Here is a 144179-nt window from a genome sequence, read left to right on the forward strand (position 1 = left end):
TTACAGGAGAACCCTAGAAAAAAAATTATTTAGGGTCCCACTGTAAATTCCAGCACAGGCTAAACAGACAGCTGTGGGCTGATATTAATAACCTGGGAAGGGGCCATGGATATTGCCCCCCCCCCGAGGCTAATAAGATCAGCCCTCAGTGATCCCAGAAATAGTGCATAAATAAGATGCGCCAATTCTGGCTCTTATCCTTGCTCTTCCCACTTGCCCTGGTGTGGTGGCAAGTGGGGTAATAGGGTTGGGGTTGATGTCAGCTTTGTATTGCCAGCTGACATGATGCGCCATTTCTGGGGCCGTTGAGGGCTGATGTTGTTATCCTTGGAGGGGGCCAGGATCCATGGCCCCTTCCCTGGCTATTAATATCAGCCCACAGCTGTCTGTTTAGCCTTGCTGGTTAGAATTTACAGTAGTACCCTATGTCATTTTTTTTCTGGGATCCCCCTGTAAACATCTGTGTGCTGTTATTAATAGCCAGGGAACATTTTGGGCTAATAATCCCTGGCTAATAATATCAGTCCCCAGTGGGAGGCTTTCCCTCTGCTGGCTATGAAAAATCGGCGTGAGCCCATACTGTTTTTTTATTTAATTCTTGATTTAACACACAATGTACACTGCGGGTGCTGAATGCAACTCCCATCATTGTCGCCTGATCGCAGGGAGAGCAGTTGACAATGATGTGAGCAGCATTCAGCGCCGGGGAACAGCGCAAACTGTGCCACTGATTCCCAGGCACTGTTACGTGTCACACTGACACACGGATGTCATCAGTGTGTACGTGTGTGGGTCGTTTTGCGGCCCATGCTGCGTGCTAAAAACGTTAATGTCAGCATGTTTTGCCCACAAACACACGGTCCGTGAAAACACACTGACATGTGCACAGACCCATTCATTTGAATGGGTCTACATGTGTAAATGTCTCCGGTATGTGTGAAAACTGTCACCACACTTACCGGGGACACTGATATGTGAAGGAGGCCTTAAGGTTCGGCAAAGATTTAAAAATCACTAATGTGAGAACATGAGTTTTTGTCCCAATTGCATTCATTGAAGTAAAAAAAAAAAGGGCCCAAAGGTGGATAACCCCTTCAAGAGCTGCACATATGAGACACAATGCATTGGGACCAATGTGTTAAGTTTCTGTCTCCTGTGATGGCGTTTTTTGTTGTTTCTCTGTAGGAATGATTGCCAATAGTAGGATGGCTGTGCTGTACCCCCAGGTGATATTTGACCACCCCTTCTTCTTCTTGATTAGAAACCGCAGAACTGGTGAGTTATCTTCATGCATTTCTTATAGCTTCTGCCGTGGTGCATGCAGCGCTGTGAACCATGACGCTCTTGCTGCCATCCCTGCTCTTTCATCTGTGGTGGAGGTATCTGTGCTTCAGCTCTCCTCCGATCGCCTCCAGAGCAGTTTTGTCCTGTGTTTGCTTTGTCTGCTTCGCTCCTATCCGTTGAAGTGAACAGACAGGCTTGTTCCAGCGGTTATGTAACCTCCTTTCCGGGAGCTGTTCTGCATGTTTATCGCTGCTTCCCAGCACTCGCTTGATACATTTTGCAAAATGTAACACGGCATGTCCTACAAATCCATTGTAATCTGGTTTTGCTTCTATTTTAGGCTGTGTCTTGTTTCTGGGAAGAGTCATGCACCCAGAGGCACTGAATTCTGGTGGTCATGATTTTGAAGAACTCTAGTCCTGTATATACATACATACATACATACTTATGGAAAATAATATCTAAGCACATTGTTTGCAACATAAATATCATTGATGTTTGTTGTGTAAATGTTTCTCCTCCTTCCAGGGTAACATGTAATAAACGGTAAATTGGATGGACGTAGGGCTTTTATAGATTTTCTAAAAAGAAATGCTGGACACCATCGCAAAAGAAGAAGGCTCCATCCATAAGTGGATGAATCCTGGAAATCTCATTTCTGACTGCACTGTACAATAGGGGTCTGGCTGCTGATAAAGCAATGATTGTTGGAGGATAGAAACCAGTGGCTATCCTCCATGTAGACATATCACCTCCAGTGTTACATTTCTCTCCGTGTTTGTGTTCTTTGTGATCGCCTGCCAAATAAAGTTGTACATGTGAAAATATATTTTTATTTAGAGCATCTGTGTAAAGCTCCTGATTTATTCTGCGCACCCAGACCGGGTGCAAAGTGAGTGCACGGTGTGTTCTGTGTTCTGCTATAAAGTTGATGTTTTGGAAATACAGCCCCGTTTGCAGTTTCCTTATTTATTTTTATGTAAGTGATGTTGGGCCAAATACAGTTTATACTGTCATTTCTCAAATGCTTTATATAATGGAATGAGTTGGGAGATTTTTTTTTTCTTGAGTGACCATATAAAGAATATTTTTTCCCCTTTAATCAAAAATGAGGATGCCCCGCTTCAGAAAATCCCAGTCTCAGGAAAGAGGTTGTTTTACTCACCTTCCTCAGGTCCACCGCTGAGTCTCGGTCTCTGCTTCCGATATCTAAAATTGGCTGCAGCACTGACATTCCGTCGACAGCCTGGCGACCCTTGTACCGCTCTGCCCGTGTAGACTGAACCCCCTCCCTCTCAAAGCCACAGTCCATGGATTGGCTGCAGACGTGACGTCAGTGCTGCAGCCAATGTCAGACTTCGGGAGCAGTGGTGGAGACTCAACGTTGGACCCAGAGAGGGTGAGTAAAGTGTGTTTTTTGTTTTGTTTGCTTGTTTGTTTGTTTTTTATGACCAGCTGCACCTGGGGGGCAGGGGTTTTCTGAAAAGGGACAAACTCTTTAAAACACCACTCCAGCGTTTTGGGGTTTTTTTTCAACGCTGGAGTGGGTATTTAAATGTAACATTTTTTTCCGCCGGTCATATACTCACCCTCTGGTGTCTTCACCATTTTTCGGCACCTCTCCGTTCACGCTGCGCCATCTTGTGACCACAGCTTCTGACTCATAAGTTACGTAACAAGTTCTCAATGCAAATCTATGAGGGCCAGAACGAGGCTCTCATAGACTTGTATTGAAAAGTGACCTCTGGCACACTCCATGAAACACTGGAGCTTTGCGCAGGTCACTTTTCATCAGAGACTGATGGGAGCGATGCTGGAAAAACGATAAAGGCTGCGGCAGGTGAGTATGAGACAGGGGGCAGGAGAATTACATTTAAAGCACCATTCCATGCTGGAATGGTGCTTTAAGAATAAAACCTATTGTAAATGTAAGTTATTGTTCTTTGTATAGTTGACTGATAGTTAAAACACCTGATTTATAGTCGAACAGGCAATCTCTGCATGTGTTACAGCTGTCAAACAGCCGTGACACTTGCAGCTGCTGCGACAGTAAAAAAAAATGCTGAGCACGCCAAATTACTCGGCAAGCACCCGAGTAATGAAACATACTCGCTCAACACTATTTTCTACTCTGTACATCCGGGGTTTGGATGGAAGGGAGAGGACTTGCTCTATTTAAGGACTCTTACTGGCAATGCGCCAGGGGAAAAAAAACGCAAGTTAGCTGTTGCCTTGAGGGCTCTTTCACACGACCATATTTTCAGTCCAAGGGCTAGTCCTTGATAAAAACGGACACCGCTTGGACCAATGTTATTCAATGGACAGTGGGGATGAGGTTTTTTTTTTCTGACCAAATCTGCATGTTAAAAAGAAGGCAGCATGCGCTAGTTTTTCTGTAAATTGGATGAGATTCACCCATTCAAGTCTATGGGTGCGCAGAAAAATTGTATGTTGTACGGAGCTACAGTATAGCATCCGATTATTATGGATACATTGTAATTGTGTAACATAGAAAACTGTAAATGGTCCTGTAAATGATGAATAACCGCTGCTGTAAAAAAAACGATTGAATACAGACAGCACACGGATGACAAGTGAGAAAATACTGTCCTACTTTTCTGGATGAAACTCTGAATGATTTTTTTATATGATCATGTGAACTTACCCTGAAAGAATATTATCTCACTATTGCCTTCTATTGCAAGTGGAAGTCTATGTCCAACTCTTTAGGCTGCGTGCCCACTATGCGTTTTTCAAGCGTTTTTGATGCGGAATTTCCTCAGCGTAAATGCTTGCAAAATGCTTGGTAATCCGTGCCCCATGATCCCCAATGAAAATCTGCATGTTCTGTGCCCATGCTGCGGAATTTTCAGAAGTGGATTTTCCTTGCGGAAAAATCCACAGCATGTCCATTATTTCTGCGTTTCCACATGCGGATTTGAGGTCCCAATGCATTTGAAAAACGCAAGTCAAATCCGCATGTAAAAACGCTGCAAAAACGCGTGTAAAATCCGCAAGCGTTTTTACTGCCAAGAACATGCAGAAACGCTGCGGAAATTTTCTGCTGCAATTCTGCATCGTGGGCACATAGCCTTAGAGAGCAATACAACCTGACTAGTGATATTGGACAAGCCAGATGGCGATCTACAGACAACTTTCTCCTCAGTCATGAAGAGCTTTTCAGATAGAGACCAGCTGAGTACGGAGTCTTATATGGAAAAATAGTATGCATGCCTTGGTATACAACTTTGTGCTCTTTTAGATGAAAAGTCTCTCTAGTGATGCGGTTATGCCTCGGGATTCGATCCTGCGGTCCTGTGCTCTGTCTGCTTAGCCTCAGCAGGTTCTGTCGCTGTCCAGGTGCTGATTACCTTTTGCCTTTGTCCATTCTTTTCGGACAGCAAGTGTTTTTTTCATTTGTTATCTAGCCTGACCTATCACACTGCAGGAAGAGGGGTGAGCACTGGTCAGGCCCCACTACAAACTAAAGACAACAAGGTAGACAAACAAAGGGGGTTAAGTTAGCTTGAACAGACACCAGAGGAGTAACGCCAACTGTCCTCCAAGGGCACCAAAGAAGAAGTCAGCAAACAGCTAGTGCTCCAAGCATGCACAAGGGTACATAGAAGTATCACCCGCGATTGCCTGGAGCAAACAGAGTTTTTAACTCCCATGCAAGGGTGTGTCCATCAGCGGCAGGAGGGAGGTTGCCGCTGGGTCTTAAAAGAAGAAGAGACCTTCTACAGCTAGATCCAAAGCGACTGTCTACTATATCTGGCACACCCGTGACACTTAGAGGGCCCAATTCCTTATTGCATTTGTGCCTCTCTTTCGGCTGTTTTATTGTGTTTTCCGCTTGTTTTTTATTTGCATCTTATTCTTTGTTTGCTTCTTTTTTTTGCATGTCGATTGCAATGGGCTTTAGATGTTTCCATATGTTGTCAGCTGATTTGTCTATTGCGATTTTTTTATTTATTTTTTTTTAGAAAGTCACAAAACTACATTTTTTGGTCAAATTTAACAATCTTTGAGTGGTGCTTCAATCTTTTCCTCAAAAAGGATAAAGAAGCACTCCTCCCATCAACATTTTTATCCTCTTAATATATTGCAGTCATCATATTATATAGCAATGTGTACTTACAATTGCTCATTTTGCCTTTTTACCCAACTAATTCTTCTCTTTTCTCTGCTCTATGTATAAACAGTAAGCCTCATTTCCCTGCAGGAATCATTCCCCTCTTCAACTCCTGACCCAGCTGCTTCGCTCCACCCCCTGCCAGGGTCGTTTGCAGTGACTCGTGGCTCATGCAGGGAAAATTTACCTCCTGTTTTTGCACAGAGCTTAGAAGGATTCAGCTAGTAAGTTTTTAATCATGTGATGGCATATACCGAATTGAACAGATAAGATTTAACTGGGTAGAAAGGCAAAATGAGCAATTTTAAGTACACAGTGCTATATAATATGATGAGTGCAATATACTAAGAGGATAAACATTTTAATGGGAGGAGGAGGGCTTCTTTAAAGGTAAAAATAAAAAGCATTTTTGATTTTCCACAAAATTCATGAATCACATTTGCAATTTTGATGAACTTTCAGCAAAATACATCAACGAATACCACAAAAGAATAAACAGAAAACAAACCACAAATGATGAATTGCTCCAATAGTTTTGATTTTTTTTTTCTGGAGCCACAAGGGCGTATGCAACAAAATACTGACTTTGCTTTATTAATTTGTATAGGAGAATTTTTTAGCCATGCTCTGAACTGGGCACAGTTCATTGTGTAGGGAGGAAGAGAAGGTGAGATGTGACCATCATAGTAACATAGTAACATAGTTTGTAAAGCCGAATAAAGACTTGCGTCCATCAAGTTCGACCTGTTAGTTCTGTAATTGCTAAAGTTGATCCAGAGGAGGGCAAAAACCCCAAATGATTTGGCCAATCTTCACCTGAGGAAAAATTCCCTCCCGACTCTGAAACCAGCAGTCAGAATAAATCCCTGTATCAACCTACTATTTTATTTTATTTTTAAGTATATGCTGAAATCTGCCTGGTATCTAGAAATGCATCCAGTCCCCGCTTGAACTGGTGTAGTGAATCCGACATTACCGTCTCCTCACTCAGTGAATTCCATATTCTCACTGCTCTTACCGTAAAGAACCCCTTCCTATGCTGGTGCTGAAACCTTTTCTCTTCCAGTCTTAGTGAGTGCCCTCTTGTTACCGTAATATCCCTCCTTTTGAACAAATCTCGGGCAAGATCTCTATACTGTCCCCTAACATATTTGTACACATTTATTATGTCCCCCCTCAACCTTTTCTTTTCCAAGCTGAATAGTCCTAGTTTTGCCAACCTCTCTGGGTATTGCAGTCCCTCCATTCCCTTTATTAATTTTGTTGCCCTCCTTTGTACCTTTTCAAGCTCATTTATATCCTTTCTATATATTGGGGCCCATAACTGAGCACAGTATTCCAAGTGTGGTCTGACCAGTGCTTTGTACAGTGGAAGAACAATGTTCTCATCCTTTGCAGCTATACCTCTTCTGATACATCCCATTACCCTGTTTGCCCTTACAGCAGCAGCCTGACTTTGGGCACTCCAATTTAGTTTGCTATCAATCAAGATGCCCAAGTCCTTCTCCATCTCTGAATTCCCCAATGATTTCCCATTCAGTGAGTACTGGTGACTTCCATTTTTCCTTCCCATATGTATGACCTTACATTTCTCCTCGTTAAACCTCATTTGCCATTTAATGCTCCACCTACCCAGCTTATCCAAATCCCTCTGTAGGTCTGCACTGTCCTCTTTTGTATTAATTGTTTTACATAACTTTGTGTCATCTGCAAATATTGATATTTTACTATTTATCCCGTTGACTGTCGTTAATAAAGATATTAAATAACATTGGGCCTAGTACAGACCCCTGTGGTACCCCACTAGTGACGCTTACCCAATCTGAGTATATTCCATTTATAACCACCCTCTGCCTTCTATCCTTTAGCCAGTTAGCTACCCACTTGCAGACATTTTCCCCCAGCCCCATCATTCTCATTTTGTATACCAACCTATTATGTGGCACGCTATCGAACGCTTTTGAGAAGTCGAGATACACGACATCCACTGGTTCCACCTGATCTACTCGAGAGCTAACCTCCTCGTAGAAGTCAATCAGGTTTGTTTGGCAGGAGCGATTCCTCATGAATCCATGTTGGTTCGGGATTAAAAGATTATTAGCATCAAGATGCTCCGTAATTGCCTCTTTAATGAAGCTTTCAAAAATTTTGCCCACAACGGACGTCAGACTCACCGGCCGATAGTTTCCGGCGTCACTTTTCGCTCCCTTTTTGAATATTGGCACTACATTCGCCTGTCGCCAATCAAGTGGCACAGACCCAGTCTCAACAGAGTCCTTAAATATAAGATATAACGGTCTGTCTATCACATTACTTAGTTCCCTTAGTACCCGTGGGTGTATGCCATCAGGTCCTGGTGATTTGTTTATTTCAATGTGACTGAGGCGTTTCTGTACCCCAGCTTGGGTTAGATTTGTTATACTTAGTGGAGGATTAAGTTTGTCACTTCTCATTTCTCCTGTTAGTTCGATTTCCTTTGTGAAAGTTGTCTAAAAAAATTATTTAATAGATTAGCTTTATCCTCATCTTTCTCTATGATTTTGCCTTCCTCACTTTTTATCGGTCCAATATTATCCGATTTAATCCTTTTACTATTTATATACGTAAAGAACAGTTTGGGATTTGATCTACTTTCCCTAGCAATACGTTTCTCTGTTTCCTCCTTCACTATTTTTATTTGTTTTTTACAGGTTCTCGTTTTTTCCTTGTAACACATTAGTGCCTCCTTACTGTTTTCCTGTTTTAATCTCTTGAATGCCTCTTTTTTGCTATTTAACGCCCCTTTTACGTTCTTGTTCAACCATATTGGTTTCCTCTTATTTCTGGCCCTTTTATTCCCATACGGTATATACCTCTCGCACTGAGTATTCAGAATTCTTTTGAAGGTTTCCCATTTCTATTCGTATTCCTTTGATTAAGAACTTTGTCCCAGTCTATAAGTTGAAGGCTTTCTTTCAGCTGATCAAACTTCGCCCTCCTAAAGTTTAATGTTTTTGTTGTTCCCTTATTGATAACCCTACTGAAGGGCATTTTGAAGTCGATAATATTATGGTCGCTATTACCTAGGTGCCCCCCTATCTGTACCTCAGTTATTCTATGAGGCCTATTAGTCAATATTAAGTCCAACACAGCCTTCCCTCTCGTTGGTTCCTGCACTAGTTGGGAGAGATAATTATCCTTAATATTTGTCAAGAACCTTTTACCTTTCTGAGATCTACAGGTTTCTGTTTCCCAGTCAATATCCGGGTAGTTGAAATCCCCCATTACAATCACTTCATTATGTTTTGCTACTTTGTCTATTTGTCCTAATAGCAGATTCTCATTCTCCTCTGTTATATTGGGTGGCTTATAGCAGACCCCCAGTAATATTTTATTATTAGTTTTAGTTCCCTCTATCTCTACCCACATGGACTCGACCCCCTCTTCTCCCTCTCCTATATCTTCCCTTAGTCTGGGTTTTAGACATGACTTTACATATAAGCAGACTCCTCCGCCTTTCCCCTGTTTCCGGTCCCTTCTAAATAAACTATAATCTGTTAAATTTACCGCCCAGTCGTAGCTATCGTCTAGCCAAGTCTCTGTTATACCTACGATGTCATACCTCTCCTCCGATATAAGCGCCCGCAGCTCATCCGCCTTATTGGTCAGGCTTCTTGCGTTGGTCAGCATGCAAGATAAAACTTTGGGGTTATTTAGCATCCTATTCTTCTCTAACAATCTAACTGTACTATCCCCACCCCCCTCTCCACCCTCATTATATTCACTTCTCCCCTTCCCCCTTGCTTGCCTCACATCCCACCTTTTTCCTTGGTTTCCCCCCCCCCGTCTCTAGTTTAAAAACTCCTCCAACCTATTAGCCATCTTCATCGCATATTTTGAATAATGGATTAAGTGTTTTTTGCCATTCTAATCAATCCTGCTTGGGAAGATAAACGGACTGCTGAAATCTGTTAGGCCAGTGTAAAAATTGCAAGACTTATGATGTTTTTACATTTTTTTTTTAAGTAAAGATTGTGATCTGAAAATTTGAAAAAATGCATTTCCTTTAAAGAGTAAGATATTTGCTTCCAGGTATGAACAAATTTGCAAAAAAACAGGTATAATACGTAACTTTAGTTAATTAGACCCCAAAATTCCAGTTAGATAATTTTCTAGTATTCACACAGTAAAAACTTTCATTACCTGACTCATAGGTTTGGCCTCATTCCTGCCATTAGGCCTCTCCTTGCTTTCTAACTTGCTGTCTGTTGTAAAGTTAATTTCATGTCTATCAGTAAGGACACCAAGACAGATCATAGGCCGATCTTTGCCTATCTGATCCTGCTGTATTCTCATTGGACAGTGGTAGAAAGAAGAATCTCCCACGTGTAAAAATCCTGCCTGACAAGTGACTGAGCATGAGATCAGGACTATTCCTGGTGTGAGAAGGTCACTGGTATAATACTGGAGGGGAGATATGTGTCACTCAGGATGTTAGCCTCAGTAATATGAACCTGGAAAAATCCTCCAGCATACTAAGTGTTGAGAGAGGTTAGTCAGCCATGTTAAGTGCTGGGTTTCTGTGGACAGCTGAAGAGTTGGGTGGGAGGCTGTTCACCATATCTCCACCCCAGGGTGAGGTCCAGAAGGTAAATCTGGAGCCTTTGGACTCATTCAGTGTTTGTTGTCTCTGGAGACGAGAGCTTTAGAGCTGTGCTCCTGTTAAGAGAGCTGAACTGTGTGTTTTTCCTTGAGCGTGCAGATCTCCGCAGCCACATAGACTGTACTGTATGCTATTGTGTTTTTCCCGTTATGCCAGAAGGGCCGTGTTTATTTACTTAACTCTTCACTCATTTATGCAGTACGTTTTTAATAAACCAGTTGAAAACTTAAATGGAAAGTGTTCCTGTGACTACTTCTGTGAGCAGCTGAGTGAGTGGATCTACCACACTAAACAAAACAGACTAATTCAACTTGTTTGGGTGATGGGGCAGCAAGGCCAATCTTTTCTACAGGCTTTGCGTAAAGGACAGGTACAATTTAGGAAACTACTCCTATTTTATTAACCCCTTTTTGTTTTTTAAAGAGAAATGCTGCTGCAGCCGGTCTCGATAGTGCCATGTCTGAATCTACAAAACACCCGTAGATGCTTGAAGGTTTTATTCTAAAGTATTTTATTTACATGAATTTATTCCTGGTTTTACAATATTTACATTTAAATATATTCTTTTTGAACATTCCCAGAAGCTTTTCTGAACAGTATACACATTTTATCTTACTTGATTAATCTCCACTTATATAACCTGAGACAGAAATCCTCTTATTTAAATTATGACCGCGTTTTGGCTTCTGCTTGAACACGATTGTGTTTCCTCCTGTCTGATGAGAAGCTCTCATTCTTCTCCTCAATTCTAGGGGAAAAAAAGAATTGCATTTTTACTATATCCTCATGATGTAGAATCCCAGTGAATGGAAACGCTTTTCTGTTTCTTAACACCCTCCTGCTTGCAACCCAACAACATCATTGCTGCTGAGGCTTCAAGCTAAGCTTGATAAACAGATTATCGTCCCAATTTTTTTTTCAGAATTGACACTCTCCGACACACTGGCAGAGCGGTAGAGTAGGGAATTGATGGCTTCATGCTGCACCTCTCTATTCAACAACATCCAATGGATGTAGATACCGTTGAAATTGCGATGACAGGCTGGGAGAGTTGGGGGGATGCCCCATAGTGGCTGCATGGTCTGCCACTATGGATGGAACACCCCTGTCTTAAAGTAAAGAGTTGTGTAAAGATAATGCTAAGGTAGAGTCTAGCTTCTGGTTAAATCATGTAAAATCCTCTTTTATTAAAAAATAGGATTTGAGGAAGAATGCCGTCTTGTGTTCAAAACACGTCGCCATGTGCTTTCCTGCTCCCACCTTATCCGCATGGAATTTTTAAATATTTTTGAATAAAAGAGAGGATTTTACATGATTTAACAAGGAGCTGGACTCTCTACCTTTGTCCTATTGCCTCCACTCTTGTCAGAGCGTCGTCCCCTGCATGCTGGTCTACATGATACGGTGAGCTGTTTTTTTTCCCATTTTTTTTACAGATCATGCTACAGGTTCCTTTTCAGTTCAGAAATTGCTTCAGAGTTAAGAAATCAAAAATCTACACCCTGTACAGATTATCCTTTCTGGAGATCCAGAATCAAGTCCTGCCTGTTTTTTTTTTCTAACGGCAAAGCTGTAGCTGTGTAGTCTCCCTACAGAGTAATTCATAGGAAAAGTGGTCACCTATAGCATAGTAGGGGGATTTCTTTTTATTTTTTTTAGCTCCATATATATTGTTTCTTTGCATTCAAAGGTCTTTTTTACCTGAAATACCATTTCTCAGGCTCCAGTCCAAGTATTTCTCCAGGTAACCCACTTCTTTTCCATAGACAGCTAGGAATAATCCTTTCCAGCATGACTGTAGTGGCTGCAACCTAAGGATACATTCAATTCTACTCTGTTATATATTATATATCTGTTATATATTTTAAAACTGTCCTTTTTATTTAATGACTGTATATTTTTTTGGTGCCAGCTTGATTTTTTTTTTTTTTTTACATTTATCATGTTTTTGTTTTTTTTCCTTTCATGAACCAAGTCCTATGGCGAATCTGATGAAGAAAACACCAGAAAAAAAAGCCATACATAGAGCATTCTGTTTACAGGTGCAGTACGCCCACACCCACCAATGTTCAGTGTAGGTTATTGAAAGAACATGAGCAATTAAAGGGGTTTTCCAAACTCAAGAGACATTTCTGTGTAACTACAGTCTGCTGAATTGTGACTGGGTGCAATGTGCACACTTTCAGTATTCCCCAACAATCCAGTGTGAGTGGTCATGTGACAGCAAGTATGCGATTTACATCCATGCGGTCATGTGCCGAATAGATTCTCATACACTTCTCTCGATAGAACCTTTTGAGATGCGAATGAAAATCTAGTCAGTAGATGACCACAAGTATGTAATTTGGACACATGCGGTCGCATGTCCGCTCACTTGTGCTGGAAATAGAGCAGAATCCTGACAGTGGGGACATTGCACTTGGTCATGATTTGGCAATCTGCAGCTGCATAGAGTGCCTGAAGACATTTCTGTTGAACCCAGAAAACCCCTTTAACATAGAAGAGGACCGTGCTGGTTATTTGAAATATACAGTTAGGTCCATATATATTTGGACAGAGACAACATTTTTCTAATTTTGGTTCTAGACATTAGCACAATGAATTTTAAACAAAACAATTCAGATGCAGTTGACGTTCAGACTTTCAGCTTTCATTTGAGGGCATCCACATTAAAATTGGATGAAGGGTTTAGGAGTTTCAGCTCGTTAACATGTGCCTCCCTGTTTTTAAAGGGACCAAAAGTAATTGGACAATTGACTCCAAGGCTATTTCATGGACAGGTGTGGGCAATCCCTTCGTTATGTCATTCTCAATTAAGCAGATAAAAGGCCTGGAGTTGATTTGAAGTGGGGTGCTTGCATTTGGAAGGTTTTGCTGTGAAGTAAACATGCGGTCAAAGGAGCTCTCCATGCAGGTGAAACAAGTCATCCTTAAGTTGCAAAAACAGAAAAAACCCATCCGAGAAATTGCTACAATATTAGGAGTGGCAAAATCTACAGTTTGGTACATCCTGAGAAAGAAAGAAAGCACTGGTGAACTCATCAGTGCAAAAAGACCTGGGCGACCACGGAAGGCATCAGTGGTGGATGATCGCAGAATAATCTCTATGGTGAAGAGAAACCCCTTCACAACAGTCAACCAAGTGAACAACACTCTCCAGGAGGTAGGCGTATCAATATCCAAATCTACCATAAAGAGAAGACTGCATGAAAGTAAATACAGAGGGTTCACTGCACAGTGCAAGCCACTCATAAGCATCAAGAATAAAAAGGCTAGACTGGACTTTGCTAAAAAACATCTAAAAAAGCCAGCACAGTTCTGGAAGAACATTATTTGGTCAGATGAAACCAAGATCAACCTCTACCAGAATGGTGGAAAGAGAAAAGTATGGTGAAGGCGTGGTACAGCTCATGATCCAAAGCATACCACATCATCTGTAAAACACGGTGGAGGCAGTGTGATGGCATGGGCATGCATGGCTGCCAGTGGCACTGGGTCACTAGTGTTTATTGATGATGTGACACAGGACAGAAGCAGCCAAATTAATTCTGATGTATTCAGAGCCATACTGTGTGCTCAGATCCAGCCAAATGCAGCCAAACTGATTGGTCGTCATTTCATACTACAGATGAACAATGACCCAAAAAAAAGCCAAAGCAACCCAGGAGCTTATTAAAGCAAAGAAGTGGAATATTCTTGAATGGCCAAGTCAGGCACCTGATCTCAACCCAATTGAGCAGCATTTCACTTGTTAAAGACCAAACTTCAGACAGAAAGGCCCACAAACAAACAGCAACTGAAAACCACCGCAGTAAAGGCCTGGCAGAGCATCAAAAAGGAGGAAACACCGCGTCTGGTGATGTCCATGAGTTCAAGACTTCAGGCAGTCATTGCCAACAAAGGGTTTTCAACCAAGTACTAGAAATGAACATTTTATTTACAATTATTTAATCTGTCCAATTACTTTTGGTCTCTTTAAAAACAGGGTGGCACATGTTAAGGAGCAGAAACTCCTAAACCCTTCATCCAATTTTAATGTGGATACCCTCAAATGAAAGCTGAAAGTCTGAACTTCAGCTACATCTGAATTGTTTTGTTTAAAATTCTTTGTGGTAATGTCTAGAACCAAAATTAGAAAAATGTTGTCTCTGTCCAAATATATATGGACCTAACTGTAGAACAAAAAAATTGCATAGCAAACTTTGCAGGAAGTCTGTCACCACCAAAATACTAATTCAGCTACTTAAACATTTATATAGGGGCTTAGCCACTATAAAAATCATACCAGTAGTATACATATAGTTTTATAGTTGCAAATAAATGTATTTTTATTTTGAATGCAAATAAGGGCACTTCGGTACACGCTTGATACTGTCACCCTCCAAATTGGCTAATCTGCACTGTCCCTGATCTTGATTGGCAGTCTCACTTATCAAAAGAAAGTGCTGCCTAAACTCAAATCCCCGTTCCTGCAAGTGCGCACTGACACTGGAGGAGCCCAGCAGCGCACACAGTGTCAGGGGTGGACAAGTACTCAGCCTGGGTGCAGGTGCGCTCTGACCTCTGGCTCCTGCCAGTCTATGGCCACCGCTCACTACACCTGGAAATGTAGTGAATGAGTAGCTTCAGAGAGGAGCCCGTTATTAGGGCATAACCAATGAGTGCGCACCTGCCCTGACATGTGCGCACCTCCAGTGTCAGTGTGCAAGAACAGGGATCTAAGTTTAGGGAGCGCTCACTCTAGGTAAGCGAGCACTGTCAATCAGGGACAGTGCTGGCTATGCAAATTTTATGGCGTAATAGTGCCCGGAAGTATTCTCATTTGCATATGAAATAAAATAAATCTATATTAAATATTTAGCTGAACTTGCATTTTGAAGGTGACAAACGCCATTTAAGATCAATTGTCAATGTCTGCTATAACATGGATGATATCCATACAGTCTTTTGACGGAAAACAAAGAGCCACACTCCCCAATCCTAAGAATAGACAGTCCTTTATTTCTCAAATCTTCAGGTTATCTTTGCGGTGAGCAGAGGGATGCAGGAGAGCTAGTGGACTACCGCCGTTTCGCGCTTCACCAGGAACCGTAGAAGCGCCAGATGAGCGCGAAACGCCTGTAGTCCACCAGCTTTCATGCATCCTCCTGCTCACTGCAATGATAACCTGAAGATTTGATAAATAAAGGACTGTCTATTCTTAGGATTGGTGAGTGCGGCTCTTCTCCTTCAAAAGACTATTTTGCTGTACCTTTAGCATAAGCACCACAATCCTTTGATTGCCGCATAAGCTCGGTATACAAGGGAAAAGTTTAAAACGCATGTTGCTAAGGTTGGTTGGTGCCACTGCTCCTATTTTTTGCAATGATATCCATACAGTTGCATGATTTTCAAATTTAGCAAATGTTTTCTTTTTATTCCTAATTGCCTTTAACCACGTTACTTCTTACCTGAGCGTGCCACAATGTAGTGCGCTCACTACTGACACGGAAATGGGTGTCTGTCATCAATGCAATTAAAAGATTCAGAAGAAGAACAAAGGCGAAGAACATGTAGACCATGTAAAGAACGTGTATGACCTTTGGAATAGGTACGTCTTGTGGCACTGGTAAGTCATTTAGACCCATCATTAACTGGAATAAGGTAAAGAGAGTGATGGGAAAGTCTCTGAAGTGTGTGAATACGGTCCCATTCATGACTTGAAAGTGGACGTTAAGAGCTGGAAAAGAAAAATATTATTACACTTCTGTCGAGAAGACTGCTGCCAATCAAGTTTTATGCAATGCCACTTAGCAGTGGACAACCCAGGAATGATAGATCACGGCTGCATTTAGAGGAAAACAACCTCTCGTGTACATTCACTGTCCATAGAAAGAAATGCAGATGTTCCAGACCCAAATATATATTTGAATAAAGTAGATTAAATGAGGATGAGAAATACCTGCAGCAAATCCAGTAAGAACCGTGAACAGGATAACGCAGAATCGTAAAAGGTCATCTATTATCATCTACAAGGAAATTACTCTGTTACTACAAGACAACATACAAACATAATGAAAAAAACTTCCATGACCTATTTATTTAATCGCAGTGATAAGTTTATAACGCTGGTAGGATTTACTAGGGATATTATTGGGTTCATCATTTGGATGCATTTTCTATCAATTTTAATAGAATAATTGGTCACTAGTCAGATCACTGACCTGCTCAGAGCTGCATAACATAATTGTGCTGGTTTATTGGAAGGAAGTGACCTCTTCAGAATAAAGGAAGGACAGAATAAATGGCACCAGCCTTACAGTTTGTAGCACATTAATACAAAATAACCAAAGCAAACCTGTTCTAGCGTATTTTTACCTGATTTTTAACATTTTGTCCCTAAACAAATATAAAATGTTCACTTAAAAGGAATTATTGTTTTTGAGTTTTGATAAATTTGTCCCTGAGGTGAAACAAACTAAAATGAAAAACATATACTGAGAACCTGAAGGGTAACTGTACTTTCATGTAACTTCTCAGAATAAGCCGCCCTGTATGTACATGACAACTCCATTTCTGGCCATTATATGACTTATTTTCTGCTTTTTCACCAATTTTACCCTCTGCAAGTTCTACCTTCTAATTTTCGATCCACTGGGTAGGAAAGTCTATCTTCAGTGATTTCTTCCATACACTAGCACAGCACACAGAGGGATTCCTGCTCCTCTTCGTCCATTTTTTAGCATACAGAGACAAGCGATAACAACATGGAGGATATTATACAGCAGTACTGAGCTGTCTGGATGTGAATCGGCTCTGGAGTGAGGTAAATGACTTGTTAGAACATTCACCCCAATCTTTCTATTTCTCCCTCTGCTTGTTTCCTCTCCCTGCTCCTTACTCTTCCCTCCTCTCTCCCCATAGAGTATATTGGGCTGTGTCATGACACCACAGTGAGCTTGTAGACCTTTTTGTCTGAACAAGATGGATTCTAGCATTTGTTTTTTCAGAGTGTATGGAAAGGGGGGAGAGGAAGACCTGGCTAATAAGTGAGAAAGGAAGCCGCTTTTTCTGATGATATACAGTTAATAATATACACTCATGTACTATTCATTTATGCAACGTTTGTTGAAAGTACAATTCCACTCTATTTACATGGCTGCGGTCTTGATGTGCTGTCTACCTTGTGAGAACCACAGCCTTTCTGGCCTTCACGGTGATTCACTACAGAAACTAATGGTTAACTGTAGCGATAGTATATTATTGCTGCAGCCAAATGATTGAACCAGAGTAGTAGCGCTGCAAAGGCAGGTGAGTTTATCCTATGAGTACACGTTTCACTCTTTGGACATATCAGGAACTTGGGAAACCCCCTTTACGTTTCTGCCAAAAAGCTTAGTCCATTAAATTTAATACAGGCCCTGGGATATGAAGTTGGCCCTGTATTTTGCAATGATATTATGTGCATTGTTATTGTTAAGAAACTACTGTGAGATGAGCTGGTGTTTGGAAAAACCTGCTTGTGGTTTCCTCAAAGGACAGCATAAGAAAGCTATCACTAGCTATGACAAATTAATTTTAGCTTGATCAATTTTAGCTTGCTCATACACAATGACATGGGGTCAGTCGATGATGTCATCAAAGCTATTATAGAGGGCAGGTCTAGAATTCTGGTACCACCTCCTTCCTCAACACACTTTTTTCTCAGTTATGGGTTCTCTAAGAGGATAAAGAACTTTAATGCATTCCGTCATGAAGAAGAAAAAATATTGTAACTCACTGACTGAAAATAAACTGAATGCTCAGCTCAGTGAGTGCTCAGCCTTGACCAGTGAGGACAAGTGACCACTGAGGCCAGTGATTGTTTTTACCTTTTGAATCATTATACACAGAGGACCAAGCAGTTGGAATCCACGAGCAAAGTAGATCAAGTTGCACCAACCACTTATTAGAGATAATGACATCACAATTGTCTCCCCTTCAGTGTTTAGCAAACGCATCATTACCATGGCTATAATAAAGCAGGCATAAAGTAGCCTACAAAAAAAGAGAATGCTGTTATTCATCTAATACAACATCATACTTTTGGATGATTTTACCAGGCAAAAATGGCAAAATGAAGCGACTTTCCTTAAAGGGGTTGTCTCCTCTTATTAAATAGGTAAAAAATGCAAAGTGCTTGTAAAAACAATAAAATTAGCAATTTACGTCTTAGTGAAAATCCTCTATAGTTTATAGCTTATAATCACGTTTGCCAGCCACCTACGCAGTCTTTAAGGGTGAACCGTTTCCCAGACAAGGAGTGCGCTCTTGCATACTGTTTGCTATGCAATGCTCTGAAGCTGGCCAAATTGTATGACCTGACCAGCTTCATTGCCCCTGCAGTACTCAGGTGCTGCAGAGGCAAAGTTACCTCTGCAAGCAACACTGGACAGTGTACAGTTTAGGACCAGCATTCCAACTGACCAAAACTAAACAATGGCAACAATATATGTTGTTATAAATAGTTTTATTCCCATTTAAACTTTTTTTATTTCAATACAAACATGTCCTATACAGAGTCCATAGATTTCTCCAAACCTGATGGTGTGAACCGCAATTGAACTATATGGAATATATAGGCAGCATTGATTTAATTTTAACTATCTAACCACCAATATACATTGACAGGGGCATTATTACTTTTTAACGAGGCAATCATGAGGCATAAGTGGATATTATTACTGTCTGGTAGGCATTATTACTTTGTGGGACACTAAGAGGTGTACTATTAAAGAGATCACTATTATCCCATTATGGCACTGGCTCTACTACTATTAGAGGACTAGCTGACATTATTTTCAGAGGTGCTGTGTGCCACTATTTCTGTCGGATTATTATAGCAATGACAACATTTTTCATAAAATACAGTATTTGAAGCAGCTCAGCTGGTGCAGTTTATGGGCAACTAGATGGGGAGTGTCTGTAGGTTGGTGATAAGGGAGAATAGCGCAGGAAAATTGAGGAGTCAAATGTCTGTGTTACATATTCTACTTTTTCTGCAGACAAGTTGCTGCTAGAAGAAGTCATCATGCAGGTATGGGCCAGATTAAAGAGTCTGAAAGGGCATCACCAGTGGGTTTTTAGGTTTATCTGTGCTGTAACCCTACATAGTCTGCAGAACTAGAATCTCCCACCATATGGTCACTGTGTGGTGGTAATATTGATCTAGTCTTTTATATTTAGTAACACCATTTTCCTCTATTAAGGTCCCTACAATATTTGCTATAATTCTGGTACACCTATAACATATACATGTGTTTACCTGGGTAGGGGACCCATTCAGATGTTTCCCCTTGGGCTAAACCCTTAGGTTCTGTAAGAATTAAAAAAAATGCACTTACATTATGATGTGAAATGGTCCACCTCTCACTGTGTTTCCAAAAAAGCGTCTTGGCCCCTTTCTGACTAATTGAGCAACCTAAAATGTACGTATAATACGGAAACAAATGTAATATTTATTTCCTGATATTTTATATAAGTATTACACACAGATTTCGTAACAGGTTAGATCAAGTCTGCTGTGGTCAAGTAATCTAATTTCATTATTACCCCTATTATCACACCATTATCACAGTAGGACAGTATGTTTTTTCTAGTGTTTGAGAAAATTGAAGCACCAGGGAAAATCTACACAAGCCTGGGAAGAACATACATTCATACTATGCCGACATATTCTAAATTACTGTGCTGTCAGATGTGCTGAGCTATCTTATTTGCTTGAATTATTTTATTTCTTTTACAACAGAATTCATTTTATAAAGAAAATCACAATTTACAAACAGAAATTAGAAGTCTGTTCCACACGTTTTACATTGAGATGGGTCATCAACATCAAATCAAAAGCTGTCCTGTACCCCAACATCCCACCGATCAACTGTTCTTAGTGGTGGCAGTGGAGGATTTTAACAGTTGCTGATCTGAACATCACAACTCCGTGAACGGTACAGTGGCCGGATATACAGCACCTAGGAGAGCTGTTCTGCAACTAAAATCCGTCCCGCCACCAGCACTGAGAACATCTGCTCGGTGGGAGTGTTGGGGATTTGATATTGACAACCTATCCTGTGGATAGATAAATGTAAAAGTAGTAGAACAACCCTTTAAATTGCTTTACCTATTTAAAGTATGGGTTTTCCATTACCATCTCAGTTTGTGGGACCTATAATGTTACATAATTTTTTGAACCTCTAAGAAATCTTTTTTCAAAGGGTTGAGAGAGGGCCAGGAAGCAGAGACCAGAGAGGCTCTAACGGGAGCTGCAGGGGATCGGTCAGAGTAAGTATTGATAATTGTATTTTTTTATTTTATTCCAATTTGAATCCTTTTAATATATCTCGTTTTCCAGTGGACAACCTCTTTAATTTGCATTTAGCATGCTTCCAGGATCCATACCTCAATTATAAGAATTAGAATTCCGCCAAGAATGACAATTATTTCTCCACTTAATCGAAGGTAGTCTTCTTTTGTTTTATAAGAATCCTAAAAATGGAAACAGTAATTACTTTAGCTTTAAATAAACTGTAAACCCTCACTATCCATTAAATGAATTTTACCAATTGTGATAACATTTTTAAAGATGGTATATTTTCTGTGAGGCGTTTAATGGAAAGGGGCAAAGTTAAAGGGATGTCTCCTCTTATTCTAAAATGTAAAGTGCTGCGGAATATGTTGGCGCTATAGAAATAAAAATTATTATTATAAATTATTATTAAATAGATAAAATTGCAAAGTGCTTGTACAGGAAGCAACTTTTCGATTTACCTAGGCAAGGAGTGCACACTTTCAAGCAGGGCCCGGGAAGAGGGGTAGGCAGGGTAGGCACCCGCCTAGGCTGCTACCTCTTGCCTCTCCGGTTGGGGGCACACTTTGAAAAAAAAACATAAAAAACTGACATTGTGGAATGCCTGAGGCCGCTCGGCACCTTCCTCCGGCCGCAGGCATTCAGCACACTGTTTATAAGTAATCAACAGGAAGTCAGAGCTGCGGCTGACCTCTCAGTTCCTCTTGATTACTGATATGTTCAAAGGCAGGGACAGTGACTCCAGCGCTGATTTGGCGCAGGGTCCATGTGACATAACAACCTCCCATGAGCCACAGGAACACAAGTTTCAACACTGCTGAAACAGTGCTGGCATGAGAAGTGAGTATAGGTGATTTCATTTTAACGGGGGAAAACATTAGGATTGAGAAGGAGTTATAGTGAACAACCCCTTTAAGCTATATTAGTTTCCATGACTATCCTTGGGTCTGACATTTAAAATATAGGACATCAGGGTTGAATACTGATCTTTTGTCCCTTGTACTGTGTAAATGGTCAGGAAACAATAATTCTATATCTAACTCTGAAATTGCGTTCCCTGTAAAGTTGGACCCCTTAAGTACTCCACTTTTTGTTACTCTCATGGGTATTTCTTTGGTGAAAAAGGAAACAATTCTAGGGGAAGTGGTCAGAGCTTCTTACCTGACCCATCGGAGGGGGTGGTGCATTAGGAGTCCTGTTACCTTAGTCTCACCCATTCCTTTAGGGCAGGAAAGTGGTGGGGGTGGGGGGACGGCGCCATTGCCTTCATCTGCCTAGGGCACCAAATACCTTGCCCCAGCCCTGCTTACAAGCTGTCTGCTACACCGTTTGGAAGCACTCCTCTGAGACTGGTGGGACCACTGGATCAGAGCACCAACACACTCCTGAGATGCTGCAGAGACAAAGCTGCCTCTCACCTTCCCCAAAAAGTGTAATACAAAGCGATCAAAAAGTTGTATGTACCATAAAATGATACCAATAGAAACGACAGGTTGCTCCTGTAAAAAAAGAAGCTGTCACACACCCACATCAATGGAAAAAGTATAAAATGTTCTGGGTCTCAGAAAATGTGGCGACAAAATGACAGCTTATTAAACGGTCAGAATTTTGGCAAAACAGTAAAACAAGAAACTCTCTCTATAGGTTTGGTATCTGTGTAATTGTACTGAGCTGCCAGATCCATTTACCAGGTCCTTTTCACTGCACAGTGAACACCATCAAAATTAAATGTAAAAAACAAAACACAATTATGTGGGTGGGAAGGTCCCATCATTAATCCCCATGTGGGACTTTTTTTCTGTTTTTCAGTACTTAATATGATCAAGTAAATGATGTCATTCAAAAAATAAGTCCTCAGCTTTGTCGATGGATAAATCTTGAAAGAAGGGAAGAAAAAAAAAAAGGAAAGCGCAAGAACTAAAATGTGCTCATTATACCGTCTATTTCATCTTTATTGCAAAGATTAACCTTTAAATTCTAAATTATCCAATTAATCTACAAATCTCTGGGTTAAAACACTAAAGAGCTGCATTCATTCTTGATATCGATGGGAGTCCAAGTTCTCGGACATTTTGCCATTAAGAATCACTTTAGCCAAAATGTTCAGCTAACATGTAGGTAGATCAGGACTGATGGTTATAATGTTTTTTATAAGCAATGTTAATAATAAAAATAATAAATGAAAATCTACAATGTCATCACTTGGGGCTATTCTATCACTGGAGCAGCTCTGGATGAGAATCCCTTTTTAAACTGCCTAATAATAGTTTATCAGCAGCTAGTTATGATATTACACTCATCCAAAACATATACTTCATACTTGGCATTCGGGAAGCTTTTAATTAGTGCTTGAATAAGCAATAAACTATGGACTAATTTATGGATTTAGAGAATTCGTTCTAATCTGTGCAGCAATGCCTGGCAGCATTTTATTAGCAACGGGGTCATTCATTGAAAGACAGATGTATGAGTGCATTACTGTATTGTGCTGTCTCAAGACATTCTGCAATGAGGATGGATTGCAGTAATGAAATGAATAGCGCATATAACACTTACATAAAATGGCCTTGTGATGATCTTTCTCTTTCCTCCATCTGTGATCTCTTCCATTAGCGGCCGGTACAAGCAGCATAAAGTCAAGATGATAGTGTAGAGAATATACAGAAAAGTGCACAGCAAAAAATATTTATATCCATAAGTAGACCATTTGTACTGAAGCAGTTCCTTTAAAGGTGTAATTTCCAAAAGATTTCTTGCCTTGGGTTGGAGAAAAAAAATAATATAAAGGAACAAATAAGAAGTTAGAGTGAAATAATACTTTGTGATGAGTCTGTTAGTAGTTTTTTGTGTTTCTTTTTCATTAGGATGGAACATTATATATTTCCTCTTTATAGAACAGATTATCCTTTAAAACCTAAATTAACCTCAATGCAGCCAAAATGGACTTTGTAATATAACAGATTAGACATCACTTTGTTAGAGAATTGGTAGGAAATAAAGTAAATTTCATCTGGACAAATTGAACAATTTAAATTAAATTAAAGGTCAGCTCAGGTACAATACAATCTTTTCTTTTTCTGTTCTTTCTGGCTGCTACACAAGCTCCTGTGAGATACAGCATACTAAATGGGAGAGTTGAGGGTATTTGGTATGGATGAGACCCTCACTCCTTTAACACCGTGGTTTCATCGGTACTCTGGACCCTGTTTTCTATAGAAAATGTATATTACATTATTTCTGAGACGTACTTGATTTTCTATTGTTCATGATATTTTAGATTAAACTGTTTAAAGAGGACCAGTCACGGGGTCAAAAGTGGCCAGATTCTGCTCATATATTATTCCTATTGCTCCATTGATTATTCAGATTTTTTTTGTTATTTTTAAATCCGCCACACGGTCCCAGAGATTGGAGCCTTTTAATTTAGTCCTAATTTGTACGGTCCTTACTAAGGAAGCATGGCTTACAGGATTCTCTGGGGATGTGTCTCTGAATTATTAAACTGTAAGTCACACCCCCTTAATAAAGACTACAGATGAACGGACCTTTTGAAATTCAAATTCACCGACTTTGCTGAATTTTCTTCCGAAATCTGATTTGAAGTGAATAAATTAGTGTGAATCCCAATACTTTAAAGTTTGCAATTGCTCAGAAAATTCACTAGGAGAGGGAGGTAAAGAAAGAGGACCCTGCTGACCATAAGAGGTTACACTTTTTAGTCTACAGAAGAGAGAGAGGATCCTGCTGATAAGTGCTTAAAGGGGCTGTCCACTGCTAGGACAACCCCTTCTCAATCCAATGTTTCCCCCCGTTAAAATAAAACACTTATACTCGCCTGCCGTGCAGGCGCCGTTCCAGCGGTGTTAGCTCTTGTGTTCCCGGGGTTCACCTGAGGTGGATATGTCATGTGAGCCCTGCTCCAAATCAGCGATCGCATCACTGTCCCCACCTTCGGACGTATAAGTAATCAAGGGGAAGTTAGCAGCCAGCCGCAGCTTTGACTTCTTGCTGATTACTTATATGTCCTAAGGCGGGGACAGTGACGCCAGCGCTGATTCGGTGCAAGGTTTACGTGAAATATTAACCTCAAGTGAGCCCCGGGAACGCGAGTGCCAACACTCCTCGAATATAGGTGTTTTTATTTTAAGGTGGGCAAACATTCAGATTGAGAAGAGGTTGTCCTAGTAGTAGACAAACCCATTTAAACTCTACAGGAGAGAGGGAAAGGATTATGCTGATCATAAGAGCTTCCACTCTACAGGAGAGAAAGAGACTTACCTTGTGACTCTGGAGATGGAAAACGACTCTGTCGTGCAAACTGTGAACTGCCAATTTCTGATGGCCCATGTACTGGCCACCACTGTGCAAGATATATTCCGTAAGATGTCATAGCTGCAGGGCATTATGGGGTAACCATGCAAAATGACTATAGACCTCTCTGATACTTCACCATTTCAGCAGTATAGGAAATAATGGTAGGCAAGTTGTTTTTTTGTGAACCGCGAATCAAATCTCAAAATGTTCGAATTTGCATGAAACTGCAAATTTCAGGAAATTTGACTCAAACTTGATCCTCCTCGTACCAATCCACTCATCTCTAGTAAAGACCATAAACTTGGCACTAATTAAAAAAGTCCATATCTCTGCAAATGCCATGCATGTGGTCATGTTACGCCTTGCTCACATTAGGAATAGAAGGGAACTGTGACATTGTAAGAATAATTGGCAGAGTGTTAAAACCCGTTTAAGCTTGGTCATGGTACCGTATCTATGTAGTAAGTTTAGTCTATTACTACTTCTATGTAGTTAGCTTGGTTCTAGTACTGTATCTGTGTAGGGAGTGTCAGATTTTTGGTAAGCATGTTACTATATACAGTTGCATGTATTGAGCCAACTCCATGGTGAATTTCATAGTGGTCAGTTATTAAAGTACTATTTGGGATGCTGATGTTCCACATCGAGGACGAATTACAAGGTTATTATGGTCTTCTATCACTGACCACTGCACCACCTACAGGACTGCACTGTTAGTGACAGATCAATGTATCTGGAATTGCACAGGCGTGTATGATCCCATCATTATACCAGCTTTATCTTCTTAAAGCCTTGTATCCTCTATTCCCATTATGAAGCAACCAGGGGTAAGCATAAGAAGGATGGGCCGCTGCTCATGGGCCACTGTTCTGTGCTTGTCCCCAGGCCAAAATTTGCCAACCAACCCCTGGTGACTGGTCCTATTTAGATGATAAACTTAGACTCCTTAGTCCCTTACATAGTGTTGGATAAATCTATATAATTGAGTTGCTGTGTTGTTATTCAGGGAGAACCTGTTTCGATACAATTAACAGAATATTTTGACACCATGTGAACATTTTCTACATAAAAGGCTAAGAAGTCTGCATTTTACTTCTCTATTCCTCTGCAGAATGGGTTAATCGGTCCGCGTGGGAAGTTTATTAACCTGTTTTATTACCATTTTATGACAGGATCTGCTGTGATTATTGCTTAAAACAACATTTTATAATCTATAATTATTCCTGTTTTTTTCTAATCGTATGTAAAATTTTCTATACCGAAACGCAATCAGCGATGCCCTGTACATCGTATGTAATTAGACTGCAGTCACTTAATCAGTAGCTCTCCAGATGGCTTTAATTATTCTGTGGAGTTTTAGAGCTCATTATTTTTTTAATCTTTTAGCTATTACTCACAATGAATGCTGCTGCGTGCTGCTATTCCAAGGTGCTATACTCACCGCATTGTTGTCACTGGTGCATATAATATCCACCACCGAGGATTTGTCTCTCCAAGAGTCAATTCCAGTTAGATCATACAAAGTGGACATTACAGGTCCAAAGGACCAGAAAATGTGCTTTCTCTTTGTCATAAAGTAATTAAACATCTGAAAAATATGAAATAATTGAACATTATATATTTGTAAGCTCACTACTACTAGGGGCAAAGGCATTTTTATAACATGACAGTAACAGAATGTGCAAATTGCCTCTTCAGATAGGAAGAGGACTAAAACTCTACACTGTGTTCCAAATTATTATGCAAATAATATTTTCTCAGATTTTCCCAAATTACCTATATGAATTGCAGTCATTGTAATTTTCCAGTCAAATAACTATTAGAGTACAATTGAAAGGTTTTTGTACAAACTGCCTATGATAACAGTATATTTTTATAAAAATAAAAAACTCAAACTGCACTCAAAATGCATGTTCCAAATTATTATGCACAACAGAGTTTTCAACCTTTTCATTTTAATAAAGAAACTTTATTCTAGGTGATGTTACATTTGCACATAGGACCGCTTGTTCGAAAGGAGCTTCTGAACTCTCTCGTCCATTGAATTTGTCAGGTTTTGGATGGTTTCTGCTTCAATTGTTTTGCATGAGGACAGAATACCCTCCCAGAGCTGTTGCTTAGATGTGAACTGCCTCCCGCCATCATAGACACTCCTTTTAATGATGCTCCAGAGGTTCTCAATGGGGTTGAGGTCAGGGGAGCATGGGTGCCACACCATAAGTTTGTCCCCTTTTATGCCCATAGCAGCCTGAGATGCAGATGTGTTATGTGCACCATGAGACGGGGCATTATCATGCATGAAATGATCTCGATGGTCCAGATGGATGGAGTGGAGGATTGCTGGTTGATGGACACCCCATGCAAACACTGCTATGGCGCTAACAAGGAGGAGGTGGAGTAATGTTTTGGGCTGGAATCATGGGGAGAGAGATTGTCAGCCCTTTTAGGATCCCTGAAGGGGTAAAGATGAACTCCATAATGTATGTTGAGTTTCTCAAACAGCACTTCCTTCCATGGTTCAAGAAGAAGAACCGTGCATTCCGCAGCAAGATCATTTTCATGCATGATAATGCCCCGTCTCATGCTGCACATAACACATCTGCATCTCTGGCAGTTTGCTGTTCAAACTACTTACCTACAGGCCAGGTATTTAAAACTCTATTTTCTCCGTCACACGGATCACATATGAGTTCGCTCCAAACTCAGTCATTTGTAATGGGCGTGGAAGATACTGTCCTCCATTTAAAATGCGCAAGGCACGTGGCAAGGGATGGGGAACTGGATGTGATGGTGATGGTGGAGGCAGAGGCCGAGGACAAGACCGTGGGCAAGCTGAAATTGTGCCACAACAAACACCCACGTCTTCTCGCCTGACCTTCCTGTCCCAATTCCTAGGGGACCGCAGCACACCACTATTGAACCCAGAGCAGTGTTAAAAGGTTGTTGGTTGGATAGTGGATAATGCTTCCAGCCACTTAGCCGCCACCACCACCAAGACCCTGTATTCCACACAGTCAAGTCTCAGTAGCCATGAGTCTGGACCGCATATTCCTCACCCTGATCCTCCTTCCTCCCACCATGCCGAGTGCCCGGAGACAACTGATCCCACACTTGGACACTCTGAAGAGCTGTTCACTTTTCCATTTATAGATTCGGGCCTCTCGCCCGGTCCACTTGAAGCAGGCAAGAGGAGATCGCGTGTAGCGATGCCCAAATATTTGAGCAGCCACGGTCACACGAAGGCTATGGTGGGAAAGTGTCACAAGAGGTGGACGATGATGAGACACAATTGCCAGAAAGTCAGGAGGACCAGGGTGCGGAAGTGGAAGACGAGGTGGTGGATGATATAGTAACTGACCCAACCTTGCAGGAGGACATGCAGAGCGAGGACAGCAGCACACAGGGGGAGGGAGGAAGAGCACCCCAACAGGCAGGAAGAAGCAGTGTGGTGGCCGCAGACAGGCAACCGTTCCCCGTAACACTAACACGAAGGAAGTTTCCAGTACAACTGTTAGGTCTTCCCGAGTCTGGTTGTTTTTTAAAAACTCTGCCGATAACCCCAAAAAGGCCATTTGCACCACCTGCCAGGCCAGCAACAGCAGAGGTGGCAAAACGACCAGCCTGACCACCACCAGCATGATCAGGCACATGGCAGCAAAGCACCCGACTTTGTGGGCCGAACCCCAGGGTCCAGGAACAGTGTCTGCAGGTGGCACCATTGCTTCTTCCACTGTTGTGCATACAAGCCAATCCCCTGTCCATGGTGCATGCGAAGATGCCTCCTGCCCTGCACCTGTCGCTGCACACTCTCAAGTAGCAGCATCAGGAAGCACGTCCATGTCCTTGTCCCAGCGCAGCGTTCAGTTGTCCATACCCCAGTCCTTGGAATGCAAGCGCAAATATGCAGGCAACGCCCCACTGGCCACACTAATAAATTCTCACTTTTCACGACTGCTTGCGCTCAAAATGTTGCCTTTTAGGCTTGTGGAGACGGAAGCATTCCGCAACCTGATGGCGGCGGCCGTCCCTCAGTACTCGGTCCCCAGCCGCCACTATTTCGCCCGGTGTGCCGCCCCGCATTACACAAGCACGTGTCCCAAAACATTAGCAGTGCCCTCAACAACGCAGTTACCTTGAAAGTCCACCTAACCACGGACATGTGGACAAGTGCTTGTGGGCAGGGACGGTACATCTCGCTGACGGCACACTGGGTTAACATAGTGGAAGCCGGGACCCAGTAAGACCTTGGGACGGAACACGTCCTCCTGACACCAAGGATTGCGGGCCCTAGGTCAATCAGGGTTGCCCCCATGGTGTACAGCTCCTGCACCTCAGCCTCCTCCTCCTCTTCAGCCTCCATCTCCGAAATGACCACATCAGTCACAAGCTGGAAGCACTGCAGCACTGACTCGGCCAAGCGGCAACAGGCTTTGCTGAAGCTAATATGCTTAGGTGACAAGCCACACAATGCTGAAGAGTTGTGGACAGCTCTGAAAGAGCAGGCAGATCTGTGGCTCGCTGAACCTACAGCCAGGCATGGTCGTGTGTGACAATGGCCGGAACCTGGTGGCGGCTCTGAGGCGAGGCGAGCTCACACACTTACCATGCCTGGCCCATGTGCTTAACCTCGTGGTTAAGCGGTTTCTCAAATCCTACCCGGAGCTGCCGGATCTGCTTGTTAAAGTACGCTGCCTGTGCGCCCATTTTAGAAAGTCAGCTACAGCTTCCGCTGCGTTTGCAGCTTCCGGCTCACAGACTGGTGTGTGATGTCCCCACGCATTGGAACTCTACACTGCAGAAGTTGGGAAGGATTTGTGAGCAGAAGAGGGCAGTTGTTGAGTACCAGCATCAACTAGGCGGTCGGTATTCAGTGTAGACTCCACACATAAGACCTCAGGAATGGACATGGATGTCAGACATATGTACCTTCCTCCAAAACTTTGAGGACTCCACCAAGATGGTGAGCGATGATGACGCCATATTTAGCGTCACCATCTCGCTTCTCTGTCTTCTGAAACGCTCTCTGCTCACAATCAAAGAGGATGCATTGCAGGCGGAGCACGATGAGATGGAGCAAGGAACCGTACAGGGTGATTACACACAGCCAAGCCTCATCTCATCCCAACGTGGATTGGGTGACAATGAGGAAGAGGAGGAGGAGGAAGGACAGGAGCTAGTTTTTTGCACTATAGACGGTACTACCTGCACAGCTGTCATACCGTCTGTTCAGCGTTGATGGCCAGAGGACAGAGAGGGGAAGGAGGAGGAGAGCATGGTCAGTCATCCTCTTGGTCAGGACACGGAAGTCTTGCCTGTTAGTAGTCTGGCACGCATGGCTGAGTTTATGTTACGCTACCTCTCCCATGACCCTCGCGTTCTCAAAATTTTGGGTGACAGTCATTACTGGTTGGTGACACTTCTAGACCCACGCTACAAGGAGAACTTTATATCTCTTATTCCTGAGGCTGACAGATCTACAAAAATGGGGCTGTACCAGAAGGCCCTTGTTGCGGAACTATTAAAAAAATTCCCATCTGAAAACGCTGGCGGCAGAGGGCACACTTCGTCGGACAACCAAGGAGTACAGGCGAGAGAGACACAACTTCAATCCAGCAGAGGCAGGGGAACACTGTCAAAGTTCTGGGAGAGTTTTCTCAGACCCTCCCATCGCATAGGCCCTGAGGCGCGGGGTACTCTCTCACAAGGAGTGCAAAGTTTTGGAAGATGCTGAGGGAGTACCTTGCCGACCGCACCAATGTCCTCCGTGATTCCTCTGTGCTATCCAAGCTGGATACGTGGAATGAACTGGCTCTCTATGCCTTGGAGGTCCTGGCCTAGCCTGCCCTGCCGCCAGCGTTTTATCAGAGCGGGTTTTTACTGCCGCTGGTGGAATTATAACTGATAAGCGCATCCGCCTGTCAACTGAAAATGCTGACAGGCTGACTCTTATAAAAATGAACAAGGGCTGGATTGGGCCAGACTTCTCAACGCCACCGAATGATTGCAGCATAATATAAACTCAAATCCAGTGTCTTTTCTTGGGAGGTGTATTCCCATGCACCTTTTCACACCCACACATGGGTATATGCTTCCTGATTTTGGCTATTTGCTCTTGTCCTCCTCCTTCTCCTCATCTTCCACCACCATATCACCAGGGTGACAGTGGTCCGTGATGCAACACCCACATAATTTTTTTAAAGGGGGTTTATGATGCCCGTAAAAAAAAATTTTTATACAGTATGTTCATGTATAACCCCCAGGGGTAAAGGTTTGTCAGCCCATACACTTGTGCATGGGCATTACAAGTATAAGAGGCCCGCTCCTTTCTAATGGCAACATTTTTTTATGAGGCCCTCCTCCACGTCTCTTCCAAGGGGCATTGAAGTGCCTCCAAATTTTTGGCAGCCCTTGCATTCACTGCATAGGCCAACACTATGGGAGACTCTCTCCTTTCTAATGGGAATTTGTCGTTACTGTGGCCCTGCTCTATGTCTCTTTAAATTGTTAGTGGGGTTTTTCCTAAATTTGGTCAGCCGTTGGACTCACTGCATACCCTAAAACTGTATAGCAGACTCTCTCCTTTCTAATGGGAATTTGTTGTACCTTGTTACTGTGGCCCAGCTCTATGTGTCTTTAAATTCTTAGTGAGGTTTTTCCTAAAATTGTTCAGCCGCTGGACTCACTGCATACCCTATAACTGTATAGCAGACTCTCTCCTTTCTTATGGGAATTTGTCGTTACTGTGGCCCTGCTCTATGTGTCTTTAAATTCTTAGTGGGGTTTTTCCCAAATTTTGGCAGCCCTTGCAGTCACAGCATGGGCATTACCACTATAGGAGACCCGCTCCTTTAAAATGGGAACATTTTTTTTACTGAGACCCTCCTCTATGTGTCTTCAAAGGGGTATTGGGTTGCATCCAAGTTTTTGGAAGCCCTTGCAGTCACTGGATCGCAATAAAAGTATAGGAGACCCACTGATGGCTCTCTAACAATAGCGAGGGCCGACTGCTGGCCTTTTAAGAATAGTAAGGGCCGTCTGATGGCCCTATAATAATAGGCTTTATGACTTTCAGAGTCCCTCCATCATAAATAAAACAGGATGTGTCTGATGATGTGTCACACACCACATTGCCAGATAAGGTTGTAAAATGTTAAAATTACATTTCCCGGTGAATGAATTTGTCTTAAAAAATAACATAAAAAAACGAAACAATAGGATCTTTCTTTAGTATAAAAAACAGCGTCACCAATTTAACCTCAATGTAATCACATTGTTCAGCTCCTTCACCTCCTCCTCCATCTCCGAAATGACCACATCAGTCACAAGCTGACAGCACTGCAGTACTGCCTTGGCCAAGCGGCAACAGGCTGTGCTGAAGATAACATGCTTAATGCTTAATTGACAAACCGCCCAGCGCTGCAGAGTTGTTGAAAGCTGTAACACAGCAGCCTGATCTGTGGCTCTCACCGCTGAACATACAGCCAGGCATGGTCGTGTGTAACAATGGGCGGAACCTGGTGACGGAGAAATGACACCCATAGTAGATACCGGTAGCTTCCGCCTCCACGAGTAGCTTCCTTCCACGAGCCTAAAAGGCCATATTTCAAGTACAAGCAGCAGCCCAGAAATCTGGCAGTTTAGTGTTGCGGCCTGTGGGTGGGTGGCTGGCTGCATACTTGCGCTTGCATTCCAAGTAACAGAAAACTAAGCAGATGGTGGCCTCTATCATCATCATGGCCTCACCATGGCACTATGAACTCTCCTGAAGGAGAAGCCAGGGCCCACCGGAGGAGTCTCCGGTTCTCTGGTGGGCCCGTCCAACCCTGCCAAGAAGCTGCCCTAGCTAAGAAAAGTGTGGTGGAAGGTTCCCGGACACTCTATTGTTGGTTTTTTAAATGTGGATCGGCCATGCTTATGCATGTTATTTCTTAAACCGCATTGCAGATCAGGCCATTGTCCAACTCTGTATTCATGAAATTAAATGCGCAAAGAAAGATGTTTGTGTGTCAAAGCACCACCGACAAATGCGAGTTGATGTTGGACGGGCTGCCATTGCTTCTGCAACAAGCTGCATGAGAGGACTTCCTGGGAGAAATGCACCCAGGGTAGATACGGTTTCCCTCTATGCCAGTCTTTTCACCGAGTTAAATACAACTCTCAGCAAAAAAAAGCTGTGGACTGGCTCCGTACTGTCCCTGGCCACATTCACCTGTCCACGTGTTTGTGGTTAGATGGTCCTTCCCAGTAAGTGCACTGGAGAGGGCGCGGGTAATGTTGTGGGACCCGTGCTTGTGGAAGGCTGAGACGACATCGGGAGAAACAGTGTCGGCTGGGGACTGAGTATGGACACCCGGCCTCCGCCGGCATGAGGTTATGTAAAGCTTCTGCCTCCACGAGCCTAAAAGGCCACATTTCAAGTGCAAGTATCTGTCAAAAATTTGGCAGTATAGTATTGCAGCCTGTGGGTGGGTGGGTGGCTGGCTGCATACTGGTGCTTGCATTCCAAGTAATGGGGTAGGGACAACTGAACGCTGCACTGGGACAAGGACGTGGACGGTGATTGTTGCAAGTCTGCAACGACAGGTGCATGGTGGGAGGCATCTTCGCATGCGCCAAGGATCACTTATGATGGGCACACTTTTAGGCAGTGACCTGGGAGTCAGAAATGCTTCCAGAGGTCTTCCCCATGCTGTTCCCATGTCTTTTCAGCACTGTATGCAAGTGTCTGATGATGTGTCACACACCACATGGCCAGATAAGGTTGTAAAATGTTAAAATGACATTTCCCAGTGAATGCATTTGTCTTGGTTGAATGCAATGCAAAAGTGCAAAAACGCATCATAAACGCTACGTGTGAACATAGCCCATGGTGTGGAGGAGTATTTTTGGTTTTGGTTGTTTATTTTGCCTTATATACAAGTCATTACCCTGGAAAGGATGTTCCTTAATATATTTCCTAGGAAAATCCATTTTGTTTTTGTTTTTGTATGTTTTATTGTGAGTCCGTAAAAGTGGCGTAATACTCTGACAACGTTGTTGACAGCAGTGACCTGGGAGTCAGAAATGCTTCCAGGGGTCTTCCCCATGTCATTTGAGCACTGTTCCCATCGATTTGGGCAATTTTTAGGCCCTCTGCAGACCGCCAGGGGGAGCCGCCAGAAAAATGCTCGAGTTTCCCATAGACTTACATTGGGCTCGTTGGTCGGGTCGAGCACCCGAGTATTCCAATTTGCTTGACCCGAGCAACGAGTACCCGAGCATTTTAGTGCTCGCTCATCACTACAGGCCACAAATGTGCATGTGTCTGCACCAACGGGTAGAAACCGACTCCATGAGGGTGGTATGAGGGCCCGACGTCCATAGATGGGGGTTGTGCTCACAGCCCAACACCGTGCAGGATGCTTGGCATTTGCTACAGAACAGCATGATTGGCAAAGTTGCCACTGGCACCCTATGCTCTTCACAGATGAAAGCAGTTTCAGGCTATGTGCCCACGATGCAGAAATGAAGCAGAAAAATTCTGCAGCATTTCTGCATCTCCCTGGCAGAAAAAACGCATGCGGATTGTACATGCGTTTTTCCTGCGAAATACATGCAGATTGACAAGCGCTTTCAAAGCGATTTTAGCATCACTTGGAAAGTGCTTGTCAACTACGTCACACTATATAAATCCATGCAAACAGCATGGATTTATATAGTGTGACCCGAGAGAATGGTTAAAAATAAAAAAATAAACCAATACTTACCTTCCGATGACCCGGGGTGTGCTGCTGCACTCCTTCCTGGCTGCCAGCTGATCACGGGACACTGCACTGAAAGACCTGCTGTCACTTGACTGTGACGTCACCGCAGGTCCTTCAGTCCTGCCCGCAAGCACAGGGAAGGAGACCGGGGGCCGTCGGAAGGTGAATATAATCTTTATTTTTTATTTTATTCTTGTTTTTACAGTTTCTATGGTACCTGGGTGTGGAGGAGATTCTCCTGTCCTCCACACTCGGGTACCATCCGCACATTAGAACGCGCCAATTACGCAAGTACAGATGCAGTGATGCGGATTCCATGCGTTCTAATGCAAGTCAATGGCGGCGAAAACGCAGCACTTCCGCAAAATAATTGGTAGTGCTGAGTTTTTTTCCGCAATGATAATCCGCAGCGGAAATTTCCGCAGCATGTGCACAGCATATGCGGATTATCATTGGGGAACATCGCAGACCTTCTACCATGCGTTTTTAATGCGTTTCCGCAGCTGCAAAAACGCTGCGGAAACGCATTAAAAACGCATCGTGGGCACACAGCCTTACACTGAGCACATGTGACAGACGTGACAGAGTCTGGAGACGCCGTGGAGAGCGATCTGCTGCCTGCAACATCCTTCAGCATGACCGGTTTGCCAGTGGGTCAGTAATGGTGTGGGGTGGCATTTCTTTGGAGGGCCGCACAGCCCTCCATGTGCTCGCCAGAGGTAGCCTGACTGCCATTAGGTACCGAAATGAGATCCTCAGACCCCTTGTGAGACCATATGCTGGTGCTGTTGGCCCTGGGTTCCTCCTAATGCAGGAAAATGCCAGACCTCATGTGGCTGGAGTGTATCAGCAGTTCCTGCAAGATGAAGGCATTGACGCTATGGACTGGCCCGCCCGTTCCCCAGACCTGAATCCGATTGAGCACATCTGGGACATCATGTCTCGCTCCATCCACTAACGTCACGTTGCACACAGACTGTCCAGGAGTTGGCGGATGCTTTAGTCCAGGTCTGGGAGGAGATCCCACAGGAGACCATCCGCATCCTCATCAGGAGCATGCCCAGGCGTTGTAGGCAGGTCATACAGACACGTTGAGGCCACACACAATACTGAGCCTCATTTTGACTTGTTTTAAGGAAATTACATCAAAGTTGGATCAGCCTATATTGTGTTTTTCTACTTTAATTTTGGGGGTGACTCCAAATCCAGGCCTCCATTGGTTAATAAATTTGATTTCCATTGATGATTTTTGTGTGATTTTGTTGTCAGCACATTCAACTTTGTACAGAACAAGGTATCCAATGAGAATATTTCATTCATTCAGTGTAGAAGTTTGGTCTGATTAATCATAGCATCTGCCATCAAATTTAATATGAATGGTGGCCAGGATCTCTGCTGCCTAGCTTTTGTCTTAGTATTCTAAGGCTTGTGCAATTAAAGCCTTATTCCATTGGAAGAAATGGTTGTTCAGCCTGTACACTATTGAGTAGATTTATACACTGTTCAAAAAAATAAAGGGAACACTCAAATGACACATCCTAGATCTGAATGAATGAAATATTCTCATTGAATACTTTGTTCAACAAAATCACACAAAAATCATCAATGGAAATCAAATTTATTAACCAATGGAGGCCTGGATTTGGAGTCACCCCCAAAATTAAAGTGGAAAAACACACTACAGGCTGATCCAATTTTGATGTATTGTCCTTAAAACAAGTCCAAATGAGGCTCAGTATTGTGTGTGGCCTCCACGTGCCTGTATGACCTCCCTACAACGCCTGGGCATGCGGATGGTCTCCTGTGGGATCTCCTCCCAGACCTGGACTGAAGCATTCGCCAACTTCTGGACAGTCTGTGGTGCAACGTGATGTTCGTGGATGGAGCGAAACATGATGTCCCGGATATGCGCAATCGGATTCAGGTCTGGGGAATGGGCGGGCCAGCCCATAGCTTCAATCATAGGCGGATTATAATGAGGGCAATCCAGGCGACCGCCCAGGGCCTCGGGTCTCCAGGGGGCCCGGGGCTCCGGGGTGTCTATGGCCGGATTGCCCTCATTATATGTGCGGTCCCGCGGCACATACCGTCAGACAGTGGCGGGGGGGTGCCCCCGGACCGCTCCCCCAGCAGCGGTGCACAGCCGCTGCTTCTTCTTCGGCCGGGCCAGCACTGCAGCAGTTAACTTCCCTGTGCTGGTCCGGCCGCGTCACTGCTAGGAGCTCCTAGCTGTGATGTCACGCAGTGTGCGCCCGGCCTGCACTGCTACTTACCACCGGAGAGGAGCAGGAGCCAGGAGGACTGGAGCCGAGCCAGGGGATGGTGATTGTGTGTGTCTGTGTGTATGTGTATGTATGTATGTGTGTGCAGGCAGATATCATTGTGTGATGTCTGTTTATATGTATTTTTGTGTTTCAAATGTGTTTATGCGTGTATGTATATGTCTGTATATGTTTGTGTGTGTGTGCGTGACTGCGTGCGTGACTGCGTGCGGCCTCCTGCTGAGTATAAATGGCACCGTGCGGCCTCCTGCTGTCTCTGGGGGGGCACCGTGCTTCCTCCCGTTGTGTATAGATGGCACCGTGCGGCCTCCCGCTGTGTATAGATGGCTCTGTGCGGCCTCCCGCTGTGTATAGATGGCTCCGTGCAGCCTCCCGCTGTGTATAGATGGCTCCGTGCGGCCTCCCGCTGTGTATAGATGGCTCCGTGCGGCCTCCCGCTGTGTATAGATGGCTCCGTGCGGCCTCCCGCTGTGTATAGATGGCTCCGTGCGGCCTCCCGCTGTGTATAGACGGCTACGTGCGGCCTCCCGCTGTGTATAGATGGCACTATGCGGCTCCCTGCTGTGTATAGATGGCTACGTGCGGCCTCCCGCTGTCTCTGGGGGGAGGCGCCGTGCAGCCTCCCGCTGTGTATAGATGGCACCATGCGGCTCCCTGCTGTGTATAGATTGCACCGTGCGGCCTCCTGCTGTGTATAGATGGCTCCGTGCGGCCTCCCGCTGTGTATAGATGGCACCATGTGGCTCCCTGCTGTGTATAGATGGCACCGTGCGGCCTCCGGCTGTGTATAGATGGCTCCGTGCGGCCTCCGGCTGTGTATAGATGGCTCCGTGCGGCCTCCCGCTGTGTATAGATGGCTCCGTGCGGCCTCCCGCTGTGTATAGATGGCTCCGTGCGGCCTCCCGCTGTGTATAGATGGCTCCGTGCGGCCTCCCGCTGTGTATAGATGGCACAGTGCGGCCTCCCGCTGTGTATAGATGGCTCCGTGCGGCTCCCTGCTGTGTATAGATGGCTACGTGTCCCGCTGTCTCTGGGGGGGCGCCGTGTGGCCTCCCGCTGTGTATAGATGGCACCGTGCGGCTCCCTGCTGTGTATAGATGGCTCCATGCGGCCTCCCGCTGTGTATAGATGGCTCCGTGCGGCCTCCTGCTCTGTATAGAAGGCTCCGTGCGGCCTCCCGCTGTGTATAGATGGCTCTGTGCGGCCTCCCGCTGTGTATAGATGGCTCCGTGCGGCCTCCCGCTGTGTATAGATGGCTCCGTGCGGCCTCCCGCTGTGTATAGATGGCTCCGTGCGGCCTCCCGCTGTGTATAGATGGCTCCGTGCGGCCTCCCGCTGTGTATAGATGGCACCTCGCGGCTCCCTGCTGTGTATTGATGGCTCCGTGCGGCCTCCCGCTGTGTATAGATGGCTCCGTGCGGCCTCCCGCTGTGTATAGATGGCTCCGTGCGGCCTCCCGCTGTGTATAGATGGCTATGTGCGGCCTCCCGCTGTGTATAGGTGGCGCCGTGCGGCCTCCCACTGTGTATAGGTGGCTCCGTGCGGCCTCCCGCTGTGTATAGATGGCTACGTGTGCTCAATATTGAGTCATACAATTAATGTAAGGCTTTGTGCCTGTGATACAGAAAAGCTCCGGATTTTTTTTGAGCGTTTGTGCATCTCCCTGGCAGAAAAAACGCATGCGGATTGTACATGCGGATTGTACATGCCTTTTTCCTGCCAGGGACATGCGGATGTGAAGCGTTCTTCACATGCATTTCCGCATGCGGGTTGACAAGCGCTTTCCAAGCGATTTTAGCATCACTTGGAAAGTGCTTGACAACTTGGTCACACTATATAAATCCATGCAACCGGCATGGATTTATATAGTGTGACCATAAAAGAATGGTAAAAAATAAATATATACTTACCTTCTGATGGCCTGCCGACGTCAGCGGTCGCGTGACCCGTCACATGACTAAATGACTTCACAGCCGGTCCTTTTCAGACCATCGCGAGCTGCCGGCAAGCCAGGACGCATCGGATAAAGACACCGGGGGCCATCAGAAGGTAAGTATAATATTTATTTTTTATTTTATTCTTTTTTTACAGGTTCTATGGTACCCGGGTCCGGAGGAGAGTCTCCTCTTCTCCAAACCCGGGTACCATCCGCACATTGAAACGCATGGATTCTGGATGTACAGATGCAGTGATGCGGATTCCTTGTGTTCCAATGCAAGTCAATGGCGGCTAAAGCGCCGCGCTTCCACAAAATAATTGTTAGTGCTGCGGATTTCTCCGCAATGATAATCCGCAGCGGAAATTTCCGCAGCATATGCACAGCACATGCGGATTATCATTGGGGAACATGGCAGACCTTCTACCAAGCATTTTTAAGCGTTTCTGCAGCGGAATTGCCGCTGCGGAAACGCTTAAAAAACGCGTAGTGGGCACACAGCCTAAAAAAAATTATTATATTTAATATTGTGCCAAATTAATTTCACGTAAACTATCACATGATCTATCACAGGGGATCATATGACATGTCACGTGATACATCAGGTGTGTGTGTGTGGGGGGGGCCCCGCGCCTTCTAAACTGCCCGGGGCCCTTGCTACTCTTAATCCACCCCTGGCTTCAATGCCTTCATCTTGCAGGAACTGCTGACACACTCCAGCCACATGAGGTCTGGCATTGTCCTGCATTAGGAGGAACCCAGGGCCAACCGCACCAGCATATGGTCGCACAACGGGGTCTGAGGATCTCATCTCGGTACCTAATGGCAGTCAGGGTACCTCTGGCGGGCACATGGAGGGCTGTGCGTCCCTCCAAAGAAATGCCACCCCACACCATTACTGACCCACTGCCATACCTGTCATGCTGAAGGATGTTGCAGGCGGCAGATCGCTCTCCACGGCGTCTTCAGACTCTGTCACGTTACATGTGCTCAATGTGAACCTGCTTTCATCTGTGAAGAGCACAGGGCGCCAGTGGCGACTTTGCCAATCCTGGTGTTCTGTGGCAAATGCCAAGCGTCCTGCACGGTGTTGGGCTGTGTGCACAACCCCCATCTGTGGATGTCGGGCCCTCATACCACCCTCATGGAGTTGGTTTCTAATCGTTTGTGCAGACACATGCACATGTGTGGCCTGCTGGAGGTCATTTTGCAGGGCTCTGGCAGTGATCCTCCTGTTCCTCCTTGCACAAAGGCGGAGGTAGCGGTCCTGCTGCTGGGTTGTTGCCCTCCTACGGCCCCCTCCTCATCTCCTGATGTACTGGCCTGTCTCCTGGTAGCGCCTCCAGCCTCTGGACACTACACTGACAGACACAGCAAACCTTCTTGCCACAGCTCGCATTGATGTGCCATCCTGGATGAGCTGCACTACCTGAGCAACTTCTGTGGGTTGTAGAGTCCGTCTCATGCTACCACAAGTGTGAAAGCACAACCAACATTCAAAAGTGACCAAAACATCAGCCAGAAGACATTGGTACTGAGATGTGGTCTATGGTCCCCACCTGCAGAACCACTCCTCTATTGAGGGTGTCTTGATAATTGCCAATAATTTCCATCTATTGTCTATTCCATTTGCACAACAGCATGTGAAATTGTCAATCAGTGTTGCTTCCTAAGTGGACAGTTTGATTTCACAGAAGTTTGATTTACTTGGAGTTATATTCTGTTGTTTAAGTGCTCCCTTTATTTTTTTGAGCAGTGTAAAAGGGATTATCTGGGACAATTTAATTTATTTTACTATGGGTCTAAGAACTAAGAGGCAGAAAGTTGCTAACTACTTGACTGTTCTACCCAGATTGATCACGGATCCTTTCTGCCAGTGAGTCTGGTGCTCCACATCAACAGAGCAGCTCTTCTTCTTCCAGGCTGCTCTGTCGAAGGGGCGTGATTACCGCCGTCATGATGATTGACAGCTGGATTCCTGCAGTTTGTCATTGGGTAGCCGGCTGTCAATCAGCATGCCATCGGCAGTCACATCCCATCAACAGAGCAGAGTGGAAGAGAAGCATCTGTTCTGTTGCTATAAGGTCAGTGGAAGCCACAGAATCACCAGCAGGAGCAGTCATTGACCACTCCGAGCTGATAGAGATCTGCGCCAGGCAGAACAGGCAGGTAGTTAGCAACTACCTGCCTGTTAGTTCTTAGAGCCATATGTAAAAAATCAAATAGTCTCGGATAACTCCTTTAAAGGGGTTTTCCCACGACCAAAAGTTCATTTTTTTAAAAATAGTCTCTGTCTGACCATGTACGGAACATACCACAGCTCCTGGGCAGGGGAGGAAGCAAAAGAGAGTATACAGACATTACAGCAGGGGATCACAGAGGATTCATTTTGTGAGGTAAAATATTTCACTGCCTGTTTTTAAACTATTTTTTACCTCACAAAATGAATCCTCTGTGATCCCCTGCTGTAATGTCTGTATTGTCCTTTGTTTCCTCCCCTGCCCAGGAGCTGTGGTATGTTCCGTACACGGTCAGACACAGACAATTTTTAAAATGAACTTTTGTTCATGGGAAAACCCTTAAGACTGGCATTTTCTATACCAGAAAAAAAAAGATAAAATTTCCCCAAATTTATTAAAAAAGTAAATAAATTTGGCAGATTTTGGACTGTCCTAAACACAGAAAATGCAGTCTACAACTGTTGGTGCAAATCTTGTCACAAATCCATTTTCTAGCTTTTAGAGGAAAGAATTCTGGACCACATGGACAATTTTGTTTTCTTCAAGATTTATTTAAAAGTCCATAGGCTGAGTACACAGCCTAAGTAGCTGCATATGTATTCCTATATGTCCTGAAGAAAACTGGATTGTTTTATGGAATCTCCATGTGGTGTTTTTTTCTCCCTTTCTGGCTGCCACGTCCCTTGTGAACCCCCTGGAACACAATGCTGAGCTGATAGAACACAATGGTTTACTTTCTAGCTATGAGTTGTTGGCCACACCCTCCCTGTAAGCCACGCCCACTTTTCCAACTTGTGCCCAGTGTAGCACACAAAGTTAACATTTTGTACAATTTTACAACTTTATGCTCAAACTGGGATTCTTTGGGACACCAAAACCTGGCGTAATCTGAATAATAAGATTATATGTCATTTTTTTTATTACACAAATTTTCAGTACTCAAAAATGTAAGAGGGATTAGCAGAAAATTAACCCCTGTGTTCTCTTCAGACTGCAATCTGACACACAGTGTGGGCAAATGTTTCTCCTGTTTGTTTTTTTTTGGATTAACCCCTTAAGCACTTTGTAGGTTAATGACCAGGCCAATTTTTACAATTCTGACCACTGTCACTTTATGAGGTAATTACTCTTCGTGACATATTGTACTTCATGATAGTGGAAAAAATGTATTCAATATGACTTGCATTTCTTTGGAAAAAAAAAAAAAGCTGAAATTTGGCGAACATGTTGTAATTTTCAAACCTTATTAGAGAGATATGTCACACAAAATAGTTAATAAATAGTTTAATAAATAAAATTGTTAATAACATTAAATCAATTTTTTTATTTTCACAAGGGTAACAGGATAAAATTGACCTCTCAGTTTGTGGTTCAATTTCTCCTGAGTGCGCCAATACCCTACATGTAATTGGGAAACACTTTTGAGGCACAGTGCAAATGTCAGAAGGGAAGGCGTGCCATATTATAGTGCAGATTTTACGGTTATGGTTTGAGGATGCCATGACAAGAGAGCCCCTGAGTTGCCATAACAGCAGAACCCCCCCATAAGTGACCCCATTTTACAAGCTATACCTCTCAATTAACTCATCTTGGGGTGCAGTGATCAAATGGACATCATAGGTGTCACAGAATTTGATACCATTGGCAGTGAAGAAAAAATATTTACAAAAAATGTTGTTTTAACCCTAGATTTTTCATTTTCAAATTTGTCCCATGTGGCAATATCTCATATGTGGCGGTACAGTACTGCTTAGCCACACGACGACACTCAGGAGAGACGGAGCGCTATTTGCCTCGGAGCGCAGAGTTTCCTAGAATAGTTTGCGGACTCCATATAAAGAGACCCTAAATGCTAGAAGAGCAGAATATCCCTCAACTGATCCCATTTTGGAAATTATACCCCTGACAGACATGTGGATGCTAAATGTGGGGGAGCGGGGGAGCATTAGAATTTTGGAGCGCAGAATTTGCTGAATGTCTTTTGGGGGGCGAGGAGCCATTTCACTTTTCCAGAGCCTTTGTGCTATCAGTAACGTGGAAGCCCCCTATATTTCTATTAACAGATGATGGACCTGAGTGGGGTTTTTTTTTGTGGATTGAATTGAAGCTTTTATTGGGAACATTTTACATAACATTTGGGATCACATTTATCCGGCGTTCTGCGCTGAGCAATTGCTTTGAGGTTTCCATCTAAATCTCTGAGTGACGTGATTCAGGTGACACCCCCCAGGAATCCATTCATTATAATGAGGCATAAGAGTAAAGCCCCCGTCTCACATAGCGAGATCGCTGCTGAGTCACGGTTTTGGTGACTCAACAGCGACCTCACCAGCGATGTCGCTATGTGTGACACTTTGCAGCAATCAGGCCCCTGCTGTGAGGTTGCTGATCGCTGCAAAATGTCCTGGACCATTTTTTGGTCTTTGCCCTCCCACTGGTCAGCACACATCGCTGTGTGTGACCAGCAGGACCAGCGATCAGGCTGGTAACCATGATAAACAGTGGGTTACAAGGAGCACACGCACACTTAGTAACCCACTGTTTATCATGGTTACCACTCTGCTACGGTGAGCGGTAACCTCCCGCTCACCGTAGCAGAGTGGTAACCATGATAAACAGCGGGTTACTAAGTGCGTATCCCTAGTAACCCGCTGTTTATCATGGTTACCAGCCTGCTCCTGCTTCAGCAGGCTGGTAACCAGGAGCAGGACATCGTGGAAAGATTCTTTCCACGATGTCGCTGCTCCCCTGATCACTGGTGAGCCTGCCTGTTTGACAGCTCACCAGCGATCACATAGCGACGCAGCAACAATCCCTGACAGGTCGTATCGTTGTCGGGATCGCTGTAGCGTCGCTTAGTGTGATGGGGCCTTTACTCTGGACTCCGTCTGGTCTCTGTTCAGTGCTGTCCTTCTTTTCAGAGGTGCACAAAACTGTGACCGACCGCGCTTTTATATCACGCATAAAAAGACGGACACCCCGGATCACAGGTCAGACAGCGTCCACAGTGCCTCCATCTGCCTCATTACAGGGAATCTTCCTCCGGGACAGTCATGTTATGGCTTGTTTTTTTGCGGGACAATTTGATGTTTTTATTGGAACCATTTTCGGGCACATGACATTTTTTACTCGCTTTCTAATCCAATTTTTGGGGAGGGAGAATGAACAAAAACCGGCAATTCAGGAATTGTTTTTTTTTTTTTTTTTATGCTGTTCCGTGTGTGGTAAAATTCATAAGGTACCTTTATTCTTCAGTTCGGTGCGATTACAGCGGTACCACATTTATAGCGTTTTTTTTATGTTTTGGCGCTTTTACACAATAAAAACTTTTACAGAAAAAAGATTTTTTTGCATCGCTTTATTCTGAGAGCTATAACTTTTTTTATTTTTCTGCTGATGGGGCTGTATGGTAGCTTGTTTTTTGCGGAACAAGATGACGTTTTCAGCAGTACCAATTTTATTTATATTCGTTTTTGATCGCACTTTATTCCACTTTTTCCCAGCGGTATGATGATAAAGCATTGTTTGCCTCGTTTTTTTTTTGTTTTTTTTACGGCGTTCACTGAAGGGGTTAACTAGTGTAACACTTTTATAGGTCGGGTCGTTCCGGACACGACGATGCCAAATATGTGTACTTTTTTATTTTATTTTATTTTTTTTACATCGGCAGGGTCCTCTCTCCTCATGTACCAGTCGGATTCTTGCATTGTTCAAGATTATTGAACTTGTTTTATTATGTATACCCCTTTTCACATGGAAAGTGCCATGGAATAAATGGCGCTATAATAATAAATAATAATAATACATGCTGCCCAATCTGTGTCCATAATCTGTCAGAGATTAGCTGTATGAACTCAGCCATGTATGATTGACTCTGAAACTCTATGGCATTTCAGAGAAAAACCTACTTTAATAGCCACAGGGGACTGAGCCACACTGTAGACTAGTCGGACAGGTGGGTCCCCGGCGGTCTCTTCCCGCCCGCTGTCCTGGAGTGACAGGTCTTTGACTATCCGTGCTTGTGGGCAGAAACCTGTCACTACGGTGGTGATTAAAGGGATCCTGTCACGTCCCCCATACCCTCCAACCCAGCAGCATTTGTATATTTATTACTATATTCCCTGCCTAACCAGTCTTTTATAATGTTAGTAACTTAAATTCATGTTTAAAAAAAGTATCTATAAGCTGCGTTTTTCTGATGCTAATTAGGCCTTCGACTAGTCTATAGGGCATCAGTTTCCCCATACTAGTCGGTAGTCTTTGCATGAAATCACACCCCTGTGGGCATGGTAACTTGATCTTTCCACATAGCTGTGCGGATCTACGTCTCCTCGGCTACAGACCCCATACAACTGCAACTAGTTACAGAAAATTTCTAGAGATTTTACTAACTCTTTATGCCCCTTCAGTTTTATTTCTATTCTTGATGTTTCATACCATTATAAAAATATAAGCTGCCTTTTGTTGCGATCTTACCAGCACATCTCCTTCTTGTGCAGCCAGTTTTAATGGTGTCAGTCCTTTGTTGTTGGTAATGTTTTCTAGATACAACATCTTTTCTTTTGAAATCAGTGACCCTAAATAATCATAAGTCTTGCATGCCATTGATTTGTTCGGGTGCAGAACAAGAATGTGGAATACCGTGTTACCTTAGGACAAAAAATAATATTTGTCAGTAGTTATTCAAAGTTAACTCTTGACCTGTTTTGCATTAGATGTAACATATACTTTTTATTTTCATACTCCAAAATTGACTTTATGTTTAAAGGGAACCTGACGGCTGATACATGCTGCCCAATTCACGGATTAAAGAACAATCAGGAATCTCTTGAATTTGTATAACAGCACCGTTATAGCCATACCTTTTACTTTCTTTTACGGTAGTTGTCAAGGACCAAGCCACAATAGAGACTAGACGGACGGGCGGCTTCTGACCTCCCATTACACTGGAGTGACAAGTGTTTCCCTGCATGCGTGTATGGGATTCCCGCCTGTCCGACTAGTCTCCCGTGCAGCTCAGTTCCTAGTGGCAATTAAGCTATGTTTTTCTATGAAATGCGCAGTGTTTTAGATTTAAACATATATGGCTGAAATCATGCAGCCATGGTCTGATACATGATACATGCTGCCCGTGGATCTGAAGCATATATTAGCTCTCAAATTCCCTTTAACTATAACTTTAGCCAATATATATGTGTGTGTGTGTGTGTGTGTATATACTGCTCAAAAAAATAAAGGGAACACTTAAACAACAGAATATAACTCAGAGTAAGTCAAACTTCTGTGAAATCAAACTGTCCACTTATGAAGCAACACTGATTGACAATCAATTTCACATGCTGTTGTGCAAATGGAATAGACAATAGATGGAAATTATTGGCAATTATCAAGACACACTCAATAAAGGAGTGGTTCTGCAGGTGGGGACCACAGACCACATCTCAGTATCAATGCTTTCTGGCTGATGTTTTGGTCACTTTTGAATGTTGGTTGTGCTTTCATACTCGTGGTAGCATGAGACGGACTCTACAACCCACAGAAGTTGCTCAGGTAGTGCAGCTCATCCAGGATGGCACATCAATGCAAGCTGTGGCAAGAAGGTTTTCTGTGTCTGTCAGCGTAGTGTCCAGAGGCTGGAGGCGCTACCAGGAGACAGGCCAGTACACCAGGAGACGTGGAGGGACTGTAGGAGGGCAATAACCCAGCAGCAGGACCGCTGCCTCTGCCTTTGTGCAAGGAGGAACAGGAGGAGCACTGCCAGAGCCCTGCAAAATGACCTCCAGCAGACCACAAATGCAGACCACAAATGTGCATGTGTCGGTTAGAAACCGACTCCATGAGGGTGGTATGAGGGCCCGACGTCCACAGATGGATTCACAGCCCAACACCATGCAGGACCCTTGGCGTTTGCCACTGAGCACCAGGATTGGCAAAGTTGCCACTGGCGCCATGTGCTCTTCACAGATGAAAGCAGGTTCACACTGAGCACATGTGACAGACGTGACAGTGTCTGGAGACGCCGTGGAGAGCGATCTGCTGCCTGCAACATCCTTCAGCATGACCGGTTTTGGCAGTGGGTCAGTAATGGTGTGGGGTGGCATTTCTTTGGAGGGCCGCACAGTCCTCATGTGCTCGCCAGAGGTAGCATGACTGCCATTAGATAGCGAGATGAGATCCTCAGACCCCTTGTGAGACCATATGCTGGTGCGATTGGCCCTGGGATCCTTCTGATGCAGGACAATGCCAGACCTCATGTGGCTGGAGTGTGTCAGCAGTTCCTGCAAGATGAAGGCATTAAAGCTATGGACTGGCCCGCCCGTTCCCCAGACCTGAATCCGATTGAGCACATCTGGGACATCATGTCTCGCTCCATTCACCAATGTCACGTTGCACCACAGACTGTCCAGGAGTAGGCAGATGCTTTAGTCCAGGTCTGGGAGGAGATCCCACAGGAGACCATCCGCAACCTCATCAGGAGCATGCCCAGGCATTGTAGGGAGGTCATACAGACACGTGGAGGCCACGCACAATATTGAGCCTCATTTTGACTTGTTTTAAGGACATTATATCAAAGTTGGATAAGCCTGTATTGTGTTTTTCCATTTTAATTTTGGGGGTGACTCCAAATCCAGGCCTCCATTGGTTAATAAATTAGATTTCCATTGATGATTTTTGTGTGATTTTGTTGTCAGCACATTCAACTTTGTACAGAGCAAAGTATTCAATGAGAATATTTCATTCATTCAGATCTAGGATGTGTTATTTGAGTGTTCCCTTTATTTTTTTGAGCAGTGTATACTTCTTTCTGTTTCAGAAAATACACAATATGGCCAAACTCAATGGCAGATTAATTCAATTATTTAATTTCAAGTATTAGTGTTCTCTAACACTATGTATATATATATATACAGTTATATGAAAAAGTTTGGGCACCCCTATTAATCTTAAGCTTAATGTTTTATAAAAATTGGTGTTTTTGCAACAGCTATTTCAGTTTGATATATGTAATAACTGTTGGACACAGTAATGTTTCTGCCTTGAAATGAGGTTTATTGTACTAACAGAAAAAGTGCAATCTGCATTCAAACAAAATTTGACAGGTGCATAAGTATGGGCACCCTTATCATTTTCTTGTTTTAAATACTCCTACCTACTTTTTACTGACTTACTAAAGCACTTTTTTTGGTTTTGTAACCTCATTGAGCTTTGAACTTCATAGCCAGGTGTATGCAATCATGAGAAAAGCTACTTAAAGTGGCCACTTGCAAGTTGGTGTCACTGTGCATCGGTCAACTATACAACGCACTTTGCACAAGGAGAAGCTGTATGGGAGAGTGATGCGAAAGAGGCCGTTTCTGCAAGCACGCCACAAACAGAGTCGGCTGAGGTATGCAAAAGCACATTTGGAGAATCCAATTTCTTTTTGGAAGAAGGTCCTGTGGACTGATGAAACCAAGATTGAGTTGTTTGGTCATACAAAAAGGCGTTATGCATGGCGGCAAAAAACACCGCATTCCAAGAAAAACACTTGCTACCCACAGTAAAATTTGGTGGAGGTTCCATCATGCTTTGGGGCTGTGTGGCCAATGCCGGCACCGGGAATCTTGTTAAAGTTGAGGGACGCATGGATTCCACTCAGTATCAGCAGATTCTTGACAATAATGTTCAAGAATCAGTGACAAAGTTGAAGTTACGCAGGGGATGCATCTTTCAGCAAGACAATGATCCAAAACACCGCTCCAAATCTACTCAGACATTCATGCAGAGGAACAATTACAATGTTCTGGAATGGCCATCCCAATCCTTCATCCAGGATCCAGGAAATCATTAAAAGCTACAGGAAGCGACTAGAGGCTGTAATTTTTGCAAAAGGAGGATCTACTAAATATTAATGTCACTTTTCTGGTGAGGTGCCCATACTTATGCACCTGTCAAATTTTGTTTGAATGCAGATTGCACATTTTCTGTTAGTACAATAAACCTCATTTCAAGGCAGAAACATTACTGTGTCCAGAATCTGCTGATACTGAGTGGAATCCATGCGTCCCTCAACTTTAACTAGATTCCCGGTGCCGGCATTGGCCACACAGCCCCAAAGCATGATGGAACCTCCACCAAATTTTACTGTGGGTAGCAAGTGTTTTTCTTGGAATGCTGTGTTTTTTTGTCGCCATGCATAACGCCTTTTTGTATGACCAAACAACTCAATCTTGGTTTCATCAGTCCACAGGACCTTCTTCCAAAAAGAAATTGGCTTCTCCAAATGTGCTTTTGCATACCTCAGCCGACTCTGTTTGTGGCGTGCTTGCAGAAACGGCTTCTTTCGCATCACTCTCCCATACAGCTTCTCCTTGTGCAAAGTGCGTTGTATAGTTCACCGATGCACAGTGACACCATCTGCAGCAAGTTGATGCTGCAGCTCTCTGGAGGTGGTCTGAGGATTGTCCTTGACTGATCTCACCATTCTTCTTCTCTGCCTTTCTGATGTTTTTCTTGGCCTGCCAATTTCTGGCCTTAACAAGAACTGTCCCTGTGTTCTTCCATTTCCTTACGATGTTCCTCACGGTGGAAACTGACAGGTTAAATCTCTGAAGCAGCTTTTTGTATCCTTCCCCTGAACAACTATGTTGAATAATCTTTGTTTTCAGATCATTTGACAGTTGTTTTGAGGAGCCCATGATGCCACTCTTCAGAGGAGATTCAAACAGGAAAACAACTTGCAAGTGGCCACTTTAAGTAGCTTTTCTCATGATTGCATACACCTGGCTATGAAGTTCAAAGCTCAATGAGGTTACAAAACCCAAAAAAGTGCTTTAGTAAGTCAGTAAAAAGTAGGTAGGAGTATTTAAAACAAGAAAATGATAAGGGTGCCCATACTTATGCACCTGTCAAATTTTGTTTGAATGCAGATTGCACATTTTCTGTTAGTACAATAAACCTCATTTCAAGGCAGAAACATTACTGTGTCCAACAGTTATTACATATATCAAACTGAAATAGCTGTTGCAAAAACACCAATTTTTATAAAACATTAAGCTTAAGATTAATAGGGGTGCCCAAACTTTTTCATATAACTGTGTATATATATATATATATATATAATATATATATATATATATATATATATATATATATATATAATTAGAGATTATTTATGCTTCATATCCCAGAAATTTATATAATGTTAACTATTCTTAGATCCTTGAACCTAAAATCCCAGTTTCTCTTTTTCTTGCTTCTTTTCCTTGCCTTCTATTCAATTAGTTTATACGAAACAAAAATGGTGACTAGAAGGCCAGAGCGGATCTTAAAGCCCTCAGATGAATAGTGCTTAGGATCCACTACCCAACACCCAGATATATAAAGTACATTGAAAAAGGTACATTAAACTAAACTAGAGTAGAACTACTGTTATACAAGGGATACAAGTCCATTCCCCACCTTGGTTATCCTGAGAATCCAGAGGAGCTCCATTTTCTACTAGTAACCGTAGTATCTCCTGATTACCCACGCACACAGCAAATGAAGTGACATACTCTCCTGTAATGTCAACACAAAATCAGTTATTTGTCAAATGTATAATTGTTCCCTTTCCTAATTTGGTGTAATGTTCTATCTATACCCAACTTCAAATCAGAGAGCCTATAACGTACGCGGCAATATGCTAGTGAAAAAGCTTCTCAAATTTTCTAATGCAATATTATCTTCTTGTACTAATTACCATATTGTATAAGGATGTGGCAATATTATGGACATTTTCACAAATTGCTTATTGCAAGCTTTACTTAAAAGGAATCTGGCAGCAGGTTTTTGCTATGTAATCTGAGGACAGCATTCTTTAGGGGTTAAAACACTGAATAAAATGAGATGACATTTATTATGCTGTGTGCTGTTGTTTACTTACACTAAAGATTTTATCACTTGGAGATTATCATTGCCAGGTCTGATGTGCACACTGCGACTGCTACTCCGACTCCGCCCCCTCCTGTAACAAGCAGCTCACTGCCAATAAACTATATACATACAGAGCTTGGCGTGGGTGGGGTTAGCTTTCTCAGCTCTGCTTCATGCTAAATCTAAAAGCTTTGATTGTGTCACATCTACACCCAGTAAACTAAATGCCACATCGCTGGATTCAGAGTCTCTTTTCCTACATTATGCTGCTCTCAGATGAGGTAGCAAATACCTGGTGACAGAGTCCATTTAACATAAAATCCTAGTTGAAAGTAGTTATTATACATTGTCACTATATTTGTGCATTTAAAGGGAACCTTTCACTAGGTTTTGATAGCCCACTTGAGAGCAGCATAATGTAGAGGCAGAGACCCTAATTCTAACAATGTATCACTTACTTTACTAGGTGCTGCAGTTTTGATTAAAAATTGCTTTATCTGCAACATACAGACCTATCAGGCCTTTGAATGCTGAGCCCTGTATAACGCCACCCACATCACTAATTGGCATCTTTCTGCCTATGCACAGTGTACACAGAAAGCTGCCAATCAGTGGTGCTGGTGTAGATGGACTACCTGGCAGCAGACCAAGTAGTCTCTAATGATAATCTACTGCTGATTAAGCAATGATTTTATCAAAACGACACAAAGCAGCTCAGTAAGTGACACATCACTGAAATCAGGGTCTCTGACCCTACATTATGCTGCTCTCAGATTTGGTAGCAAAAACTTGTTGACAGATTCTCTTTAAAAGGTTCTTGTCATCATAAATCTTTAGGAGCAAACTGTTCCTCTGCCTCCTGGCTAGCTGCTTCCCAGACGGTGGCAAGGTTGTACTGCTGGTCTGAACTGTGCACTCTGAGGCTGCAAGGAGAGAACCTTTTGCTTCTCCAGGATTGCAGGAGTGCATGGGCACTGAAGCTGACCAGAATCAGCTATCCAGCTAGCTGCAATCATCGCTTACAAGGTCTATAGCAAGAGTTTGTAAGTATTGTGCGCCTTACCTAGGAGAATGGCCACTACTGATAGACTGCAGAGATGGCCAGTAACCTATGCAACGAGCAGTAAGCAATACAATTAAAAATACCATCATTCTTAAGAATGAAAATTAATTTTCAATAACAAGTAAATTACAAATGTGCTTGTTTTTACAAGTACTTTTAGATTTTAATCATTTATTATGTTGAGAAAACCACTTTAAAGGGAATCTGTGAGCAGATTTTTGCTACCTCACCTGAGAGCAACCTGATGTAGGCAAAGAGAAGCTGAATCCAATGATGTATCCCTCAGATTACTGGGTGCAGCAGTTCTGTCACAATCAGAGCTTTTAGATGTAGAATGAAGCTGAGCTGAGAAAGCTAATCCCGCCCACACCAGGCTCTGTGTACAAAGTCCACAGACAGTGAGGTGGCTACCACAGTATGGGGCGTTGCCGGAGTGTGTAGTCCAGGAATGTTAAGTCACTGTTGTATGGCAACATAATAGAGTTTTGCATCGTTTAATAAATCAAAACCAGGCATGGGTCCAAAACATGGGCAAATTATACAGCTGTGAATGAGTCCTTAAACATAAAATATAAGTGAGGGTTTCTCTCCAGCACCATGGCCCCAGATAGTAGTCCTTTAGATTGAGTTTTACACTACTCTTATTCACCCAGCTCCCTGAAGATTTGGATTTCTTTTCTCTTAATAATAAAGAACTTACGGTAATTTAAAAACTGCATTTTGAGTTTACTTGTGTTATCTTTGTCTAATATTTAAATTTGTTTTGTGATCTGAAACATTTATGTGTGACAAACATGCAAAAGAATAAGAAATCAGGAAGGGGGCAAACACTTTTTCACACCACTGTATATTCTATAATTGTGAGGAATTTTGGAGGATTTTGATGCTTGGGCCCTAGTTAACTTAAAGGCATTGTCTAGGACTTTCAAAAATTTGGCCAATAGCACGAACTGCTATAAAATAATAAAAGAGCCATTACTTACATGATCAATCTTTTTCCTCTCCACTGTCCGTGCTCCATATTATGGTAAATGTTGCCCAACAACATTGCTCTTAATTAATAATCCATCAAGCTAAAGCCAACAATTGGCCGCAGCACATAACCTCATCGCTTCAGGGCAAGGATCACCAGAATGATTGCGCTGGAGTGATTGCGCAGGTAAGGAATAATTTATTATTTTAGAACCTTGGTGTTGGGCAACTTTTTGAAAATCCTGGACAACCCCTTTAACATCACGCAGAGGGGGTGTTCAACACTAAAATGAAAGGTGGATAGGTTATTTTAATTTAAAATTGTTAATAATAGATTTATGAGAACGCTGCTGAAAGTCATTAATTAACCATTTATATATAACATTTATATCATCACTATACCACAGAATGTTTTTTATTGGTTTCATATCTTGGACTGTAAATGACCCTACTTGTTTTTAAATAATTGGAGGTGATTTTAATACTATAAGCTAATATACTGTCATGCCAAAAAAAACTGTTTTCTGGCAGATATAGGGTTAATCTGCAGGAAAGTAACATTAAAATCCTGCCTGTCTGCTTTACTGGATTAGAGGCTACAGGGAGAAATTATCTTGTATTCTCCATGTAGCCACTTGCTTCCAGTCATCGGGGCTGTGTTGGGGGCTGTTAGTCACCATCCACTACACCAGAGATGGGGAACCTCAGGCCCGCGGGCCATTTACAGCCCTTGATGACCTTTTATCCAGCCCCTGGGCAGATTCCTGGGAAACACAGGGCTTGGGCCGGAAGCTGTGTTTTGACGGCCGCTGGCCAATTAATTTCTTCTCGCACAATTTGTTGGGCCCCCGAAGGATGGTATAAATATCCAAATGACCCTTGGCAGAAAAAAGATTCTCCACGCCTGCACTACTCAATGAACGTGCTGTAATCACTCCCTGGCACTTTGATTGATAGCCTGCACTGCACACACATACTGCATTCACACACTGCAGAGCAAGCTGTCAATCAAAGTGTCGGGGAGTGATTACAGCACTCACATTAAAGTGAACGATGACTATAACGGCTCCCAATGACTGGACGCAAGCGGCTACAGAGAGGATATCCATTCATTTTGTCCCTGTAGCTATGCTTCCCGTAACGCAGGCAGATATGATTTTCATATTATCATTACATTAACCCTATATTTATGAAAAATAGTGTATCTGGCCATAGCAAGTTCTCTTTAATCAAGCCATTACACCGAAGGACATGATAGATCCCTGAAGACTATAAAGAGAATTCACAGACTGTTCTGACACTAATATGTTATCTCTTTTAGAAAAATTCTTACTATCCAATAACCTCTTAGCCAAAGCAGTCTAGCTCAGAATAGGAGATATATATAGTCTCAAGAAACATATTACTGTCACCAAGGAACGCCATATTAGTCTTTTTTGAGGGAAGATATATTTTTGAAAATGAGAGAAGCAAACGAAGGTAGTTTCCGGTACAACCAACTGGATAAAAAATATATACGTTTATTGAATCAAATTAATAGTCCATTAAAGGTTAGAAACATCAACATCACCTTTGTTTTTCCTCTGTCAGCTGCAATCACCAGCAGGAATGGCACCCACTGGTTTCTAATCACAGCAATGGATTCATCTATGTTACCAGTGTGAACAACAGCTCTAACCCTCCTCCTCTCCTCAATTCCTTCTATTTTTGAAAATGCCTTGAGTGTATGGAAGGGCTCAGTTTTACAGGATGGAAGACAACATTTAGAACAGTCAGAGTTGGAAAACAGCTAAGACAATATTAAGTTGGAAAATGATTCAATATGTGGCCAGAATGAAAAGACATAAGAGACAGAAATGTCAGCTGAGTAGCAGCAAGTGTAAGGAAAAGTGTCAAGAGGAAGATTTTGAAACATACCTGGATAAAATGCGAAAGATTTTACTGTTCTCATCTACATAAGTATGGAAATAATGGAGAAGCTTTTGGCAAATTTAATAAGAAGTTAACGAGGCTCTCTGATCCAATGGCAATATTAGAAACCTCTGCTGTTATTATAAAGAGACTTATACAATGCCCATTCTGGACGATTACCAAAACAGGATAAAAAGACGTTTAAAAATTGGCTGGAAAAAAGTCTCCTGCTGCGATATTCTTAGAAGATTCTTTATTGTCCCCTACGCGTTTCAATGCCGTACTGGCAACCTTATCGAGTATAAAAAAAAAACAAAACAACAGGATCTGGTGACAGATTCCCTTTAAGCGCAGTCCACCTGCCTAAACATTTAGTATTAAATTTGGTCGGTTGTTAAGGACAGGGATATGGACTGGACTTGGCAACAACAGGGAGCACAGAGTAATTTGAATTGTTTTGGATAAATTAATTGAAAGCTTTGGGACTTTGGGGTCAGAGGGAAGAAAGAAAAGGACTTAGAAATCACAAGAGTGATACAAATAGAAGGCTTCCATTTTATTTTAATATATTTTGCAAATTATAACCTGCTACAGGAGTATAATAAAAAAATACTAGTATTATTTTTTTAAACTTAAAATTAAATCAATGGTTTCATGGTACAGGCCAAATGTTTTTATGTCTAAGGCATAGAATTTTATTTAATCAGGTTCATTGCGCAGTTATAGAAGAAGTAGCAAGAAAATAGAAAAGATAGCTTCAACTAGAGCTGCCTGACGAGGAAATTGTAGCCAAAAAAAGAACTGAAGAACCAGAATAAAGTCAGAGAAGTAGAGAGGAGTATGATTAAACACCCAAGATTCTTTTAATTAACCTTGTTCAAACTACGTATATTAAGTGTTTAAACAAGAATGCCCTAAATGCAGCTACAAGGATGTTGGCTTAAATGATTGCCTGTGGCAATGCCCACAGTCAAAAGGTTTAGGAAAGAATTTAAAGCTCTACCCTGGTGGATTGTTGGCTACAAAACCTTTAATGAAATATGGTTATTGATACTTCATTATATCCAGACATAACTTCTCGTAGAGTCAGGAGTCACTTGAAAAAAATACTTTAGATATATATATATAGTGTAGATATTTACAACATGTGCCTAATGAAGGAGTTGTTAAAGAGTTTGTTCAGGACTTTAACATAGATTGCCTATCTTTAGGATAGGTCATCATTGTCTGATCGGTGGGGATGTGACACCAGGCACCCCTGCTGATCAGGTGTTGGCCGGAACTGCTTAGTTACACAGCTCCATCGACAGAATAGTGGCCGCGGATGGGTACTGCATATCCATCCCCTATTGATTTGAATAGGTGGCGGATGTGTAGTACCCGGCTGTTGCCACTACTCCAGCAATGAAGTCGTGCTGTACAGCTCCGTAACTGAACAGTTCTGACTGACACTGATACCGAGAACAGCTGATCATCGAGTGTTGCACCCCTGCCAATCAGACATTGATGACCTATCCTAAGTATAGGCCATCAATGTTAAAGTCCTTTAAAAAAAACTCTTGAAAGAGCAGTTAATGGTGGATTGTTCAGATTTCTCATCTTTTGTATCTATTTTGAAAAATAGATATAATTTTGGTGGCTGTCGGCAAGATGACTGAATAAGGTTTATAGCAAGATTAAATTTGAAATGATTATGAGATCTCAAAACTTAATGAATTTCTTCTGGTTCAGGTGAGAAGGAGGGAGGTAAATATATGAATAAGACATGTTATGTACATTTCATACATATTGCCTTCTGTGATGCTATGCCAGCCCCTGTGAATATTTCTGCATCGCATCATCCATTATAGACATGATGGCCAACTTAGAGGACTAACAGACAGGCCAATGAAACTCCTTGCCTGTGTTAGAATGACAGTTGAAGTTGAGCCTCCTGGACCACAAATGGGGGCTTGAAATGGGGAAATTGGTGTATAAAGTATATCAAAGGCTGAGCGAGAGGGAATCAGGTGAAGCATGTGCAGTGGTTTTCAGATGTGGAGAAGGAGAATAAAATAGTTGATTAACTCCTGCAGCACCCACCCGATAATATCTCTGTCAGCAGCAATCAGTTCTTTAATTTAGCTTACATTGGCACACTATGTTCCAGTTGACTGGTACGGCAATGATAGAGGGTATAAGGAGGAGTGGATAGCTGGAGCATGGAAGGAGTAGCTCCAGCTGTTAATTGTTTTATCTTCCTTCTCCCTCTGTTTAGTCTGTTCCTTGTTCAGTTTTTTAGATGTTTGAGGTTTTCTATCTGATGAGGCGTTGTGCCAATATTGTGCCAGCTCCCATCTGACAGTGATTTGTGCAGTGTTGTAAAGGGGTAGAATAGGATTGCAGCGAGCACTGTATTTGAAATGGACAGAAGTCTGAATAAGTATTCTGGAGGACTCAACGAGGAGAAAAAAAAAGGAAAGAATCCAATCTGTTCAACTCTTTCTTAGCACAGAAAATGTTTGCTACCAGAAGTTTAAAATGTCTATGCATTGTGTATATATATATATATATATATATATATATATATATATATATATATATATATATATATATATATATATATATACTTTTCAATTGATTGACAAGGTAATGATGTCCAATTAATCAGCTCTAAAGGGTCACTGGATGCTTGATTATGATTGTCTTTGGCTGGAGCAGTTCCTTATTCTTGTTTGCACAAGTTGTCTATTCATAGTATCTCTGTTGCCATCAGGGTAGCGAGACCATAAAAGATTTAGGCATAGCAGCATAACTACTGGCACTCTGGGCCAAGCACTAGAGGCCGGGCTCCATAAAACAACTGTACACTATAAAAGGTAAAATCTCTCATTGCAGGAGAATTAAAGATAGCAAAAGCAAGTCAATTGCAAGCTTGCTTAATTTCATGCTGTCTACCTCATTAAAGCAATTTAAGAACTTGAGAATACCCCTTTAAGGAACATTAACAGTGATGCATACATTTTTTTATAATATAAGTCAACAGCCAATGTGTGCTATTTGTATGTCTACACCATAGATTACTTCAGAAGTATACGTTGGGGAATACTTCAGATTTATATCTCAAATTGAAAAATGAAATGAGATGTGAACAGTGCCCTACTGATATAAAAAACAATATACATATATAAAAAAATTTATGTTTATAAATTGGATGAAGGGATGGGGCTGCAGAGCTTCAGATGAGAGGTGGTGATGTGTCTATTTTGGTTGCAGTTACATAAAAGCTTGTTATGCCATTATCCACATATTGATCCAGAACTCCAGCTTCATATGTTATACCATAATAATATTGTCCTTTGTTTCTTGGAGCAAAAAAAGTCCCCACGGCTCGAGCGTTGTGCATGTCTGCCTTCCTGTCAATTAGTTCCTTCACCATATCGGGATTCTGGTTCACAATCGCTATGTGTAAGGCCGTTTCCCCTGGGTACAAGGAATGATAAGAATCATAAGTCTTTCATTTAAAGCCCATAACATTTCTAAGTAACCTTCTACTTGCCAGGTACGTTCCATCTGATCTGCCTCTAGGAGGAATAATTGTCCATCTCTAAACTCTAGATTTATGAAGCTCTATTATAGAGTTTAATATCATGTTAATCTCTGGGACATTATATTCAGTAAAAACAGATAATGTGATATTAATAAAAGGTAATGTTGCATCAAAGGCAATGAATGGGACATTTCAGCGATTGATGGAAATGATTTGCTAATATGATAGAATCACAATTATCCTATTCATTAAGCTCCAGCGTGACGGTGCCAGCAAATTGGCTACTGGTATTTAAGTCATGTTTAAACTTGCACCCATGCAAATCTTGAAAATGTTAATGATTTAGTTTTGAATTAGCAAGTTCCTCCAAGCCATCTATTCAATAATAGCTCACATTTCATCAGCTGCTATGTACCACAGAATTAGATATGTATGAAACATTGCCAAGGCGGAAGCAACAGCGATAACGTTTTATTCAATTTAGCGCTATCTCACATCTGCAGTTATTATTATATAGTAAATATTAAGCATCAATTAAAGGGGGTTCCTTTTAGTTTTTTTGTAACGTAAGCTGTAAAAATGCAAAATAATGAATAAACTTTGTGTTTCAGTGCATGGTTATCTCTTTTGTTCTTGTAGTTTGCTATCAGTGTCAGTGCAGTGAGAATAAATCATCCTCCAGGTTGTTTTAGCACACACACACGTCTACATACACTGATATAGCAAACTCTGAGCTCCTGACCACAAACCGAGATCTTGAAAATGGTAACCGATTATATAAGAAAACTGATAAACTTGTAAGTTAAAGTGTCACCAGCAATATTTATATTAATGTCACATGGCTAGGGAATGCCATTAATACCTGGTCGGAGGAGATCCAACTGCTAGAACATCCACCTAAGATTAGAGGCTTTTATCAGACCCTACACCACTTCCAGTCAGATAAGGTGTCTTCAATTTGAATGGTGCTAGATTTTTGGGTCAAGAGGGAGAATGAGAGCAAAAACGGAGGCTTTACTTTGCCATGCGGCCCTTTGGTGGCATATCTCTTTTAGGGTCCCCAAAAGTTAGATATTTATGATGTACCCTAAAAATATACCATCAATGTCCCTGGTGGAAATCTACTTTACAAAACCAATGTCTTTTAGACTTGTCACAATAAGTCTGAAGAAGTATTCCCTAAATACATCTGTCTCAGTCTTTGGTAAACTGCTAGAAATCTCCAGCGGTTATTGCATGGATTATTCATTACTTTTCAAACTTTTTGTGCCAGGAGTTTGGTGGTGACCCAGTAGCCAGTGCAGAACAGCAGTGCCGCTACGAGAGATGAGTGCAGGGTTGTTGTTTTTTTTAATTCATTACCCTAGACCTATGCAAAATACATTTTAAAGTACAGGAAAACCTTTTATATTGTGGTAGATCACCAGTAGGGTTATCAGTGTTGCATCCCTTTTAATTCCGGCCTTCAAAAAAAGCATTTATATACACCAGACTGCCTTGTTAAGTACAGTATGTTAGAATCCAGAGCAGATGGACTGAGTCCCCCCTAGTTGTCTGACCACCCTCCTCCCCTTCCCTTTTTCCTTAATTCGTGGTTGAATTTGTTGGTTTCTGGATCTGCTCAAATGTGCACTGCCATAGTACAAATTTAATATACTTTGCGTATGATACATCCGTATACGCTGGTATATCTGCCTCTTTGTGTGCTGGTTAATCCCAGTGGTGTACTGTGTATCAGATTGTCTCCTTCTTTTAATCTACTGTAATATGTACTTTTGCATTCTCTTAACAAACTTTATCTGTGTAAAAAATGCTGATTCTGGAGACATTAAATACCTAATGTGATCAAAACCTTTCTGATTTTGTTGAAGGAAAAGTAAACCTAGAAATATGCTATATAACTAAACAGCGGGAAAAAAAATAATTTGTCCTTATCGCTTCCATTTTGGACTATTCGATGACTGATGAAGTTGGACTTAGAACAGCCCCCTATCAATCAGGGCAGATATACAGTTATGGCCGAAAGTGTTGGCACCCTTGAAATTATTCCAGAAAATGAAGTATTTCTCCCAGAAAACGACTGCAATGAGACATAATTTGTTATACACATGATTATTTCATTTGTGTGTATTGGAACAACACAAAAAAATCCAGAAAAAAAAAAGGCAAATTTTAAATAATTTCACACAAAATCCCAAAAATGGGGTAAAAAAATTGTTGGCACCCTCAACTTAATATTTGGTTGCACACTCTTTGGAATGCATAACTGCAGTCAATCGCTTCCTATAACCATTAACAAGCTTCTTACACCTCTCACCTGTAATTTTGGACCACTCTTCTTTTGCAAACTTCTCCAGGTCTCTCATATTTGAAGGGCGCCTTCTCTTCTCATTTTCTGGAACAATTTCAAGGGTGCCAACACTTTCGGCCATGACTGTAAACAATTCTGTATATAGTTCTTTTATAGTTTTATAGCTATTGTTCTAATATTTTTCTTCTAATCATTGCTTTAAACACTCACAACTATCTCCTAAAGAGAGCTTAAAATGTTCATATAGTTTTCATTGCCATTTCATGGAGAATATGAACAAGGTGTAATTATGGAGAAATCACTGTGAATTTTTTTCTTTATATTTCCTGCATTTAATATTGCTGTAAGTGCAATCAAACTGGATATTTATGTTTGTTTTGTCTTTTTTGGAGTTTGAAGTCTTGTGAGGTTGGTGGTGCATTACCTTCTCATAACCTATAAGTGGCACTGTTGTTACTGTCCTATTTCTAAAGACCAGCAGCTACTACCACCCATCAGTGCATGTTCATGCAGAGCACAGAACTAACAGAATGCCCTTCTGTTGTTTTATGTCTGGTAGCATTTCACATGGACTTTTAGATCCTCTCCACATATTCATTTTATCATTTTAGTAAATGCCATTCTACTCAGAGATCCTTATACTTGAGTTCCAAAATTATTATTCTAATCACCAAACTGTGATGCCAACAGGATTCTTTGTAGACCACAAACATTTAATTGGCCATAGAGTCTCACTGCAATCCATTGACATGTCTCTTATTATATTCAGTGGTCAGTAGCGTAGATACCGGATGAGCAGGGGGTGCAGCTACCTTGGGTCCAGATGGAGTAACCGCTATTCTTAACTATATACAATTAATATTGCGATACAGATAAGGTAAATCAGGGAAAGGCCACGGCCCCACTATCAGTATTCGGTCAGTATTTTTTCTCAGGAGTGGGAGCCAAAACCAGGTGAGGAACAATCAGAGAAAAGGTATAATAGAAACAAGTCACCAATTCTGCATTTATCACCCACTCCTGGTTTTGGTTCCCACTCCTGAGAAAAAATACTGACCAAATACTGATAGTGGGGCCGTGGCCAAACATACAGTAGTCTCTCTGCACTACCACTCTCTGTTCTGTAGACCTCGGGTTGCGTTAAATCTGCGGCCTACAGAATGATTGGACCATGCACTGGATGACGTGGGACGGCGTGATGACGTCACTGCGCCAGGACTCTGGCGTCCAGTGGAAGCGCCGTCACTGTGAAATCAATGCATTGGCCTGCCCACTCTGCAAAATCTAGGGTTAGGTGAGCATGTGATGTTTTTATTTTAATTAGTACTTGTGGTGTGACTGTGGTGGCATCATACAGTGTGAGGTATACTGTGGAGGGCTCTCATACAGCATGGGGTCTACTGTGGGTGCCATTGTACAGTGTGGGGGATACTGTTGGGGCAATCATACTGAGGGAGAACTACTATGGCTGTCATACTGTGATTTGGGAGAGCAGTGGAAACATCAGAGTAAGTATAGGGGCGCTATGGACCCATTTTACTGTGTATAGTGGAGCTGTGGGGGCATTATACTGTTTATAGGGGAGCTGTGGCCCATCATACTGTATATAGTGGAGCTGTACATGGGGGAACTCAAGGGACATTTAATGTTAAGTGGGCACTTTTAAAAAGCATTATTGCTACCGGGGCACTCAGGGTATTGTGACCGTGAAAGGTGCACACAGGGCATTACTTAGGGGGCAAATTGTGGACACGTTTTATTTTTATTTTTTGGGCACTTGCACAGAGCATTAATATTTTCTAGTGGGCAATTTTACCATCTAAAGGGCAAAAAGGAGGCATTTTACTTTGTAAGGGACACCACTGGCAGATACAGACAGAAGTGGGCCCCTGTGCACGAACAATACATGGGCCCTTTGCAGTCCAATAATTCATCATGATGTAAAATTTCCCCTGCTTTGGAGGTGCACATGAGCCCCCTTAGCTCCTGGGCTCCTGTGCGGCTTCTCAGGTTGCTCCAATGATAAGTCCGCTCTTGAGGGACACAGTGGTATTATTATGTGGAGCAGTAAGAGGAGCATTGTTTTTCTGCCACACAGCAGGTACAATAATAAAGACCATACGACAGCAGCAGCTCATTGGGGTGACAGTAGGATGAGGATTTTGTGCAGATTGGAAATAGATGGGGAGGACACCCACCCAGATGTATGCCCCCCCCTCCCCAAGCTCACCCCTCAACTACACCACTTGCAGTGGTATAGAAAAAACTTCAGTGCTTCTAAGTCACAAATTATGATGTAGTTAAAGGGGTTGCCCACTACTTGGACAAACCCTTCTCAATTACAATATTCTCCCTTATAAAATAACAACAGCCTGCACTCTCGCTTTCGGTGCCATTCCAGCGACGGCAACTCCTGGTCTCCCGGGGCTTTAGCACCGTTATGTCACATGAGTTCTGTAACCAATCGATGGCCGCTTCACTCTCAATTCCTTCCAATGTAACTGACATTCAGAGGAAGTCAGAGAGCAGCCGCAGGGCTCACATGTCATAACTACAGCACGCGAGACCCGAGAGACCTGGTGCTGACGTTGCTGGAAAGACGCCCGCACTGGAGGGGAGTTTAAATTTATACAGGTGAATATAGCAATTGAGGAGGGGTTGTCTGAGTACTGGATTGCCTCTGTAACCTACTATCTCTCTCTACCCATCATGGATTCTTAGTCTAAATATCCAGTAAGCAAAAGTTTTCATAGAGCAACTCAAAAATATTATTAATGTTCAATATTGGCTAATGAATGACAATAAGCATGCTCAGGGCAAGGCATAGGTGGAATACGTGACTGCTTGGAAAACTAGGGAAGGGTGTAAACTATGGATTAAAAAACAATGCAGTGCCTTTAACCCCTTAGTGAACAAGCCAAATGTTTCAAATCTAACCAGTGTCACTTTATGTAGTCAAAATCTAGAAAGTTTCAATATATCCCAGTGATTCTGAGATTGTTATTTTTTTGTGACACATTGACCTTAATTTATCACGAACATAAAGTACAATCTGTTTTGTGTTTATTTCTGAAGATATCAGAAATTTGCAATATTCAATCTATTAATGTTTATGCCCTTAAACCAGATAGTTCTACTACACAAAATAGTTAGTAATAACATTTCTATGTGTCTACTTTACATCAGCATAATTTTTCAAATGTTTAGCACAATTTTTTCACATTTTTAAAGAAGTTTACAAAACTTATATCTTTCCAAGATCTATGTAATGTTGAAGTAACTTTGAGGGGCTTATATATTGAACGACCCCCCAAATTATTAGTATTTTAAAAACTGCACGTTTCAAAGTATTCAAAACTGCTGTCAAGTGGTTTGTTAATTCCTGTAAAGCACCTGAAGGGTTAAGTGGAATGAATGAATGAATTAACCCCTTTCCACCTTGGGTTGTTCAGTTTTTGCGTTTTCGTTTTTTGCTTCCCTTCTTCTCAGACATATAAGTTTTTTATTTTTCCGTCAATATGGCTGTGTGAGAGCTTATTTTTTGCAGGGCGAGATGTACTTTTGAATGACACCATTGGTTTTACCATATTGTGTACTGGAAACTGGGAAAAAATCAAAGTGTGGTGAAATTGCAAAAAAAAGTGCAATTCCACATTTTTTTTTTCCAGTGTTCACTAGATGCTAAAACTGACCTGCCATTAAGATTCTCCAGGCCATTACAAGATTGTATATACGAAACATGTATAGGTTCTTTTTTGTTTAAGTGGTGAAAAAAAATCCAAAGTTTGTAAAAAAAATAAAAAATAGCACCATTTTCCAAGACCCCTAGTGTCTCCATTTTTTGTGATCTGGGATTGGGTGAGGACTTATTTTTTGCACGTCGAGCTGACGTTTTATTGATACGATTATGGGATAGATATGATGTTTTGATTACCTATTATTGCATTTTAATGCAATGTTGCGGAAAACAAGAAAACGTAATTCTGGGGTTTCGATTTTTTTTCTCGTTATGCTGTTTACCGATCGGATTAATTATTTTTTTTATATTGATAGATCGGGCGAATCTGAATGCGGCAGTACCAAATATGTGTATTTTTGATTGTTTTTTAATTGTTTTATTTTGCATGGGGTGAAAGGGGGGTGATTTGAACTTTTATATATTTCTTAAAAATCTTAATATTTTTTAAAACATTTTTTTTTTTATTTTACACTGACTTCAATAGTCTCCACGGGAGACTAGAGCTGCGATCATCTGATCGCCTGTGTTACACATAGCAAAGCTTCTGCCCTGCTATATGTAACAAAAGTGCTCATCTGCTATGAACGCCGACCGCATAGTAGATCGGCTATGACAACCGCATGGGTCTTCTGCTGACCCCGGTTTGTCATGACAACCCATCAGTGACCCACGATCATATGATGGGCGCACCGATGGGCAGGTCTTATGACGCTCTTCCGGCACGTGCATGTTAAATCCTGCTGTCAGAGATTGATTAGATTGATTGATTGATTAGATCAGCTGTCATGTCCCCCGGAAAGTGCGGGCTCAGTGCCGGAGCCTGTGCCAAAGAGGGGGATGCGATATTGGACGTATTCATATGTCCAAAGTTGTAAATGGATTAATGAATGAATGAAAAATTATATTTTTTTCACTTAAATCCTGACAGGTCACCATAACTGCCAGACCCCAAGGTCATTACTTGGCCTCAGATGGAAACCATTGGGATCACACAATCCCGATCTCAGGGTGCTGATGGGGTTAAAGAGGAAGCCCTCTCCCTTTATTAACCATCCAGATGCTGCAGTTACTATTGATGGCAGAATAAGGGGGTTAAGCAGCCTTCATCAGTAATAACACTGATCATGGCTGATGAAGAAGGGAAGCTATAGTTTACACCTGACACCCGCTGTATTTTCACCTGTCAGAAGACGTTATTTTCATATTTCTCAGGCCAGTAAAAAGAAGTCATTAAGGGGTTAAGTCTCATTGCACAAACTGTTGATAATCATAATTGTCTAGTTTTACATGGTCAGATGATCACTCCCTTTTAGTGCAATAAATGCATGATTGACCATTAGGGGGTAGACAGACGGCCGTATTACTTGGACTGGCCAACGGCTCTCCTGACCTGTGTGTGACAGCTCCATAGAAATACATGCTGTCACGCTCAGGTTAGGAGAGCCGACGGCCAGTCGGAGGATTGCGATGCGATCCTCGCATGAGTAACGCAGCCATATGTCTGCGCCCTTAGACTACTATCATCTAATCTTCACAGACTGAGGAAAGAGTGTATAAATTCCAAAACCCTTGCCCTGGGCACAAACAGCACTTGCCCCATGACTGGTATGGTACACATGTGACTGTCACACCCTCTTACCTTTATATATGTCACATTCTATAGGTGTGTCTACCAGGAGAGGGAAAGCATCCAACAATGTAGCCAGAGCTTCTTTATTATTGTACAGTGCTGCTATGTGGATTGCATTTTCTCCCATGGCACCTAAAGCATAAAAGAAATACATTCATAATGTGTTCACATGATGTTCCCAGCAATGTCATTTCTTGGAATAATAACTGTATTTAAAGGTTTATTTCAGAATCAGCTCCATTATGGTATCGTTGTATACCTACAATCTATATGGTAATTGTCATTACTTACAGTGTATTATCGCACGGTAGAAATGGTTCAGGGGATCAGCCAATATCGGAAGAGATAGCCCATAAAAGGAAAGATAACGGTGCTCTCAGGGTAAGTATGCTCTAATAGTGGTGTGATCGTTTCTTGGCTCACCTTGCTTAGTTGTGCTAGGATAGGCAGAACACTATTAACGCTTGATCTGCTGCCCAGTGTCCAGTATCCAGTGGTGTAGAGTGGCTGTGGCACTACCCAAAGAGAGGATCAGATGCAGTAATCCAATATGGATCCAGATAGACATACAAATTGGCGCATCTGATCAAGGGTAAAACATTAGAAATATGCAGACATCCATTGGCAGAAAAATCCTTTATTCTGAATGATTAGTCTAAAACATGATGTGTTTCGGAGCTATCTGCTCCTATTTCAAATGACAAGCTGGTATTAGATGGCTTTGAAACCTCTGATCAGATGCGCCAAATTCTACATCCATCTGGATCCATATTGGATCTCTGTATCTGTTGCACTTCTATTATCGCATGACACGGTCTAACAGGGGCATGTTGTTATACTGGGGATTTTCTGACAATATGCTAGGTATTTCATGGTATACATGTATATTTTATTTTGAATGTACATGGTCTATTAACTTCTTTCTGTCAGAGTCAAATTTTGTTCTTGCACTTTTGTCCCCCCCCTCTTTTTTTTTCCACAACCCATAGTTTTTTTTCCTCCATTGACATAGCTGTATTATTGCTTGTATTTTGCAGAACAAGTTGTAGACTTGATTGACACCATTCATTTTAACAGGTAATGTACTGAAAAATGGGAAAAACATTCTACCTTGTTTTGGGGGTTTCATTTTAGGACGTTCATTATTTGTCATAAAAATTATTGTTTGTGCAGGTCATTACGATTACTGCTTTACTGAACATATAGATTATTTCCTTATATATGGTTTACTGCTTTTAAAAATAAGAATGGGAAAAGGGAATAATTTGGACTTTTAGAATTTGCACCTGTGATCATTGTACAACCCATTGCATTACATCCGATGCAATACAGCATGTCCCATAACTAGTGAGGAGTATTACAGTAAGGGACACTTAGATTTGGGACACTTAGATTTTTTCTATTCATCGTTTAATTGTTTCACAGTAATTTGCCAAACTTTATTTTATCACACGTGTCGCACCGCTTCATGTCTCATGCTAATTCACCTTCGTTGCAGAATCTATTCTCAACAAACTTGTAAAATAATAGCACTAATAGGCAGTCTCGCTTCGGATTACTGCTCAGTTTGTATGTTGTGCCTTAACTGCGCAGAGCAAAAGCTGAAGGAGTGTTCGTCTTTTAGCAACTGATTAACATCGGCACAAAAATTGCACTTCCATTTACAGTGGTCCTATATTTTCCCTTATCGCAGCGTCTGTGCACTTTATGGTAAAGTTACACAAAACAGGAAAAGGTCAGGAGTCCTCCATACTAGAATTGATGCAAATCGATTTACGTGTCTCATTCCATCAGCCATAACAATGTTCTGTGCCTAGTGGATGGGTGACAGAGTACCGCCTCTTACCTGCTGACTTTCCCAGCTCTTCTTTTCATTAGCTGGCCTGGAGCGATGTCATCATTGTGGTTTAGTTCATATGTGATGTCACACCAGGCTATACTGCCTCTCCAGTCCTGTGGCCAATGGAATGGTACATACGAATAAATATGCACCAAGTCTACTCCATACACATTTGATGGTCATCTGATCCCGGTGAGCTTAAAAACACTTCTCCCTCGCCTTCATTCGCCCCAGCTGCTGCCTGTGCTCTGCTCCTTTCATGTCCCCCATCGTGGGGGTTGGGGAAAGGGGAATGATGAGACCATCTGTTCGAGGCCGAAAGACGCTGGTACTCATCACCACCACCGCCTGAGTGGCGGCTGCCTCTGCTCTCCGGCTCTGCTGCGGTTTATTCTTCTCTGGCAGGTGAGTCTTATTTCCGATTGCGCAACAACAAGCAGGGGATGGAGGCAAGGAGAGAGGGAGGCTGCACGGAGAGGCACAGGCCGCGGCCTCCGCTCTGGGTCCGGGCCTTGCAGCAGTAGGCGGATAGCGAGCGAGTGCAAATCCCACTGTGCCACCGACGGGAGCGGCGCTGTGATTTGGCCGGTACCGGCCCGGGACATGTCAAGCGGATCACCCCCTCCTCCACTGCCGCCACCTGCCTTCATCTCTGCGCCCCCTCCTGTCACATTCTCTCTGTACTAGGGAATTGCATAACTAGCAATCCCTGACATGACCGGCTCGATTGTGAAACCTGACTGTGTCAAAATTCCTAAGCAATCGGTGAAGAACTTGCCACAGCAATGCATGGCCAGGTACAGCTAGTCATAGAATAGAATCCTAGAATGTTAGAGTTGGAAGGGACCTCCAGGGTCATCTAGTCCAACCCCCTGCTCAATGCACAGAAGTTGTATAGTAGAAAGCACCCCATGTATTATTCTTATACATAGATTTTGGTTGCATACCTCAAAATTTACTTTTTACATAGATATACACTAGATCGGATCCCTCTGAACAACAAGTATATTATGATCTTCTCTAGTAACTACATGGATTGAAAATCAGTCACATTACAAGTAATAACTATGTGTTCTCGTAACCATCCCATACACCACTCCACTAGCTCCACACTTTCTTGGGACAACTCCCCACTAGAACGCCAATGTACCATGATTAAGGCTTTTCTAAGCCGAAACACATAGCGTTTTTTTTTACTCTGTTTGCCCATATGGTGTGAATTGGCTCTCTTTGTAAGTGCATTTTTTATGGAAATATCATCCTTTAAATAAATGGAAATTTTAATTCCACCACATCACTGGAGTCTCCTCACTCGCTGGATTTTGGTCTGAAGATAACTTCAAACTGGTTGTTTTATCATTTTGAGCTTATTTGGTGCTCTTGTAAATATTCATTATATAAACTGAGACTATACACTGTGTGCAGAATTATTAGGCAAGTTGTATTTTAGAGGATTATTTTTATTATTGATCAACAACTATGTTCTCAATCAAGAACCTATTAAGGCGCCTCAAAACAATGGGGCCCTGCCCGATTTTAAACCTTAAACCGAAAAAAGTCAGAGTCCAATGATTTTAGAATGTATTTTCAATATAGAAAAAGAACCAAAAAAGTAATAATGTGCAAATAATCTCTAGGGGTTCTTAGTAGTTATTGAAGTTGAATAAAACAACATCAAATGACTCCAATCCAAAAGGAATTGCGGGAACAGTTTCATTATATATGCAACAAATTTTATTAAAGATACATATAAACAGAATATCCATAAAAGGTGAGACAGAGTAAATTGCTAAAATTGTTCAGGAAAGGTTATACATATAGAGACCATGAGAACACATTGGATCTCCAACCCTAATCACTATGGTAGTTGCACGAACAGCAAAGAGCATATGCTCACTCAGGAATAGGTAAACATTAAGCAGAATTGTGCATGTAAATAATATGCAATCGTATACAGATGCCTGATAAATAGACTAAGCATTAAAGGCATTATGTGTGCAAAGCTATACCTGAAGACATGCTGGCGTGTTCTATGGCGGGTGGGACATCCAAGGAAGCGCCTCGACGCGCGTTTCTCCTTCCGGCTTCGTCAGGAGGCGTTCTCAATCAGCCCAAAAGACTCATAAATATCCAAGCTTAATATTTTTTGGAAGTTGGAGTGGGTTTTTTTTAGATTTGGCTATCTTAGGAGGATATCTGTTTGTGCAGGTAACTATTACTGTGCAGAATTATTAGGCAACTTAATAAAAACCAAATATAATCCCATCTCACTTGTTTATTTTCACCAAGTAAGCCAATATCAGTGCACAAAATTTAGAAATAAACATTTCTGACATGCAAAAACAAAAACCAAAAAAATGAGTGATCAATATAGCCACCTTTCTTTATGATGACACTCAACAGCCTTCCATCCATAGATTCTGTCAGTTGCTTGATCTGTTTTCGATCAACATTGCGTGCAGCAGCCACCACAGCCTCCCAGACATTGTTCCGAGAGGTGTACTGTTTTCCCTCCCTGTAGATCTCACATTTTATGATGGACCACAGGTTCTCTATGGGGTTCAGATCAGGTGAACAAGGGGGCCATGTCATTATTTTTTCTTCTTTTAGACCTTTACTGGCCAGCCACGCTGTAGAGTAGTTGAATACATGTGATGGAGCATTGTCCTGCATGAAAATCATGTTTTTCTTGAACGATACCAACTTCTTCCTGTACCACTGCTTGAAGAAGTTGTCTTCCAGAAACTGGCAGTAGGTCTGGGAGTTGAGCTTCAATCCATCCTCAACCCGAAAAGGTCCCACAAGTTCATCTTTGATGATACCAGCCCATACCAGTACCCCACCTCCACCTTGCTGGCGTCTGAGTCGGAGTGGAGCTCTCTGCCCTTTACTGATCCAGCCTCTGTCCCATAACTGCCCATTTCCTCAATTCATGGGCAGTTATTTTGCGCATTTTTTGGCCAACATGCTTCTTGCGACCCTGTTGGCTATTTGCCATGAAGCGCTTGATTGTTCGGTGATCACGCGTCAAAAGTTTGGAAATTTCAAGACTGCTGCATCCATCTGCAAGACATCTCACAATTTTGGACTTTTCAGAGCTCGTCAAATCTCTTTCCTGACGCATTTTGCCAAAGGAAAGGAAGTTGCCTAATAATTAAGTGTGGCACCCCAGAGGGTATGGTTGCCACAGTGGTAGTAATACCATGTCTGGGAGCAAAACAGGAGTTTCCTGGTCAGGAAAACATTACATGCAACACCTTCTGCCCCAGACCAGAAAGGGGAGGATCCTGCCCTTTATAACTGGATCTGGAGGCGGGGTTAGTTTAGTTTAGTCTAGTGACAGGAGTCAAGTAGGACACGGAGGAGTAAAGAGCCAGGGACTGGAGCTGGAGCTAGCTCGTCCTGGATAATATCTACAGAGAACCGGACACCAAAGTCCGAGGCTGTGGGGATTACGTACCCAGCAGCAGATACCGCAGGGCAGGGGATTGCAGGTCTCCTGGCCCATCAGAAACCCGGAGGCTCAGCCACACGAAAGGACCGGTACCGCCACAGAGGAGCGAGGAATACACAAGGTCCGAGTCACCAGCCATACGGGTGAGCAGCACGTTACACTCAGGGACGTAGGCTACAACACGACTATAAGCGGGATAGCCAAAGAGTATAGTCAGAACGGCAGGCTTACAACTCCACCTGGCCAGAAGGACTCTAGGATTGCTCCCAGACTGACCAGGCCCTTATCACTAGCCGGTACTCCCGTTGGGGCCCATATATTTGCCAACAGTAAAGACCCTGGGACTGCACTGCAAAGACTCCGTGTTGTCATTACTGATACCTTGCACTACTACCACCATCATCCATACACGTTGCCCTGAAGCTCCACTCTTCCTGTGGGGAGTTACATCACCTTGCTGCACATACCACCAGCTTCAGCGGACTGCTCCGCAGCGGCGGTTCCCAATAACCGCATTCCACAGGTAGCATAGTCGGACTATACATAACAGATATACATAAACTACCCTTAGATTGACCACCTGAGTCACGGACCGGGTCACCGCCATGGTGACTACAACCCCCAGCATCTACAAGACCCGGCTCCGGGTATTCCCACGGCCCAGGGGGCGCGTCATAAGCACACCTTATATAGGGGGTTGATGTCAACACCCCTCCTCATTACAGAGATGCACATCACCAGATTTACTTAATTGGTAGTTGGCTCTCAAGCCTATGCAGCTTGGAGTAGGACAATGTAGCACCCTGAGGATTCGGCTGCTACAGGGGTATTGCACCTCAAGCCAGAGGTGTGGTATTCCACTCCCGGGTAAGGATGGAGTGTGGAACTGAGCTCAGTAGGCTGCATACACTACATACATCCCATTTCCGGGGGACAGATCGACGGTACTCCCACCAGTTTATGTGCAGGTACGATAGTGTCTGTCCCTGGCTGGAGTGGGAGGGGGGTGGAACATCCCAGTAGTGTAGGGGCAGATAGGGGGAGCAGTCTGGGTAATGCTAGGAGCTCATTGGGTGCTGGTCACCTGAGCTCACACATAGAGGGAGTATATAAGGTGGGAACCATCTTAGATCAGGGTCAGACAGGCAGACAGCTACTAGTCAGTCTGTTGTAGAGGGTCAAGCAGTCCTGAAGGAAGAGAGAGAGGAGACAGAAGGACCCAGAGGGGAAGAAGAGGGAACCCCAAGAGCCCAAATACAAGCAACAGGGTGAAGGGTTGGCACAAGGGTACCGGATCCCAAGCTGGTGGAGGGCACTAATCCTCAGCCAGAGACCGGAGGTTGTGGGCAGGATCTGCCACGACCCCCCCACTAAATCCACCAGGAAGGCAGACCAAGTATAGGGTCAGGGAACCCAGAAGAGGTGTACCCACCAAGAGACCCGAGGGAGCCGGACATAGGTGGATCCCTGGTGGGGAAGGCCAGAGAAAAGGAACGTCAGAAAGGGAGCTCAGGATCACGCTCCAGAATTACCTGGGGGTTGGCCGAGTCCAGGACCTGGTGGACGCAGCACGGCTCGGGCGGTCACTCAAGGCCGGAGTGACCAGAACAACAGCAGTAAGTAAAAACCCTGAACTGCACAGCCCGACTCTGAGTCTTAATACCATCCTCACTGCACCACCACAACCACCACCCTCTACAACTGACCCCCTGAGGCTATACCCCTCCCGTTGGGGGTTATACTACCAGAAGCTGCACACACACCACCAGCCTCAGCGGACCCTGCTGCAGCGGCGGCCGTATTGACCGCAAATCAACGGGTGGCGTAGTCGACACTAAAGAACATCCAGCAACATCTGTAGGACTGCCACACACTGAGCTTGACACCCTGGGCACGGACCGAGTCACCGCCACTCGGAGACTACAACCCACAACCCCCATCTGATCCGGCTCCGGGTATCCCCCAAACAACACTGGCCCAGGGGGCGCGTCAACAACATGTATAAAAAGTATCATGTGATCAAAATACGCATTTGCCTAATAATTCTGCACGCAGTGTACATTTGTTCTCTATGTTGGAAGCATACGTTATGTATTATTGTTTCCAATAGTGGATCACACTGATATGGCACTGATTTGTGATTTCTTGTCACTTGCCATAAATATGTATTTTTTTACCTAGTGTAAACGCTGTTTTTCTGCTGAATATGGCATTTTTTCTGCTCCTCTTGATTAACCTTTTTCCAAGTCTGTCTTAACCACTGGAGTAAGGTTCACCTAATTCATTAAGAGTGGCACAGCACTTAATAACTTAGGCTCACCTTAGAACTTGCATGTGCCTCCGCCAGAAATGTTATTCTGCTCAATGTGCTGGAGTACACTTCTGGATTTTGATCAAGTAGATGGGGGTGGGGGTGCATCGCTATGCCCAGTCCCTCTCCACCTCTGCCCACTTTGGCGACCCTGGTTGGCACTGATGTAAATATGCCAAAAGTCACAACATTTTTGGACAAAATCGAGTTCCACTAAAAAATGTTGTTAGAAAATATTGAAAATATATTTTAAAATGACAAGGGAATCTTGCGAGCAATTATGAATCTAGTGGTTTTCACAGCACAGTTTATATAAATACTTGGGTCACCATATATGTGGTCAATTTCAGAAGACTAGGAATAAATAATTGAGGAAGAAGCTAGTTTGGTAACAAAGCTGAGCCAGTCTGCATGGTTGAGCAACCCATTGACTGACTTAGGACGCAGCAGGATCACCCATTCCAACATACCTTTCAGAAATGGATCAGCATTCTTTCCAATTAGACTTTTCAGAAGTCTGACATTATTTTCTTTTGCTGCTTTGAAGAAACGATTTTCCATTCTGTTAATATAAAATAAGAGGAAATGTTAATACTGATCGTGTATTCAACTCATTTGTTTTCCTATCTGCAATGTGATTGAGAATTTCAAGGGAAGTAGGATCATCCATGGTGAATTCACACAAATATCATATCAGGAATTTGTTAAATATCAACTTCCTATATAGTGTTATCACTCTGTCTCTAACAAGGCTCAGCACGCATTTATTCTGCGCTCTGCGCTGAGCACTTGCATCAGGCTTCCATCTAAATCTCCGAATGACATGATTCAGACGAAACCCCCGAGGAGTCCATTCACTATAATGAGGCAGCAAAGTTACTCTGGACTTAGTCTGGCCTCTGTTCAGCAGTGTCCTTCTTTTAAGAGGTGCACCGAACTGTGGCCGACAGAAATTTTATGCACGCTTAAAAAGACGGACCACCAGATCACAGGTCAGACGACGTCCACAGGTCCTCCATGTGCCTCATTACAGGGAATCTTCCGCCGGGGTTCTGTCTGAGTCACATATTTCAGAGATTTACATGGAAAATTCGGTATAAGGCTCAGTGTAGAACGCAGGATAAATATGAGCCGAGCCTTACTGCGGTCTTTGGGAGGCAGAATGAACAAATCAATACTAGGAAAATAATTATTTTTATATATTTTTTACTCTGTTTCTCATTCGGTCATGCAGTATAAGTGATTAGATTACTTTATTCTTCGGGTTGGTGCGATTACAGCGATACCAGACTTATATAGGTTTTTTATGTTTAGCGGCTATCACACACTAAAAGACGCTTTTTTTATATATTTCTGCAGACAGAGTCATGTGATGGCTTGTTTTTTGCAGGGTGAGACAGAGTTTTTATTGGTACCATTTTCAGGCACATAACATTTTTTGATCGCTTTCCATTCCAATTTCTGGGAGGCAGCTTGTTTTTTGCAGGACAATATGACGATTTCAGCAATACCATTATTTACATTTGACTTTTTGATTGTGTTTTATTCAATATTTTGTTCAGCGGTATGATGAAAAAGCATAGTTTTTGCCACTTTTTTTTACGGAATTCACTGAAGGGGTTAACTAGTGGGACAGTTTTGCATATCAGGTCGTTCTGTATGCAGCGATACCGAATATGTGTACTTTGTTTTTGTTTTACATTAATATATGTATTTATTTGTAGAATGTTTTTATCATGCTTTTGTTCTTTATTTTGTGTTTTCTTTTCCATATTTTTGCAGTTTTTTTAAACTTTATTTTTACCTTGTCCGAAGATGGGACAACAACTTCCTTTGCCCTGATCGCTGATCTAATACCCTTTCGTCACAGGGTAAAAATGGAGACCATCGGAACAATGCGATCGTGATCATATTGTGCCGTTCTAAGCAGAGAGGGAGCTCCACCTTAAGCCGATTGATGTCGTTGTTGCTATTTACAGCATCATCAGAGGGGTTAAATGCCCGCGATCGGTGCTAATATATAGCTGATGCCCGCCGATGATCGCATGAGAGTGAGCCTATGCGATCGTTGTGCTGTATATGTACTATAGTTTGCAGGAACGCAGCTCTCTAGGAGCCGTATATGAACGGCGCATGTCATGAAGGGGTTAAGCGCTGCTAAGCAATTTTAGGATATGTTCACACACAGGGTTTTTGCTGTGTACTTTTCTGCACCGTAAACCAGAGTGCTGGCAAGAAACACACTGCATAAAACATGTGCATTTTTTAAGCCTTTTTGTGCGTTTATGCAGCATTTTTAGTCGTGTTTTTTTTCCATTTATTTGAAAGGGGTAAAAACGCTGTAAAAACGCTGAAAGAGTTGACATGCTGTAAATATCAAAAAATGCACAGCAGCTGAAAAAAAACCCAAGGAATAAAACACCACGTGTGAATGAGATTTTAGAAATCGTTATTTACTTTGCTGGTACAGTAAAACGCAGAGTTTTATCCCACACAAAAAAAGCAGGGAAAAGCGCCACTTATGAACATGCTAAATCCATACAACGGACAAATTCTCCCCTGCATGAAGCAGCAAATCTCACACTGGATGGCTGCTCATCAGCTGCAACTATATGGATGCGCTGACTATCCTGGGCTCTTTTGTTTGTATGCCCATTATGTTTTAGAATACAATTTTTCCATTGTTTTTACACTTTGTTATGGGTACTCTGATTTACAAAGAATTACACTGTTTATTTTGGGAAGAACATCGTAGACATGGAGAACACCCAAGTGTAAAGCTTCAATCAAACATCCATCCTAAATAGATGATGCCTCATTTGTAGATCTTCCTGGATAAATCATTAATATGAAAGTAGTTTGTGAGCTTTTATGACCTCATTTCACACTGTGATAGTGTTGAGCAGCCCTAATTTTTTTGGTGTATTGTGAAGTTCTTTGTGACATTCTGCTCCTATACAGGACCAGCTCCACTGAAAATTTAAATTTAAACATTATATGTGCAACATTTTGGACAGTTATTTGGACATTATATTTAGTGATGTACTCGCCCGAGCATCTCAGTACTCGAGATGCTCGGAGCTCGCCGAGTACTTTCAAGATGCTCGGGCGGGAGCTCGGGTCCCCGTCCTGCATGTTTGGCGCTATTTAGAGCACCAATCATGCAGGGAATGTCTGCCACTCACTGTAATGTCACAGCCATGGTGGTTGTGGCATTACAGTGATTGCCCAAATCGATGGGAACAGTGCTCCCAGAGAAACATGAAAAGCCGGCAATTCAGCAGCGGCATACACCGGTACCCGACAATGTAGAACAGTAAGAATAGAGCATCACACATAGATTAGATAGATAGAAACATGTCAGTCACATATATAATAAGTACAGTGACAGTGTTGGTTACTGTACTTGTTATTTAGTGTTAAAATAAAAGATTTATTTAAAAAAAAATTGGCGTAGGGTTCCTCGTAATTTTAGTCTCTAGCGGAGGTTAAGCAGACAGCTGGGGCAGATGTTTGAAGCCTGGGAAGGGGATAATACCCACGGAGCTTCCCAGGCTACTAATATCAGCCCCCAGCTGAATACCTAGCCTTTACTAGCTATTAAAATGGGGGACCCAAAAAAAAATGACATGGGGTCCCCCCTATTTTAATAGCAAAGACTAGGCAGACAGCAGGGGGCTGATATTAATAGCCCAGGAAGGGTGCCATGAATATTGGCCCCCTCCCAGGCTAGAAACACCAGCCGTCAGCCGCCCCAGAAATGGCGCATCCAGCTGTCCTGGGAACCATGGAAAGGTAAGGATGAGGTTACTTTACACTGTGTTCCAAATTATTATGCAAATAATGTTTTCTCAGATTTTCCCAAATTACCTATATGAATTGCAGTCATTGTAATTTTCCAGTCAAATAACTATTAGAGTACAATTATGCTGCACATAACACATCTGCATCTCTGGCTGCTATGGGCATAAAAGGGGACAAACTTATGGTGTGGCACCCATGCTCCCCTGACCTCAACCCCATTGAGAACCTCTGGAGCATCATCAAAAGGAGTGTCTATGATAGCGGGAGGCAGTTCACATCTAAGCAACAGCTCTGGGAGGGTATTCTGTCCTCATGCAAAACAATTAAAGCAGAAGCCATCCAAAACCTAACAAATTCAATGGACGAGAGAGTTCAGACGCTCCTTTCGAACAAGGGGTCCTATGTGCAAATGTTACATCACCTAGAATAAAGTTTTGAGTTGAAAACTGTTTGATTTCATTTTGTAATAACCTGCTAATGCTTATAATTTCAAAAATGACCATTTTTTTGTTCTTTATTAAAATGAAAAGGTTGAAAACTCTGCTGTGCATAATAATTTGGAACATGCATTTTGAGTGCAGTTTGAGTTTTTTATTATTTTAAAAATATACTGTTATCATAGGCAGTTTGTACAAAAACCTTTCAATTGTACTCTAATAGTTATTTGACTGGAAAATTACAATGACTGCAGTTCATATAGGTAATTTGGGAAAATCTGAGAAAATATTATTTGCATAATAATTTGGAACACAGTGTATTATTTTACTTTTATTGCAGAACACATTGGCTTCAGCTGGAATGGGTGTGATGGTAAGTATGGTTTAATTTAGAACTTTAAAAAATTGTGTGTTTATTTCAATTAAAGGACTTTATTCGGGGTGTTGTGTTTTTTTTAAATACTTTACTAGAAATTCATGGCGGTCATGTCTAATATTGGCGTGACCCCATGAATTTCGGGCTTAGGGCCAGCTGATAATACCAAGCTGGCCCTAACCCCTTTATTACCCAGTGAGCCACCGCACCAGGGCCCTGGACGAGTTTGGTACAGCGCCAGAAGATGGCGCTTCTATGAACGCGCCATTTTCTGGGGTGGCTGCAGACTGCAATTTGCAGCGGGGGGGGGGCAGAAAGCTTGGACCTCCCTGAGCTGCAGATTCCAGCCCCCAGCTGCCTAGTTGTACCTGGCTGGACACAAAAATAGGGTGAAGCCCCACGTCAATTTTTTTAAAGTATTTCATCTGCATGCCGTCACAGCCCTTCTCAGTGTCTGCGGCATGGCAAGCTGGGTGGCAGCTTTCGGCTGCGATCCAGCCTGTCATGTGAATGTAGCAGAGCTGGAGCCGTCCTGGGAACCATGGAAAGGTAAGGATGAGGTTGCTTTATTATTTTATTTTTATTGCAGGAGATCATTGGCTTCAGCTGGAATGGGCGTGATGGTAAGTATGGTTTAATTTAGAACATTAAAGAATTGTGTGTTTATTTCAATTAAAGGACTTTATTCTGGGTGTTTGTGTTTTTTTTTAACTTTGACTATGGGGTTAGTAATGGGGGTATCTTATAGACGCCTCTCCATTACTAACCTGGCATTATAAGCTGACATCAACCCCAGCCCTATTACCCCACTGCCACCGCTACAGGGCAGTGGGAAGAGCAAGGCTAAGTGCCAAAATTGGTGCATCCTATGGATGCGCAATTTCTGGGGCGGTTGGCGGCTGGTGTTTCTAGCCTGGGAGGGGGCCAATATTCATGGCACCCTTCCTGGGCTATTAATATCAGCCCCCTGCTGTCTGCCTAGCCTTTGCTAGCTATTAAAATAGGGGGGACCAGACCTCATTTTTTTTGGGGTCCCCCATTTTAATAGCTAGTAAAGGCTAGGTATTCAGCTGGGGGCTGATATTAGTAGCCTGGGAAGCTCCGTGGGTATTACCCCCTTCCCAGGCTTCAAACATCTGCCCCAGCTGTCTGCTTAACCTCCGCTAGAGACTAAAATTATGGGGAACCCCACGCCAATTTTTTTTTAAATAAATCCTTTATTTTAACACTAAATGACAAGTACAGTAATCAACACTATCACTGTACTTATTATATATGTGACTGCCATGTTTCTATCTTTCTAATCTATGTGTGATGCTCTATTCTTTCTGTTCTAAATTGTCTGGTACCGGTGTATGCCGCTGATGAATTGCCGGCTTTTTTAAAGAGACGGGTGCATGAAAATCGGAGGGCACTAGTGTGTTCCAATTGCCCTGCTATGTTTTTCATGCACCCTCCTATATACCCTGCCTGCCTGTCTGCCTATATATTCTGCCTGCCTGATGTTTAATTGAGCACTGTTCCCATCGATTTGGGCAATTTTTGAACTTCTGCAGACCGCCGGGGGGGACCGCCAGAAAAATGCTCGAGTTTCCCATAGACTTACATTGGGCTCGTTGCTCAGGTCGAGCACCCGAGTATTCCAATGTGCTCGACCTGAGCTTCGAGCACCCGAGCATTTTAGTGCTCGCTCATCACTAATTATATTCTATTTTTTGGAACATTTTTTGCAGCTCTTGATCATCTTGATGAGGTGGATGGCGTAAGATGTTCCTGATTCATCAAGAGTCACATGCGTCAATGATTACTTGGCCTCCAAATGCCTCTAAATTGTCTGTGGAGTACACTGCAAAAAGTCCTATCCACAGGCCCCACTATGAGACTTTAGATAAAAGACAGCTGAACCTGTTGGGATCAGCCAATCATCTAAGGCGTATGAAGGCTTTCCATAGAAACATAAGACTTTTGGAAATTCAACGGCCAATTCTTATGTTTCACAGGGCGATAAGCTGTAGCCGGAGATGTTTGGCAATGACTCTCTGCAAGTACACAGCAGCACTTGGCTGAGCTGAGTGTTCCTTTGTATGAGCGAAAAAGAGGACTTGAAATCTATAGCGCCACCTATTGGAAGCAGAAATCCTACAAGTCACAATCAACCCTTTAACGAGTCGTGCAATATGACTTAGGATAAAAGCCAAATTAGAATCTCAATTTGCAGACACGGTGTTTCGGGCTGTTGGCCCTCGTCAGTGCAAAGTATGATAACTGATTTGGCTAGATGAGAGACTCTGGACTGAGGTCTACGGGGTAACGTTTCTCCTTGTGGAGAGTGACATACCAGCACATACTTTGCACTGACGAGGGCCAAGAGCCCGAAACACCGTGTCTGCAAATTGAGATTCTGATTGGGCTTTTATCCTAAATCATATTGCATGACTCGTTAAAAGGTTGATTGTGACTTGGAGGATTGCTGCTCCCAATAGGTGGTGCTATAGAGTTCAAGTCCTCTTTTTCTCTGAAGAGGCAATTTGCATATTAAATTTCCCAGAGGAGCATTGCACAGCAAATAAGCCTCCTTACCTTGACAAGCCAGTGCTGGTATGTCACTCTCCACAAGGAGAAACGTTACCCCTTAGAACTTTGTATGAGGAACTTTTAAGAGATAGCTGCTAGTTGAACAATCATTCAGCTAACAGTTATCTAATGTGTATGGCTAACTTTAGCAGATCCCATAAGTTCTGCAATCAATCTCATGGTGCCAGATATACAGCACACCTTCATAGGTCAGGCAACTTGAATTTATTTGATGAATAACATGTCTAAATATACAATCTACAAATCACTTACAACTCCAATTCTAAAAAACTTGTGATGCGGTGTAAAATGTAAAAAAAATAAGAATAAAATGATTTGGAAATCTCTTTTCATATTTTATTCACAACAGAACTTAGAACCAGGGCTGGCATTAGGGCAGGGCAGACTAGGCATCAGCCTAGGGCCCCCACTCCCTTGGGGGCCCCAGCATCTACAGCAGGAGCTTCACTGATAATAGCTGTGAAGCTTCCAATGTAGAGACTGGTTCAGGACCTTTGGTGACATCATGATTATGTGACCTGTCATTTGACCGTGATGTCACCACAGGTCTTGCACTTCAGGACCTTTGGTGAGGGCATGGCATTTAAAAATGAGGGTGCAGTGAAGGACAAGAACACTGGCCACTGAACTTCCCCATCAGAGTTATAGACGCACTCATTGGCCAGTGCTCTTGTCCTTCTGCACGGCGCCTCTGAGGGGGAGGGAGAGCCAGAGACCCAGCGCCTACCAACCTGAGCTGCCAGATAAGACTCGTCGTGTATTCTCCTGAGGTCTATGCTGAGCTCCTGCTAATAGTAGAAGTGGCTCCTGTCCTGGAAGCCTCCTCCTCCTGCTCTTGTCAGCAGTCCCAGCAGAGGAGAAGGCAGGGAGGTGTCTGCTGGGACAGCGCTGCTGTGAGCAGGAGAAGCTGTAGCTCATATTGAGGAACATCTTCATTCCCCCCAGCATAAAGCAGTGTGTGTATCTGACACATGTAGTTTGTGTATGTGGGGTATGTGTAGTGTGTGCTGTCTGTGAGATATTTGTATGTGTTTACATGAACGTTTGTTTTCCTGCATTCATGTTCTGTGTATGTGTGTATCTACTGAGCATGTGTGTGCCATGTACATGTGTGTGCCGTGTACATGTGTGTGTGTGTGTGTGTGTGTGTGGCGCCCCTGCAGGTTCAGTCGCCACAGAGGTACTGCATCTCACCCAGAGGTGTGGTATCTCACTGTCAGGTAAGGAAGGAGTACTGCCCGGGACCCTAACACCTGCATCCAGCACTATACTACTCAAGACCAGCAGGAAGGGCAAGATGCGGGGGAACCAAAGTAGGGGGAACCATGTAGTGGGTGTGGGTGGAGGAAGCAGATTAGGGGAGCACTTGAGAAGGAGAATATAAAAAGGGGAAGCCATCTTGTGAGGGGTGGTTAGTCTGATGAGTTCAGTGAGAGGAAGAGAGTGTGTGGAGCAGGAGCTCAGCAGGAGCTCTGCTCAGGAGGAGGGCCTAGTGAGGGAGGCCCAGGACAGAAAGAAGAGAGGAGAGGAGCCACCTGTATGCCCGAATCTACCAGGCGGTGGAGGGATTGAGCTGCAGAAGGGGACCGGCCCCTAAACTAGCAGAGTTCTTCAAGTCTCAGCTAGGTAACCAGAGGGTGCAGCATTTCAGGTGCTGCAGCCAAAAGCCACATCTAACTCACTAAAAAGGTGGCCATAGAGGACCCAGGGGACAGAGAAGACGTCGCCCGACAAGGTCCGCGGTCACTGGCTTGGGACACTGGGTGTGAGGTGCAGGGAGACTGCCAGAAGGAACACACAGAAGGGAGTCCCGTTATGTACTCCGGAGGTACCTGCGGGTTTGCTGAACCCCTCCCTGAGTAAGCACAGGATGACGTGGGAAGTTACCCTGGCCCTGGTAACTTGGAGTCTAAAAATCGTGAGTAAAACCCTGAAGATTGCACCCCACTGTCTCTGCGAATTATTACTCCGCCATCATCCCCTGCACTACATCTATAACATCACCATTTCCTGCCCTGGAGCTAAGCTCTGCCTGTGGAGAGCTGAACCAACTCTGCTGCACTAACATCAGCTCCAGAGGACCTGTTACGCAGCGGCGGCTCCCTTTTGCCGCATACCACAGGTGGCGTCACGAACTTTATATAAAAACTATAAATCCCCTGTAAATAACCCCTTTTATTGACCGCCCGGGTCACCGTCACTGTGACATCTCCCCTAGCAACGACCGGCCCGGCTACCGAGTACCCCACGGCCCAGGGGGCGCATCATGTGCCGTATACATATATGTACATGTGTGTGCTGTGTACATGTGTGTGCCATGTACGTGCCGTGTACATGTATATACATGTGTGTGCCATGTACATGCGTGTGCCATGTACATGTGCCGTGTACATGTGTGTGCCGTATACATGTATGCACATGTGTGTGCCGTGTACATGTGTGTGTCATGTACATGTATGTACATGTGTGTGCCGTGTACATGCGTGTGCCATGTACATGTATGCATGTGTGGCGCCCCTGAGGGTTCAGTCGCCACAGAGGTACTGCACCTCATTCCGAGGTGTGGTGTCTCCCTTCTCTCAGGTAAGATGGGAGTGCTGCACGGAACCCCAAGCACCTGCATCCAACACCACACTGCTCCAGGCCGGCTGGAAGGGCAACATGCAGAGCGCAGCTGCTGAGTCCTGACACTGGCTGGAGTAGGGGGGAACCCAAAGTTAGGGGGAACCAATAGTGGGTGTGGGTGGAGGAAGCAGATACAGGAAGCACTGATACAGTAGATATAAAAGGGAAGCCATTAGAGTGAGTTGAGTAGTGGAGTGAGTGGAGTGTTGTGAGGGCTGTTCAGAGGAACAGTCCGGGAGCAGAGGCTCAGTCAGAGCTCTGCTCCACAAGTTAGGGCCCAGGATAGAGGCCCCGGAGGGGAGCAGGGAGTAGGCTCCGTTCTAAGGAAAGGATCCCAGGGGGTACGGAGCATGCAGGACGGCACCCGTATGCCCCGCTCCTGCCAGGTGTCAGGAGGGATCTGTTGCGTCATTCTAATCTTCAGGGGGTCAGGTTGGTCCCGGATCCAATGTACAGGAAGGACTTCAGCATACCCGAGCGGGATTGAGAGTGGGCAGCGTAGGGCAGAGGAGAGAAGGACCAAGTGTAAAGACGGTCAAAGTAGGAACACGAGAAAGTGGGGTTCCGCCGGGCATTGCTAAGCTGCTTGAAGAAGGATTGAACCCCTGCCCAGTGAACGCAGCGCGACGAGGGAGGCCTTCATCTGTAAAGTGCACTTGTGAATTGCCTAAGAACTGTAAGTAAAGCCTTGGACGACTGCATCGAACAGACTCTGTCTGTTTCTTCACCAGCGCCATTATTCCTCTCCGCACTACAATGCCTAGCGCACCTTTCATCTATTTTTACACTTCCCTGAGGCCCGCTCCACCTGTGGGGAGCTGTACCATCTTTAGCTGCCCTGACATCTGCCTCAGAGGACTGTTGCAGCGCTGGTGATCCTCACCAGACACCACAGGTGGCGTCACGAACTCTCTGAACTTTTTACTAATAAGTGATACCCCTTTGTGCACTGACCGCCCTGGGTCAGCCACCGTGATAACCCCAGTGATCTGTCATCGGCCTCTAGGGGTGAGTCACATGTATTCCCATCATCCGTCATCCAAATTCCTGGACTCCCGTTGGAACTCAGTGGGTGAAGCTGCAAGCCTCAGGGAGTATTTTATTTCCTACTCGTGCAGAGTTTTGCCTGCGTGCACAACCTCCCAGGATGCGTAAAGTGTTCAATCCACCTTGTATGGTTTGCATTAGGGGCGCTTCCCCTTTTTTCTTTGTAACAAAGGTTGAATAAAGACCTAGGTCCATCAAGTTCAACCATCCTCCCCCAATTGTACTCTCTACACTAACACTACACTAACTTACTAACTAACTGGGACTAGGCCTCACAAATGTATTATTACCATTTTTATTGTTGCTGCACTTTAACAATTAAAAATGAACCTGTTTATAATTTTTCATTTAGTTTTAGATTTTCTATTACCCTTGTGATTCTAAAATCCCAATGCCTAAATCTGTTGATCCAGAAGAAGGCAAAAACCCCAGGACACATTCAGCCAATTTGCATCACGGGGAAAAAAAATCCTTTTTGACCCCGAGAAAAGGCGATCAGTACAAGAATCCTGGATCAAACCTAGTTATGTAATTACTATTACAGTACTAAATGTACTACTATAGTTGTAACATTTTGTCTAATTTAACTGAAACCCACAATGTTACCTCTATCGAGGAAATCGACCAGTCCTTTTTTGAAAGCTGTTATAGTATCTGCCATTACTGCCTGTTGTGGTAGGTCATTCCACAGCCTGCCTGCTCTGACTGTAAAGAACCCTTTCCTATTTAGGTGCTGGAATCGCCTTTCTTCCACCAGTAATCAGTGCCCCCTGGTCCTTAGTATGGTCTTTGGAAGGAATAAGTCATGTGCTAGTCCTTTGTACTGACCACACATATATTTATACATGTATATGAGATCTCCTCTGAGGTGTCGTTTTTCTAAGCTAAACAGACTCAACTTTTTCAACCTCCCATCATATGAGAGACCTTCCATCCCTTGTAATAATCTAGTTGCTGCCTTTGAACTGACTCTAACTTATGAATATCCTTTTTAAAATGTGGAGACCAAAACTGGATCCCATACTACAGATGTGGTCTCACCAGTGATTTATAAAGGGGCAACAGTACGTTGGGATCGCGGGATTTTATTTCTCATTTTATACATCCTAAAATCTTGTTTGCTTTTGCAGTTGCTGCCTGACATGGAGTACTGCTGCTCAGCTTACTTGTAATCAGAATACCCTTCTCCTGTTCTGTAGTCCCGAGTATACTCCCATTTAATGTATATGTAGTGTAGGGATTTGTACTCACTGAGCTGCGTTGGAGGTAGGAACGGGTTCACACAGTGATGCAGTCCACAAGTTCAAACAAACTGGTGGTTTATTTAGTGTCCATACACCAGTTAAGAACAAAATTAACAGCCTTTTCCTGGCACAAAAAGGAATAACAGAACAAAGCTCAAAATAACAAGTCCATGGAGCATGGCTTCAGCCGTTTAAACAAGGTGCTTTTCTCTGCCTCCTGCAGAGTCTAAGAAGCACCTGCAAGGTCTGCTCACCTTGCCCAACAAACACAGACAGACTGAGACAGGCGCAGCTGTCTTAAATTAGCCTTCCAAGACCTGGACTGGAGGTAAGTGAGCAGCTGTTCCCCCCCCAGCTCTTTCAGCTGCTCGTAAAACCCGGCCCTGTAATCCGGACCCATTAAATTCCTCTCAGCACTATGTGTGCTGGAGCCTGCTTCTCCGGGTCCTACATCACCGAAGCTTGGCACTTCGGGGACACATACCTCCAGTCCACGACCTGTCCGACAGCCACCTTACATAACCCCCCTCTGCCCAAAGCCGGGGGGCTTGGCACATTCTGTCACCATGCAATAAACCCTTGACAAGGCATCAGCATTCCCATGTTGTTTCCCGGGCCTATGCTCTACCCGGAAACTAAAATCTTGTAGAGCCAGGAACCACCTAGTCATTCTGGCATTGTTCCCCTTCTTTTCTCGCATCCACCTCAGTGGGCCATGGTCTGACACTAACCTGAACCTTCTTCCTAACAGGTGATACCTCAGAGTGTCTAACGCCCACTTAATGGCCAAACATTCTTTTTCTACAATGGAGTAGTTCTTCTCACAAGCGGAGAGCTTGCGACTGAGGTATATTACAGGGTGTTCTTCTCCGTTAATCTCCTGGGACAAGACTGCTCCCAGCCCGACATCCGATGCATCCGTCTGGACCACAAACTCCTTGGAGAAGTTGGGCGCCACCAAGACTGGTTGTTTACAGAGGACCAGTTTCGATTCCTGGAAGGCCGCTTCTGCTTCCGGGGACCACTTGGCCATAGCTGACTTTGTCCCTTTCAGAAGATCCGTCAGCTGGGCTGCTATCAGGGCAAAGTTAGGGACAAATCTTCGATAGTAGCCCACGATGCCTAGAAACGCCCTGACCTGCTTCTTCAAGAGGGGCTGTGGCCAGTTCAAGATCGCCTCGACCTTATTTATTTGTGGTTTTATTTCCCCTCTACCAACCACGTACCCTAGGTACTTGGCTTCCTCCATCCCCATGGCACATTTCTTCGGGTTGATAGTAAAGCCCACCTTCCTTAGGGCATCAAGTATGGCTTAAACTTTGTCCAGATGACTTTCCCAGTCCTGGCTAAATATGACGATGTCATCTAGGTAGGCCACTGCATACTTTTTGTGGGGTGCTAAGATCCGGTCCATGGCTCTCTGGAAGGTGGCCGGAGCTCCCTGCAACCCAAACGGCATCCTGACGTATTGATAACATCCGTCTGGCGTCGAGAAGGCTGTCTTCTCCTTGGCCTCTTTGGACAGGGGAATTTGCCAATATCCTTTGGTGAGGTCCAGAGTGGTGATGTACCGAGCAGGTCCTAGCCTTTCGATAAACTCATCTACCCTAGGCATTGGGTAGGCGTCGAACTTTGAGACCTCGTTCAGCTTCCTATAGTCATTGCAAAACCGCCATTCCCCATCAGTTTCGGCACTAAGACTATAGGACTGGACCATCCACTTTTGGACTCTTCAATGACTCCCAGGTTAAGCATCCGCCTTACTTCTTTTGAGATCACCTCTCTGCTGGCTTCGGGGATCCGGTATGGTTTTAGATTGACGCTAACATGAGGCTCTGTGAGAACCTCATGCTCTATGACCTGAGTGAGTCCTGGCAACTCCGAAAACAGTTCTTTATTTCGCTGTAACAACTCTTTGCACTGTTGATTTTTGGCACGTGACAGTGACTCTGCCACCTTGACCTCTTTCACATCGGCCTCAGCCTCAGCCACTAAACAGGGAGCTTCCGCGGACTCTCTATCTTGCCATAGCTTAATCAAGTTAACATGGTAAATTTGGTAGGGCTTCCTCTTCCCTGGTTGGTGGATTTTATAGTTGACTTCCCCCCACTTTCTCTACCACCTCATAGGGGCCCTGCCACTTGGCCATGAACTTGCTCTCCACTGTGGGCACTAGCTGTTATGATCTGCTACAAGAACTAAGGAAAGATAGGAAAACTGTCCCTACAATAGGACTAAGCTGAGTCCCTACGATGCAGCGGGCAACCTGTTCCTTGTGAACAGACCCGCCTTCGTCCTCAGCTAGTCTGAACGCAGACCTATAGATATAAGGGAAGGGTCCCTAAAAGTACTAAGGACTGGGACAAAATTGGACACCTCCTAGCAGAAGTTGTAGCGGAGCAAAAAGACAAACAGACAAAAACACTTAGAGGTCCAAGGACCAAGCAAACTATAGAGATAGGTACAAAGCACCTGGCTAGATTAAGAGTCAAAGTAACACTGAAGTCCAGCAAAGCCAGAAGGGCGGAGCTGGAATAAATAGGCAGCAGGTCACGTGACCACAAAATAGAAAAAAACTAACAGGAGGGTTCTAACACTAGCACAAGCACTCGATCTCCTAGGTTGAACGATCTCACCCTGGCCGACCTATTATACACCCTGGACTGTGCCTCTTGTGCCTTGAGGAGGTGCTCCCTCACAATGGGCATCACGTGCGCAATCCTCTCTTGCATCTGGGCAACGCACTCCACCACGCTCCTATAGGGAGTGGTCTCAGCTTCCCAGGACTCTTTTGCCACATCCAGGAGTCCTCGAGGGTGTCGTCCATAGAGTTGTTCAAACGGGGAGAAACCTGTGGAAGCTTGGGGAACTTCCCTGATGGTGAACAACAGATAGGGAAGCAGATAGTCCCAGTCTCGGCCATCCTTTTTGCACTGCTTTCCTCAACATTGCTTTCAAGGTTTTGTGAAACCTCTCAACCAGTCCGTCTGTCTGGGGATGGTACACGGAGGTTCTCAGTTGTGCAATCTGCAGTGTCTTGCACAATCCCCTCATGACCTTTGACATAAATGGAGTTCCTTGGTCTGTTAGGATCTCCTTAGGCAACCCCATTCTTGAAAACATGTGGACTAACTCCTGGGCTATACACCTGGTGGAGGAGTTTCGTAGTGGTACAGCCTCGGTATACCGTGTAGCATAATCTAATACCACCAGGATATACTGATGCCCTCGGGCGGACTTGACCTGAGGCCCCACTAGATCCTTTGCTATGCGTTCGAATGGAACCTTGATGACGGGTAGGGGCACTAGGGGACTGCGGAAGTTGGCCACTGGGGAGGTTATCTGGCATGTGGGGCAGGAACGACAATAACTCTTTATTTCTCTATAGCAACCTGGCCAGTAGAATCTTTGGAGGATCCGTTCTTGAGTCTTGTCTGCACCCAGGTGACCACCCAACACATGAGAATGAGCCATGTCTAACACCCTGCGTCTATAGGGCTCTGGCACCAGCAACTGTTCTATTACCTCACCCCTTGGCTTGGTTACTCTGCACAGCAAATCCCCATTCACAGCAAAATGAGGGAACCGAGTGTCAGCCCCCCGGTTCCTGAGGCACCCCATTTAACACAGTAACATTTTCAAAGGCCCCTTTCAGAGTTAAATCCCTGAGTTGGGCAGTTCCAAAGTTTCCCTCGGACACCTCCAGCTCAGGGATATTGGCCTCAGGGGATGTTGTCTCATTCTCATCGCCCACCAGCACACACATGGGAAACTCATCTACTATGTTCTGCGGGTAAGTTTCCTTAGGGGCGATCTGGCTGTCATCTGAGCAATCAGGTGTCCCCGCTTTCCCCCACATTTCCCAGAATAATGCAAAGTCACGTCCAATTATTATGGGATGCAATAGGTCCTTAACGACCGCCACTTCATGAGATGTGGTGCCACAGTCCGTGTATACATCCACCTGGGCCACAGGATAGTTCTTAGCGTCCCCATGGATACACCGGACACCCACCACCTTCCCAGGAACCAGCCGATGAGGGAGTGTGGCCCTTATCAAGGTCACCAAACTTCCTGAGTCCAATCGTCCAGAGACTTGTGCCCCGTTTACTGACCCTGAGCATGCCTGAGGGCCCTCGCCATGTTGACGAACCGAGCTGCAGGTGGGGTAGGCAAAATAAGAGCAACGCTGGCCCATGTTGCAGTCCATTGGCTCAGAGTTTGACATCTCCAACACACTATATTATAGGGTGGGACCTTGGGCAGCAACTCAGACCCCTCCCGAACTCTAGGACGCCCCCCAGGTGTGGCGCTAGCTCCCTTCTTTTGGGTGTCCGCCGCCTTTTGGGAACCCCAGTATTGAGAGGCTACAACCCCTTGTTTTCCCAACAGACTCTCAACCTCCTGGTATCTTTCCAACAACCCCACCAAGTCATCGGCATTATGGGGATCTCCCTGGGCAACGCAGGATTTCACCGACTTCGGGAGAGAGTGTATAAACCTGTCTATAATGACTTTCTCCACCATCTGTGCTGGGGAGGAAGATTCAGGTTGCAACCACTTTTGGACCAGGTGTAGGTGGCCGAACATCTGGGACCAGGGAGGTTTGTCACTGCAATAGGCCCAGTGGTGCACCCGTTGCTGCTGCAGCTGCTCCCGATGCTGCTGCTGCATGCTCTGCTGGCTCTGCTGCATGCTTTGCTGGCTCTGCAGGTACTGCTGCTGGAACTGCACCTGCTGAGCCTGCTGTTGCTGATGCTGATGCTGGTGCTGCGCTTGTTGCGCCTGCTGTGCCTGCAACATATGTTTAAACAGGTTCTCCATCTCCTGCAGAGTCTAAGAAGCACCTGCAAGGTCTGCTCACCTTGCCCAACAAACACAGAGACTGAGACAGGCGCAGCTGTCTTAAATTAGCCTTCCAAGACCTGGACTGGAGGTAAGTGAGCAGCTGTCCCCCCCCCCCCCCCCAGCTCTTTCAGCTGCTCGTAAAACCCGGCCCTGTAATCCGGGCCCATTAAATTCCTCTCAGCACTATGTGTGCAGGAGCCTGCTTCTCCGGGTCCTACATCACCGAAGCTTGGCACTTCGGGGACACATACCTCCCGTCCACGACCTGTCCGGCAGCCACCTTACAGTAGCAATAGGATTACTCCGTCCTAGGTGCATTACTCTTCATTTATCTACATTAAACCTCATCTGCCAAGTGTTTGCCCATTCAGTCATCTTATCCAGATCGTTCTGCAATATCATAATATCAAGATCGAATTTTAATATCCTACATAGTTTGGTGCAGTCATTGTGTTCATAGACAATTATTTCTGGAAGTATTCCTGAGCCTATGCAGTGATTTGCAAGACCGAATCATGCTTGTTTATAATGCATTGCCGTCTGAGGTTCCATAGATCACGAGCGTCCAATAGTAACCATCGGCCTAGTCCCTTCTGCATGTAAATTTCTCCAGATTATCTTAATCTTTTGATAATATTATGTTCTGTAGTATTCAAAGTTTTGGCAATTTTATGTTGATCAAGAGAATCCGAGTAGTTCCTGGACAAACTAGACTGATATGTGCACCAAAAGCAGTTTTAACTGGTTGTTGCTGATAAGGGCTATGCTTTGCCACAGGTTTTGTAAGAAATGACATGTGTACTTTAAATTGAGCACCTTTAAATGGCTTTTTGTGTGTATGTAAATAAAGCAAAGTTGTGTCTCTGCTTCTTGTTGGTAAATGGGACAATTCTTGTTTAAAAGCAAATGCTAAAAATACAAACAAACCTAATATATCCTCTATTATCTCATTACGCTATAAAGAGATGGAAAAGTGAGAAGACTCACACAGTTAATGCCTAACAGAGTGTCTGCGAGCGAACACCGCCATCTGCTGGTCAAAGACAATAGGAAAAGGGAAAGGAGGGAGAATTGTATTAGCAGGAACTGAAGAGTGAAGTGCATGTTCCCTGGGGGAAGGGATTGGAGGATACACCAGCTCAGGTGATAGCTGTGTCGCAGTTAGATATTATAAAGGGACCAGGAGGGCAGAGGAGGGGAGGAGTCGACGGTTGAAGTTCTATCAGGACAGATGTATGGAAATAGCTGAGCCAGCTTATAGCCGCAACTACCAGCACGGACTAGACCAGTGAAGTGAAGTGAAGTGAAGTGAAGCCTTGAGTGAGGGAAAGGGATCCGAGAGATAGCCAACTGTAGAAATCGAGACGACCCGAGACAGAGAGCTGACCTAAGAAATACATTTAAATTGCAAAATACTTCACTGTATTTCAATAATTTGACAAATCTTCTTAATTCTGTATCCTAAACATCTAGACTGTTGTGTTAAATTAATGAACAATCTTTGGTTAAGTTACCACTGTGTTGTCATCTTCTGCGCTGTTGCATCCGAACACCTATTTAAAACAGCAGCAGAAGTCTGCCCTTAGTCCTGATAATATGCTGTATCAGTGTAAAGGACAGGCTGTTTAGCCCTGAGGATTGCCTAGAATAGACTAAATACAAGTTCAACAAGCTCTCATCTGTGAGAAGTTTTAGAACTAGAGTTTATATTCAGCCTAGGAGTGTAAAAAAATTCTATTTATGGACAGCAAGTAGAGATATTGAAAACTGTAGTAAATATAAAACACATAGGGAAATGTTATCAAGAATGGAATGTCCTTTATTGATCCTCTAGACTGGTGGAGTAAGGAGCACCAAAAATAAGATCTGCTTCAGCCACAAGCTGAATTAGGTTTCAGCTGCAATGTCTCCCAATTTTCTGGTGCGCATTATAGTCCATTTGTCATGATGTGATAGATCATACCCCCTTTTCTAATCCATACTCGCTCTTTTAAAAGTGTTGGGTTTGAGCGAAAAGACAAAAAGTTGCAAAATTTTGCACAAATCCAATTTGTGGCAAATTTTAACACCAGAATACTAGTGTAGAGGGGATAATAAATTGCCCCCATTGTAAATGAAAAAATTGCACACTTACATTTTATAATCACGAGGAGAGGAGGATAATACCAGCAACCGCAAAAAGGAAAAAATTTTACATAATTATTAGTATTTATTATGCATTGCTTATACAGTTATATCATATTCTGCAGTGCTTACAGACTTCATCACTGTCCCCATTGGGGCTCACAATCTACATTTCCTATCAGTATGTCTTTGGAGTGTGGGAGGAAACTGGAGAGCCCGGAGGAAACCCACGCAAACACAGTAAGAACATACAAACTCCTTGTAGATGTTCTCCTTGGTGGGATTTGAACCAGGACCCCAGTGCTGCAAAGCTACATTGCTAACCACTGAGCCACCGTGCTGGCCTAAAGTTCTCAAACACACTTTCTAGCAAATATGACCAGTGGGGATAAAATGTTCCTGTTAGAGCATAATGCAAATAATATACTTAACTGAATAATCATAAAATGAATATACCTAAATGAGTAAAATAATGTTGCGTGTATATCACATCTTCTCACACATGATGTGTCCCCCTTCTGCCCTGTGTCACTAGCTGTTGGCCCTATAATATCAGTACTCAATATAAGATTTTTCTGGCACATCTGCGCCATCTTAGTTAAACCCATAAACAGAAAACTGATGGTGAAAGATCAAAAAGTTTCAAAGATAAGACCCACATGCATGCTCCATTTTTTTATATTTATCTACCTAAAATTGACGTCATCTGTTTTTACACATGACCCTGAATATTACTGTCCCATCTTCACGACCATTCACCTCATCCCACTTTCGCATACCATTAATTAACACTTCATGTCGGACATTGCTTATACCGGTTGGGTAATGCCGCAGACAATATTCATGATATATTTAGGACTTACCCTTTGTTTCTGTTTTCCTGGCAGTTCTGCATATTGATTATACTCTTTCCAGGAGTCATTTTGCCAAATGTATTTGCAGACCAGATGTTCCGACATTGATCTCTTTTCATAGCTCTGGTTTTCCCATAAAGAAATATGTTCTTCAACTTAAAAGACTCAACGTGTCCAAAAGGGATTCTTTGTGTCATCTAACGACATGTCCTGCGGCCTTCCTGCAAGATGTGTACAGTAAACAGATGTGCAGTGGTTGTCGTATTTCACCATCACTCTGGTGTTCTGATCCCATACAGATCAATGCTGGAACTTACTACATGACTTTAACACAATTATCAAAATAAAGTGATTCATTAGAGAACAGGTAGTGTGATGCCTCAAGACAAGAGTGCAGTCTGGCCCTCAGCGAGCTTCTGATGTCCCCTCCTGTGTTAAGTTCCTAGAAAACAACACTGAGCAACACATATTCTAGCTGTGACTGGATGTGATTGCCATGTGAATTCACATAACAAGCAATGTGTTAATCACAGCAGAAAGTCAAGTGTTCACGAGACGTGGAAATGGGGCAGAACAAAATGATTAACAAAATACTGGTAGTTCTCAACAGTAACATCCCTCTATGTTCTATCTATCTGCTGTATCCATCTATCTACTGTAACTATTATCTATCCACACATCTATCTATCTATCTCTATATCTATCTATCCACAGATCTATCTATCTATCTATCTACATATCTATCTATCCACATATCTATCTATCTATCTATTATCTATCTATCTATCTATCTATCTACATATCTATCTATCCACATATCTATCTATCTATCTATCTATCTATCCATCTATCTATCCATCCACATATCTATCTATCTATCTCTATATCTATCTATCCACAGATCTATCTATCTATCTATCTACATATCTATCTATCCACATATCTATCTATCTATTATCTATCTATCTATCTATCCACATATCTATCTATCTATTATCTATCTATCTATCTATCTACATATCTATCTATCCACATATCTATCTATCTATCCATCTATCTATCCATCTATATATCTATCCACATATCTATCTATCTATCTATTATCTATCTATCTACATATCTATCTATCCACATATCTATCTATCTACAGTATCTATCTATTATCTATCTATCTATCTACATATCTATCTATCCACATATCTATCTATCTATCCATCTATATATCTATCTATCCACAGATCTATCTATCTATCTATTTATCTATCTATCTATCCACATATCTATCTATCTATCTATCTATTATCTATCTATCTACATATCTATTTATCCATCTATATATCTATCCACATATCTATCTATCTATCTATTATCTATCTATCTATCCACATATCTATCTATCTATCCATCTATATATCTATCTATCCACAGATCTATCTATCTATCCACATATCTATCTATCTATCTATCTATCTATCTACATATCTATCTATCTATCTATCTATCTATCTATCTATCTATCTACATATCTATCTATCTACATATCTATCTATCTACATATCTATCTATCCACATCTATCTATCTACAGTATCTATCTATTATCTATCTATCTATCTACATATCTATCTATCCACATATCTATCTATCTATCTATTATCTATCTATCTACATATCTATTTATCCATCTATATATCTATCCACATATCTATCTATCTATCTATCTATTATCTATCTATCTATCCACATATCTATCTATCTACATATCTATCTATCTACATATCTATCTATCTACATATCTATCTATCTACATATCTATCTATCCACATATCTATCTATCTACATATCTATCTATCCACATATCTATCTATCTATCCACATATCTATCTATCTATCCACATATCTATCTATCTATCCACATATCTATCTATCCATCTAGCTAGAAATCTAACTAAAATAAAAAGATGTGTGCAGCACCAGCAATAGACAAATAGTAGGGTGCAAACCGGGATAACCGCAGCTTTGAAAGGATTGTTAAGAAAAGGCCATTCAAAAATTTGGGGGAGATTCGCAAGGAGTGGACTGCTGCTGGAGTCACTGCTTCAAGAGCCACCACACACAGACGTATCCAGGACATGGGCTACAAGTGTCGCGTTCCTTGTGTCAAGCCCCTCATGACCAATAGACAACGCCAGAAGCGTTTTACCTGGGCCAAGGAGAAAAAGACCTGGACTGTTGCTCAGTGGTCCAAGGTGTTGTTTTCAGATGAAATTAAATGTTGCATTTCATTTGGAAATCAAGGTCCCAGAGTCTGGAGGAAGAGTGGAGAGGCCACAATCCAAGCTGCTTGAGGTCTAGTGTGAAGTTTCCACAATCAGTGATAGTTTAGGGAGCCATGTCATCTGCTGGTGTAGGTCCACTGTGTTTTATCAAGACCAAAGTCAGCGCAGCTGTCTACCAGGATATGTTAGAGCACTTCATGCTTCCCTCTGCCGATAAGCTTTTTGGAGATGGAAATTTCATTCTCCAGCAGGACTTGGCCCCTGTCCACACTGCCAAAAGTACCAATACCTGGTTTAAAAACAACAGTATCACAGTGCTTGATTGGCCAGCAAACTCGCCTGACCTTAACCCCATAGAGAATCTATGGGGTTTTGTCAAGAGGAAGATTAGAGACACCAGACTCAACAATGCAGATGAGCTGAAGGCTGCTATCAAAGCAACCTGGGCTTCCATAACACCTCAGCAGTGCCACAGGCTGATCGCCTCCATGCCACGCCGCATTGATGCAGTAATTGATGCAAAAGGAGCCCCGACCAAGTATTGAGTGCATTTACTGAACATACATTTCAGTAGGCCAACATTTCGGATTTAAAAAAATATTTTCAAGCTGTTATAAAGTATTCTAATTTACTGAGATAATGACTTTTGTGTTTTCATTGGCTGTCGGCCATAATCATCAACATTAACTGAAATAAACACTTGAAATAGATCACTCTGTTTGTAATGACTCTATATAATATATGAGTTTCACTTTTTGCATTGAAGAACTGAAATGAATTAACTTTTTGATGATATTCTAATTTAGTGAGAAGCACTATCTATCTATCTATCTATCTATCTATCTATCTATCTATCTATCCATATTTATATAGCTATGAAAAAACATACACTATAAAGTATTATGATAAAAATGATACATATTTCCTGAAAGTATCCGTTCTAGTAATGCCTGTGTTATTATGTAATGCTTGCCTCATCTGAGCTGTAACATACTCTATAGGACAGGAGCTTTATATACACAACCACAATGACAGTAATGGAGGCAGTGATCATGTAATGAACCACGTGTCTGCTACATCCACAGCATCCCTTATCATTATAAGTTATTGAATTGGTCTAACATTTATTTTACCTCACTCTGATAATTATGGTTAGTATTTTTATATCCCATGTGCAATGAATACCTCTATTTTAAATATTAATACTAAATAGGCTCTGCAAATATGGCATGTTGTTTGTGTAGGTGGGGAGGGAACTGAGAGATCGATAAATCTGATTTCTACATTTTTTCTCTTTGGGATCCATGTCCAAAAATGACAAATAGGAAAAAAGATCTTCTAAATACCTATGTATTAACAAACTCACACAGTAGGATGCATTATTTACATGGGACTGTATTTACATGGTACTCTACAGTGCTTACCTAAGTCGTAAACCATGTGTGTTCATTTATTCCTAAATCCTGCAGCTACAATATATTGTAAGGTCATGAAAATAGATTCTGCACACATCAGCTGTGAGAATATTAATAATGGATGTATATATTTTCTTTTCCTGCTTCCTATTCCTACCATGCACAGGTGGCAATGCACAATGCCTGAATAGACAAAAGAGGAATTCATTGATAAGGAGACACATGGATCTCTGGACAGCGGAAATGACGACGTGTTACCAAGTAACAGATATTGTCCCTGGGGAAACTAGATCCATGGAGTGTTCCTAAACATCCCACAGTCACCGCACAATGCCGGCAGCCGTGGGTCCGCTATGGTGAGCACAAGGAACAAAGAAGTTCTGCAGATGAGAGATACACAGTGAAGGAAGGAGACATGTCAGAAAGGTAAGAAAGCAGGAGGAGATGTTCTGTCTTATTTCTCTACTATTAATTGGGAAAGCAAATGATAGACAATCTACTGTTACGGGATTAAGTGTCTTATTCAGAGACCTGAACAGCTGATAGTGGCTGAAATGAACAGAAAAAATGGTCTCTTTAATTGAATGTTCGATCTAATTAAATTAACCTTAAACTTTAGATGGCGGCTCATTTAGGAGAGTTTTTATATGAGCAGATTTAAGTGCCTTTGGAAATAGATTGAAATCATTTCTTCAATTCAAGCTCCATTTAGAAGTCCTTGGAATGAAGTTTTTATTTTACAGCTAAATCTATTTTGTACCGCCTGGCCCTGAGAGCAGCATTATCCCTAATAACGGCTAATTGCTCCCTGGAATGTAAAAATACAATGTTATCATTTTGAGCTATGCAATTCCATTACATCTCATTCAGAATAGCCTTGAAATAATGTAACATTAAATGCGTGTAATAAAATCTGCATTACGTCTAATTTTACACCAAATGCACAACCGAGCCATACGTTGCCTTGTAATTGTGTGATCCCCGAATGCAATCACTATCACTTGTTGTAAAGCCTGTATCACGCAGCATATAATAGCAATGAATGCAGATTATGGGGCAGACATCATTCATATTTCTTTACACCAGAAGCATTCGGCCATAAAATGTAGAATTGGAATGAGTGAATGTGAATTGTATCTGTCAGAGGTTTACATTGCACTATAATCTCATAGATCGCATTATTTGCATAGGTTAGTAGCCCTTCACTTTAAAAGAGGACGCTTATGAAAAATGCATGGTGCAGTACGGACAGAAACTATTGTATTGCTGTAGTGAAGACAGTCACGTATTTATCACTTTATACTACCAAAGAAGGTCACTAAAAAATTCCTCTAGATATAAAAAACAAATTGATCTAAAAATGTCAAGCATGGGTGGTATGTAGTTTGCGGAGTATGACCAGAACAAGGAGACATGAAAACTGCACAGTGTGTACTGGTGTTTATTCCAATTATGGTAGATTTTGGAATAGTGGTCTGGTTCCTGTCCTGGTTGTACATACATGTGACTGCTGCAGCCAATCCAAGCAGGGAAAACAGTCACATGGCTTTCCTCACAGAAGAGGAAGCAGTGAGGAATCGGAAGACCAATTGGAGAAGAATGGGTGTTTATTGCTAGTTGACTGTTCATCATCATTATTATTATTATTATTTTTTTTTTTAGTCTGCTGAGCTGCTTTAAAAAAATAAAGAATTGTGGACAACCCCTTTAAAATAAATTGCTGATCACAGGGCAGATATTTTTCTGGATTTCCTTTCAGCAATGACATTAAAGGGCAACGCTTTCAACTTTTTTTTAGCCAGATATGGCTGCTTAAATGTTGCAAAAATAAACAAAAAGTGACTGGCACCTTCTAACACAATAAAGCCAGTGTGAACAGGTGCAAGGACAGTATAATAAACAAATAAAAGAATACGGCAGCATTATGCTCCCTTCCCCCATACAAACTGCTTAATTTTGCATATAGGTCTTTAAAATGTGAACCCATTGACACCTTTATATCTTCTCTCTGTTGCTGCATTCCAGAGTAATCCACATTTTAATTCTTATGCACATGAATTATTAAGTGCTCTGGACATGACTGAGCACTTAACATTTCTCTGTCTTCCCAGGTTGTTTCCCCACCCAACATGAGCCTCTTCAGCTCTGATTCCCCTGCCTGGTGCTTGATGTCACACAAGATGGTGAGCTATCAATCAGTCTGGTGCTGGGCTGGGAAACATGCTCTGTAGGCAGTAGCTCATTAAGTTCTCTGTCAGTCCCAGGGAACATAAAGCCCACTTGTTCATATAAATTAAAATTTAACTACTCAGCAATGCAGCAACAGATAGAATATATAAAGGTGTCCAAGGATTTAGATTTCAAGACCTGCATGTCTATATATTCAGTTTAGGGGGTTGATCCCTTTTACATATACCTTCAATAGCATTAACATGAATTTTCATTCCGGGGACAGGCCTTCTGGCTCTCTCCCCCCATGCCCACTCAGCATAGTAGAATATGCATGTGTTCCTCTTGGTACTTGAGAGACCTAAAGTCTATCACACTTCTCACATGTAAAACTTCAGGTTGTAGAACTTGGATGTAGCTGTCAGACTATGCTGGAGCCAGAGAAGGCCCAAAAGCCCCATGTACATAAGAAGATGCCAGTAAACAAATTGCACAAGACTTGTGGAAGGGCAGGGGCGCTCGAATCGACATTGAAGCCCAGCAGCCTCTGTCATTGTCAGTGTTTGATCTGGTCATGCAGGAGTAATCTATGATACATCTGTATTGCAGGCCTCAGAAATAAATGATGTTGCATCGAAAAGACCGTTTTCAGCTTCCATTTTCTCCAGTTTCTTATTCCTAGATGAAACTTTTCTAATGATGTGCTTTGTGAAATGAAATATTGTGCATTAGCAAAAGGCCGACATCTGTTTGAGGGAAAAGCATGTTGACTAGGAATATAGTGCTGAAATGAAGCATAGCTTGTGATTGCCATGCTCGGCTTATAATATTATCTCTTCAGCTCCTCAGGTGTGAACACAAGCAGCAACAGCTTCTCTAAATCCTATTCATCGAATTGCTCTGATCTAAGCGAAACCAACACGTCTTTACCAGTCTTGTCAAGTAACAGACGAGCATTGCAGCAGAGCTGTGATTCCGGTATTTCCTCCCCGGTGAGAATTTTCTCATTTCCATATGTAGTATACTTATAATGACATGGGCGAGCGAAGACCTGAATATAACGAAATATTTGTGGCTTTACAGTCTTATTCTCTCCAGCGCTGCTCCATATTAACACAAAACATCTCTCCTAGGTCTGTTAAGTTAACTTAAGGAGCTTATACGGGATATTGTTCCAATGTCACAGTGTCCTAGGAATCTATACTATAAAATGATCACAGAATTTATAAGGGTTGTATCAAAGTCATCCGTAAAGTTTGTAGGTTGAAAAATCACCTTCAACAGGAACTTATGGCAGTACATACATTCAACTTCCGATCGTAAAATAGTTGTAAAAAAGTTTGAAAAAATATACCTGATTTATATTTCGAGCCATATATTCTGACACTTGACCTTTGCATTGAGCGGTTATGGTGTGGCCATTCTTGTCTACTCTTAGAAACGTTATCATTTGTTGAAAAGACCAAACTATATCAGATGGTTGCTCCAATCTGATAAACTCTAAGGATAATTTTGGGGCTATAAAGATGGAATTCAGAGGTGGCTGTAAAATGGCATGTTTCGAAAAAGAGAAAAATATATAGTTGACGTTTAAAATGTTAATATATTGTATTGCAGCTATCAAACATTGGGTTGTTAATATACCCTTTAATTAAATAGTATATAGTCATGAGAAAACTAAGTACACACTTTTTGAATCATATTACATGATAAAAAAAAACATCTGGTCCTCACAAGGTCTTAAAAGTAGGTAAATACAGTATTTGATGAACAACAACAGATGACAAATTGCCCCATGAAAATTATTTATTTACCAAAATTGAGTACAGCTTTACTGCTTCCATAGGAATTAGGAGGATAAGTGGCAGTCAGGTGATGCTAGTTAAATGTCCTTTATTAATTGTTAATCAGCAAGAGTGACCACCTATGTAAAAGCAGAAGATTTGGCAGTTTGCTGGTCTGGAGCATTTAGACATATGATAATACAGTGCTAAGGAGGAAACACATCAGCAATGATAAGCAATTGTTTCTGTCCATCAGTCGGTAGAGGGAATATAAGGCTATTTCCAAATAATTTGGAGTCCATCATTCTACAGTGATAAAGATTATTAACAAGTGGAAAGCATTTAAGACAGTTGACAATCTTCCGAGCAGTGGACAACCCTGCACATTAACCTCAAAGTCAGACCATGTCAGAAAAACTTCACATAACCAAAGAGCTACAGCTCAGACTCTAAAGGCCTCAGTTAGCAGGTTAAATATTTAATTTCATGACCGTAAAATGAGAAAAAGACCGAACAATTATGGCTTGTTTGGGAGAGTTGCCAGCAAAAGGTCTCTTCTTTCTAAAAACAACATGACAGCATGGCTAAAGTTTACAAAAGTTGCATCTGAAAAAATACACAAGACTTCTGGAACAAAGTGAAGATGTTTAGCTGTAATGCTCTGCGATACATTTGAAGAAAACCAAATACAGCATATCATTACAAACGCCTCATTCAATTTTCAAGCATGGTGATGGAGGGTGATAATTTGGGTTTGTTTTGTAGACCTGAGCACCTTGCAGTTATTGAGTCCACCGGGAGTTCTATGTGTACCAAAGTATTCTAGAATCAAATGTAAGGCCATCCATCCAAAAGGTAGAGCTTTTCCGAGACTGTGTCATGTAACAGGACACTAATCTGTAGCTCAGGTTGACTGAAAAAGAAAAGATTTTCATGCACTGCTTATTTTATTTTGAAAAATAAATAATAAATAACGCATTATCATTTTTCATGTCTGTTGTTCATTTAAGGTTATATTCACCTAATTGAAGACTTTCTAAGGACCAGATTTGTTTTGTTTAAAAATATGAAATTCAAAGAAGGTGTACTTAGCTTTCTGTCATAACTGTAAGTCCAATTTCACCTGCCCATTTGGATAGACCTTATTCAAGTTTGTCCCTACTTTAATTTGGTGCATGGTATATAATGCCTCCACCTCGCATCACATGCAGAAGATGGAACAATACCATAATGATGGAGCACCTGCAGGGGAAGCAGGTCATCCGGAATCAGGCCTTTTAACATGAGGATGGTCTCCAGAAGACACGTTATTGGCACTGTAAAGGTCTGTTTACATGGACCAATTGGCAACATGATACGACTGCTCTACACAGGTAGACCATAGTAAATGATGCACACTGATAAATCTACACTAGATCGTTCAGAGCATATAGGTGGCCATTGTTCTCGAAAGCTTGAGTCCTGTTTACACAGGTCGATATACTGCCGAGAACAATGGCCTTTTGTGTTGTACAAAAGATCATTTCAAGTGAGGAACGAGTATTTTGCTCATTCATTGGATGATTGTCAGCTTGCTTACACTGCAAGATAGTCATGAAATGAGAGTTTTTACCAATGCTAGTTCACTGTTATCTTGCGATGTAAATGCCCCTCAACAATGTTTGCTGGAGTAAACCTGCCCAGAAATCAAACTACAAAATCTCGTCTGGCATTGATCTTTTATGAGGATTATTAGGCAGCAGCAGATCCCATTGTGTTGAAAGGAATGTGCTGCTGAGGACAATGATGAAAGTGAAAGGGAACAGAAATCACCCAATCACTAATACAACCCCCTCCATAAAGATGACATGCAAATTAAATAAACAAGCACTTACTGACTTCCTACATTATCAATTGCTACTTTATTATGGGCAGTTTATCTGCTTGTACAAAAGAACCCTAAGGCTTTCAGTATCCAGACTAGAAACAATTTAAAGGGAACCTGTCACCATGAAAATGCAGTCCATTCTGCAGGCACCATGCTATAGAGCAGGGGGAGCTGAGAAGATTGATATATAGTTTTGAGATTTAAATGAATAAAACACAAGCTATACTGAACCTTTTCCGCCAAAACTATATATCAATCTGCTCAGCTTCCTCAGCTCTATAACATGGTGCCTTCAGAATGGACTGCGTTTTCATGCTGAAATTTCTCATTTAAGATCTGTTAAATAAATGTTGGCTTTGTGGCAGTCCATCTTACTGTCCTTCTGTCTGCTGTGGATGTGGCACACAGGGCAAATCCTACTCTAGTAGACTTCTTCCTTGAACATAGCTCAAGCAGGCAGCATTATCTTCTATCATTGATATAAAGGCAAGTGTTCTTACATGTACCTCATCGCGTTACGTATTTTCCCTTCATTCCTTACAAAATACCATAAATTAAGTAGTAAACAGACTATCCCCGGTTACTGTTGACTAAACATTAAAAAAGCATTTGACATTTAATTTGCAGAAAACAGACAATTGTTTACAGTAAAAATATAATAGAAAAGTACGGCGTCGGAATCTTAGGGCACGTGCCCGAGTTTATAGACTGAGACAATATTTGTGAGCTTTCACATTACATAAGTCTTCTGTTTTTCTTAATATAGTTAAATTTAACCTATTATAGCATCATATCATGTGATATACTAATCAGAATGTTGTGTGTGTTTATATACATATGTAATACATATATACAGTACAGACCAAAAGTTTGGACACACCTTCTCATTTAAAGATTTTTCTGTATTTTCATGACTATGAAAATTGTACATTCACACTGAAGGCACCAAAACTATGAATTAACACATGTGGAATTATATACTTAGCAAAAAAGTGTGAAACAACTGAAAATAGGTCTTATATTCTAGGTTCTTCAAAGTAGCCACCTTTTGCTTTGATGACTGCTTTGCACACTCTTGGCATTCTCTTGATGAGCTTCAAGAGGTAGTCACCGGAAATGGTTTTCACTTCACAGGTGTGCCCTGTCAGGTTTAATAAGTGGGATTTCTTGCCTTATAAATGGAGTTGGGACCATCAGTTGTGTTGTGCAGAAGTCTGGTGGATACACAGCTGATAGTCTATTGAATAGACTGTTAACTGCTTTTTTCTTGCCATAATACAAATTCTAAGTAAAGAAAAACGAGTGGCCATCATTACTTTAAGAAATGAAGGTCATTCAGTGCGAAAAATTGGGAAAACTTTGAAAGTGTCCCCAAGTGCAGTTGCAAAAATCATCAAGCGCTACAAAGAAATTGGCTCACATGAGGACCACCCCAGAAAAGGAAGACCAATAGTCACCTCTGCTCCTGAGGATAAGTTTATCCGAGTCACCAGCCTCAGAAATCGCAGGTTAACAGCAGCTCAGATTAGAGACCAGGTCAGTGCCACACAGAGTTTCAGCAGCAGACACATCTCTTCAACAACTGTTAAGAGGAGACTTTGTGCAGCAGGCCTTCATGGTAAAATAGCTGCTAGGAAACCACTGCTAAGGACAGGCAACAAGCAGAAGAGACTTGTTTGGGCTAAAGAACACAAGGAATGGACATTAGACCAGTGGAAATCTGTGCTTTGGTCTGATGAGTCCAAATTTGAGATCTTTGGTTCCAACCACCGTGTCTTTGTGCGACGCAGAAAAGGTGAACGGATGGACTCTACATGCCTGGCTCCCACCATGAAGCATGGAGGAGGAGGTGTGATGGTGTGGGGGTGCGTTGCTGGTGACACTGTTGGGGATTTATTCAAAATTGAAGGCATACTGAACCAGCATGGCTACCACAGCATCTTGCAGCGGCATGCTATTCCATTTGGTTTGCTTTTAGTTGGACCATCATTTATTTTTCAACAGGACAATGACCCCAAACACACCTCCAGGCTGTGTAAGGGCTATTTGACCAAGAAGGAGAGTGATGGGGTGCTACGCCAGATGACCTGGCCTCCACAGTCACCAGACCTGAACCCAATCGAGATGGTTTGGGGTGAGCTGGACCGCAGAGTGAAGGCAAAAGGGCCAAGAAGTGCTAAGCATCTCTGGGAACTCCTTCAAGATTGTTGGAAGACCATTTCGGGTGACAACCTCTTGAAGCTCATCAAGAGAATGCCAAGAGTGTGCAAAGCAGTCATCAAAGCAAAAGGTGGCTACTTTGAAGAACCTAGAATATAAGACATATTTTCACTTGTTTCACACTTTTTGTTAAGTATTTAATTCCACATGTGTTAATTCATAGTTTTGATGCCTTCAGTGTGAATGTACAATTTTCATAGTCATGAAAATACAGAAAAATCTTTAAATGAGAAGGTGTGTCCAAACTTTTGGCCTGTACTGTATATGTATATACAGTGAAGGAAATAATTATTTGATCCTTTGCTGTTTTTGTAAGTTTGCCCACTGACAAAGACATGAACAGTCTATAATTTTAAGGGTAGGTTAATTTTAACATTGAGAGACAGAATATCCCCAAAAAATCAAGAAAATCACACTGTATAAATAAGATAAATGTATTTGCATTTTGCAGTGAGAAATAAGTATTTTATCCCCTACAAACCATTATGAGTTCTGGCTCCTACAGACCAGTTAGACGCTCCTAATCAACTTGTTACCTGCATTAAAGACAGCTGTCTTACATAGTCACCTGTATAAAAGACTCCGGTCCACAGACTTAATTAATCAGTCACACTCTAACTTCTACAACATGGGCAAGACCAAAGCACTTTCTAAGGATGTCAGGGACAAGATCATAGACCTGCACAAAGCTGGAATGGGATTCAAAAACATAAGTAAGAAGCTGGGTGAGAAGGAGACAACTGTTAGTGCAATAGTAAGAAAATGGAAGAAATACAAAATGACTGTCAATCGACATCGATCTGGGGCACCATGCAAAATCTCACCTCGTGGGGTATCCTTGATCATTAGGAAGGTGAGAGATAAGCCTAAAACTACACGGGGGAACTTGTCAATGATCTCAAGGCAGCTGGGACCACAGTCACCAAGAAAACCATTGGTAACACATTGCACCTTAAAGGATTAAAATCCTGCAGTGCCCGCAAGGTCCCCCTGCTCAAGAAGGCACATGTGCAGGCTCATCTGAAGTTTGCCAATGAACACCTGGATGATTCTGTGAGTTATTGGGACAAGGTGCTGTGGTCAGATGAGACAAAAATTGAGCTCTTTGGTATTAACTCAACTCGCCATGTTTGGAGGAAGAGAAATGCTGCCTATGACCCAAAGAACATCGTCCCCACTGTCAAGCATGGAGGTGGAAACATTATGTTTTGGGGGTGTTTCTCTGCTAAGTGCACAGGACTACTTCACCACATCAATGGGAGAATGGATGGAGCCATGTACCGTAAAATCCTGAGTGACAATCTCCTTCCTTCAGCCAGGACATTAAAAATGGGTCGTGGCTGGGACTTACAGCAAGACAATGGCCCAAAGCATACAGCCAAGGCAACAAAGGAGTGGCTCAAAAAGAAGCACATTAAGGTCATGGAGTGGCCTAGCCAGTCTTCAGACCTTAATCCCATAGAAAACTTATGGAGGGAGTTGAAGCTCTGAGTTGCCAAGCGACAGCCTCAAAATCTGAATGACTTAGAGATGATCTGCAAAGAGAAGTGGACCAAAATTCCTCCTGACATGTGCGCAACCCTCATCATCTACAAACGTCTGACTGCTGTGCTTGCCAACAAGGGTTTTGCCACTAAGTATTAAGTGTTGTTTGCCAGAGGGATCAAATACTTATTTCTCACTGCAAAATGCAAATAAATTTATCTAATTTATACAATGTGATTTTCTTGATTTTATTTGGATATTCTATTTCTCAATGTTAAAATTAACCTACCCTTAAATTATAGACTGTTCATGTCTTTGTCAGTAGGTAAACTTACAAAAACAGCAAGGGATCAAATACTTATTTCCTTCACTGTATGTACAGTTTTGTGTGCTGACTTAATGATTGACCTTGTAAGAATGGGTGTTTTAAGACCCGGTACACATTAGACTAACGTCGGATGACACTTTAAGTGTATGGGGGTGTCCTACCAACTGAACCTTGGAGAAGATGTCAGACTGTCAATCACTTTGTTCTCTTGGAGATAAGTCACCTGCAGAGATGTCCGTCGGCAGCTTTCTTAAGGTACCGTCACACTTAGGGATGCTACAGCGATCCCGACAATGATACTACCTGGCAGGGATCGTTGCTGCGTCGCTATGTGGTCACTGGTGAGATGTCAAACAGTCAGATCTTCCCAACGACGCAGCAACGATACGGCGACCCGTAGCGACCTGTATAACGATGCAACGCAAATGCACGCCTATGTGTCTCAGTTCTGAGTCGCCAACGAGGTCGTTGGTAAGGTGTCAAACACAACAATGCATGCTACCCTATGGGACCTCAATGATCAAAAAAAGGTCCAGGCCATTCCGACACGACCAGCGAGCTCACAGCAGGGGCCTGGTCGCTGCTACGTGTCACACGTAGCGAGATCGCTACTGAGGTCGCTGTTGCGTCACAGAAGTTGTGACTCAGCAGCGATCTCGCTAGTGAACTCGCTTAGTGTGACGGGGCCTTTACACAGGAGTGCACAGCTGAGCGATCTCTCTCGTGTATGGAAGAAACGGCCGAGATGGCTTTCAGCTGACCAATCAGACAAAGCATCTTTCGTCTGACAGCCATCTAATGTGTATGGCCGACTTTACTGCAGGTTTTAGTTTGAAATTTACATAGAATTTGTAAATTTTCCCTTTTAAGGCCACGTTCACATGTTCAGTATTTTATCAGTATTTTACATCAGTATTTATAAGCAGAAATCAGGAGTAGAACAATCAGAGGAAAAGTAGAAACACGCCATCCCTTCTGCGTTTATCACCCACTCTTGGTTTTGACTTACACATACTGATGTAAAATACTGACCAAATACTTAACATGTGAACATCAATGTTTTCCCCATTGTACTCTTTTTTTTCTCACACTTTAAAACATACTGATAAGTTATTTGCTTCTTGGGAAATTGCTCCATGTATACTCGCAGTATAAATAAATTGGAATGTGAATCCCACTGCAGCACTGTGTGAATATGGGGGTCTAATATAAAGCCACATAATATAAATTCTATGGTAGAACTATTGCAGGAAACCCTTTGAATTTTATGGGCAGCAATAGTTTATCTAATGTCGAGGTCACATGAGTTTATATTCTCTCATGCAAGTGGATTGGGTTGATTTTGTTAATAACACTCTGATCAAACTCTTACAGAGTTTGAGCCAAGTGTCATCTTAGTGTGATCTGATTCTCTAAACATGAGAAATTCGGAGCACAGATGTGGAGAAGATGGAGAACTTAATTTCTTCATCTTCTCCATTGTTTGATGACATCCGAGTGCGGTCCGATGTTTTACACGCACCCATAGACTTGTATGGTTGCATGTCATTCGATTAGCCGATCCACTTGCAGCATGCCAAATTGGCATGAGAAAAAAAAAACGCACATCAGCACTGCCCCATAGCATAACATTGGTCTGAGGGCTATCCGATAAAATACCAAATTACTAGTGCTGTTATTTTGGAACCTATATAGAGCCATTAATTCCCATAGTGTTATACAGAACATATTATATCATTATGTAGCTAAAAACACCTGATGTAAAGATCAATAAAATAGTGTTCACCAAAATCATTACCTATGGGTATGCTCACAATCTATAAGTAATAGGAAATAGAGTAGAAGTCATTATTAAAGGTTTTTTTTGCAGTGTTTGATCTAGATGATCAAAATTATATTTTAAATTGGCTCTGACCGATTTACAAATATTAAAAGAAAAAGATGCCCGCCCTCAGTGTTGTTCTAGGTCTAATCCAGACCCCGCTGTTTTGTGCTTCCCAGTTCCATTCTTCTGGGGTTCACTGTGGTTAAGATTCTTTTTTTTATATTTTTTATTTTTTTAACTGGCCTGATCCCTTTTAAGTCTGACTTTTCAGATATTACCTTGTGTTTCTTCTAAAGCTTTTTGTTATTTATTATGTTTTATAATACCCACAGCTCCCCTAAATAGAGAATAGGCAAAATGTGTACTGAGCCTAAGTAATTCCGGTGTTGTGATGCCACAGATTATAGTGAACTTGGTCAGAGTTATGCTAGAATTCTCCAACCTCATGTAAGTAATGAAGGGTGATTATATGCATTTTCATGGCGGATGCTATAAGGGTGCACGTGCCGAATGTCGTCATTTAGTTCTTCTTTTAATCAAAACAGAGGTAACTTTTACTTGCATATTTAATCTCAATTGTCCTTGTGCGCCTTTGGTGATTTCAAGGTGTTGCTTTCCATGGTTTAATCATTTTTGAGTGTTCTGTGAATGCACATGAAAACACTTCAAAACATAATTAGCTCTTTCTTCTCCGTATTTAAAGCTTCCATGTGACGCGTTCAAATATCTAACTTGGCACAAGTTGAAAGAACATGATGTACAGGGGACTCAAATTCATTGTCCTAGAGTGAGAGAAGGTAAAGTAAGAAGCCTCTTATCTGCAAAAAGCATTTGCTAAAGTCTTACAAAAATGTTTATCCACTCCACCTAAACCATGCAGCGTTTCCGTTATTACTATTAGTAGATGAATACCGTGTAGCTGTTTATTCTTTAACGTGTGCATACATTTTATATGAACAAAGGGCCGACGGAGGATGAACTTGTAATAAGAGGAGAGGCTCATCTGTTCCAAGAAAGGACGCAAACGAACGATAAAGAGATATGGAGACAGAGACTGCAAGAAAACTGGGAGAATTGTCTGGTAAGGCTAAATACCCTACTCTTATTTCCTGGAGGTGAAATCTACTATGATCTACATTATTATAAGCATAAAAAAACACAAAATTTGAGCTTGGTTTAAGTTGGTATACATGCAGCACATAAATGCATGTTTCACAATGACCATGAATCAGAAAAACCTACAAGAAGCAAAATGAACATAAACCCTGCTGTAAATAAATAAAAAGAAAGTGCATTTAAATAAAATAGGGTTCTTAGTAGCATTGTTTTTAATCAAAAATAGTATATAAGCCATCCCTCCATCGACAAGGTGAACCCGTTTGGGATAGTCCTAGTCTTATTTCCTGGAGGTGAAACGTACTAGGATCTACGTTATTATAGGCATAGTATAATGTATCTCCTGCCACGACTGCAGTCCATCAATCAGCCCAAATCACAAATGCTTGCTTAATAAGTTATTAGATATCCTCATAAATCACTTGTGAATTTTAAACTAAAATTAAAGTTTTAAACGATGATTAGACACAGTCACTAACAATAATCATAATTATATCTGCTGACTGTAGATCATACTGTGTGTACGATACATGTGCAATAACACCATTTGTGACCATCATATGACTGGTATTCATACGACAGGGTGGGCCATTTATATGGATACACCTAAATTAAATGGGAATGGTTGGTGATATCAACTTCCTGTTTGTGGCACATTAGTATATGGGAGGGGGAAAACTTTTCCCGATGGGTGGTGACCATGGCGGCCATTTTGAAGTCGGCCATTTTGGATCCAACTTTATTTTTTTCAATGGGAAGAGGGTCATGTGACATATTGAGAATTGCATAAGAAAAACAATGGTGTGCTTGGTTTTAGCGTAACTTTATTCTTTCATGAGTTTTTTACAAGTTTATGACCACTTATAAAATGTTTTCAAAGTGCTGCCCATTGTGTTGGATTGTCAATGCAACCCTCTTCTCCCACTCTTAACACACTGATAGCAACACCGCAGAAGAAATGCTAGCACAGGCTTCCAGTATCCGTTGTTTCAGATGCTGCAAATCTTGTATCTTCACAGAATAGACTATTGCCTTCAGATGACCCCAAAGATAAAAGTCTAAGGGGGTCAGATCGGGAGACCTTGGTGGCCATTCAACTGGCCCACGACGACCAATCCACTTTCCAGGAAACTGTTCATGTAGGAATGCTCGGACCTGACACCCATAATGTGGTGGTGCACTATCTTGTTGGAAAAATTCAGGGAATGTGCCATCTTCAGTGCATAAAGAGGGCAACACATCATCATGTAGCAATTTCAGATATCCAGTGGCATTGAGGTTTCAATTGATGAAGAATGGCCCCACTATCTTTGTACCCCATATACCACACTATATCATCAAGATATGAGATGTGCAGCATCTGAAACAACGGATACTGGAAGCCTGTGCTAGCATTTCTTCACATGACCCTCTTCCCATTGAAAAAAATAAAGTTGGATCCAAAATGTCCGACTTCAAAATGGCCGCCATGGTCACTACCCATCTGGAAAAGTTTTCCCCCTCCCATATACTAATGTGCCACAAACACAATGGCCCACCCTGTATATTGTATTATAGTTGTACACATATTATACAGCAATGCTGAGCTGTGTAGCTGTGAATCCTGCACTGAAGTGTTGTAAGTTTTTCACAGCTACAGCTGGATGTACCTGTGTTTATCTGTCTCACACTCTGCTGAGTGCTTGTTGCTCCTCTTGCCCCTCTCCTCTCATTAGAGTATAATAGGAGGTGTAACCTGACACCTCACTGGACTGACTGACCATCTTGCTTTGATGAAGAAGTGTTTGAGTTGTTTATTCAGAGTGGATGGTATATTCAGGAGGCAGTGGGGGAAAGAAGAGGGTGACAAGCAGTGAATGAAGCATATTCCTCTGATAAAATCTATGACAAAGTTTCTTATACTCACATGTACTGTTAATTTATGCAAAAAAATTTAAACTGACAGTGACCATATAATTTTAAAACACCATTCCAACTTTTTTTTTTTCAGCGCTGGAGTGGTGCTACTAAATGAAGGTTCCTGCCCCCTGTCTTATACTTACCTGCCACCGTGTTCACCTTTTTTCTGCGCCGCTCTGATCCCGAGGCCCCATCGTGTGACCGCAGTATCTGACTGGCCAGAAGTCACAAGCTCTCAATGCAAGTCTACGAGAGCCAGAATGAGGTCCTCATAGACTTGTTTTGCGTTGTGAACTTCGGCTCCCTCCAGCAAACATTAGAGCGATCTAGAAGGTTGCAAACTGCTGAACACCGACAGAAGCGGTGGTAATAAAAGGTGAAGACAGCGGCTGGTAAGTATCAGACTAGGTGCAGGGACCTTACATTAGAAGCATCACTCCAGCGCGGCAATTAAAAAAAAAAATCACTGGAGTGGTGCTTTAAACTCAGTGATTGCTCCTTTTCAATCACTGCTTACATAGGTGTTTTGGTTGAAATGTCTACCTATTTCACCACCTTGCTTGGACTCTGTGGATCCTCTACTTGGAACTTGACACATCGTGCAGGGTCTATAGCTGGATTCTTCAAATACAGTTGGGTCTGTATTTTCTGGTTTCCAAAAAGTTCTGTCCCAATTGCAGTTTATTGGAAAAAAAACAAACCTGTGCTTTCATTTCCAGGTCCAGTGTTGAACCTCTGCTATTGCCCCAGTCTCCACATACCTCAAAGCAAGTCCACAAACAATACCCAAAAAACAATGGCGTAATTGCATTTTCATATTTCACCCAACTTTTAATTATTTTTTTTTCATTCTCTGTAAATTATCTGCTAAAATTAACAGTGTCATTAAAAATTACAACTTGTTCTGCAAAAAACAAGCCCCATATGGCTATGTTGATAGGAAAATTAAAAAAAAAAAGGTACAGCTTTTGAAAAAAGAGGAAAAATGCAAAAATGAAATGTCATTAAAGGGTTAATACATTGCATTATTGTACACGGATAAATAGGGCTCCCGTATTTAGGCTTTTTCATAATGTATCGGGTAGATCCTGTCACTGAATAGTGATGACAGTTAGAAAAGATACAAGGGGAAACTTCAAGGAGGAAAGAATGGTGTCACTTGATGCACGAGAACTGCAGCACTTTTTCGGGGCAGTCGGTTTTTGCAAGTTTTCAGTCGGTTAAACATGTTCACAATGCATTCCAAGTGATATTTTATCATGTTTTAGCACTCCATGGAGACATAGATCGACCTTTGCTGGTCTGAACACCGTGTAACATTCCTTGAAATATATATGTAAAACAAAAAGCTGTCTGGAGTCAGAAAGCTGGAAACCATTAGAGACAATAAAGCCAGTATGACATGCCTCAGTGGCTGGTTGCCTTCACTGGTGCATACAGAGGTTGCACTACAAGGTGTTGTAGACTGCCCCAGGGAGCCGAGAAGACTCCAGCTTCAGCGCTGTCTTCTTACAATGAATTCATACATAACAAACTGTAAACCATGACTGACTATGTGCAAATGACTTGTAACGTAAGCCTCGATTGTTATAAAGAAATCCAATTTTCTCTGAGAGCAGCTGAAGTGGAACTTTTAGCAGCTTGTTAGAAAGTATGATAAATCTCAGAAATCTCCTAGAAATAATATATTTCCGTGAAAATTATATATTGCTGTTTTTCATAATATAATAAAATTTCAATTTCACTGGGAATCGTTTTTTTGCCCTACATTTTATTTATGGCTGCTCAATAAACTCCTCATGCAAAACATGAGAAATTGGTAAAACCGAACATTGAAAATCAAGAATGGGACGAGGAAGGTCATATGATGGGAATCCAACCCTGTGATTGACTTGTACTTGTTCATTTGCAGAATATAAATCTGTCTTATCAAGATCTTGGGGATCCTTACCAAGAAAACAACTTTCACCGTATTCTTCGGCGTCTGATAAGAATAGAAAGACTTTGGTTGGTTGACAACTCATTAAAAGACTTGAGTGCCATTCGATTGCCAAGGTGGGCTACTCATGCATTCTAACTGGCTATTAAATAACTAGAATTGTTTTTCATGTATGACTAAATGCTGATGAATATTCATGGGTAGGGCTTTGAGTATGATTGGGTATGATTTTTTTTATAATATAATATAAATATTTTTTTCATTTAATTGTGTATGTAGCCACAAAAAAGGAAAATGGGCTAAAACGGTTTGTCTGTCCCTCTCACGTCTACAATTGAGACTTAGGGCACCCATACATATTAAACTATTATTCTGTTGAACCCTTCGATATCGATGGGTTCAGCCAACAGTCTTATAGGTATGGGGGCATCGGACGACTGATGGTTTGGAGAGATGTCGGTCACGCATGTCCAATTTCAGACTGCTGACATATTGTTCTCCCTGAGCTAAGATTCTGACTCACGTGCCAGCCGGCAGCTTTCTAATGGAGAGCAGGAGCAGTCACTGAGCAAGTGCTCCTGTGAATGGGAGTCTCGGCTGAAATGGTTATTGGCCGAACGATTGGCTGGAGCATCTAATGTCTATGGTCGGCCTTAAGGTGCATTGTCATAGACAGTCATCTTGTGTCTATACTGTTGTTCGAGCAGTTTCTGTAGCCATGACAGTATTCAGTAGGTGGTCATTAACCTTTTGTTGACCATGTTATAATAACACAGCACAGCCAGGAGTTTGCATAGGATCTAAACCATACTTTTAGGGTATGTGCATACATTGAGTATTTGCAGATATTTTTGCACAAAAAACAGTGTTGGCAGGAAAAACAATGTGCAGAATTTTCATGTTTTTGACACATTTTTGCTTGTTTCTTTGTCCCCAATCATTTGAATAGGTGTAAAAACGCTGCAAAAAAGCTGAAAGAATCAACAAGCTTCAGATTTTAAAAAATGCTTTGATAGTTCAAATCTGCAAGAAGAAAATATGTATATGAGATTTAAAAAAGTTCAACATGTGAATAAGTTCTTATAGTGCCCTGATCCTTAACAAATTCGCTCAACACTACTCAGGATGACTGGGGGCCCAGTGCTCAGATCCCCAGTGATTAATAAATTATCTTTCGTTCAATAAGGGATGACTTACTAACTTGGTACAAACACTTAACAGCCAGTGTGACCTTCAAGGCATTACAGGGCTCCTGTTAGCATTTTGGCTTGTTCAGTAAATGAATTTCTAATTATTGAGACTAACTGTCCCCACATTTGTACTTTTGAAAATAATATTCGTTTGGTTGTTGCAGGTGCAAAGAGTTAAATTTAAGCAAAAATCACTTTAGGTCCTTTAAGCAGCTGCCAAAGCTTCCTGCAATCCAGCACTTATCACTTGCAGAGAATAACATTGATTCTTTGAGTGGACTTGCAGACCTGAAGCATTCTCCACTAGAGTCACTTGTCCTAAAGTCAAATCCATGTGAGTTTTTGGAAGACTACAGACTACGGTAAGTGACAGCCTTCATGTTGTTACAGGCTCTATTATACTTACTTGTAATTAACTAATTTTGTGGCATTTTTCATTGATTTGTGCTTTTATACTCTGTGACTATATTCAGTATTTATAATATTTAGATTAAAAATTATAACAATTACTAAAGAAGGTGTGATACAGACCAATAGAAACTGGATTCACAAACCCCCCCATCTAAATAATACTCATCTTCTTGATCCCCCACGAGCGAGGGTGCTCATTTAACCCTTTAACCAAGCATGCTTGGGTACTTACCGAGTATCTTTGGTGTGCTCGTATATTATGTTCGAGTCCCTGCGTCTGCATGATGTACGGCTGTAAGACAGCCTGAACATGTGTGAGGATTCCCTAACAAACAAGAAATCCCTGAATGCTCACTCATCACTATCCCCCACCTCTTTTGTTCCATTGCTGCATGGGACTCACGTCTGGCTCCATACTTTCTGCTCTGAATGGACGAGTATGTGACCACTGCAGCCAATGACTCAACAACAATTTTAAAGGGTTACAACTTTTTGTTAGAAGCATCCACTAACGATAACCTTATTAGTGGAGTCTCAGCTTTACAATATTGTGTAATCTTTGGGGTAAGCCACTGCAGGTCAATTCTGCATCACAGAGGTCACACTGAAATGAATGGGCTGTCGATGGTCCACACTTATTACACCAGGATACTGAACAGAGGACTCTCCTTTATTAGCTCTGAAATCCCTATTATGGTATTTAAACATCTGTTTTCTAAGTCATTTAAAGACAGAATAGTAGTATCTTTATTTAATTACTCAGTGTCATCTTTCTGCCCAAAAATACCCCAGTAAATTGGACTGCTATACTGGAGACTTCAACTCCAAAGCAGATTGCAGCGGCTTCACAGCTGAGAACTTCCTTATCCCTTCCATTAGATGCTGTTGGTGAAATAATGAAAATTTTTAAACTTACAATACTGCATTTAAAAATGCAAAGATGCTCAGTACAGATGTTCATAATGTCCTATATTCACAGTTATCAACAGCGCAGCCCCCATATAACATTAAATGAGGATTTCTGGTGTAACAAATTATCACCTATTCACATGGTAGATGCTGGATTGGTCGGGGCCCTTCAACCGAGACCTCCCCAGAATGGGTGACTTGAGTCTCATGTTTTAACAGTGTGCCGTTCTGTGCATGTGAACTGCTGCTCCATTCATTCTCTATAGGACTGTCAATCCCATAAACTTTAATTGTAGCTGTAATGTATATGTGGTAACGCCACTCTTTTCAAATGTAAGTGTACATACAAGTCGCTGTTCATGCGATTTGTGGAAGCATCAATGGATGGACTCCTACCAATCTAGTAGATATTGCTTAGCTGTGATAACTTGTTATAACTGGAGTACCCTTTAAAGGGGTTGTCTGACTCTATGTGCCTGCAGACTGTCATGCTCCTGGATTAAATCCCTTGAGCTTGTGTTCTGTTATTGGCTTCTCTTTCTGCTGAGGCACAGAGGAGATATATCTTTTCTCTGGGTGTTTGGGTTCTGCTATTCTGGCTGCAGTCTGTCTAGCTTAAAAAAGGTGTTTTCATTTGTCTGTATATCACCTTTTGGATGCAGCTTTATATGCTTTTCCCCTACTGGTGTTAGATTAATTTGGATGTTCTCACATTCTAGTGATGTTTGGAGAAAGTTTGTGAGATTCCAGCTAAGGATTTTTGCTCTGCTGTTTTTCTTTTCTATACTTTGCACCTATCTTTTCTTTATCAATAGGAAGTAGACCAGGGATCTTCAAACTTTTTAAAGAGGGGGCCAGTTCACTGTCCCTCAGACCATTGGAGGGCCGGAATATAGTTAAAAAAAAAAACTATGAACAAATTCCTATGCACACTGCACATATCTTATTTTGAAGTAAAAAACAATACAGGAACAAATACAATATTTAAAATGAAGAACAAGTAAAGTTAAATCAACCGGTATTTCAATAGGCAGCATAGGTCCTCAATAGGCAGCATAGGTCCCCAAATAGGCAGGTAAATGTCCCCAATAGGCAGCATAGGTCCTCAATAGGCAGGTAAATGTCCCCAATAGTCAGGTAAATGTCCCAAATAGGCAGCATAGGTCCTCAATGGGCAGGTAAATGTCCCCAATAGGCAGCATAGGTCCCCAATAGGCAGGTAAATGTCCCCAATAGGCAGCATAGGTCCCCAATAGGCAGGCCAATGTCCCCAATAGGCAGCATAGTTCCTCAATGGGCAGGTAAATGTCCCCAATAGGCAGCATAGGTCCCCAATAGGAAGGTAAATGTCCCCAATAAGCAGCATAGGTCCTCAATGGGGAGGTAAATGTCCCCAATAGGCAGCATAGGTCCTCAATGGGCAGGTAAATGTCCCCAATAGGCAGCATAGGTCCTCAATAGGCAGGCTGTTTCCCCCGTATAATGCCCTATGCAGGCTGTTCCCCCCTTATAATGCCCCATGCAGGATGTCACCCCCCATATAATGCCCCATGCGGAATTTCCCTTTCTCCCACCATATAATTCCCCATGCAAGATATCACTCCCCTGTCTTTATAATGCCCCATGCTGGATGTCACCCCCCCATATAATGCCCCATGCAGGATGTCACCCCCCCATATAATGCCCCATGCAGGATGTCACCCCCCCCATATAATGCCCCATGCAGGATATCATTCCCCTGTCTTTATAATGCCCCATTCAGGATGTCACCCCCCCATATAATGCCCCATGCTGGATGTCACCCCCCATATAATGCCCCATGCAGGATATCACTCCCTGTCTTTATAATGCCCCATTCAGGATGTCACACCCCATATAATGCCCCATGCTGGATGTCACCCCCCATATAATGCCCCATTCAGGATGTCACCCCCCCATATAATGCCCCATGCAGGATATCACTCCCCTGTCGTTATAATGCCCCATTCAGAATGTTACCCCCCCATATAATGCCCCATGCAGGATGTCACCCCCCATATTATGCCCCATGCAGGATGTCACCCCTAATATTATGCCCCATGCCTCCATACATTAAAAAAAAAATACTCACCTCACTTCTCACCTGCTGCCGCTGCTCGGGTCCGGACTCCAGCGTCGCTGGCGTCTTCCCACTCTGCACTGCCTGTGACGGCTCAGGGGAGGGCGCGGTGGAAAGACGTCACCGCACCCTCTGACCTGAGACGTCACAGGGAGCGCACAGCAGGAAGACAGCGGATCTGCAGAGGCACGGGGAGAGGTAAGTATCCGGCTGCCGGGGCCCTGAGCAAGCGGGAGGGAGCAGGCGCTGACACCGCTCTCCTCCGCCCACAGCCCGGCGGGCCGGATAAAAATCCTCTGCGGGCCGCATGTGGCCCGCGGGCCGTAATTTGAGGACCCCTGAAGTAGACAGTATATTTTTTAACAGTATTTGCTTTTTTCTTTGTTTAGTATTTCGTTATTTACTTTACTCACCCTGGTATCTTTCCTTTGTTCAGCACATTCTCCCCTTGTAGGTAATTCACACTTTGCTCTGCCCTCCGGTTCTTTAGGAGGAACGTGAAGCAACTCGATAGCCGTTTAGGTCCAAGTTGCCATCTCCTAGTCTGTGGTTATGGCTATCTCTGCAACCACAGGCACCACTAGGGATGCGAAGTCAGGATATCTAGTCTGTACAGGAACCGGCAGGGTCAGTTGCCGTTTTTAATAACATATTTTTCCTAGTCAGTTGCTACACAGGCATAACACAGACTTGTGAATCATCACATTGCGTGCACTGCAAGATGTCAGGAGTCTCTTTTGCCGGCGCCGGTCATGTAATTTGCATACCAGCGGTCACGAGCTGACTAGATAGGTGCAACCTCGCTCAGTGCGAGTGCATCGAGCAAGGCCAGACAATCTGGTTGGAATGTGGCTGGAAGTATGGAAATTGCAATACTTGCGGTCACATGATCGCCTGTTCCAAGCGTTGGCACCTGAGAATCCTTTAAGCTTTATTCACACATTTTTATCATGTTACAGTTTTTAATACTTTTTCTCGAAAATTGCTGCCAAACCGTGGTGTTTTGCATTAAGTTTAAGTAAAAAAAACCCATAGTAATAATGTCACCACGTGACTGTAATATGTAAATAAACCCTTGGTTGTCATCTCTCTGTTTGTTAAATGATGGCCACACTCTTTTTGCAGCTGAGTTTGTTTTTGTATGTGTTAATTTTAAACCCCTTCACGACCTTTGACGTATATTTACGTCAAAGGTTGTGTCCCTGCCTTTGATGCGGGCTCCTGCTTTCATGGCCGGTGTTCATAGGAGATCGTGATTTTTGCTATACATTGCAGTTTCAAGTCTCCTAAGGGGACTCTTGAAGTCAGTAAAAATTGTGAAAAGAAGTTTTTAAAAATACGCAAAAAATAAAAAAACAAAAGTTCAAACCCCTTTTTGCCCCATTGAAAATAAAGCAATTAAAAACAAAAATAAAAGTACCTATATTTGGTATCACTGCATTCAGAAATGTCCGATCTATCAAAATATAAAAACAATTAATCCGATCAGTAAACTGCGCGAAGAGAAAAAAATCAAAACGCCAGAATTATGTTTTTTGTCAATAAAATGCAAAAAAAGGCAATCGAAACATTGTATCTACCCCAAAATGGTATCAATAAAAACGTAAGCTCAGGGTAAAAAAAAATAAACCCTCACCCAGCTTTAGATCCTAAAATTGAAAACGCTACAGGTTTTGGAAAATGCAAACATTTTTTTCTTACAAATTTCAGAATTTTTTTTCACCACTTAAATAAAAACCTATACATGTTTGGTGTCTGCATACTCGTACTGACCTGGAGAATCATATTGTCAGGTCAATTTTACCATATAGTGTACATGGTAAATAAAAAAAAAAACAACAAAACATTGTATAATTTCTCTTGGAATTTATTTCCATTTTCCAGTACACTATATGGTAAAATCAATGATGTCATTCAAAAGTACAACTCATCCCGCAAAAAACAAGCCCCCATATGGCTATATTGACGGAAAAATAAAAAAGTTATGGCTCTTGGAAGAAGGGGAGGAAAAAATGGAAGTGCAAAAATGGAAAGTCGCAAGGTCATGAAGGGGTTAAAAGCGTTTTGATTAAATTGAATATATATGTATCAACACCAAAAGCAACATCAATAACATAATAAAATGCAAATAGATATTAACTTCTGTGCACAGGCACTAGACTTGTGTTTTGTATTATTCATCTTTCATGATCACGTACGTATATTTTTAATATTTCAGAGTGTTCTCCATTTTGCCAAATTTGAAAACTTTAGATGGAATTCCAAAACTTCCAGAGGATTGGTCGGTGGCAGAAGAAAGCCATTTTTTAACAATCAAGTGCACAATTTTGTAATCATTGCCTGCACTGGTGCCTGAAATTTGAAATATTCAAGCAAAGCGGATAGACTGGTAACATGCAACCTATTTTCACAAGGTGCTGAGCACTTTGCATTTTTGATAATGATAAATAAAAATGTAAAAGATTATTACATTTGTTTTGTTGTGTTTCACTTCCAGTGAACAAACCCCCAAAATTGTCTGAAAGCCCAAAAAAAAACGATCTATAATGCCATGTTCACACAATCAGAATTTGCAATAACCAAATCCACAGCTCTGAAATGAGGATTCATTGTGAATAATGAATGTGGTAAAGACTGTAATATCCAAGGAGCTGTATTCCAGATTTACTTCTACATTGGATGTGGCAAAAAAACCTTGCCTTATTCACATGTTGAGTCTCCGTGTAAATCTGGACATAATTCGCAACATGGGAACATTACAGATGATCAGATTTGACAAAATTTTAATTTGCCTGTTTATGAGGATTTTCACAGGAAATTCGATTTGCAGCTAAGTTATTTTCTGTGGACTGAATGTCCCTTACTATACTCTGAGGTCTCTCCAAATGCAGCGCTTAAAAAACATAAGGTGTAAAAGTTGAAAAAAAAATACTAACTCTCACTTCACCGCTCCCTCTTCTGTCCTTCCAATCCTCGCCATCACCTGTTCAGTCCTCACCGCATCTTCTTTATCACCGCCACTTGCACTGAAATCCAGGTTCTGCGCATGCGTGCATAAAGTATTGGCGCATGTCATGACGATGTTACCTTACGCACGTTTTCAGAGTTTTCAGTGGGAAAGGGATTTCAGCGCTCCCAATGACAGTAAGAGGATGTGATGGGAGGGGCTGGAGAGGTGAGCAGTAAGGTGGGTATAAGTATTAATTTGTATTTCTAACTTTTTCATGGCCTAATTCAATTTAGAAAAATAATGGCTAGCAGCCGCCATTTTGCTGGCTCCGTGCGAAAGTGATTACAAACAATACACATTTTAGCAAATGCAGATTTTTTTTTGCAAAAGTTATAGAATTATATATATACACAGAATCTCGCAAAAGTGAATACACCCCTCACATTTTTGTAAATGTTATTATATATTTTCATGGGATAACACTAGAGATATGACACTTTGATAAAATGTAAAGTAGTTAGTGTACAGCTTGTATAACAGTGTAAATTTGAGGTGCCCTCTAAATAACTCCGCACACAGCCACATGTCTAAACCACTGGCAACAAAAGTGAGTACACCCCTAGGTGAAAATGGCCAAATTGTGCCCAATTAGATATTTTCCCTCCCCAGTCTCATTAGTGTTATAAGGTCTCAGGTGTGATAAATTTGGTGTTATCGCTTTCAAACTTTCTCATACTGGTCACTGGAAGTTCAGCATGGCAATTTATGGCAAAGAACTCTCTGAGGATCTGCAAAAAAGAATTGTTGATCTACATAAAGATGGTCTAGGCTATAAGAAGATTGCTAACACCCTGAAACTGAGCTGCAGCATGGTGGCCAAGATCATTCAGCGGTTTAACAAGACAGATTCTACTTAGAACTGGCCTCACCATGGTCAACCAAGGAAGTTGAGTGCAGGTGCTCAGCATCATATCCAGAGGTTGTCTTTTCAAAATAGACAGTTGAGTGCTGCCAGCATTGCTGCAGAGGTTAAAGGGGTGGGGGTCAGCCTGTCAGTTCTCAGAACATATGCCGCACACTGCATAAAATTGGTCAGCAGGGCTGTTGTCCCAAAAGGAAGCCTCTTCTAGAGATGATGCACAAGAAAGCCCGCAAACAGTTTGCAGGAGGCAATCAGACTAAAGACATGGATTACTGGAATCATGTCCTGTGGTCTGATGAGACCAAAATAAACTTATTTGGTTCAGATGGTGTCAAGTGTGTGTGGCAGCAACCAGGTGAGGAGTACAAAGACAAGGGTGTCTTACATACAGTCAAGCATGGTGGTGGGAGTGTCATGGTTTGGGGCTGCATGAGTGCTGCTGGTTGTGGGGAGTTACAGTTCATTGAGGGAAACATGAATGCCAGCATGTGCTGTGACATACTGTAGCAGAGCATAATCCCCTACCTTCAGAAACTGGGCCACAGGGCAGTATTCCAACATGGTAACCACCCCAAACACACCTCCAAGACAACCCCTGACTTGCCAAAGAAACTGAGGGAAAGGTTCTGGACTGGCCAAGCATGTCTCCAGACCTAAACCCTATTGAGCATCTGTGGGACAACCTCAAATGGAAGTCGGAGAAGTGCAAGGTCTCTAATGTCCACTAGCTCCATGATGTCATCATGGCGGAGTGGAAGAGCATTCCAGAGCCAACCTGTGAAGCACTAGTGAACTCCATGCCCAAGAGAGTTAAGACAGTGCTTGAAAATAATGGTGACCACACAAAATATTCACACTTTGGGAACATTTTGGCCATTTTCACCTAGGGGTGTACTCACTTTTGTTGCCAGCAGTTTAGACATTAATGACTTTGTGTTGAGTTATTTAGAGGGCCCACCAAATTTACATTGTTATACAAGCTGTACACTGACTATTTTACATTGTATCAAAGTGTCATATCTCCAGTGTTATCCCATGAAAATATATAATAACATTTACAAAAATGTGAGGGGTGTACTCACTTTTGTGAGTTACTGTGTGTGTATTACAGTGAAGGAAATAATTATTTGATCCCTTGCTGATTTTGTAAGTTTGCCCACTGACAAAGACATGAACAGTCTACAATTTTAAGGGTAGGTTAATTTTAACATTGAGAGATAGAATATCCCCCCCAAAAAATCAAGAAAATCACATTGTATAAATTATATAAATTTATTTGCATTTTGCAGTGAGAAATAAGTATTTGATCCCCTACAAACTATTATGCGTTCTGGCTCCTACAGACCAGTTAGACGCTCCTAATCAAATCGTTACCTGCATTAAGGGAATCTGTCACCCCCTGGGAGATATCAGACCTCTACTATGGCCATACAGAGGCCAGGATGAAGCAAAGCGCACTCCACGTGAGCGGTGCTTTGCGCATGCCCGGGATGTCAGGAAGCACAGTGCACGTGCAGGGGAGGGGATATGATAATTAAGCATATAGGTGGGGATTTTGGGGAATAATAAGCACATAGGCAGGGATTGCTTGGCATCCCCTGGACGCCAAGCCTGTGCAAAATAGAATTGATTAAAGCGCTTTTCTCTGCAATTAAAATTCTACTATGGGCCATACAGCTATGTATAGATTTACTTTTCTATAAACTGTATGGCCATAGTAGAGGTCTGATAACTCCAAAGTGGTGACAGATTCCCTTTAAAGACAGCTGTCTTACATAGTCACCTGTATAAGACTCCTGTCCATAGACTCAATTAATCAGTCAGACTCTAACCTCTAGAATATGGGCAAGACCAAAAAGCTTTCTAAGGATGTCAGGGACAAGATCCTAGACCTGCTCAAAGCTGGAATGGGCTACAAAACCATAAGTAAGACAGGGTGTGAAGGGTGAGAAGGTGACAACTGTTGGTGTAATAGTAAGAAAATGGAAGACATACAAAATGACTGTTAATCGACATTGATCTGGGGCACCGTGCAAAATCTTACCTCATGGGGTATCCTTGATCATGAGGAAGGTGAGAGATCAGCCTAAAGCTACATGAGGGGAACTTGTTAATTATCTCAAGGCAGCTGGGACCACAGTCACGAAGAAAACCATTGGTAACACATTACGCCTTAAAGGTTTAAATTCCTGCAGTGCCCGCAAGGTCCCCTTGCTCTAGAAGGCACATGTGCAGGCCCATCTGAAGTTTGCCAATGAACACCTGGATGATTCTGTGAGTTATTGGGAGAAGGTGCCGAGGTCAGATGAGACAAAAATTGAGCTCTTTGATATTAACTTAACTCGTCGTGTTTGGAGGAAGAGAAATGCTGCCTATGACCCAAAGAACACCGTCCACACTGTCAAGCATGGAGGTGGAAACATTATGTTTTGGGGGTGTTTCTCTGCTAAGGACATAGGACTACTTCACTGCATCAATGGGAGAATGGATGGAGCCATGTACCATAACATCCTGAGTGACAACCTCCATCCTTCCGCCAGGACATTAAAAATGGGTCATGGCTGGATCTTCCAGCAAGACAATGATCCAAAGCATACAGACCAGGCAACAAAGGAGTGAATAAAAAGAAGCACATTAAGGTCATGGAGTGGCCTAGCCAGTCTCCAGACCTTAATCCCGTAGAAAACTTATGGAGGGAGTTGAAGCTCCGAGTTGCCAATCGACAGCCTCAAAATCTTAATGATTTAGAGATGATCTGCAAAGAGGAGTGGACCAAAATTCCTCCTGACATGTGCGTAACCCTCATCATCAACTACAAAAAACGTCTTAATACTTGGTGGCAAAACCCTTGTTGGCAAGCACAACAGTAAGTGTTGTTTTCCAGAGGGATCAAATACTTATTTCTCACTGCAAAATGCAAATAAATTTATCTAATTTATACAATGTGATTTTAAGGGTGGGTTAAAATTAACCTACCCATAAAATTATAGACTGTTCATGTCTTTGTCAGAGGGCAAACTTACAAAAACAGCAAGGGGTCGAATAATTATTTCCTTCACTGTGTATATATATATATACACTGCTCAAAAAAATATAGGGAACACTTAAGCAACAGAATATAACTCCAAGTAAATCAAACTTCTGTGAAATCAAACTGTCCACTTGGGAAGCAACACTGATTGACAATCAATTTCATATGCTGTTGTGCAAATGGAATAGATGATAGATGGAAATTATTGGCAATTATCAAGACACCCTCAATAAAGGAGTGGTTCTGCAGGTGGGGACCACAGACTACATCTCAGTACCAATGCTTTCTGGCTGATGTTTTGGTCCCTTTTGAATGTTGGTTGTGCTTTCGCACTCATGGTAGCATGAGACGGACTCTAAAAACCACAGAAGTTGCTCAGGTAGTGCAGCTCATCCAGGATGGCACATCAATGCGAGCTGTGGCAAGAAGGTTTGCTGTGTCTGTCAGCGTAGTGTCCAGAAGCTGGAGGCGCTACCAGGAGAGAGGCCAGTACACCAGGAGACGTGGAGGGGGCGGTAGGAGAGCAACAACCCAGCAGCAGGACCGCTACCTCTGCCTTTGTGGAAGGCGGAACAGTAGGAGCACTGCCAGAGCCCTTCAAAATGACCTCGAGCAGGCCACAAATGTGCATGTGTCTGCACAAACGGTTAGAAACCGACTCCATGAGTGTGGTATGAGGGCCCGACATCCACAGATGGGGGTTGTACTCACAGCCCAACACCGTGCAGGATGCTTGGCATTTGCCACAGAACACCATGATTGGCAAAGTCGCCACTGACGCCCTGTGGTCTTTACAGATGAAAGCAGGTTCACACAGAGCACATGTGACAGACATGACAGAGTCTGGAGATGCCATGGAGAGCGATCTGCTGCCTGCAACATCCTTCAGCATGACCGGTTTGGCAGTGGGTCAGTAATGGTGTGGGGTGGCATTTATTTGGAGGGCCGCACAGGCCTCCATGTGCTCGCCAGAGGTACTGTAGCGTGACTACCATTAGGTATTGAGATGAGATCCTCAGACTCCTTGTGAGACCATATGCTGGTGCGGTTGGCCGTGGGTTCCTTCTGATGCAGGACAATGCCAGACCTCACATTTGCAGTGTCTTCAGCAAAATGGTGCCGGACAGCGCGCTATGGGCACGCATGTACTCTGGCGCCACACTCCTCCCCTGGCCTCCGGCAGAACAGGACACAGCGCTGGAGCACAGGGAAGAAAGGTGAGTATAAGTGGGGGTTTTTTGCATGTGTACCAGGATTGGGAAGAGGGGTGCCATGTATACCATATTTGAAATGAGGGGTGTCATGCATACGAGGATTGGGGATGGGGGGTGCCATGCATACCAGGATTGGGAATGAGGGGTGCCATGCATACCAGGATTGGGGGATGAGAGGTACCATACATACCAAGATAGGGGGGTGAGGGGGCCACACATACCAGAATTGGGGAATGAGGGGGAACCATGCATACCAGGATTGGGGGATGAGGGGTGCCATGCATACCAGGATTGGGGGATGAGGGGTACCATGCATACCAGGATTGGAGGATGAGGGGTACCACACATACCAGGATTGGGGGATGAGGGGTGCCATGTATATCAAATTTGTGAAGAGGGGTGCCATGCATACCAGGATTAGAGATGGGGTGTCAAGCATACCAGGATTGGGATGAGGGGTGCCATATATACCAGATTTGAAATGAGGGGTGCCATGCATGCGAGGATTGGGGATGGGGGGTGCCATGCATACCAGGATTGGGAATGAGGGTTGCCATGCATACCAGGATTGGGGGATGAGGGGTGCCATGCATACCAGGATTGGGGGATGAGGGGTGCCATGCATACCAGGATTGGGGGATGAGGGGTGCTATGCATACCAGGATTGGGGGATGAGGGTTACCATGCATACCAGGATTGGGGGATGAAGGGTACCATGTATTCCAGGATTAGGGGATGAGGGGTACCATGCATACCAGAATAAGGATCTGGGGGGGGCATGCATACCAGGATTCGGATGAGGGGCCATGCAAACCAGGTTTGGGGATGAGGGTGCCATGCATACCAGGATAGGGATGAGGGGTACCATGTATACCAGGATAGGGATGAGGGGTAGCATGCATAGCAGGATGAGGGGTGTCATGCATACCAGGATAGGGATGAGGGAGCCATGCATACCAGGATGAGGGGCACCATGCATACCAGGATTGGGGATGAAGGGTGCCATGCACACCACTATTGGGGGTGAGGGGTACCATGCATACCAGGATTGGGGGATGAGGGGTACCATGCATACCAGGATAGAAATCTGAGGGGGGCCATGCATACCAGGACTCAGTGAGGGGCCATGCATACCAGCATAGGGATAAGGGGTATCATGCATATCAGGATTGGGGGAAGAGGGAACCATGCATGCCAGGATTGGGGGTGAGGGGTACCATACATATCAGGATTGAGGGGTGAGGGGTACCGTACATATCAGGATTGGGGCATGAGGGGTGCCATGCATACCAGAATTGGGGGATGAGGGGTGCCATATGCATACCAGGATTGGGGGATGAGGGGTACCAGGCATACCGTAATCTCCGGCGCCCCCCAGGATTGGAGGATGAGGGCTACCATGCATACCAGGATAGGGGGATGAGGGGTACCACGCATACCAGGATTGGAGGATGAGGGGTACCACGCTTACCATGATTGGGGGATGAGGGCTACCACGCATACCAGTATTGGGGGATGAGGGGTACCACGCATACCAGTATTGGGGGATGAGTGGTACCACGCATACCAGGATTGGGGGAAGAGGGGTGCCACGCATACCAGGATTGGGTAATGAGGGAGCCAAACATACCAGGATTGGGGATGAGAAAGCCATGCATTCCAGGATGAGGGATTGGGTGCCATACATACCAGGATTGGGGGATGGGGGGTGCCATGCATACCAATATTGGGGGATGAAGGGTGCCATGCATACCATGATTGAGATGAGGGGTGCCATGTACACCAGATTTTTCATACCGGGATTGGGGATGGAGGGTGCCATGCATTCCAGGATTGGGGATGGAGGGTGCCATGCATACCAGGATTGGGCATGAGGGGTGCCATGCATTCCAGGATAGGGATGAGGGGTACCATGTATACCAAGATAGGGATGAGGGGTACCATGCATACCAGGATGAGGGATGGGGGGTGCCATACATACCAGGATGAGGGATGAGGGGTGCCATGCATACTTGGATTGGTGGATGAGGGGTGCCATGCATACCAGGATTGGGGATGGAGGGTGCCATGCATACCAGGATTGGGCATGAGGGGTGCCATGCATTCCAGGATAGGGATGAGGGGTACCATGTATACCAAGATAGGGATGAGGGGTACCATGCATACCAGGATGAGGGATGGGGGGTGCCATACATACCAGGATGAGGGGTGCCATGCATACTTGGATTGGTGGATGAGGGGTGCCATGCATACCAGGATTGGGGAATGAGGGGTGCCATGCATACCAGGATTGGGGGATGAGGGGTGCCATGCATGCTTGGATTGGGGGATGAGGGGTACCATGCATACCAGGATTGGGGGATGAGGGGTACCATGCATTCCAGGATTGGGGGATGAGGGATACCATGCATACCAGGATAAGGATCTGAGAGGGGCATGCATAACACGATTCGGATGAGGGGCCATGCATACCAGGATTGGGGACGAGGGATGCCATGCATACCAGGATTGGGGACGAGGGGTGCCATGTATACCAGGATAGGGATGAGGGGTAGCATGCATACCAGGATGAGGGGTGCCATGCATACCAGGATAGGGATGAGGGGTAGCATGCATACCAGGATGAGGGGTGCCAAGCATACCAGGATAGGCATGAGGAGTACCATGTATACCAGGATAGGGATGAGGGGTAGCATGCATACCAGAATGAGGGGCACCATGCATGCCAGGATTGGGGATGAGGGGTGCCATGCATGCCAGGATTGAGGGACGAGGGGTGCCTTGCATACCAGGATTGGGGGATGAGGGGTACCATGCATACCAGGATTGGGGGATAAGGAGTACCATGCATACCAGGAGAGGGATCTGGGTGGGCCATGCATACCAAGATTCAGATGTGGGGCCATTCATACCAGGATTGGGGATGAGGTGTGCCATGCATACCAGGATTGGAGATGAGGGGTGCCATGCATACCCAGGATAGGGATGAGGGGTACCTTGTATACCAGGATAGAGATGAGGGGTAGCATGAATACCAGGATGAAGGATGGGGTGCCATGCATATCAGGATAGGGATGAGGGAGCCATGCATACCAGGATGAGGGGGGCCATGCATGCCAGGATTGTGATGAGGGGTGCCATGCATGCCACGATTGGGGATGAGGGGTGCCATGCATACCAGGATTGGGGAAGAGGGGTGCCATGCATACCAGGATTGGGGGATGAGGAGTGCCATGCATACCAGGATTGGGGAGTGAGGGGTACCATGCATACCAGGATAGGGATCTGGGGGCAATGCATACAAGGATTCGGATGAGGGGCCATGCATACCAGGATAGGGATGAGGAGTACCATGTATACCCGGATAGGAATGAGGGGTGCCATACATACCAGGATTGGGATGAGGGGTGCCATGTATATCAAATTTGGGATGAGGGGTGCCATGCTTACCAGGATGAGAGATGGGGTGCCATGCATACCAGGATTGGGATGAGGGGTGCCATGTATACCAGATTTGAAATGAGGGGTGCCATGCAGACCAGGATTGGGGATGAGAGGTGCCATGCATAACAGGATGAGGGATTGGGTGCCATACATATCAGGATTGGGGGATCGGGGGTGCCATGCTTACCAGGATTGAGGGATGAGGGGTACCATGCATACCAGGATTGGGGGATGAGGGTTCCATGCATACCAGGATTGGGGGATGAGGTGTACCATGCATACCAGGATAGGGATCTGGGGGGGCATGCATTCCAGGATTGGGGATGAGGGGTGCCATGCATACCAGGATTGGGGATGAGGGGTGCCATGCATACCAGGATAGGGATGAGGGGTACCATGTATACCAGGACAGGGATGAGGGGTACCATGCATACCAAGATGAGGGAATGGGATGCCATGCATACCAGGCTAGGGATGAGGGAGCCATGCATACCAGGATTGGGGGATGAGGGGTACCATGCATACCAGGATAAGGATCTGGGGAGGCCATACATACCAGGATTTGGATGAGGGGCCATGAATACCAGGATAGGATTGAGGGGTACCATGTATACCAGGATAGGGATGAAGTGTACCATGCATACCAGGATGAGGGATGGGGGGTGCCATACATACCAGGATTGGGATGAGGGGTGCCATGTATATCAAATTTGGGATGAAGGGTGCCATGCATACCAGGATGAGAGATGGGGTGCCATGAATACCAGGATTGGGATGAGGAGTGCCATGTATACCAGATCTGAAATGAAGGGTGCCATGCATACCAGGATTGGGGATGAGGGGTGCCATGCATACCAGGATTGGGGGGTGAGGGGTGCCATGCATACCAAGATTTGGGGGTGAAGGGTACCATGCATACCAGGATAAGGATCTGGGGAGGCTATGCATACCAGGATTCGGATGAGGGGCCATGCATACCAGGATTGGGGATTAGGGGTGCCATGTACACCAGGATAGGGATGAGGGGTACCATGCATACTTGGATAGTGATGAGGGGTACCATGAAAACCAGGATGAGGGATGGGGAAGCCATGCATCCGAGGATGAGGGGTGCCATGGAAGCCAGGATTGGGATGAGGGGTGCCATGCATACCAGGATTGGGGATGAGGGGTGCCACGCTTACCAGGATTGGGGGATGAGGGGTACCACGCATACCAGGATTGGGGGATGAGGGGTACCACGCATACCAGGATTGAGGGATGAGGGGTACCACGCATACCAGGGTTTTTGGGATAAGGGGTACCACGCATACCTGGATTGGGGGATGGGGGGTACCATGCATACCAGGATTGGGAATGAGGAGTATCATGCATACCAGGATTGGTGTATGAGGGGTACCATGCATACCAGGATAGGGATCTTGGGGGACATGCATACCAGGATTGGGATGAGGGGTGCCATGTATATCAAATTTGGGATGAGGGGTGCCATGCATACCAGGATGAAAGATGGGGTGCCATGCATACCAGGATTGGGGATGGGGGGTGCCATGCATACCAGGATTGAGAATGAGGGGTGCCATGCATACCAGGATTGAGAATGAGGTGTGCCATGCATACCAGGATTGGTGCATGAGGGGTGCCATGCATACCAGGATTGGGGGATGAGGGGTACCATGCATACCAGGATAAGGATCTGGGGGGCCATGCATACCGGGATTCGGATGAGAGGCCATGCATACCAGGATAGGGATGAGGGGTACCTTGTATACCAGGATAGGGATGAGGGGTACCATGTATACCAGGATTGGGACGTGGAAGCCATGCATACCAGGATGAGGGGTGCCATGCATGCCAGGAGTGGGGATGAGGGGTGCCATGCTTACCAGGATTGGGGGATGAGGGGTGCCATGCATACCAGGATTGGGGGATGAGGTGTACCATGCATACCAGGATTGGGGGATGAGGGGTACCATGCATACCAGGATTGGGGGATGAAGGGTACCATGCATACCAGGAGAGAGATCTGGGGGGGGGCATGCATACCAGGATTCGGATGAGGGGCCATGCATGCCAGGATTGGGGATGAGGGGTGCCATGCATACCAGGATAGGGATGAGGTGTACCATGTTTACCAGAACAGGATATGGATGAGGGTTACCATGCATACCAGGATGAAGGATGGGGTGCCATGCATACCAGGCTAGTGATGAGGGAGCCATGCATACTAGGATTGGAATGAGGGGTGCCATGCATGCCAGGATTGGGATGAGGGGTGCCATGCATACCAGGATTGGGGGATGAGGGGTACCATGCGTACCAGGATAGGGATCTGGGGGCAATGCATACCAGGATTCGGATGAGGGGCCATGCATACCAGGATATGGATGAGGGTTACCATGTATACCAGGATAGGGATGAGGGGTACCATGCATACCAGGATGAGGGATGGGGGTGCCATATATATGCCAGGATTGGGATGAGGGGTGCCATGTATATCAAATTTGGGATGAAGGATGCCATGCATACCAGGATGAGAGATGGGGTGCCATGCATACCAGGATTGGGATGAGGGGTGCCTTGTATACCTGATTTGAAATGAGGGTTGCCATGCATACCAGGATTGGGGATGGGGGGTGCCATGAATACCAGGATTGGGGATGGGGGGTGCCATGAATACCAGGATTGGGGATGAGGGGTGCCATGCATACCAGGATTGGGGGATGAAGGGTGCCATGCATACCAGGATTGGGGAATAAGGGGTGCCATGCATACCAGGGTTGGTGGATGTGGGGTGCCTTGCATACCAGGAAAATGGGATGAGGGGTACCATGCATACCAGGAGTGGGGGATGAGGGGTACCATGCATACCAGGATAAGGATCTGGGGGGGGCATGCATACCAGGATTCAGATGAGGGGCCATGCATACCAGGAATTGGGCATGAGGGGTGCCATGCATACCAGAATTGGGGATGAGGGGTGCCATGCATACCAGGATAGGGATGAGGGGCACCATGTATTCCAGGATAGGGATGAGGGGTGCCATGCATACCAGGATGAGGAATGGGGTGCCATGCATACTAGGATAGGGATGGGGGAGCCATGCATACCAGGATGAGGGGCGCCATGCATGCCAGAATTGGGATGAGGGGTGCCATGCATACCAGTATTGGGGATGAGGGGTGCCACGCTTACCAGGATTTGGGGATGAGGTGTACCAAGCATACCAGGATTGGGGGATGAGGGGTACCACGCATACCAGGATTGGGGGATGAGGGGTACCACGCATACCAGGATTGGGTGAAGAGGTTTACCACGCATACCAGGATTGGGGGATGAGGAGTACCATGCATACCAGGATTGGGGGATGAGGGGTACCATGCATACCAGGATTGGGGGATGAGGGGTACCATGCATACCAGGATTGGGGGATGAGGGGTACCATGCATACCAGGATTGGGGGATGAGGGGTACCATGCATACCAGGATTGGGGGATGAGGAGTATCATGCATCCCAGGATTGGTGGATGAGGGGTACCGTGCATACCAGGATAGGTGATCTTGGTGGGGCATGCATACCAGGATTCTAATGAGGGGTGCCATGTATATCAAATTTTGGATGAGGGGTGCCATGCATACCAGGATGAAAGATGGGGTGCTATGCATGCCTGGATTGGGATGAGGGATGCCATGTATACCAGATTAGAAATGAGGGGTGCCATGCATGCCATGATTGGGGATGGGGGGTGCCAAGCATACCAGGATTGAGAATGAGGGGTGCCATGCATACCAGGATTGGTGGATGAGGGGTGCCATGCATACCAGGATAGGGATGAGGGGTACCCTGTATACCAGGATAGGGATGAAGGGTACCATGCATACCAGGATAAGGAATGGGGGGTGCCATACATACCTGGATTGGGATGAGGGGCGCCATGTAGATCAAATTTTGGATGAGGGGTGCCATGCATACCAGGATGAGAGATGGGGTGCCAGTCATACCTGGATTGGGGATGAGGGGTACCACGCATACCAGGATTGGGGGATGAGGGGTACCATGCATACCAGGATTGGGAGATGAGGGGTACCACGCATACCAGGATTGGGGGATGAGGGGTGCCATGCATACCAGGATTGGGGGATGAGGGGTGCCATGCATACCAGGATTGGGAGATGAGGGGTACCATGCTTACCAGGATTGGGGGATGAGGGGTACCATGCTTACCAGGATTGGGGGATGAGGATTACTATGCATACCAGGATTGGGGGATGAGGGGTACCTTGCATACCAGGATTGAGGGATGAGGGGTACCACACAAACCAGGATTGGGGGATGAGGGGTACCACGCATACCAGGATTGGGGGATGAGGGGTACCACACATACCAGGATTGGTGGATGAGGGGTACCATGCATACCAGGATAGGGATCTTGGGGGGCATGCATACCAGGATTCGGATGAGGGGTGCCATGTATATCAAATTTGGGATGAGGGGTGCCAAGCATACCAGGATGAAAGATGGGGTGCCATGCACACCAGGATTGGGATGAGGAGTGCCATGTGTACCAGATTTGAAATGAGGGGTGCCATGCATACCAGGATTGGGGATGGGGGTGCCAAGCATACTTGGATTGAGAATCAGGGGTGCCATGCATTCCAGGATTGGTGGATGAGGGGTGCCATGCATACCAGGATAGGAATGAGGGGTACCATGTATACCAGGATAGAGATGAGGGGTACCATGTATATCAGGATAGGGATGAGGGATACCATGCATACCAGGATGAGGGATGGGGGGTGCCATACTTACCAGGATTGGTGGATGAGGGGTGCCATGCATATCAGGATTGGGGGATGAGCGGTGCCATGCATACCAGGATTAGGGGATGAGGGGTACCATGCATACCAGGATTGGGGGATGAGGGGTACCATGCATACCAGATAAGGATCTGGGGGTGCCATGCATACCAGGATAGGGATGAGGGGTACCATGTATACCAGGATTGGGATGAGGGAGCCATGCATACCAGGATGAGGGGTGCCATGCATACCAGGATTGGGGATGAGGGTTGGCATGCATACCAGGATTGGGGATGATGGGTGCCATGCATACCAGTAATGGAGGTAAGGGGTGCCATGCATACCAGGAATGGAGGTGAGGGGTGCCATGCATACCAGGATTGGGGGTGAGGGGTGCGATGCATACCAGGATAGGGATGAGTCATGCCATGCATACCAGGATAGGGATGAGGGCAGCACATAACAGGATGGGGGAACAGGATGGGAGCAGCACAAATACCAGGATGGGGGCAGCACAAATACCAGCATGGGGGCAGCACAAATACCAGCACGGGTGACCATATACCAATAATTATGCTCGCCACCGGCGTAGAACAGGCTCAATAGCTAGTATATACACTGCTCAAAAAATAAAGGGAACACTTAAACAACAACATATAACTCCAAGTAAATGAAATTTCTGTGAAATCAAACTGTCCACTTTGGAAGCAACACTGATTGACAATCAATTTCACATGCTGTTGTGCAAATGGAATACACAATAGATGGAAATCATTGGCAATTATCAAGACACACTCAATAAAGGAGTGGTTCTGCAGGTGGGGACCACAGACCACATCGCAGTACCAATGCTTTCTGGCTGATGTTTTGGTCACTTTTAAATGTTGGTTGAGGTTTCACACTCGTGGTAGCATGAGACGGACTCTACAAACCACAGAAGTTTCTCAGGTAGTGCAGCTCATCCAGGATGGCACATCAATGCGAGCTGTGGCAAGAAGGTTTGCTGTGTCTGTCAGCATAGTGTCCAGAGGCTGGAGGTGCTACCAGGAGAAAGGCCACTATACCAGGAGACGTGGAGGTGGCCGTAGGAGGGCAAGAACCCAGCAGCAGGACCGCTACCTCCGCCTTTGTGCAAGGAGGAACAGGAGGAGCACTGCCAGAGCCCTTCAAAATGACCTCCAGCAGGCCACAAATGTGCATGTGTCTGCACAAACGGTTAGAAACCGACTCCATGAGGGTGGTATGAGGGTCCAACGTCCATAGATGGGGGTTGTGCTCACAGCCCAACACTGTGAAGGACGCTTGGCATTTGCCACAGAACACCAGGATTGGCAAAGTCGCCACTGGCGCCCTGTGGTCTTCACAGATTAAAGCAGGTTCCCACTGAGCACATGTGACAGAGTCTGGAGACGCTGTGGAGAGCGATCTTCTACCGCTCAGCCCTCCATGTGCTTGCCAGAGGCAACCTGACTGCCATTAGGTACCGAGATTAGGTCCTCAGACCCCTTGTGAGACCATATGCTGGTGTGGTTGGCCCTGGGTTCCTCCTAATGCAGGACAATGCCAGACCTCATGTGGCTGGAGTGTGTCAGCAGTTCCTGCAAGATGCAGGCATTGAAGCTATGGACTGGCCCGTTCCCTAGACCTGAATCCGATTGAGCACATCTGGGACATCATGTCTCGCTCCATCCACCAACGTCTCGTTGCACCACAGACTGTGCAGGAGTTGGCGGATGCTTTAGTCCAGGTCTGGGAGGAGATCCCACAGGAGACCATCCGCAACCTCATCAGGAGCATGCCCAGGCGTTGTAGGGAGGTCATGCAGGCATGTGGAGGCCACACACAATACTGAGCCTCATTTTGACTTGTTTTAAGGACATTACATCAAAGTTGGATCAGCCTGTAGTGTGTTTTTCCACTTTAATTTTGGGGGTGACACCAAATCCAGGCCTCCATTGGTTAATAAATTTGATTTCCATTGATGATTTTTGTGTGTTTTTTTTGTCAGCACATTAAACTTCGTACAAAATTTCATTCATTGAGATCTAGGATGTGTTATTTGAGTGTTCCTTTATTTTTTTGAGCAATGTATGTATGTATATATATATACAGTGCTGGCCAAAAGTATTGGCACCCCTGCAATTCTGTCAGATAATACTCAGTTTCTTCCTGAAAATGATTGCAATCACAAATTCTTTGGTATTATTCTCTTCATTTAATTTGCTTGCAAGGAAAAAACACAAAAGAGAATGAAGCAAAAATCAAATCATTGATCATTTCACACAAAACTCCAAAAAAGGGCCGGACAAAAGTATTGGCACCCTCAGCCTAATACTTGGTTGCACAACCTTTAGCCAAAATAATTGCGAACAACCACTTCCGGTAACCATCAATGAGTTTCTTACAATGCTCTGCTGGAATTGTAGACCATTCTTCTTTGGCAAACTGCTCCAGGTCCCTGATATTTGAAGGGTGCCTTCTCCAAACTGCCATTTTGAGATCTCTCCACAGGTGTTCTATGGGATTCAGGTCTGGACTCATTGCTGGCCACCTTAGAAGTCTCCAGTGCTTTCTCTCAAACCATTTTATAGTGCTTTTGGAAGTGTGTTTTGGGTCATTGTCCTGCTGGAAGACCCATGACCTCTGAGGGAGACCCAGCTTTCTCACACTGGGCCCTACATTATGCTGCAAAATTTGTTAGCAGTCTTCAGACTTCATAATGCCATGCACACGGTCAAGCAGTCCAGTGCCAGAGGCAGCAAAGCAACCCCAAAACATCAGGGAACCTCCGCCATGTTTAACTGTAGGGACCGTGTTCTTTTCTTTAAATGCCTCTTTTTTTTCCTGTACACTCTATGTTGATGCTTTTTCCCAAAAAGCTCTACTTTTGTCTCATCTGACCAGAGAACATTCTTCCAAAACGTTTTAGACTTTCTCAGGTAAGTTTTGGCAAACTCCAGCCTGGCTTTTTTATGTCTCAGGTAAGAAGTGGGGTCTTCCTGGGTATCCTACCGTACAGTCCCTTTTCATTCAGACGTCGACGGATAGTACGGGTTGACACTGTTGTACCCTCGGACTGCAGGGCAGCTTGAACTTGTTTGGATGTTAGTCGAGGTTCTTTATCCACCATCCGCACAATCTTGCGTTGAAATCTCTCGTCAATTTTTCTTTTCCGTCCACATCTAGGGAGGTTAGCCACAGTGCCATGGGCTTTAAACTTCTTGATGACACTGCGCACGGAAGACACAGGAACATTCAGGTCTTTGGAGATGGACTTGTAGCCTTGAGATTGCTCATGCGTCCTCACAATTTGGTTTCTCAAGTCCTCAGACAGTTCTTTGGTCTTCTTTCTTTTCTCCATGCTCAATGTGGTACACACAAGGACACAGGACAGAGGTTGAGTCAACTTTAATCCATGTTAACTGGCTGCAAGTGTGATTTAGTTATTGCCAACACCTGTTCGGTGCCACAGGTAAGTTACAGGTGCTGTTAATTACACGAATTAGAGAAGCATCACATGATTTTTCAAAGGGTGTCAATACTTTTGTCCACCCCCTTTTTTAGGTTTTGTGTGGAATTATATCCAATTTCTCTTTAGGACAATTCTTTTTGTGTTTTTTTCATTGAAGACAAATTAAATGAAGAGAATAATACCAAAGAATTTGTGATTGCAATCATTTTCAGGAAGAAACTGAGTATTATCTGACAGAATTGCAGGGGGGTGCCAATACTTTTGGCCAGCACTGTACACTGTTCAAAAAGTAAAGGGAACACTAAAATACCACATCCTAGATATCACTGAATGAAATATTCTAGTTGCAAATCTTTATTCATTGCATAGTGGAATGTGTTGAGAACAATAAAACATAAAAATTATCAATGTAAATCAAAATGAATATGCCATGGAGGTCTGGATTTGGAATGATGCAAGAAATCAAAGTATAAATTCAAATTACAGGCTGATTCAACTTCAGTGGAAATGCCTCAAGACAAGCAAATAATGCTCAGTAGTGTGTGTGGCCTCCACGTGCCTCTATGACCTCCCTACAACGCCTGGGCATGCTGCTGATGAGGCGGCGTATGTTCTTCTGAGGGATCTACTACTAGACCTGGATTAAAGCATCCGTCAACTCCTGGTCAGTCTGTGTGGCGTTGGTGGATGGAACGAGACATGATGTCCCTGATGTGCTTGATTGGTTTCAGGTCTGGGGAATGGGCAGGCCAGTCCAAAGCATCAATGCCTCCATTATGCAGGAACTGCTGACACACTCCAGCCACATGAGGCCTAACATTGTCAGCATCAGAAGGAACCCAGGGTCCACCGCACCAGCATATGGTCTCACAATGGGTATGAGAATGTCATTCCGGTACCTAATGGCAGTCAGAGTATCTCTGGCTAGCACATGAAGGGCTGTGCGACCCTCCAAAGAAATGCCTCCACACACCATTACTGACCCACTTCCAAACCAGTCATGCAGGAGGATGTTCTTCCCTATAGCATTCTGCTGCTACCATTCAGGACATGTGGACTACACAGCCATGCGGCTGAACTGCTTCACTGCCAAGCTGGTCGTTTTATACTACTAGTTTCTCCTAGGAGTGTTACAGCAGTGTCCACACACTCCATCATCTCCGACTATCTGTCTTCAGCAGCGCTCCTTACAAAGACTTAAGATATGTCGATGTGTCTGATAAGTGCAGGGTCATAAATAATGGAGAAATATTGGAGTCTCAACTAGTAAAATGCGTTAGAAAAAAGAGTGCTGACATCTTATAAAGGAATGAAGGGCAAAAATGGGTGGATATGCAATTCCTGACAAAATCAATATAGTTTCATAAATGAAGCAAATCTCGGTGCCTGGTCTGCACGGTGCCACCAGATGACTCTGCCTGATTAATACTCTTCAGAGCTCTAGTCTCATTTCTGCATTCCGCATTGACTTCAGCCTGCAAATGACTTACAAGAGCATCCCAGCATTGAGTACATTGCTGTAATCTAGCCTTGAGGTGATTAATGTATGTGCCACAGAAAACAGCTCATACATTGACAGGGCACTGCAGATGAAGAACTCAGACACAATAAAACCTACTCTTAAGTGCTGAATGCACCTAGAATGTTGTACTGACTACATACAAAACAGTTCTACATTTCATTCATTTTCTCTGTGTACTATCTGGCTACAGAAAGAAAAAAATGACTAATGAGTAGACAAGGGTCATTTATAAAATCACAAGAAGTCATAAGTGATCCCAAGGTCATTAAGGAATGGATCATGGCAAAATAAAATAATACTGAGTTGCTATTTGGTACATAAATTCAACATTGAACTAAACTGCAGAAATAAATTGTCTATATAATTGTGTAAACTATTACATTTTAGCTTAAAGGATTATTCTGAAGTTGTCTCTTGAGCAGCTCTGCAATTTCCTTACTTCTTGGTTACTAGGGGGGCACTCTTCCATGAGTGACAGTTCTGGACAGTTTTCTTCAGCAACTGTCATTGTTCTGAAGTCTACACTGTTATCACTATATTTACATATAGAGATAAGAGGACATTTGAACAAGCACATGTCTAGGGAAAGTGAGAGCAGTGATTAAGAGAACTGCTCTGGAAACTGCCAGTGCTGGGTAACAAAGGAATATGATTATGCAGGACTGATTCGAGCAACTGGGTGAGGAGCTGTAAGGGAGGCAGGAGGGAGAAAGCTAGGCAGCAAACTGCTGTACAGAAATCAATGGGCTGTAGAGATGTGACTGGGATCCCATGAGTTAACTCCTCAGCCTGGAATGTAGCTATAGCAGAAACTCCTCTGGCCAGTTTCTGGTGGTCAATCTCCTTGGAAACAAATTATACACTATATAAGATAAAAGCTCTCACAGCAAGAGATTGAAAAAAAGATGGAACAAGTAAGACCATTGCAAACTTGCTTATTTTCATGTTGTTTATCTAAAGCAACCTAATAATATGAGAATATCCCTTTAATCAAATATCCCTATTAACAACCAGGGACTGGTCAAGGTTGCTATGTATTTTAGGCACATTGATGTACTATACAAACAAGGATGTTTTCACATTCATTGGAAATGCTGAACGTGTTTCTGGACACTTAATTGAATAATAATAACAATATTTATTTTTATATAGCGCCAATATATTCCGTAGCGCTTTACATACATTATCATCGCTGTCCCCAATGGGGCTCACAATCTACATTAACTATCAGTATGTTTTTGGAGTGTGGGAGGAAAAAGGAGAACCTGGAGGAAACCCACGCAAACACAGGGAGAACATATAAACTACTTGCAGATGTTGTCCTTGGTGGGATTTGAACGCAGGACCCCAGCGCTGCAAGGCTGTAGTGCTAACCACTGAGCCACGTGCTGCCCACCATGGGCTCATGTCTGCGTAATATGCATCAGTATGTATTGAAAAGTATAGCATATGCGTCATTATATAATGTGTTTACAGAGCTTAACTATAGTTATGCATTTAATCAATGTATATATAGTGTAGGGATTTGTACTCACTGAGCCGCGTTGGAGGTAGGCACAGGTTCACACAGTGAAGCAGTCCGCGGGTTCAAACAAACTGGTGGTTTATTTAGTGTCCATACACCAGTGAGGAAACAAAAATAACAGCCTTTCCCTGGCACAAAAAGGAATAACAGAACAAAGCTCAAAATAACAAGTCCTTGCAGCACGGCCTCAGCCGTTTAAACAAAGTGCTTTTCTCTGCCTCCTGCAGACTCTAAGTAGCAAATGCAAGGTCTGCTCACCTTGCCAAACACACACAGACAGACTGAGACAGGCGCAGCTGTCTTAAATCAGCCTCCCAAGACCTGGACTGGAGGTAAGCGAGCAACTGTCCCCCCCCCCCCCCCCAGCTCTTTCAGCTGCTCGTAAAAGCCAGCTCTGTAATCCAGGCCCATTAAATTCCTCTCAGCACCATGTGTGCTGGAGCCTGCTTCTCCGGTTCCTACATCACCGAAGCTTGACACTTCGGGGACACATACTTCCCGTCCACAACCTGTCCGGCAGCCACCTTACAATAGTCATGGCCCAAATTGTTGGCACCCTTGAAATTGTTCTCCCAAAAAATTATTGCAATTACACGTTTTGTTACACACATGATTATTTCCTTTGTGTGTATTGGAACAGAAAAAATGAAAATTGGACATAATTTCACACAAAACCACAAAAAGTAGACCAGACAAAATTGTTGGCACCCTCAACTTAATATTTGGTTGCACACCCTTTGAAATAAGTAACTACAATCAATCACTTCCTATAACCATCAACAAGCTTCTTATACCTTTCAACTGGAATTTTGGACCACTCTTCTTTTGCAAACTGCTCCAAGTGTCTCGTATTTGAAGGTTGCCTTCTCCCAACAGCAATTTTATTATCTCTCCACAGGTGTTCAATGGGACTTAGATCAATACTCATTGCTGGCCACTTTAGAACTCTTCAGCACTTTGTTTCCATCCATTTCTGGGTGCTTCTTGAAGTAAGTTTGAGCTTTCTCATACTGGTCACTACACTGCGACCCAAAATCTGTTGGTATTCTTCAGATTTCATGATGCCTTGCACACTGTGTAGCTACCCAGTGCCAGAGGCAGCAAAACAACCCCAAAACATCTTTGAACCTGTACCATATTTGACTGTGACCGGTAAACTTCAAATTTCATTATGTCTGTCCACAACTAACAAATAAAGTTGCATTCTGTATTTTTTTTTTAATGCTAAAGCATTTAAACATGTCATATATGAAATTTGAATTGCATTTCTGCTTTAGAAAATAGGAAAAAAATTATGATTCTTAGCACATATTTTGGCCAGTTCATGCATGCCCTGCAGACAATGACAAGGTGATCTTATGCTGGGAACCTATCCTAATGGCCTGGCCTGATAGCCTACATTTAAATGGGTAGCTAGCAGTGTGAGCAATGGGGTCCTCCTGGGTCTCCTACCATAGCGTTTCATTTCATTCAAATGTTGTCAGATAGTTCGCGCTGACACTGATGCACCTTGAGCCTGCAGGACAGCTTGAATTTCTTTTGATTTTGATTGGTGCTGCATATCCACCATCCAGACTATCCTGCCTTGCAACCTTTTATCAATTTTTCTCTGCCTTCCACGTCCAGGGAGATTTTCTACAGTGCCATGGGCTGTAAATAGTGTTGAGCGAGCTCACCGTGATACTCGGGTGCTCGACCCGAGCAACGAGCCCAATGTTAGTCTATGGGAGACCCGAGCATTTTTGCGGTGGCACCCCTGGCAATCTGTAGAAAGCCTAAAAAGTGCCCAAAACGATAGTGACAGTGCTCAAATGACATGGGGACAGCATGGAGATCGCCCCAGGAAGCATTTCTGACCCCCAGGTCACTGCTGTCAACAACGTGGTCAGAGGTATTAAGCCACTTTTATGGGCTCACAATAAAACGTTCAATAACGAAACTGAAACTGTTTTCCTGTGAAATATGTTAAGGAACATCCTTTCCAGGGTAAAGACTTGTGTATAAGGTAAAATAAATAACCAAAAACAAAAATACTCCTCCACACCTTGGGTTATGTTCACAAGTAGCATTTTTTATGCGTTTTTGCACTTTTGTATTGCTTTCAACCGTGACAAATGCATTCAACAGGAAATGTCATTTTAACATTTTACAACCTTATCTGGCCATGTGCTGTGTGACACATGCATACAGTGCTGAAAAGACATGGGAACAGCATGGGGAAGACCCCTGGAAGCATCTCTGACACCCAGGACACTGCCTAAAAGTGTGCCCATCAGAAGTGATCCTTGCCGCATCAGAAGATGCAGACTTGCGATTATCCCCGTGCAAGTCCTTGTCCCAGGGCAGTGTTCAATTGTACCTCCCCCATTCCTTGCAATGCAAGCGCAAGTATGCCCACCCACCCCCAGGCTGCAATACCATACTGCTTGCTTGCTTGCACTTGAAATTGGGCCTTTTAGGCATGTGGAGGCGGAATCTGGCCACCACGTCATGGCTGCGTCGGCGGCCTGGTATCCATACTCAGTCCCCTGCCGCACGGGGCCGGGTGTCCACGCTTGGTCCCCAGCCGCCAGGGGGCGGCCGGGTGTCCATGCACGGTCCCCAGCCGCCCCTATTAGGACAGCCTAACCACAAACACGTGGACAAGTGAATGTGGCCAGGGATGGTCCATCTGACTGACGCCTTCACACTGGGTTAATATTGTGGAAGCCGGGACACAGTTGGACACTAGGATGCAACACGTCCTCCAAACATAGAAGATTGTGGGTTCTGGGTCAATCAGGCTTCAACACAAAGTTCAGAAGGTAGACAGCAACAGTGGTCGGCCTCCTACACAACAAGTAAATTATTCATAATCATGA

The 144179-nt window shown here is 43.3% G+C and overlaps 2 protein-coding genes and 1 pseudogene across 2 annotated transcripts in view; 2 read left to right on the forward strand and 1 right to left on the reverse strand.

Moving 5' to 3' along the window:
- The window catches only part of SERPINI1 (serpin family I member 1), a 53283-nt gene extending 51052 nt beyond the window's left edge, over nt 1-2231 (forward strand). The window contains exons 8-9 of the mRNA XM_073674829.1: nt 1186-1275; nt 1625-2231. Of these exons, the coding sequence (XP_073530930.1) occupies nt 1186-1275; nt 1625-1701 (167 nt within the window). The 3' untranslated portion in view covers nt 1702-2231. The remainder of the gene's footprint in view (nt 1-1185; nt 1276-1624) is intronic.
- An 8450-nt stretch (nt 2232-10681) lies between these two features.
- On the reverse strand, nt 10682-93932 carry LOC141258532 (transient receptor potential cation channel subfamily V member 6-like; annotated as a pseudogene).
- Nucleotides 93933-97462: 3530 nt separating this feature from the next.
- LOC141258071 (uncharacterized) lies at nt 97463-120890 on the forward strand. Its single transcript, XM_073673078.1, has 7 exons — nt 97463-97623; nt 100208-100358; nt 109579-109672; nt 109838-109956; nt 113803-113945; nt 115184-115381; nt 120656-120890. Exons 1-7 carry the CDS (start codon nt 97613-97615, stop codon nt 120768-120770), a joined length of 831 nt encoding a protein of 276 aa, XP_073529179.1. The 5' UTR covers nt 97463-97612; the 3' UTR covers nt 120771-120890.
- Nucleotides 120891-144179: the final 23289 nt, after the last annotated feature.

The sequence above is a fragment of the Phyllobates terribilis genome, unplaced genomic scaffold (assembly GCF_046119375.1).
Source record: "Phyllobates terribilis strain yellow unplaced genomic scaffold, ASM4611937v1 Scaffold_3__8_contigs__length_932513732, whole genome shotgun sequence".
NCBI lineage: Eukaryota > Metazoa > Chordata > Amphibia > Anura > Dendrobatidae > Phyllobates > Phyllobates terribilis.

Coding starts and splice junctions, on each gene's coding strand:
- LOC141258071 (XM_073673078.1), top strand. Junction 109,957..113,802: donor AAAACTGGGAGAATTGTCTG/GTAAGGCTAAAT, acceptor GTTCATTTGCAG/AATATAAATCTGTCTTATCA. Junction 113,946..115,183: donor AGTGCCATTCGATTGCCAAG/GTGGGCTACTCA, acceptor TGGTTGTTGCAG/GTGCAAAGAGTTAAATTTAA.